This window comes from Mixophyes fleayi, chromosome 9 (genome assembly GCF_038048845.1).
Source record: "Mixophyes fleayi isolate aMixFle1 chromosome 9, aMixFle1.hap1, whole genome shotgun sequence".
NCBI lineage: Eukaryota > Metazoa > Chordata > Amphibia > Anura > Limnodynastidae > Mixophyes > Mixophyes fleayi.
Window position 1 is genome coordinate 36624513 of NC_134410.1, and position 124899 is coordinate 36749411.

At 40.7% G+C, this 124899-nt stretch overlaps 2 protein-coding genes and 2 non-coding genes across 5 annotated transcripts; all 4 read right to left on the bottom strand.

Annotated features, from left to right (window-relative positions):
• Positions 1–6733: 6733 nt before the first annotated feature.
• ARHGEF6 (Rac/Cdc42 guanine nucleotide exchange factor 6) lies at positions 6734–82848 on the bottom strand. Its single transcript, XM_075187296.1, has 22 exons — positions 82479–82848; positions 76941–77024; positions 74911–74995; positions 74224–74351; positions 70288–70489; positions 66757–66827; positions 62669–62763; positions 57688–57783; positions 56746–56868; positions 53081–53219; positions 47601–47660; positions 30515–30661; positions 30324–30410; positions 28579–28657; positions 26128–26267; positions 24793–24948; positions 22744–22764; positions 17777–17870; positions 14523–14612; positions 12630–12729; positions 11985–12039; positions 6734–9300 (listed from the first exon to the last, which is right to left on the bottom strand). Exons 1-22 carry the CDS (start codon positions 82641–82643, stop codon positions 9178–9180), a joined length of 2340 nt encoding a protein of 779 aa, XP_075043397.1. The 5' UTR covers positions 82644–82848; the 3' UTR covers positions 6734–9177.
• On the bottom strand, positions 67557–67694 carry LOC142102657 (U11 spliceosomal RNA). The gene has a single exon (XR_012679311.1). It is a non-coding gene; the product is annotated as a U11 spliceosomal RNA (small nuclear RNA).
• Positions 82849–113935: 31087 nt separating the features above from the next.
• Positions 113936–118340, bottom strand: RBMX (RNA binding motif protein X-linked). 2 transcript variants are annotated; one of them, XM_075187298.1, is made up of 9 exons: positions 118251–118340; positions 117379–117499; positions 117074–117180; positions 116282–116411; positions 115613–115732; positions 115367–115481; positions 115158–115283; positions 114993–115078; positions 113936–114539 (listed from the first exon to the last, which is right to left on the bottom strand). In XM_075187298.1, exons 2-9 carry the CDS (start codon positions 117485–117487, stop codon positions 114232–114234), a joined length of 1101 nt encoding a protein of 366 aa, XP_075043399.1. In that variant the 5' UTR covers positions 117488–117499; positions 118251–118340; the 3' UTR covers positions 113936–114231. The 2 variants fall into 2 exon arrangements, with proteins under 2 accessions (XP_075043399.1, XP_075043398.1); XM_075187297.1 differs by having other exon boundaries at positions 115358–115481.
• LOC142102646 (small nucleolar RNA SNORD61) lies at positions 117258–117332 on the bottom strand. Its single transcript, XR_012679301.1, has one exon. It is a non-coding gene; the product is annotated as a small nucleolar RNA SNORD61 (small nucleolar RNA).
• Positions 118341–124899: the final 6559 nt, after the last annotated feature.

Consider the following 124899-nt stretch of genomic DNA (forward strand, 5'->3'; position numbering starts at 1 on the left):
GGCTGCACTCACTCAGGTGTGGCAGCAGCAATCAGAGGGGACATGGTGTAGCCTCCTGTTCCACACTGGTGGTGAGTAGGAAGGGAAGGCTTTCTCCTCCTTCCCCTTAGTGGGCTTTCTCAGGGAAGACTATTTTCTATACAGCCTGTCTTTCTAGTGTTGTACTCCTTCTGTTGGTGCCATTTTTTTTATACTATACTCCTACTTTTCATCCTGCTAATCTTGTGTAGTGTATGAGTGAGTGAGCCACCTATATATCTATTTCGTTTATAGTTACTATATAGGTGTCAGTGACCATTCTGTCTGTATTGTACAGCGTCTGTGTTACTGGAACTAGTGTATTTCTGTCTTTTCCCTGGTAATATTTTCGAGTGTTTTAACTTTACCACTATGGCTGAAGAAAGGGACGTCAAAGACTAACGGGTTCACTGGAAAGTCTGTGCTGCATTATACTTGTGCAAAATGTAATGCTAATCGGTCTTGTGGACAGTCCGACCCGGATGCCCTGTGTGCAACGTATGAGGTGGAGTTCCATGGTCAATGGTTGAATGCGCCTGCACCAGCAGCTGTGGAAGAACCGGTTTGGCTTAAGCCAATGAAGACGTCCATTGCCGTACTCACTCGGGTAATGATAAACAGAGTAGGTGACTTTTCTCTTTCTTTTATTGCACCACACATTTCAAAATTGCAGCCAGTTCCGTCCACTAGTGGGGGTGTCCCAGGCCGAGACTGGTTTGGCACTGTTTCTTGCATAGGGTGACGAGTAAATGTCATATTTCACAGATGGTTCAGAGAACGGTTTCGGATTCTGAGCTAAGGAAGATGTTGAGTATCTCAGGGAGTCTGACGAAGAGGACTTTGAGGATTCCTCTACTGCTAAGAGAGTGGATGACAATTTTGAGGGTTCGACCGAAAGTTCCATATGCCAGGAAAATTTAATTCCCTTTATCCCTTACTGATGGAAGAGATGTGTGAAATAGGAGACATCTCCCATGGTGGATCCTCCCAGTACCTGTCTAACTAGAACCACCGCTATCACTGTGGAGGGTGTGGTTTCACTCCAGGACACTACTGATAAAAAGTGTAATTTTCTGTTTTGCTCAGCTTATGTGGCGCATGGCAGCCTGTTTAGACCAAGTATGTCTACTGCCTGGATGAACAAGGCTATGCAGGCACTCGCGGAACAGTTAGACAAGTGTTTGCAAAAAAAAAAACGGGCCAACGGCTGACTTGCTTGTGTTTTATGAACACATTTGAGAGGCTTCGCATTTTTTAGGTCAAACATCTTAGGATGTGGTGTCTGGTACTTCCAAGCTCTCTGTGCTTATTATAGAGGCCGGGTGTTTATTGTGGCTCCGCTGTGGGTTGGCGACTGTTGAAACATACTCTAGAGTCTTTGCCTTTTGATGGAGTGACTCTTTTTGACTTCAGCTGGACCAAATCATTCAGGTGGCATCGGGTGGTAAGAGCTCTTTTCTGCCCGTCAGTCACACAAAAGCTAAACAACCCATGTTTCAGTCCTTTTGTCCCTTTAGTAGGTCGAAGGCAGCTCGCACCAAGGGAAAGTTCACTTCCTCTAGGGTAGGTTGACATAGAGGCCGTGGGTCAATGTCTTTATAGGCAAATCTTGCCTTTAAAGACATTGCCGTATTTAAATTTGCCCTGCAAAGTCCCCAAATATCAGCGATCTACAAAAAACTAATTTTAATACATTTATTTCCAGGTCTCTCCTGGCCAGATGTGCGGTGTCCCTTCTCCACTGCATAAAGCTGCTTGGGACCATGGTATTCATGTTCAAAGAGACAACCAGTTTCATTCTCGGCTGCTCCAGAAGGACCTTCTCCGAAAGTGCTCCCAATCCTAACTTCATCTGGACAAGTAGTTCATCCGGTTGCCTGTGACCTTTCGTCAGTCCATCATGTGGTGGTTGACAAGATTGCATTTCACCAAGGGATGGTCCTTAAAGTCGTGGGAGTGGACATTGGTTACTATGGATGCCAGTATGTCCAGGTGGGACGTGGTAGTTTGTGCTCTCTGGTTCCAGGGTTCTGAGATCCACAGGAGGCACTGCTACCCATCATCAACATGGAACTCAGGACGTTCTAAAGAGTGCTTTTACTGGCTCAGGCAATTCTGGCTGACAAGCCCTTGAAAGTCCAGTTGGAAAATGTGACAAAGGAAGCTAACCCGAACCATCAGGGGGGAACCAGCAGCACCATGGCCATAAAGAAAACGTCCCAGATCTTGTCCTGGGTGGAATGACATGTTCCTGTGATATCGGCCATTTACATTCCGGAGGTGAATTACCTTAGCCGCAACAAGGTCCATCCGGGAGAATGGTCCCTTCACGTGGAGGTTTTTGCTTTTCTGGTTCATAGTTGGGGTCAGAGATAGATATCAGTTTCCTCTGCACTTCAAGGTCCCTCTTTTCTGTGCGGAGTCCAGGGATCACGCCACGAGATACACCAATGCCATGATGATTTCTTGGCAGTTCCATCTGGTTTACTAAGCCCTCTTTTGTACCAACAGGGGTCTCATTTCACTTATTCGAGGAGATTTTCATTCCGACTTTTTCTCCAGGGTCTTGGTCTTCTGACGCATCTTTGCTGCTTCTAGATGTAGTCTGGACTCTCAGGTGGTATCTGGATCATATTGCTTTGCTTCATAAGACTACTGAGACTACTGACATGTATATTCTGTACGATGCGCAAAAGTGTGTTTGGCCTGCCTCTAAGCTGTTTCTTGCTCGTTGGTTCACTGACTATTCGGTTGGTTTACATTAGGTCGGCTAGTCCAGTGCTTGAAAGCTTATTCAACAAGAGCTGCCTGTGCCTCTTGGGCATCGCGGTGCTTCAGACAAACAGCTGTGCTGGGCTGCTATGTGGCTGTCTGTCCATACCTTTTACAAATTCTACAAGTTGCAGGGATTTGCATCTCAGGGTGCAAGGTTTAACGTGCAGCTATTTCAAAGCAATCTCTCTGTTAGGGGCAGCTTTGGAATGTCCCCGTTGTCACAGTGCCCCCCAATGGCATGACAGATAAAAAGGATATTTTACAGTAAAATCCATTTCTCTTAGCCCATTGAGGGACACTGCACTCCCTTCCTTTGCTCCAATTATTTGCTTGTTGTCCGTTTCCTATTTTTGTGTGCTTGTTTTGCATTATTAAGCCCTCTTTTCTGGGCTTTGTTATAAAAAAAAACACCTAAGGATAGTTCTTCTAGGAGGGGCATACTAGGGGAGGAGCTGTCCTCTCAACAGTTTATGATTTAAAGTGTCCTTGCTTCAAGTTCACCTACTATAAGTCCATCCATTGTCGCAGAATACCGGACTAAGAGAAATGGATTTTAGGGAGCGTAAAAAAAATCCTCATAGAAAACGAAAAGAAATAATAAAGAATACATATAAATGTATTAACACAACAGAATTAAAATGCAAATATATATAAAAAAAAACTATTAGCACTGTGTCTACGTAGAGTTCTGTGCCTATCACAATTAAATCTGATTCCAGCGAGTTTCCCCATTAACTCTCAGATAATTTGGACAAGGTTTTCCTTCTACTAGCCCAGATACATTCCTGTAAAATGGTTTTGCCCAAAATCACTTATGTGGAGAGGTTAAACAACTTGTGGCCTATTCTACTGCTACACACACAGTTCACACTGATCAGGACATCAAACAAATTTCATACACAGAACAGGCCGGTATTGTCTTTTTTGTCTTATCTTCTAATGAAAAAAAGCGTAATGCTGATTATGAACAAAGTATATTTCTAACAGTGTGACAAGTATAATTCAGGAATATCCAATACATATTTTTTATAAAAAGGTATTTATTGAAAATGTAAAAGGAATAGAAAACAACACAGGATGAGCATCAAAAACACAATTTATAATAGGATAAAATTGCTGCTTACAAGGTTTAAGCACAGAAACACATAATATTTACATATTCTGTAAACAGTCCTAAAGTAAAATAAAAAATACCCTTATTATTAAACTCATGGCTTAATTTCCATTGTATAATAGTATCTTAGGATTCTAGTGCTTGCATAAATATTTCTGTGGGAATATAACCTTTTATCACAGTCCTGGGGTACTACAGTCCTAATGTAGTCTTTGTATGTAAGTATCATTCCAACCAAAAAATAATTTTTCTAGAATCCTGGGAGGATTATCATACAGTTGCTGAAAAGGAGAAAAAGTTGAACTGTCCTTGTTATTGGATTTCTTCCTTAGACGAGAAGTGAGGTCCAGAAAAGCCTTTCAGTTTACTATCAATTACCAGATTCAATAAGTTACCAAAGAAAGTATGGCAAGAGATTATATATTATTTAAAGGTAATCCTCCTTTAAAGGTATTCCAAATGGATGGCGTACTATTTAAAATATTTTAAGGAACTACTCTACGAATAAATACATTTCACAATAAATTCTTCTCCTCCCAAGCAGTAAAATACAAGTTACACATGCCTGTCTCCACAGATACTTGATATAGTCCAGACATAAAAGCCTGAAGTAGTACGCAAGAAAATAGCATACAATGAATGACTTCTGATGGAGGTGGCTGAACAAACCGGCAGTAAAAACCCACAAAGCCTGCTTGACAACACTCTGTCCTGTTTACCAGCCCCAGGCTTTCATGCCTGGAGAAAAAATAATTACCACGTTGGTGTCATGAATAGCTTTTGAACTGTCAAATTCTGGGCATTGTACCCCCACTGTTTTACTGTTGGGAGGAGGGTGGCTTATTAACAATCGCATACATATATTTCATTCCTTTCTTTGCGGCGTTCAAACAAGGTGCTGCCCATCTCTGAGAAGTATATTGTTATTTGGCCAAACAATCCACCATGATCTCATTTTACATCAGCAAAAAAAAAAAAGCAATATGGCAGCTTTCCCCTCACACTAATAAATACAAATATACAGTGAAGTTAGGATTGCTGCATTGAATCACTTATGCTCCTATGTTTTACGGATCTTAAAAAAAAAAGGTTAAAATAAACCAAATAAAACAAACCGAACACGTTTTACTTTAAAGCCTAAATTATCTGAGGGAGCAGATTCCATTTAAATAAAACAAATAGTTTTAATTTTTGCTGCAGTTATTTAGTGACCAGGGGCCTGATTCATTAAGGATCTTAACTTTAGAAAACGTCTTATTTCAGTCTCCTGGACAAAACAATGTACAATGCAAGGGGTGCAAATTAGTTTTCTGTTTTGCACATAAGTTAAATACTGACTGTTTTTTCATGTAGCACACAAATATCAACTTTACATTTCAGTGTACAAATAAGCTATTAAGTATTTGTGTGCTACATGAAAAAACATGAAAAAACAGTCAGTATTTAACTTATGTGCAAAACAGAATACTAATTTGCACCCCTTGCATTGTACCATGGTTTTGTCCAGGAGACTGAAATAAGACGTTTCTAAAGTTAAGATCCTTAATGAATCAGGCCCCAGATGGTCAATTTGAAAACAATCTGTTCACTTTCCTATTGGAGTTTTAAATATTTCAGTAAAATAAAATGCAGTGGTTAGATGGTTACATATAATATATAATAAGATAACACTTATACTTTACAATTATTAAACCAACAAAAATTAAAATTGCATCACAGTCTTTGATTGGACGTTGAGTCTTTTTGCATATATTAATGTGCAGCTATGATGCTGTAACAACAAAACTAAATCCAAAAGTAAACAGTGCCAAAAACAGTTTATACTGCTGCCATCTCTACCACATAGATACTGGTGTCAGAGTGGCTTTCAAACCATAGCGTCTTAGGCACCATTTAGAATGTTTCCTGCATGCATGTTAGGAGAACTTTCTGTAAGGTTAGTTTACGCTGGTGTATAAGTCAATAAATTAGTAGGACTCTTAAAGGCTCCACCAAAACAATATTTTTAGCTGATGACCCCTTCCCCCAAATCACAGAACTGTAGGAACCAAACGCCAGAAAGCCACAAGATTTGGAAGAACACCTGCTCACCAGGGCTTTGCTCCATGCTTTGACAACGTCAAACAGTTTAGATCTAAATAGAGCCCCGTCAGCTTCTAGTACAGTATTGTTCACAGCACTTACTCTGGGGGTGATCTCCCAAACTGCAGGGGATCAGGGACCCCCATGGGCCTGCTAGCTGGGGGGAGTGGGTTGGTAGTTAAATTATTTTTTGGATATTATTGTTATTCTTTAATAATGACATTCTTATAGATGGAAGGTGCAGCCTTCTAAAAGAGTACAAGAGTAAGTGGTAATGAAGAATGATATCTAATTCTGGCAATGGTGACTTTAATGTTATTAACACGGCCTCGATTAAAGCAAAGCCCTCGGTAAGGTGCAATTTTGCACCTTGGCAAAAACCATGTTGCGCTGCAGTAGGAGGTCAAATTTAAAATGTTTGGACTGATTTTAGTTGGGAGGGGGTGTGTCCTAACTGAACTTTAAATCACTGTGTACAAATATAGCTGCCCAGTATTTGTGTGCTACATACAACAGCAGCCAGTATTTTCTCTGCATAAAAAACAAATATTGTCTTTTCAACCAGTGCAAATTTGCACCCTTTAACTGTATGTGCTCCTAGGTCTAAATGAGGCACTTAATCTTTTAATAGGAAGCCACAGTGCACTCCCCAGTATGCTGAAGAACAGGGAAACTGTTGCTTATAAACTACAATGAAACTAATTTGATGTTTTTACAATTAAATCTACTGCAAAAGTTTATTTATATATCAAAGTACATAATAAAGTAAAAAATATATATTCTTTTGTTAGTTCCCTTTGAAAGTGCAGTCGTTTCCTACATGCAGTTGAGGCAGACGTTTTTTTGTGGACAGAACCAATAGTCTTAAGAAAATAGCCTATGAATACACTAAGATCCTATGACATGATTGATGATGTCACTCAGTGATGTAACTAGCCGCTAGTGAACAAATAAGCTGCATTCATAGGAATAATGATTAAGATAAAAAAAAGTGATGCCTGCACTGTGTGTAACCAACTGGTTCACTCTAGGAACATATAAAGAAACAAGTTAACCCTTGCATGATACTCATGCATTCTAGTCAAATCAAGATACTTAAGGTCTTAAAAAAGGTTCTTGTCATGCATTTGGGCCTAGCCCAGGCCTCCTCAGGGGAAGATCGTTACTTCCCGACGCAAGCGCCCTTTTTAATGTGTGTTCATGAGGTAAAATTAACTCACGAAAAATGAGTTTGACCCCTCAACTCATAAATTTAGCCTTTACTACCCTTCCCACGGGGGGAAGGGGGGATGATGGAAGTTAACTGACTTGACTATTCTAATTTTTTTGTCAAATAATGTCAGTATACCAAATTTCAGGTCAATTGGATGAGCCCTTTCTGAGAAAATAGTTTATTCCACACACACAAACGCACGCCTCTACACATGTGTGTTCATGAGGTAAAATTACCTCACGAAAATGAGTTTGAGCCCTACCAAATTTCAGCCCTTTTTGAATTTTTTTCCCCACACACACTAAGAATTTAGTAGGTCAGTGTATAACTCTGCCCAGTAGGTGGCGCTGCAACTTGGGTTTTTTTTTTTCCACACACAGACGCCACTAAGCATTTATATATTAGATGATTCACTCCAGGATTAAAAAATGTTTGCAGCTATAAATAAAAGTGGTAATAAGATGAAGCCATCATATCAGCAGAGGGGCATTGCTTTATAAACTACACTGGTGTATTAAGCAGACAGCATGGTGCCTTTCTATAACGCTCACATGTCTTTCTGCAGGCTCCTACTTTGATTATGAATACATAGTGGGGACAGTCGCACAAGCACCTGGTGTGAATCTGAAACTGTACAATTGATGTCCTTATATCAGTACAGATGTATACTGCACAATGACAAAAGAGCAGAAAATAGATTTCCCCCAGGACCCATAAGACAATTCAAACCTTTGAGATAAAAAAAAAAATAATTAAAACTCCTAGTACACTGTATTTTGGACATATGCTGGGAAATTCCATACTGCTGAGCAGAGAATGAATTATATCCGATATAGGCCAAAGGTCACTTGAAACCAGAAATCATAGTTATAGGGCCAGCCTATCAATCAAGGCTGCAAATCTCATTCTCAAAAATACTGTGATGGAATTTCTCTAGTGCCTGAGAGAAGAGATCATTCATCTTCTATTGTCATTGTCAGGGATAGTTCCTGGAAAGTGCTGTACACACATGACTCGGGGCCAAGTACTGCCTATATTGCACTATTGATTAAAATAGAATGAAGTTGGAATTTCTCAACAGGTGCATACATTATGGTATTAAAAGTAAGTTATAATAACGCAATTTCCATGTTACACTTATGCTAGCCAAACATTTGCCAATCCTCTGCTCAAACCTAGCCGCACACAACAGGATCAGTTGTCCAATTGGCAATCTTCTGGATTACAAAGGGGGGGAGATAATGGGGTGGTAGATGACTGTAAACATAGTCATACAGAGGTCATCTGCTGAATGGTACAATAGATCATTCTCTGGAATAATTCCACAAGTAATACTTACATCGCTGCATAGGTGGCCAGCAAAGATCTAACTAGTGTGTGTCCCTTTTTTGATTGCTTAATCCAATTGTAAGACTATTCCCCGTTTCATATATTAAAAGAAATTTCTAGCATTATAGAAAGGTATCGTCTCCTAACAAAGGCAAATAAAATGTACAGCTCTCAAGCTCTTTCTGGGTGACAACTCCTGGCATATGCCAGCCACTACTGAGACTTGCAGTTAAAGTGTATCTGTTGTCCACACACAGTGGCGGGAACCATCAAGTGGTCCAATATTCAGCCTATCAATTCCATTCCCTCTGTATCGAATGCCAGTGAACGGATATGCTGCATTCTTATATAAATATGAATTAATCCCACTAAATGACTGTCTCCATTATGTATAGGCAGCAGGTGCACATTAGTCAAGAACCAAGTAGTCAGACGTGGCTAGTTCTTCTGATCAATACCAACTATAGACACTCACTTCCTTCTAACATACAGTACAGATGGCTACGTCTAACCCTCACATGCTCAGAAAGTTAGATACAGCTGAATATATTTATCATTTCAAAAGTTTCCTACGCCCTTCTTAACATGTAGTCCTTGCAATACGTGTGGGTGACAATTCTCTGGACAACGCAGGGCTGAATGCAGACTAATGAGAGGGGTCATCACATGCCGTCTCACTGGTTTGTTTCAACATTTTCCGAACCACCTTTTCTAACTCCTTTCTTGACTTTTGCTCTTCATCCAAACTTTGCTTCATCCTTTTGTTCTCCTGCAAAACATACAACACAGAGTCCTAGTATATTACACCAAGCAGTAAGAGATTATCTGTGCCTACAAGTAACTAATCAGTTTAAATACAGTCCCTTTTTTAATTTATGGAGTAACCATGCCAATCAGAAGACATGGTTGTTCCATATTCATAATACTCATAAACTGATATAAAAGAATGTGCTGTATGCTTGTTGAGGAAACATTATTTACATATACTCATCATAAAGTAATGCAGAAAAGAAACACTTGTAAATCTATAAAACACTGCGAGATGAACACAGGAGACAACTGTCTGCACTCCGCTAAAATGTCTACATTACATTTTACAGAATCTTAAGTATTTCCAAAATACTCTTCATAGGTTTAGGCGTACTTGCTTTGAAGGCATTATACATTAGTTTGTTAGTAACTACACATTGGTAGGACATAAGTTCTGCTCAGCTCATCAAAAGTTCACAAGTTTTTGTATGTGCCTTTCATGTATTTTGATATAGTAAGCAACACTCAAGTGAAGAGAATAAAGTACTACTGAATGTATGAAAAGCTAATAAACATGCATGTTGATTTAAGTTTTCGGTGAGCTGTTCATGCTCTGAGCAATACTCTATTTACTGAAGTGAGTGAACTTTGTTGCATATAGCTAAGCACATGTGAATAATACGTTTTTAAATGAAACATCATCTAACTTGTTTGTGGTAGTTTGTACTTGTTTGTTAGTTCATTTACCGGTAGGAAACATAGTTTACTTGGAGGACAGATCGTGAGTGACTGTAAAGCCATAAAAGGCAAGATATAGAGCCCGATCATATTTACATTCATTTTATGCTATTATAATACTCTCTTTCGTTAAGTGTGTTTTAATTTTTTATGGATTTCCATGTTGTAGTGGTGGTTTATTCCAATGCACTCACTGTAATAATTGCATCAATTAAATGGCCAATAAATGTACAATGCATCAATAAAAAAACATCTTGTGACACTAACTGTATGAAATAAGTGTTATTACCCATATTTACCAATCATATTTAAACAATATGCAGTTGCAACCGCAATTTAGAAAATGGAAACAAACATCTGGTTGCTATATGTTACAGCACTTTTTTGATCAGCACCAAGTTTCTTAAATGTGTCCCCATTGTATTCACATTTGCAGTGCACCTACTTGCAAGCTACTATTCTCCGTTATCAGATGTTTTAAAATCAGAGAGATTGCTGCAGTGTCCTTCAATAGAGTTAAAGTTAGTACAGTCTGAGGCTGGGTACACGGTACAGAAAGTTTTTCACAATTCGATATCAGTAACAACTTTACCAACGACTGAAAGTCCCGATCAGCATGCTGATTCCTGTGTACACACTATACACGTTTTACACGATCTACCTTCAGATCTGTGCTCTTCATCTGTCATAACCATCGGCTGCAAAGATCATGACTCTGTAAACTCTATGGAGATCTACCTACACTGCTGGTCACGAGTACGTACACACTGCAGAATTGGAACGACATTGTTCCATCGTTGAACAAGATATTTAGTTTATTAAGTTAAATCAAACGATACGATCTGCTTTAGAACAATAAATCGGTCATCGTTGGACACATGACGTATACACTAATGCGATATCTGTCCGAACGGTCGTTTATCGTGTGATTGACCCGATAATCGAATGAAAAACCTGCAATGTGTACCCAGCCTTATGTACATAGTATTAAGATATTCCCTCACAATCACAGTTTTATGTCAAACATCTGAAATGTGATAAGCTCCTGAAACAACCACATATATATTTGTGAATGTCATTATTATATAATTTATGTAATGTGCTCTTAATGATAGACTTAGACTGTACGTGCTTAGGGGTATCTCATTTTCCTTGACCTTTACAACTCTATTTCCTGTTGGATAACTTGTCATGACCTTGCTCGCCATTGCAGGTGAGAATTACAGCCAAGACACTTACGGCCAGGCGCGGGCTGACGGACGTCAGCCCGGGGGGGCACACGCCGCACAGGCGGCCGCATCACATGACACGTGATGCGGCCGCGTCATCAATGACGTGGCCGCATCACATTGATATTACTTCTGGGGAGCGGCCGGCCCTAACAGCCGTGATTCTGAGCGGCCCGGGGGGCCGATGCCCCCCTGCCCCCCGGCCCAGCCCACCCCTGCTTACGGCTTTCTGCTTTTTTATTTCATTGCATATTTTTAGAATGAATAGCGAAGTACTTCACATAAATATGCAAATATGCAGATCAGGTCATTCACCGGATACATACATCTACATATGCAGTAAATCATGACAACATTAAGAATGTAAATCGGTCTTGGTTAGGCAGCTACTCTACTATTTTTCAATTATTTTCCCTGCGATTAGAAATTACCTGCAGTGAAACACAGCAACCGATCAGCAGTTAACTAATTATTGATCTGGTGCAAATTCGATGATTAAAGAAAAAGTCTGATTGGCTGCTGCATATCAGCAATTTGTTCCTCCCGTTACCCGTGGAGCATTGTGACAAGTTCATTTGCACATTTTTGTTGTTGTTGAATAAATGACATTAGAGTTGCGGTTATATTACAGGTACTACAGGTAATTTACTTCTCTGTGATATTCACCAAAATGGATACAAGGTACAGTATAAAGATAGATAGGGACATCAGTGAAGACCTTTAGTATCAGACTTACCTGTTTTAACTCTTTGACTTCATCTCGCAATGCATAGACGGTGTCTACAAGGCTCCTGCAACAAAGGTACACACTGCAAATTAGCTTGTACCAATAAAACAATGTGTACCACTTTAATTACACCAATGAAACCTGCTCCTTATACAGCCTGGCTGCATGATGCTTACTGTAGAGAAAGGTTTAACAGTCACCGGGCCCGTGGGACCAGTGTGCAGGCAACTCCATGCTTGATTTCCCCTGCTATAGCGCTGATGTAGATTATGTATTTGTGGGACTACGCTGTCATCAGCACCAACACTTATCTTTAGACCACGGCTTATGGAAGAGTAATACACATGCCTAAAAAAAGGCATATCTAAAGATACGGCCAAGTCTAAATAGGACATATCTGTAAGAGACGTACGTGTGCACAATCACTACATTTTACGTGCAACTCGGCTGCAATTTTTTCATGCTCAATCCATCAGAGCACCTTTTACAGGCCACAATTGGACAACCAGCTCTAAATTAGGCCCAGTGAGCAACATTGCCATCTATAGATCACTACCTTCAGGTGAGTTTAAGCTGTGTTCGTTGCAGGGCAGCTTACATAAATGCAATGCGAGTACACACCCTCTCAGGTAAACTAAACCCACAGTATCTTACTTTTCTTCTGGAACAGTTTGGCCATTGCTCCTCAGGTCATCAATAATCAGGTTCTCTTCCTCAAGCAGCAGGACCTGCGGAACAGAATCCTTGCGGGTACCTGAAATAGAAGTAGGAGTCAAAATGTGAGAAATGTCCAAGAGTACATTTTATCTATACTTAAGACTGATTATAGGCCTATTAACTATAATAAAGCTATGTTCAGTGGTGAAAGTGGGGGCGTATACGGTGGTATGCCATATCGCCGCTGCTCCTACTGCCATAGTTTTAAAAATCAAATTCTATTCACTTACATTTCCATTACATTTTTCAGACCTCCACTTCTAAATTTCTACTTCGACCACTGGCTATGAGTACAAGTTTGTTTCAACAAAAAAAAAACTTCAGAATAAAAGAAACAAACTAAAGTTATTTTGCAAAAAGAGAATTTTACCACATACTAACAAAATATATATGTAAAAGACGTGCTAGAAAATGACAAATATCTTTATATGCAGGTTAAAAAAAAACAAAACCTCAAAACGCTAAAAACAATAAAAAAGAACAAAAAGCAAAAACACACACACACAAAATGCTACAAAAAAACATTAAAAACTACATATACTCCCCAAACTCATCGCCACTGCAAGCCCATCCATTGGTACCCCAGCATTTTAGTGTACATTGTTCTTTGTAATTTACAAATTTTACTTGTAAAATACATACATGCAAAATAAACTTCATAAATACAAGCTCATTGCATTTATCAAAACTTTGCTCATTTTAATCTAGAATAATAAGAGTAATAAACGTCCTCCCCCAAAATGTTTGTTTTAAGAATTACATTTAAGAGCACAAACTTTGCTTCATTCGCTCTGTCTGCTAGTACAGAAGCTGCTCTATCTACACACTATATATTATGTTCAGGGTGTTTGCTGTTGCTAAACTGTCCAAGACATAGCCGCTCGGCACTCGAGCAGAGAGAACATATCACTTCCGAGCCACTTGTGGTAGGAAAATTACAACACACAGATTTCGATAGTGGCTGATATCTAAGAGCATTCTCCAGCATGCCCAATAATGAGTTCATTCATTTTATTTGGATTATCGGGCATCGCGTGTGCTTTGGAGCCACGCATGTTGTAATATCAGAGTGTTTGTTCAGCATAAGTTGCATCACCTTCCAAAGGAAATGATAATATCCACTAGTATGAGAAAAATAGTATCAGTGGGTGAAAGGGAAATTCAGTCCGTTGCTGGGAATACTCTACTTTACTTTACTTTCAAAACAACAGTCAATCTTTTGATTATGTATATTTTTATTTTCCAATGTTCATGACAGGTCGTCATATTTTTCAGTTGTAAGCCAATGAGTCATTAGCCCAGCACTCAATGCTATGGATTAATGCATTCAAAATATCCATGTCATTTTTCAGCTTCTTACCACCACTAGACACAAAGGAATTCTACACACTAAAGTGCTGAACTATTTTTGTCAATAAAACATACTGTAGAAAAGGGACTGTTAATTTGAATTGTAATGCTTTAATAACTAGGCACGTACGAGTCACAGTCTTTTTAGGCTTATACTGCACAGAAATAGCCGTGTTAAATACCTCGCGTTGTAGAAGTAACAAACCTGTTTAAAGCAACAAAGCTACTGATTGAGAGATATTCTTGTTTTGTAGCGTACACAGGAAACAAGAAGATTAAAATCTGTCTCACTTTTACAGAACTGAAAACTTTCCCTCCCTTAAACCTATTGAAAAACAGTTGTTGAATAACACATGGAAATTACTTGACAAAGACTGTCCTAAATATTAGACTCAAATTCCAAATAAACGCAAATGTTTCCAAACATGTCATAATCTTAGATTCCTTCTCCTAATTCAATGCTAGATTCGTTTTATTTACCAGAACTGAGGTTTTGATGGCAGCCAGCTCCCGTGCAATACGCCTCAATCACTTTAAGAATTTGTGCGTCTTCTTCCAATGCTACAGTGCCTGAAAGAATAAGCACATCAATAAAGATTTGTTTTGTTTCACAATCACATTAAAATGATGGAAAAAACCCACTAAAGAGGCCAACTAATATTATAATCTAAAATACAACACTCAAAACATATCTGCTTTAGGTGAACTATAAGGAAAATAACCTCAAACTCAAAAGGTTACTTATCCAGGGCACGGTGTCCAAGAAGACTGCCTGAAGGAGACAGGGTAGGCAGGAGCGAGGAGAGTGCGGCAAACACCACTACTTACAGTGCACGCATGCTAGAGCAAGCGGAGGAGAGGCAGGAGTGCGCAAGACGTTTGAGGACCTGTCGGATAGTCTCAATGCTGAACACTAAAGGCCGTATTTATAAAGGAACGCAAAATGAACGTGATGTGTGTTTTTCTAGAAACGCACGTAATTCGGGCATACGCACGTCCATATTCAACTACAAGCGGATCTGAAGAAACGTCTCTTCTGGAATATGGGCGTAGGAACGCTCCACATATACATCACTTGTCGTATTGAGACAACGCAGGATATGAACAATACATCATACTTCTTTACCATACTTCTTCATACCATCTTTTAAATGTTGGCGGACGTGTGGGGGCGCGGCCATGCAAAGTGTGCTATTTTGGCCCTGCCTTTGCGACACAATTGCGTCATTTTACCAAGGGTCGCGTCATATAGGCTGCAAATCCTGCCCACTTTACTAGGAAGCGGGAAGATGCAGGAGGTTGTCCTACACTCCCAGGAATCCGGGAGACCAACCCGGAATTCAGGAGTCTCGCGGACATTCCAGGAGTGGGCAAGTATGCAATACATAAGCGAAATATAAAATCCCAGCAGAATGTGCAGAAGAAAAAAAAAGTATGCCATTATTGCCACCTGTTAATAATATAGTCATTAAGAAAAAGACATTGAAAAATAAATATTTTTTTTTTTTTTTTTTTATTTCTTCACCAAATACATTTATCGAGATGTTCTCAACGCGTACTATATATAAAATGACTTTTTGCAGTTGTTCCTAGTTGCAAACACGTTGTGGCATGCATACACATCCGTCATCACTATCAGTTGACACTTACACCTGCCCTGTAGCTGGAGCAAGTGGTATGACAGAAGCACACATACCTTAGAGATGCCCAAAGCCTGAATCGGACACTGGTATGTGCGCTCCGCCTCAGTACACCCTTACAGTACATCGCCTATGTTAGTCCTCCACGCTCAGCCCTTCAAATCTTAGGCAGTCAGAAGTGTCATTTACATACGAAGATGAACTGCGTTCTTTGGCCTAAGTCTCGGTTTCGCACATGCACAGAGTGAAAATACGCACCGTAAATGGACTTCCGTTCAGGCCCTATATGTGTAATACTTTGAGAAAAAGTTGTTGTATTTTTCTATTCCATCTGAAATTTACTTTTGAGTTCTGGGTGGAATTATCCTTTAAAATAGTTTCACTGTGTGTGGAGCTCTTTCCATGTTTAGAAGAACACAATAAAGGTGATAATAAACCATACAGGGCAGCACGGTGGCTTAGTGGTTAGCACTTCTGCCTCACAGCACTGATGTCATGAGTTTGATTCCTGACCATGGCCTTATCTGTGTGGAGTTTGTATGTGCTTCCCATGTTTGCGTGGGTTTCCTCCGGGTGCTTTGGTTTCCTTCCACTCTCCAAAAACATACTGGAAGGTTAATTGGCTGCTATTAACTTGAGAGTCTCTCTCGGTCTGTGTGTGTGTATGTTAGAAGATTTCAATTGTAAGCTCCAATGAGGCAGGTACTGATGTGAATGAGTTCTCTGTACAGTGCTACAGAATTAGTGGCGCTATATAGAGGATGTACATGATGATGATGATACCGGGAAATAATTAGAAATGAGCTGACAGAGATTTGTGACATGCAAGAAAAGAAAGTGGTCCCTGCCTCAACAAGCTTACAGTTTAAATACTGTAGATTTATGGAAAACAAAATGAGTGCATATACCAATTTGCACAACAAGAATCAACGAACAAAGCAGTGATCATAAACTATATAGTACTGTTTTTCTGTAATCTATCCTAGGTACCACCAGAATTGTACATCTCATTACAGAATTTGATGCACCAGAATGGAGTCGGAATGCTGGACTCCAGGTAAGAAACTATTTGGAACGTTACTGTAGACAAAAAACGCAGGTAAGTAACCCTTTAGGACTGTGTTTGAGAAAAAAAGGATGGTTTGGGCAAAAAAGAGTAGATTGCTGCAAACTCTGCCACTCTCTCGATTCCTGCCGATGCGATCTGTCTTCATACAGGCAGCATGTTGTCCACCGACAACACACTGTAAGTGGGGTTGCGCAGGAGTGAACTGAGCACCGGTGTCGTCCAATTGCTGGACATCAGGTCGGGATCAGGTTTTGTTTCAACACCTACTGACAAAAGATCTTAAAGGGCACCTTCTCCATTGAGGACTGGTCTGTGTGGGGAGAGGGGCGGGGTTTAAACAGAATAGCACAAATATCTTTTTATGCTACTGCATTTAAACTGTTCACGACAGATGACCCAACCATGGAGACTGGGCATAGACAGGACTGCGCCATAAGTAATAAGTAAATAACTAGATACACTGTGCCAGAGAGTGTATCTAAACAATGGTTAGAAATAGGGTAGGGATTATACTTGCAAGCTAGACCCATTGGGTCTAATTTATACATTTAACTCACCACCACGTCATAAAAAGGTCAGAAAGGTGAACTTATGTTTTAAACGGCAGGAAAATATTTTAAGTAACAGAATTGTATGTAAAATTGTGAAAGATTACTTTACTTAAATAAGAAGGTAGCAAGAAGCTATTTGTGAGAGAAAACAGTAATCACAAAGACAAGAAGATCAGTCAGCGCTGAAATAAGTTATTTCCACCCAAAAGTAGACGTCACTGTAAAAAGGTATTTTCTTGCTTATATTTAGAGCTGCAGATATTCCACCAAACATTTCAAGGCAGTGCCCTGTGTTTTCGAACAATACGTTGACTAATGGGATTATCTACACCTCTAATTAAAGGAAAGACAATACATTTTATCACACATTTATTGTTTTGTTTCTCATCTTGATAGGCATCGGCACTTTAACTCTGCACCTTAAACTGTCAGTCTTCAAGAAAGAAAAACAGCAAACAAATAACTGCAACATACTTTTCCTGAAAGAGTCCTCATCGGAAGCTTTCCTTTCCGGTTTTCGCTTGGGAAGAAATTTCTTTACTTGATTTTTTGGACTCTTGCTAGAATCCTGCAGACAACGTTAAGAGAGTTCACATATTTATATATTTTGTGTCCAAATTAATAGTCTTAATCAGTTAATGTGATGTGATCAAGTCATAATACATAGTACAAAATAACACTGCAAACCTCCCAAATGTCTGACATTACTTGTACCTCTCTGTTCCTGCAATCTCTGAGTTGAACCTTCGATTACTCTATTTTTCAGTGTTCCAGTTATAGCCTTATATTTGTACTATATCCAAAAGGGGATATTTTTGAAACATAACATAAATAGGGGATCAGGACTGTATATATGGCTGAGGTCAATTGTAAAAGGGTCATTTGGCTTCAGATGACTTTAATTTATTGGACTTTACATGTCCTCTCTTAACTATTACTAAATATAAACTTTTTCTTTGTGGTTTGTGTTTTTCAGTCATGTATTCCTATCATACGTCAGAGGTTTTGCCCTGGGCTCTTCTGTCTGCATTGGATACAATTGAATCCATTGAGTAGCTTGGTGTTGTAACCTGGGCAACTAACAAACCAACAACTCAGCATATGATGATATAAACATATGACTTGAAAATGACAGGAGGTAGCTAGAAGGAAAATCCAATGTATTCATTAACAGTTATACAAATAGCGATGAGTAAAACTACATAGAATACAGAAGTCAGTGGGGGAATTCAATTAGCCGCCAAGTGTCTCCGGAACGTCCGTAAGACACTTCACAGCAGCGATTTCACAGAAATCTCCGTTCATTTTTCCTCGCAACTCATAGGGGTGTGAGGGAAAACGGGCAGAGATTTCTATCGCAATTACCAGCAATGTGCGCAGCGCAATGTCCACGCTCCACATCGCTGGCAATTGAATTCCCCCCAGTGAGTGAAATCTAGGAGCCAGCAGAGTCTTTTAGGGAGGCAGGGAATATTTTCATATATCAACAACTCTTTTTCCTTTGGCTACCTGGCTACTAGGATTTGTCCAGCCCTGTCGGACTGCACATTCAAACCAAATATTGAAGTAATCTTATGGCAAAAAACTACTTTATGATAACTGTCTTTCATTGGCTTTAAATGACTGAGCTATTTGCCTATTGATTCATGGACGGGAATTAGGCAATTCCCCATAAATATGAGGGTTGTAAAAGGATTAACTGATCACAGCTCAAGGCAACACTAACTAACTAATACATGTTAGCACCCATACTGACGTTATATGAATAGCCAAATTAAGGTCCAAATTTCTATTCCTACCACCATCACTTTGTCATTGTTGCGACAAGCTGGGCACCTAACTAACGTTTTTTGTGGTTGAGTCTGTGCCACTGACTAATAAAGCTTGAGCAGCCAGCTCCAGTTGTGAGGTTCATATCTGCATGATTCCACATGTATTCACAGAAACCACAGCCAGAATGACTGGCAAAGCCTGCCAGGATTTTACTCACAAGTGGAAAGCAGATCTGGTAGTAAGAAGCTAACAGATCTATTATAACATAAACACAAGTTTATCAAGGGATTTGCCAAGGTCTTGCTCAGTTAAAGTATCCGTCGGCTACAGACGGAGACATGCATTTTGTAGACTGCATCAATATTCCTGAGAATGCAACAGTTCACCAGCAACTAGTGACATGATGCAGATTGTCATTAGAGTCTGGTGGATTGATAGGCTGAATATTGGTTAAAATGGCCGCCCACTGTGGGCAGCTGCAAGAGAAGAATTAAATTTGAACAACCTGCATGTAAAATTGCAGATATTTGTTGCATATCACTGGGTTGGAAGAAGGCCACTTTACAGTATGACAGAATGCCAGAGATGATGGATCAGACCAGGCATAATGTGTCAGGGTACTCTCATCTAGTCTCTCTCTTAAAACGCCCTTTCTATGTGGTCTACCACTAAACAGATTGGCTTCACTCCAGTGCATTAAGAATTCTGCAGTTACAACCCGTACACCGTTCCTCCTGCTCCTGCAGTGCTCCTCCTCTCTCAGAACTCCACTTTGGCTGCCTATCATGAACTGGATCAGGTTTAAAACTCTCATTTTACTCTACAAAGCCCTCAGCAATGTTGCAGTCCCTTCCATCTCCAGACAGTCTCCTAATCCAAACTTTTGCCCCACACTCTCCTTTGCTCTTCCTCTCTGATAACCTCCTCGACTTTAAAACGCTCCCTAGAATAAATCTCTTTAAGTGACCAGATAACCTGACCATGCTTCATCACTGACCTATTAGTCCTTTTCTCACCCAGCACCAGTCTTAAATTAAATGGGGTTGCACTTTTAGATTCATTTATTGTTTCTGTTATCTCTTTTACAAAATACATTAATTTATGTCAATTGATTATTTCTATTTCTTATTTGGTGTTAAAAGGTTTTCCCCTGATTTCCATTGACCTTGGATACAAAAGGAAACTGCTCTGTGGATGCAACTAAATATATACGAAGTACAAAGTCTTCAAGGGCAACAACAATAAACAATTTCCCCTGTGGTATACTGTAAATACATTGGATAAATCCAAAGGAAGCCAAAACGATAGAGAACTATATTTAATAAAAGATGCTGGAGGTCACGTATAAACCAATAAGTTAAAGCTGGAAAAACTTCTACCTACATAGTATCCATAAAAAGCATTGTGCAATCCCAATATATTATACGGGGGCTGGAAATTTGTATTCTAATTTATCTCTTAGTTTCTATATAACAATCATAAAGGGTTAGATTTACTAAAGTTTCTAAAGAGGAAATGTGGAAGTGTTGCCCATAGCAACCAATCAGATTCCATAACTGATCTAGTACATTCTAGAAAATGGGAGCTAGAATTTGATTGGTTTCTACGGGTAACACCTCCACCCTTTCTTTTTAGAAGCGGTCATAAATCCACCCCCAAGTATGCTCAGATAACACCATCACATCACAAACATTTTAACCTTGATATTTCCATAGAAATAAAGCTTCACCTTATTCAACAATATGGTTAAAATAAGCTGGACATGATGGAAGCAAACTGATATACACATTGCAATGCAGTCAGGGTATATTTGCTTTTCCACCAGGGGCGGATCTAGAAAATACTTCTACCCGGGGCGATGTAGGGGGAAAGGATTTAGGCCCCGCCCCCTTTTTGACATCTGAGTCTGCCGGAGGCTGCACACTATGTGCAGGTCCGTTCAGCAGTGACAGGCAGGGACAGTGTGCTGCCCAGATGCTCTGATTGTGTTTAAAACACAATCAGAGCGGCCGGGCAGCACACTGTCACTGCAGCGCCCGCAGCAAGCCCCTGCTAGGGGGATCGCCCCCCCGGATCCGCCACTGTTTTCCACTGAAGCTGAATGACAAAAGTGTCCTTTAAAAAAATAATAATAATTATTGCAAAGTTCTCTCTTACAGCGTTTCAAAAAAAGCAACAATAAATCCTTACACTGCTTCGTAAGGGACAAAAAGCAGTGTTAATGCAACATAAGGCACAGAAAAAAAAGCAAAAACTTTTTTTTAGAAGCCTGCAGGCACAGAAATGGCATAGTTAGATGTGTATGCTTTACTATGAAAACCATTCAGGAGAAAGTAAAGGGCCCATATTTATGTAACGTGGACGAATCACCTACAGAGTGAAGCTGCGCTGTTGTGGGGTAAATCAATATTTAGTCTATGTACGTGCCTCATGTCTTAGCGGTATCACAGGTTCTAAGACACGTTAATCACAAATACGTATTTAGCCTAAATTCTGGTGTTATAAATAGGGGTGATGAACGTGTGAATGGGTTAATGGCATATATGATGAGATACAATGCTGTATTAAAAAAAAAATTGCAAGTGTCAAAACTCTACTTTTACTAGAAGAGAGTTCAAAAATACGCGTTTTACATTACATTGTCGGATGCAAATTAGTCCTACCTTGGGAATGTTTGCATATTTTAAAAATATGCATATAAGCAACAGGGCTACAAACACAAAGCATCACCTTGTGCCACGGAATCTTTAAGTATTACAAAGGAAAAGAACCTGGAACCTCTGCTGTGGGCAACACCGCAAAACACCAGCAGCGCAGACAATCATAAACCTTCTACCATATTTTAAAAAAATACACCTGGTTATGCGCATGTGAAATAGCTACAAGTGAATGAATAAGCTGCATTCTCACAGATATTGATTCAGCCCACAAAAGGCAGCCGCTGCAGTACGAGGGGGACAAGTCCACGTTACACAACTTATTTTGTTTTCAGAAATGCTTTCACAAATAAAATGTCCTTGGCGCAGGAATCCTAAAAAAAAGTTTGCAGAAAGTGCTTTTGCATGTGAAGGCAGACCCTGATAGCAGTCAACAGATGTACAAAGTCAGAGAACAAATGAACCTCTATTGTGAGATATGAACACTTTTCTTTAATGACATTTGAATTTGCATCACTGAGCAAATACACTGTGCTTTATCCATCATTTTACCCTTATGTAAGCAAAGAGTGGTCAAATCTTTATACAGAGGAAAAGTAGGTCGAATGTTTTTTAGGGCTTTTGCACCAAATTATTTGCACCCATGCTATTGAGGACATCACATGATAGATTGAGCAAACCCTCTAATAAGGAAAAGTGGAGCTGTCACTCATACCAATCAATCAGATTCTAGCTATCATTTCTAGTACATTCTAGAATATGATTGGATGCTAAAGGCGACACCTCCACTTTTTCATTTTAGAAGGTTAAATCTACCCCATTATGTTTTCTTTAATATTTTTTTATTTGATCAAGTTCGGCTGTTACACTATGGAGTACATCATATTTTACCTTTAACTCTGTATACTAATTTCAGGACCACACTGTGAATGGCAGATAATAGCAGACACAAGCAAGAAAATATAGGAGTAAGCTTTCTTAATGCAGCGTAACAATTGTTTCTACCCTTACCTTTAAGATATAAGACATCCTCTAAAATAAATATGTAGAAAGAGAAAAGAATATATGTAAGAGACAGCAGATGAAAATGAGTTTATTTAGAAGCATTACTTAACTAACCAATTCCACGAAAAGAATGTAGTGCTATTAAGAAACCGCTTTTCTGTGTGTTCTGTGGTGTGCAAATAAACATGCCTGACACATAGACTGTTCAACTGTCTTCCTGTGCTGCCAGACTGCAAATTCATCTGTGCCAATCTGAATTATAAAAACTCTATGAAAAACTACAAACTTGTGGATGCTCAGGCTTTATTACTGTACGTCAAAAAAACAAAACTAGGCAGCTAGCTTAGAACCTGGAATTAGCATTGTTGTATTGGCATGTTGTATTTAGATGTTCTGTTATTGCGAAATGCGCTGGTTCGCAGCTATAAAACCAGCAACAGCTGGAGTGTAAGTGATTGATCATTCTGTTACTGAGCTCACGAGAGAACAAACTGTGAACACTGCAAAAGTGCCATCATGCAAAGTGTGAAAATACTTACAAGGGTTATATACTTTTGGACAAATGCTCTTCTCTCATTACCCCCCCCAGCCTTCATGCAACTTCCAGATTGGCACCCAATAGTACCTGCAGTCAGTATCTGGACTGCATTTTTTATGTAAATGGAACCACTGCAGCTCACAGAGAAGGTAGTCTAAATATGTCCAGTCCTATTCAATAAATAAGAATAAACCACCAGCTGCAGGTAACTCTCCCCCTATTGGCTACAAATGGGGGAGGGGGGTGTTCAAGTGAGGGGTTGTTCAAAAGTTGAGAACTCATTTAAAAATTTATTACTAAATTCAACTTTCATAAAGGAAATATGCTATACATGTGAGGATCCCCCCAGAGCACAAGGAACGTGAGATGCACATAGTTGAGCAGAGTCGGTCTAATTTAGAAAAACTAGCAAGTGGGGCATTTCATCCAAAATCACACCCTGCAGCCTAGTAGTAATTAGTTGTAGCTAATTTCCCATTAGTGCTGACTGATACAGGGCACAAAGCTGGTTTCATTTTAAGTGCATTTGGTTTGTGGCTATGTGGGCTTGAATAGAGTGGCGCTTTATCATATGAGACACAGTAACTCTAGGCCGCAAACAATCAAAAAGGTTTAAGAACTTCTGGCTTGCCCCAGTACACTGAGGTTCCCTGTAATTATATAACCGTAACATATAGTCACACTGCAAGGCAGCATATTGTAGTTACAGACAGGAAGTCTGACACTGTTCATAAAATGAAGTGTGTGATGTCAGCTATTATACAAAACACACTAAGCAAAAATAAATGCACATCTCTGTTGACCTTCAAGCACTGTTTTCTAGTTGTACATAGCCAACAACATGTGCAGTTATAATTACCATTCAAACATGCTAATAATGAATGATCAGCAAAAACAACATTTTCTGTCCTGGCAATTTTTGTGGTTTACTATATGAAGCTCATTTCTATAGGGATTTCCACATCTATTTGGATTATTCGAATATCCAACTATATATATATATATCCAACGGTGTGAAATTTGCATTAGTTTCTGTTCAAATGCTATTTTCACTGGTGTGGTGAGTGTGCAAATGATGTCTTAAGTCTCTGTGCTTGACTGTTCTTCTAGCCAATAAGAAGCACAAATGTCAGTGGTAGCAGCCAATAAAAACACTGCAAGTCTTCAAATGCTGTTTCTAACTGGCCAATCACAACTTTCATACAAGAAAGCCTTTACTTTTAAATCCAGTTCCCTGAGTATGACTACAGAAAATGTTAAAAAATAGAGACATAGAATATGGTTGATTTTACATAAAAACAGACCACGTATATATAACAATACTTTGTGATTTTGGTCAGGGTGTGAAAGCTACTCTCTCTCTCTCTTTTTGCAACTCATTAAAACTGACAGCAGTATAAATTGGGAAAGCTGTTTGCTAGTTAAACAAAACTGTTCGAAGGTGCTCAACAATAACAACAGATACATATAAAATGTCTAAGATATCCAGTAATGTCAGAGGTTGTAAACCTGCTTACCTCTTTATAGACAAGTGCAGCCGAGAATCTGAGTGGGGGACCCGGCCGCAAACAACTCAGAGTCCAGGTTTTATAGATTTTGGCAGGTTCCAGGGGACCTTGGGGGATTACTGAATACGTGTGATGAGATGGCACTGGATTTTTTCTGTCTGTGAACTTAGAGGTGAAACAATTTACTTGAAATATATATATTTATATTTTCCATAGGCTAAAAAAAACTTTATGGTTTATCATGTCCAATTAAGGCTTTACACTTAAACACCATAGATCTAAAATGTAAGGAAAATACTGAAACTCTTCCACTCAAACTCCAAAAAGCAATGACATTAGGGTGACTAAGACAGAAGCCTTAATGGACGTGTTCCTTGCGCAGTACATGGTATGTCATCACATCCTGTGGTTTGCTGCAGATTCAGCACTATCATGGAGTGAGATTGCTGTCACTCACCAAATGGTCACCACTAAATAATACCACCCTGTCCCAAAAGCACTCTCACTTTGTTAGTCAGTCAGGATTCAAGAATCACGGTTCTGCAGAGGTAGATGGAGGTTCATGTGGCTCCTCCTCCGATCTGCACTCCCGCTTCCTGTCATGTGCAGTCACATGACCGGAAGCCGCTATCCCCATCATGTTCATTAGGGGATGTGGAGGTTCCAGCTCAGGCTTATTCCACAGCATTGAGAACAGAGGATAAACCTAAAAGTGCCTGGGGGCCGCAGGTAAAAGCTTGTTGGACCAGTGGTGGCCCGTGGGTTGTCTGTTGCCCATCATCACTGCACTAGACTAATTAAAGCTAATGCTTAGTTACTGCACATTTGTGCTATTAGCACATTGTTGGGGACGCCTTGTATATAAAAACAGCCTTTAATGCAAATTTAATGCTAAACCCCAGCTTAAGCCTTGTTTATAATGAAACCTATTATAATGAAAAAGGACACATTCACGTAGATAGATTGCCTGTCCAACAATTGTACTGAAAATTTTTAAACATTTACTGACACACATCATATTTAAATGATACATTTTTAGATTTTACAAAAATTTCTCCAAAAGTGAAAGAAAAACAAATAAGTAGAAAGCTTACAGTGTCTCAAAATCACCAGTCTGATACTTCCATAGGCAATAAAGCAATGTTCTGAGGATGGCAAACTTTTACTAACCCGTTTTATTCTTACTAACAAATGAAACTTCCACTAAATTTTTACTGCCCAGTAAGTTCACCGACGGTTATCAACCAAGTCAGCTTGAAACACTTTTTGCATCCAATTTCCAATAACAACACTTCCCTAAATAAGACTTGTTAGGGGTTAATACTACAAGTATTCGGAACTTACCGAGTGACTTGTCCATGATGTTGTCTTACACAAAGAGGTGTGTGAGCCAGGGGCCTTGGTTAGCCGGTACAGATGATCAAGCCAGTCTTGACAGTCCTGACTATTGCTACAGTGGACCACAATGCGTTCTATCATAGGTCCTGAATTGGAATAGAATACATTATATTACAACACACACAAAATTATAGGCCAAATACAAGTTTTCAACACTTACAAATATTTACTGTAATGAAATATTCTACATTTGGTTTAAAGATTTGACGTTTGCCTCTAAATTTTTGTAATTGTAGATTGGATACTAATTAAGATATTTGATTTATAGAGCATCACGTTCATTATTCCCTGGGGAAGAGTTTTCCTCTGCTGCTGTTTTGCAGCCGTTGGCTGTGCAGCCCCTTACACCAACGTGACAATGTCCCTCTATCCACCACCTACTGCGCATAATGCTTTTATTCCTCCACGTTCCTATTGACTTCTGAGAATATTTGTCTCAGATAACTCTGGTCACAAAATGTGATTCACTGAGGGATGAGACTGTCGCTTTCTCCAGTGAATACAGAATCAGTTCTAGCAAACAGATTGGTTAAATGAATGTCCCATCAAATCTAATCGGAAGTCAGTATAATAGGGACAACATTTGTGTATGTCCTAAGTCTGTAATTCGTCAGTTTTAGGAGATCTCTTTACTCCTGGAAAGGTGCACACATTGTGTGGACCAGCCAAAGCTGTCTGCACATCTCTGATAAAGGAATGACTGCTACAAAGATCATAATCATTATACAAAAACTACTACAAACAAAGGTCATAAATCTTTTTTTTTATACAACTTCCTTTTTTAAGTATATAAAACAACAAACACAAACCAGGGGGGTAAATGTATCAAGCTGTGAGTTTCTGTTGGATTGGAAAAGTGGAGATCTCTAAATTTCTCAATGCCTACCAACCATCCATTTAACCTCTCATCTCTTCTGCTCATCCTCCCTTGACCCCTCATCTCTCTCCCCTTTGATTCACTGGCTCCCTTTTGTGCCTGACTTTATTTACCCTCCCTTAGGATGTAAGCTCGAATGAGCAGGGCCCTCTTCCCTCCAGTCTCCATACCTGTTCTTCTGCTCCGCCTTTACTGTATCTGCCCTCCCGGAGTTTCTGAAGTACTGGTACTGTGTGTTTATTGTTCTGTACTGTTCTACCCTGTATAGTCTACTGTATAGTCTACTGTTTGTACTATGTGCGGCGCTGCAGAAACCTTGTGGCGCCCTACAAATAAACAATAATAATAATAATAATCTCTACTTTTCAAAACCACTGAAAACTGGCAGCTTGATACATTTACCCTCAGCAGTGAAGAGCAGATTTTTGCCAGTTTATTAAATAAGATATTACACTACAATTATCTGTTTTCAAAGCAGAACAGAAAAACAAAACAGTTTTCACACAAAGAAACAAAGAGAACATAAAGTATATTTTGGAAGGTGGTTACTAACAAGCAAAGCCACAAAGGACCAGCTTTAGCTACCAATTAGATGTGCTTGCCCCTGTTGCACATGGCAGCCCACGGCAATATCCAGCCAACTACTGCAAGAGTACATATCTACTAGTGTTTGAAATCCATTCCTTTTAACACTAATTAAAATCATTAGAAAATAAGGCAGAGAAATACAAACATGATCGAGACACGTCTGATATGCGATTTCACTAATGTTTTAGAAATCAATGCATAGTTACAAAGTGCAAAAAGGGGCAAATACATGAAAATGGAACAATGAGTGTTCCGAAAAACACTAATGCAACACAAATAAAAAATACACAATTCAAACAGTGATTTGTAGTGTTACATGCACTTACTTGCTTTCTAAGGCGTTAAAATGCATGTAAAAGGCATACTTCAAATGCCAATGGCTATGTACCGTTAATCTGCTTAACATGACTGGTGGCTCCTATTACCCGAGTGGACGTTTATTGCCAACGGGTTGCTATTTTGAACTGATCGTTCTTGCATTGAATTTTAATATTTGTTTCAGCAGAAATGCATATCTGCCTGTAACGTCATATTACATGTTTACATGCCTGCTTTGTTCCATGTCAAGTTATGTAAATACATATCGGAGGTCAACAAATCGCTGGGGCTATGAGTTCCATTCTGATCAGGGCCCTGTTTGTATGGAGTTTTCATGTGTTCCCTGTGTTAGCGTGGGTTTACTCCCATACATTAACACTTGTGTGTGTGTGTGTGTATGTACATGTTAGGGAATATTGTGAATGATTACATATTCACTGTAAACTTCTGTGTAATATGTAGATATTATAGAAATAACAATAAAATAATAAATGTGAATGTTTGAGTCATATTATGTGTATGTTACAAAAAAAAAACAACAACTTGCATTTCAGCTACTCTTAAATCACCTAATGAAATAATAAGGAAACTTTCAGAACCAAAAGACAACTCACCTGCTATCTCAAAAGCATGGTTACATGTCTCACTGTCCTCCAGCTTAACTACCGACATTCCAGTTAGTGGTAATTTGCCCTTTAAAAGAAAAAAAAAAAATATGCACATGTAGCCTTATAACACTGCTGGAAATAATACGGTGTGCAGGCTATTACATTCAATTCCTAGAGCTGCAACTGTAAAACACTTATTTGTAACTTACATGTCACACGTGGCCATTGTGCAAAATCACAACGCCTTGGAATACAGAGATATGCAGCATGTGATTTTTCCCTACAATAATGTTTATGATTAGCGCTTAGTTGGGACAAGTGTTTTATAATGCTTACTAAAGAGATATATATTTATCCCACAATCTATTGCTATATAGAAGATGGAAATAATTAGTGCTTCCTGGACTAACTACAAAGGGGGATTTTATATGAGACAAAACCAGTCCTCTGGTTTAGATCTAACACCATTCCCTGCCTTTAGAACAGTCTGGAGAACAACTGCGCCTTACTGAATATCACGTACTGGCCCCTTGAAAAGAAAATATAAATATATATATATATTCACAGCAATCACATCCAGTCAACCAAATAACTTTACAGAGGACCTTTTAATGCCTTAGCTACATAATAATGCATTAGATAATTAGTACAGGCCCTTTGTTGGCCCTGCAGACTTCTGAAGATTCTTCACCTCTATTTAACTCATTTATATATAGCTGTCAGTTAGGCTCCTGTCTTCCAATCGGATTCAAGATCTCACAATCTCATGTTACATATTACATAATAATGTACATATACAAGACTTTGGTGATACAAGCACTAGGCGATTCATGCATCTGGCACTTGTGTCATCAAGAGGGCAGCATGGGTAAATAGGGACCATTTAATCAGATGGCTATTTAGTACAAGGGAAATAGATTTACAAAATGAGGAACCCGCTGAGTAGCCCTTTAAATCGGGGTAGCCAAGCAGAAGTATATATGGAAAGTTATAAAGAAAGAACCATGGAGAACAATTTATAATATGAATCAAAGGGAGTTATTTATTTTATTCAAAAACGTATCTATATTGTTCATAAACAGGGCTTAATTTGTGCCAAAAGCAATGGTGTGGCACACCGACAGTAGCACAGACCCCAGACTGACACCAGAATTAGGAGGGGATGCCGGAGCCTGCTCTCAGTGAGGCTGCGCGAGACAGGTGCTGGCTCCCCCGTGGAATAGAACAGCACAGGAGCTGGGGAGGGTCTCAGGGGTTGGCTGAATAGGACTACATGCGGTGCGGGGGGAGATCATTGTAACTACCTGCTTAAAGCGAAAAACAGATATATAGTTACCGTGGATATCAGCATCACACCAGATCCAATTCACATAAGCCTTATGTTCTTTTACATCTGGTACGCACATAAGGTGCTTTCTTGTTACTTAAATTGCAAAGAATTACTACACTATCTTTGGTTTTTCTGTTCCTTCTCTTTCGGTACCCATACATCAGAGCTATCAAACTCCAGCATTGTTGGTATTACGGCGACAAGAGATTTCTATACCGTTGTGCCTGTCGTTCACCTACTCCGGGTACGCATAATACTTCTAATTACTTGTTATTGGTCTAAATTACCAATATTACTACACTAATCGGCGCCCCTCTCCCCACCTTCTCCCTTTACTAGTCTGTTCTTTTACCAAAGGCAGGATGTCAGAATACACGTTTATGTATTGCAAGTATAACAAAAGAGCATTTTTATAGAATACCTGGTAAATGAAGCCGCTCATCCGCGGACTTGCAGACAGCATTAAAAGTGCACTGGGAAACAGCATAAAATATCTCTCCTCTTTTTCCTTAATTAGAAAAGAAAGATACAGTTAGTCTGGAAGAAACAGGCAATTGTTCAATAAACAGGCCCTGCCTGTCAGTGCAGCAATGTCCGATATCTGTCACGTACCTCACTTGCTCCGCACTGTGCCATAATCTGTGACATATACACAACACTTCCCAGTGTTTTAATGTCTTCTCCTTCCCAGCACTGGATGGGTTCAGAGAGAATATGTAGCTCCAGCTGTTTTCTCTTCCGCAGGTCCTGTGACTGAGCCTAAAGCAGGCGGGAGAGCAGACAGATGTATAATGCTGCTTACTAATAAGTACATAATACTGATCATTACAGTATCATACATGTGGAAGGTGCAAATACACGTCACTTTAGACCTAATTGGCTAAAAATTGCATCTTGTGTTGGATCAATAAGACAAGATATCAATATTGGAGTGGATTGTCATATGTACGGATCAGACTGTCTGGTTATTGTCTGATCCACATTGAACAAATCACTCTGTAAAACTGAACCCAGATCCAGGCATTCTGGTAACATCTCTAGCTGTGAATTACTTGTCTGAGCTCTGACAACAAATAGAGGTACATATGTGGGCAATGCAAAATTTCATATTTTGGGTCATTGTGCTAAAAAATATAAAAAAAATAATAATTCTGAGAAAACTATTTAAAGGTTATTTACGGTGCATGTGATTGACATCACGGAATGCAATAATCACATTGTGGCTCCCTGAGCACTGTATGCTATGATGACTGATGCATGGTGCTGCAAATTGTATGTTAGGCGTTTGAAACACAGTGCCCATTTAATGTGTACCTTTCTGTTATATCATTGCCAATATTCATAGAGTCATCATGAGGTAACATTGTGCAGATAAATGTAACACAGCAATAACATAACATACACTATAGTAGTTTACTAAAAGAATGATGTCATACATTATTTAAGGTTACAAGATCTCTACCTGTATGTGTTACTTTAAGATCTAGAGAGTGTATCTATACTCTGCATAATCGTCCATGTTTACATGCTGTCTGCCAGCGCCAACCGTTTAAAAGGCTGAAGAAAGCATTCTAACGACGGAATTCGCCAGACACCTGAAGCCACTGTGTTTTATACTTCCAGTGATATACTTTCGTGCACTGAGAGTTTACGGATGGTCATGCAACCAACATCACTGTTTTAATCTGCGCTAGACAACATTTGTAATGTCACTTCAGACAGCAAAAGTAAACATAGAAGATCAGGAAATCACAAGATACACTCCAAATAAAAATGTATCTTACAAAGTTAAGAACACAGGTAGGACACTATTACCTAAAATGCCCCTCAGAGTCTGAGTCTGAGGCATTTAAGATTTAAGAAAAATAAAGGTTTCCAAATGTGAAACTAACCTTTAAAAATACAGTGTACAATAAGGTTAGTTGGGTGCTGAGAAGCAACTGCATATGACTTTGTTTCCGCTTCTTCAAGTATTAAGTGCAAAGAGACCAGTGCTAGCGTCAGCACCTTCCTAGACATGCATTGACAGAGCAACACTGATGTGCTTATTGTGCCGACAAAGATCTTTCAAAGTAGTTTTCATAAAGAAGGAATACGTTTATTTCAGGTCACTAACTAGTAGTTTGACGGACTTCAGCTTTGATTTATTTTCTAAAAACATATGATTAGGTATGATATCAAATTTCTTATTGGATATGCAAAACAATTTCTGTTCAAAATGAATGACTTTAAAAACCATTGCGAGAATACGCACTTTTCTTACTCAACATGCTACTAAAGCTCTTACCCATTCTCTCATCATCTTCCGTCTTTACTACTGCAACCTCATGCTATCTGGCCTTGCCCTCACCAATGTATCCCCCCCATGTCAATCCATCCTAAACGCTACTGCAAGACTGATCTTCCTCTCTCACCGCTCCACTACTTTGCAAATTCCTACACTTACCCCGTGTCCTCCAGAATCCAATTCAAATTACTCACGCTCATCTACAAAGCCCTCAACAACAACACTTCCTTATACATCTCAAAACGCATATCAAACTACTCTCCCTCTCACACTCTTAGATCTACCTCTGACCTGCGCCTTGTCTCGTCTCTGGTAACCACCTCTCACTCCCGCCTACAAAACTTCTCCCGTGCTGCTCCTCAATTATGGAATTCCCTACCATGCTCAATCAGACTTTCCCACAGTCTTCAAATCTTTTTAGATGCTCTTTGAAAACCCATCTTCTTTTTGGAGCTAACCTTATCCCCAATACTATTCACACCATTCGCTAATGTACCCTCACAGCTGTCCCGATCTCCACGCTACGCTTCAGCAGACATGAAACCCTTTGGTTTCATGTCTGCATTTATTTTATCTACCTTGTATGTCCTGTTTTCCTTATTACAAAGCCCTGTGGCACCATACAAATCTACGAAAATAATAATGACTATATACACACACATACTGTATATATAGCTATACATATACACACAAGCTCCTATTGCGTTTTTTTGCCATTTCAGTCACACCCATTGCTAAGTGGTGCGTAAAACCAAGTATACAGTCATGCAATCTCCATTGTCAAACATAAGCAATAGAATGGGCTGTACTGAAGGGCTCAGTGACTTTCAAAGTGGCTGTAAAAATGCTCTCACTGCTGCAACACTCACTACAGAGTGTCAAACTGCCTCTGGAAGCAACATCAACACAAGAACGATTTGTCAAGGGTTTCATGGATTGGTTTCCATGTCCGAGTAGCTGCACATAAGCCTCAGATGTGCAATGACGAACGTCAACTCGAGTGGACCCTACAGCAGTGGAAATGTGTTCTCTAAAGTGAGGAATCTTGTACTATTTCCCTTATTTTTATATCTACATTATTTAGTTTAGTCCTTCTAAACAAGAGTGTTTAAAAGGATACCAAGATATATTTTTTGCCTCAACCTATTTTCTAATTATTTAAAAGATAAATAATGATTGATGCCCCTGGATATGCTCTTGCGTGCATTTCACTTGACATACAAACGCAGAAGACCAATTATATAGTTCTCAACAAATGAAGCTGAGCCCGTTAGTGGTGATGCGACCTTGCTTATTTGCCGCTTAGATTGTTCCAGTGAATAGACCTCCTGGACATGGAGGGGCTTGACATTACAATTCTTATTAAACTACCAACTGAAAGTGGATTCCTCTAACAGAACAAAGACTAAACAAGACGTTCTATGAGGTATTTCTAATTACTAAGTTTTTCTCTTCACGGACTCCATAATGCATTGTACTGTGGAATTATTATTGTCGTTGATCATGAAAAAGCTTACACTCTAATGGAATACATTTAAATTAGAGGTTTACCACTGAAGAGTGATTACATATCAACAAACAAATGGATCAATAGAACGGGTTATATTTTTTTTCTTCTAAAACTCCCGTTAACTGAAAATACACAATACATATATTGTTTCCAAAAAGCACAAAGTAAGTGATTTGTATACTGCTAGCTAGGAAGAAAAACCCACAGAAGCTGCACTGCCATCTGAAGATCATTAATAGCAGCAAACGTCTAAATACCCTGTTTCTGTTTAACATCACACTTTCCAGTGCTCCTGTTTTCTGAGAAACACGCTCGTCTTTCTGCCTGTGAGCTCAATGCAGCAACTAAGCTGCCGTTGTGGTTGTACTGAAACACTAGAGAATCCATCTCTTCACACACAAGGGGCAACCCCTCTTGGTGCCAGCGGGGATAAGAAAAATAAAATTATATATATATATACATATATATATATATATATATATATATATATATATTTATTTTCTCAGTTTGAGAATAAAACAAAAATAAACTAACCTTACTTTACTGGGAGTCAGAGTAACCTAAATCTACATTTCTACAATATTACAAGTTAAGTATATATAATGGGAGTGGTTCCTAAATAAATGATACAACAAATAAACATTGTCCTTCAGAGAATGCTATAAATTCACAGCTAGACAAAGGGCCTGATGCCGATTTGGACATACACCCATTTGCACAGTGTAAAATCCACAAATTTGCACTGCGCACGCCCACTTAAAAAGCTGGGTGCATATGTAGAGTTGCAGGCTTCTATACTTGAACATGTTTGCATCAGGGGAGGTAAATGGTGAGTGCATCAAGGCCGTGTTTGCATAAGTGCGAACCGATGCAGACCTGGACAGACACGCAGACACTCCTGTTAAAGCCAATGCGCTTGTTGCAGGTGCAAATGATGGTGATGTCAGTCACCAGCACTAGCTAACCTCTTTTGATTGGCTGATTGTGAATTCACATCTGAAGCCGATAGGTGTTTTCTTCGTTGTTTGTGCATATAATCAAAGGATGTTGTGGGCGTATTCTAAAAATATTTTTTTGCCATTTTCATATGTACGTGAAAAGGAATATTATATCCTGCTGTGTTATATCAAGCCTAACAGCAAATGTGTTTTTTACTATCAAAAAACCTTTTTCTTATGCTTATGACTTTGTTGCGTGTATGCGTATGTGGGTCTATATATGCCTGACATAAACCCTTTCACATATGCTACAGGTGCAGAGCTGGATGAATCTTGCGATATATACGACTAACCATATGGGCGTAAATACGCAATTTTTTCTGGTGGTATTTGTGAGTTGTCGAAGTCAGTAAATTGGATAAAGTCATTTCAATTAAAGTCTAGCAAACTTGGTTGTCTTTGTCTGAAAAGATGCGTACGGTACGCTATGACGTACAAGGGCACGCTACGGCGTGAAAGGGCGTACTCATCCACTACACGTGGCAGCAACAGTAATTGGTCTTTTACCATACATTCGCACAAACACGCATACTTATAAAATAGTACACATTATTGGTAGTTGCAACACATAGTCAGTTATGTCGAAATATAGTAGTATTTATATGTTATATCAGAGTTACATGCATATTAGTGGAATACACAGAACGGGTTAAAGGAATAACATCATGAGTGGTATCATAATGAACCTTGTTACATATCCTACTGTTTGGTGCGCTCTGCGAGGGAATCGCAGAGTGCATACGCAAGTTATGAATGATAGGGAATTATGAACTACTTAAGACCAAGGAATTCTGGCGGGAAGAGCAGAGCATACCCCCTGCAGAGATGACCCCCTCCTTTGGATTCCTTAGGATGAACCAGCCAATGATTGACGACCCCTTGGACATTCCTGAGACCCGGACCAATAGATGCAAGCCATACCATCTTCATTGTATTACTGTACTTGATTGTGTATATAAGCAGCAGCTTGTGATCCAGAGGGCAGACTTCTTGTCCCCAGACTTCAGGATTGAATGACTGCACTGGATCCAGAGCGCCTGCGTTAAGTAACGGCTGTATTTACTATTACATCGCTTGAGCATATTTTTTCCACTTATTACGAATAAATCTTTGTGCGTTGGAAACACAAATCGAGGTTCGACAATCGTTATTGGTTAGCGACAATACGCACATTACAATTTGGGGGCTCGTGAGCTTTGGAGGTTTCGTTGCCGATGATACGCAAGACCAACGGATTTCGGTTCCTCAACAAAGGGTGGAGACGCGTCATAAACGGGTAAGAACGCATTGTGTTCAAAACCTGAATTTTACTCTGTGTTGTGAAACCGAATGTCCGTTTTGCATTATCTAGGGCACGCTAACTAGAACCTAGGGACAAAAGAGAAAACTGTTTCTTTTTTCTGTCATTGTGCGTTTTAACTGTATTGCATTGTTTAGCGTATGTGTACTTCCTGCTGTGCGTACGCGAACTTCCGGTAAACTTGCCACGTGGTTAAACAATCGTTTTGATAGTTATTATACATGCATAGTATAATTACTTGTGAAAGCCTCTGAGACATTATTACTATTGTTGGGAACTTTTGATTTTCTGCGCAGAAAAGGTGTATAGTGTGTGATGTTGTAACGTAGATACACTGTTTTATTGTTGAGGTGCTCAGTTGCTGTCTGACGAGGCGGATTGCCCAACTGAAGGACGGTATACAGGGCAGGTATACCGAATGCGAAAACTGGGTTTTCGCAAAGCGCTACCAATAGATCGCAAGGTTTGCTAATAATTAGTATTGGTAGGCAGTGCGATCCGGTCGCACCGTTAGTGCGAATTGGTGAAGCAGCTAGGAGGAATTATACTGGAAATGCAGGTTGATTGTATCGACTTTGTGCTCCCAGCGATAATAAACTCAGCAGATTTTGTGGTTTAGCCAGGGTATCGAGGAGCTGATAGCCCTTGGGGCCCACAGTGATATTTCTGTATTAGGGATCCTCGCCAGGGGCGAGAAAAGCGAGTGAACGCGGCTAAAGGAAATACGTTCACCGAGGAGTATAGATCTCTAGCGGTGAGTATAGCAACAGAGTTGAAATTATTAGGTGGAAAGAACAGAGCATTGCGGTGTGTCTGTATTTCACATTTGGCCGGAAGGAACAGAGCATTGCGGTGTGTCTGTGTTCCGGGTAGAAGGTATATTGTTCAACATGGGTGCTAAGCATACGCTAGAGATGGTCAGTGTACTGCCTAAGGAAGGCCCTATTGGTTCAGCGAGGTTTCTCATGTGTAAGAAGTATGGTGCATATGCAACTGTGTATTGTGACACGTGGGTCGGGATGACCAAAGCTTGTGATAGGCCTTTCCCAACAATAGGGAGTTTTAATGCAGAGGTACTGAATACTGTAAAAGATAAAATATGGTTGATCAAGTCAACGAAAAAGAGAAATAGACATAATGATTGTTTAAAATTGTGGCAAATGGAAGGTAACACGTGGCAGAGCAGCGAATGCAAACCGGAAATAGGCGTGGCGAAAAGCGCGCGCAAGGCGGATGTAACCATTGAGAAGCGTGGCGAACTCAGCGCAAGCGCGCCCCCGCCACCTTATGTGGCGGGAGGGGTAAGTACAGCCGTTGTTAAAACTGAAAATAGAAAAATTACTAAGTTGTACCCTGTTTTAAATCAGTTTCAATCAAGTGTATCTGAAAACGAAGATGAACCCACTGTGATTTCGGCCATTGCCCATGCTGTTAATGTACTAGAGGCTCAGCGCAAGTATGAGAAAATGGCTGAGATAGGTGAGAGTAGCGTGATCACTAGGAGTGAAAGTGTTCTAAATCTAGGGCCTGTAAATCCTGTAGCGTCCCCTGAAGTTAGTGTACCAGAGGGTGTGTTCCCGGTCCGCACAATATCAGTTCCCAATGGGAAACCAGATAAGGATGGTATAGTTCCTTTAAGAAATGTTACAATGCATTGTCCCTGGACTAGATCAGAATTACGTTCCATTATGACTGAATTCCCAGATCCTAGAAAAGAGTTAGCTAAATGTCAGAAATTTGTTAAAGACTTAGGGAATGCTCATGAACCAACCAGTAAGGATTGGCGGGTAGTGTTGAGGGCGTGTCTTCCTCCCAATACTAACATACAAAAATTTATTGGAGATTGTTTGTTGGAGGAAGATGACACCCTGACTGATGAGATTAACCAACGGAATATAGAACAAATTGTCAAACACTTAGCCATCTGTTTTCCAGTAGTAGTAAATTGGAGTAAGATTTTCACCATTAAACAAAAAGATAGTGAAACTGCCTCAGATTACTTTGCTAGAGCTATAACAGCGATTGCACGATTTACTGGGATATCCAACATAAGTGAGGACCCACATCACAGAGAGGTAGCTGTAGGGGTACTGATGGATGGCCTTAGGGAAAATTTAAAGACGAGAGTACAAACCACATTACCTAATTGGAGAGGCGTCACGGTAGACTTCCTTAGGGAGTCTGCTGTGGAGCATGACAAGAACCTTTTTAGAAAAAGGGAAGAGAAAAGTGATAGGTTAATGACGGTAAGTATACAGGCTCTAGAAGGGGTGCATACACGACCACCAGCATACAACCCATATAACAGGAAACCTAAAGTGATCAGGTGTTTCAACTGTAACGAGGAAGGACATTACGTTAGAGATTGTAATAAAGAAAGACCCAATACACATAAGGGTGGGTCACATAGATATCCTCCAAGAAAGGATTCACATAGACTAGAAGACTCACATCTACCCGCACATATTACGGCAGCAAATGCTGCGCGGGAAATCAATAGTCAGCGCTAGGGGTCAGGTCATACCTGTAGTCTACAGCCAGTGAGGTTAACTGAGAGTCAGAGTGAAGAACCAACAATGATAGTTGACATAGCTGGCAGGAAACAAACTTTTCTTGTAGATACAGGGGCGGCCCGATCTGTGATAACCTCTCCTTTCAATCTACAGGTGACCAGCAAAACTATTCCAGCTATGGGGGTGACGGGAAAAGTGTTACATTATCCTCTAACTAAACCCGCCGAAGTTACTATCGGGCCTCTGCATACTAAGCATTCGTTTCTCTTGGCTGCAGCGGCTCCTACTAACTTGCTAGGGAGAGACTTGTTATGTAAAATGGGATGTGTCATATACTGTACTTCAGATGGTGTGTTCCTAGATATATGCGAGAAGGTTGCACATGAGGTACAGGACATATTGGACACCCCTCCAAGGTTAATGTTACACTCTCCTGTTATAGAACAAAGTCCATCTCAAGTAAAGGGGATGTTGCTGGAAATACCAGGTTCCCTATGGACCAGAGATGGACAGGACACTGGACTGATGGCAAACGTAGCCCCTGTCATGGTCAATCTAAAAAGTGGTAGGATAGCTCCAAAAATCCCACAGTATCCATTAAAACCAGAGGTGGAACTAGGGGTATATCCTGTTATTGAGAGGCTGTTACAACAAGGGATTTTAATTCGTACAGCCAGTACAGCAAATAGTCCCATTTTCCCTGTGAAGAAGAGTGGGGGGAGGGGCTATAGATTAGTCCAGGACTTAAGGGGAATTAACAAAGTTGTTGAGAGCCAATTCCCCGTAGTGCCGAATCCAGCTGTCATCCTCATGCAGATTCCACCGTCTGCCAGTCATTTTACTGTCATTGATCTATGTTCTGCTTTCTTTTCAGTCCCTCTTCACCCTGACTGCCAATACCTTTTTGCATTCTCCTACAGGGGAGTGCAATACACATGGACCAGACTACCCCAGGGGTTCATTGACAGCCCCAGTATTTTCTCCCAAGCCTTACATGACTGTTTGCAATCCTTTCAACCCCACAATGGGTCTGTTCTAATTCAATATGTGGACGATTTGTTGTTGTGCTCTGATTCTTTTATGTCATGTTTACATGATACTAAATTGTTGTTGCTTCATCTTTCACAAACAGGGCACAAGGTGGCAAAGGATAAATTACAGCCATGTCAGACTAAGGTCAAATACTTAGGACACTGCCTCACTAAGGGGCTAAGACACCTGACAACCGACAGAATTGAGGCCATACAACACATGACCCTGCCGCAGAGCCAGAAGCAGATTCGTACTTTCTTGGGGATGTGTGGATACTGTAGGTCCTGGATCCCAGGTTTTTCTATTCTAGCATTACCATTGCAGGAGCTAGTCTCTTCCTCAAAACCAGAACGTGTCGTACACACAGAAGAGTCAGAGCAAGCGTTCTTTAATCTTAAAGATAGTCTGACAAGAGCACCTGCATTGGGAATACCTGCTTATGAAAAGCCTTTTGAGCTGTTTTGTACAGAAGCTGATGGCTGTGCAGCAGGTGTCCTCACACAGAAACATGGTGACGCTAGCAGACCGGTAGCATACTACAGTGCACAATTAGACAATGTGGCAAGGTCACTCCCAACATGTCTTAGAAGTGTAGCAGCAACGGCCCTTCTAGTAAGTAAGAGTGAGGATGTAGTATTAGGACATAATTCAACCATCTATACACCCCATGCTGTATCAGCTCTGTTAAATTCAGCCCAAACCAGACATGTTTCTTCAGCTAGATTCACAAAGTGGGAACTAGCCCTGATGGCCCCCTCAAACATCACCATCAAACGATGTAGCACCCTAAATCCAGCTACATACCTTCCGTATGTGTCTCAAGAGACACAAAGGGTGGGAGGTGAGGAGACCCTGGTTGATGATGAGTTAGGCAAGAATACTGACACGCATGACTGTATGGAACACCTGAATCAGACCTTTACTGCAAGGCCCGACATACGTGACACCCCCTTAGAAAATGTAGATTTTACGTTTTATACAGACGGAAGTTGCCATAGACAGACAGAGACAGGAGAGCTATGTACTGGTTACGCTGTTGTAGACGATCAGGATGTGGTAGAAGCTGAACCCCTTGGTCCACCTCACTCAGCCCAGGTGGCGGAACTAGTAGCACTAAGGAGAGCGTGTGAATTGGCAGAGGGTAAATCAGCCAACATATATACTGACTCTAGGTACGCCTTCGGGGTAGTGCATGATTTTGGGGCCCTTTGGCGTCTTAGAAACTTTACGACAGCAGCAGGTACACCAGTGGCACACTCACAACACATAAAAGGACTTCTGACAGCGATACAGTTACCCAGAACAGTAGCCGTCATAAAGTGCAAAGCCCATACCTTTGAAGAAGACCCAGTGTCATTGGGCAACAACAGGGCAGACGAAGCTGCTAAATGGGCAGCTGGGCAACCTATGACTGTATCGACCGAGACTATGATGGTTTTTCAGACATTAGACACGCAGAAATTAATTGAAATGCAAGATTTGTGTTCCCTGCAGGAGAAGGCGGTCTGGAAGGCGAAGGGATGTGGCCAAGAGTCCTCAGGACTCTGGAGGGATGGACAAGGTAAGCCTGTAGCTCCCCGAACATACTATCCAAGCCTGGCTGAAGCAGCACACGGCCTGACTCACCTGGGTAAAGAAGGTATGTGCAAACTGGTGAGAGCATACTGGTGTGCTCCCGGATTTTCCTCTCAAGCTGGTAAGAAAGCAATGTCATGTCTTACTTGTTTGAGGAAAAATGTTGGGAAAACTATTCCAACTGAGCCATCCCACATCCCTCCTACAGACGGACCTTTTCAGGTAATACAAATTGACTATATCCAACTACCACCGTGCAGGAATCTAAAGTATGTGTTAGTGTGTATTGATGTGTTTTCCGGTTGGGTAGAAGCATATCCGGCAGCCACTAATACTGCTGTGTTCACTGCAAAGAAAATTGTACAAGACTTTGTGTGTAGGTTCGGTATCCCTAGAATCATTGAAAGTGATAGGGGTACCCATTTTACTGGTGATGTCTTCCAAAATATGTGTAAACTCATGGGAATCAGTAGCAGACTTCACACCCCTTACCGACCACAAGCCAGTGGTAAGGTGGAGAGAGTAAACGGTACTATCAAGAACAAACTAGGTAAGATAATGGCTGAAACTGGGTTGGCATGGCCTGAGGCTTTGCCGTTGGTCCTCCACAGCATTCGAACCACTCCTAGACCTCCTCTTAATCTGTCCCCCTTTGAGATACTGTTCGGACGACAACCTCATTTGATCGTGAGTCCACAAGACGACTTAAAGTGTAATAATGAAGTGACTGTACAATATCTTATAAGAATGAGTAGACAGCTGAAACAACAACAACAAAAACTAAAAATGCTGTCGCCTGGTATGCCAGAGACGAACTGTCATGATGTTGAACCTGGAGACTATGTTATGATCCGCAATTTCTTACGTTCAGGTTGTTTAACAGACCGTTGGGAAGGCCCGTACCAAGTGCTGCTGACCAGTACTACATCACTGAAGGTTGCAGAGAGAGACACTTGGGTCCATTCCACCCACTGCAGGAGAGTCCATAATCCGGAGAAAGTGCAAGACAAGGCTCAGACCGACGACATAGAGCTGTCACTTGTGAGCCTGTTCCGGGAGACCTAAAGCCTGCAGTTGAGACACCTGAACCAGAGACGTTGCCTCAGAACTATCTTTCCAGCGATGGAGTGGCGGTTTTTGTTTTTCTTTTGTTCCAGGATTTTCCTTGTTTTTACTTTTTCTAGGACATTCTATTTTTGTGAAGGAGGATGGAGGACGGAGGAGAGTTCTGGGAGTGATACGGATGAAATAGAGGCCGAAGAAAAGTTAATAGGATATCCTGAGCAGCCCATTATCAAACTTGGTCCAGGGGTTATGAAAAGGTCTGCTAGCTCAGGAACTCGGAGGCAGTGTGAGGGGCTATTGTCTGATGAGTATTGTATCTGCAAGTTCTGCAACTCCCTAGTTGACGAGAGATGCATCCAACGATGCCAGTCCCCCAGTACTCTGAATATAGGCGGGCATCCTTTGGAGGATTATCACTCCCTGGTGGGTAAGGTGCTAAACCAAACTGAGTGTTGGGTGTGCTCTCACGTGCCTCAAGGGCAGCATAACATAGGACTAGTGCCATTCCCGCTAAACATATCCGAAGTACTCGAATTAAGGGGTGGGAGGCCCATAGAAGGGAGGTACAATAACACTAGGTCCCCTAGTCTGACGCTTCGACAATACTCCATAGGCAGATCGTTGCTGTGCCTAAACATATCTCATGCAAAGCGCCTGGAGAATTGGGAGGCTGACCTATCAGATCAGACAATGGCTCGCCACACTCATTTTAGAGAGAGACTCACAAGGTCACTACTAGGCAGGAATGCTGTTGGAAGTCACAAGTTAGGGCGTATAACCAAACATAAGAAGGTATCTATTGGAAAAGTATCTACAGATAAATGTGAAAATATCATTAATGCCGACACGTGTCTAGAGCAGATGGAGACACTAGGCATGGGTAGTTTTATCAAAACTCTGTGTGATATAATTCATGGGCATACTGTTCCTTATGTTCTCCCTGATGATGTGTATTTTGTTTGTGGGAGGAAAGCTTATTCCTGGGTGACTCCGAGTTCCAAGGGCTTGTGTTTCTTAGCTAAACTGGTTCCTGAAATCATGACTATTACTCATGAAGAAATGGTAGATATTCACAAGACTACATCACCACCATACATACACACACAGTATGAACACCGTGGCAAGAGAAATATGATTCCTGGTGAGGAACCCATAGCTACAAAATTGATTAGTGAAACTGCTGGTTTCCAAGTTATGGTTGCTCTAGATCTCACCAGGACTGCTCGGGGAACATTAAACTTTAAATATATCCAAGACCTAGCTAAATTAATAGATAATATCACCGAGATGTATGATGACACTTTCAGGTATACTGGAAGGGAGCTACAAGCGTACAAGAAGGAGTTGGTGCAACATAGACTGGTACTAAATTATCTCACCTCCATTACTGGTGGGTACTGTGTGACACTGGCCACCCAGTTCGGTGTCAAATGTTGCACGTACATTACTAATAATACGGAAGACCCTAAAGAGGTTATAGACCGGAAGATGGATGAAATTTTGCAGCTGAAATGGGAATTTCGAAAGAGCCATAATTCTTCGTTATATGAGGTCGGGGAAAAGGTGGCGGGTTGGTTCTCATGGTAGAACCCAGCAAAATGGTTCTCCGGTCTGGGGAAGTGGGTACAGGAAATGATTGCGAGTGTAGGTAAGCTCCTTCTCCTTATACTGGGTGTCATCTTAGCAATTGGTTTAGTTGTCAAATGTGTTCCTACTGTGTTGAAGTGTGGAAAACGGTCTCATAAGAGTAACACTGAGAAAGAGACTGAAAGAGTGGTACCAGATACCGAGATCATGGTCTGTGAAGAAGTATTGTATAATCCTGAACTTGAAACGGTGATTGGGTGATAGTTTATTACACTATCAAAGGGTGGAACTGTCGAAGTCAGTAAATTGGATAAAGTCATTTCAATTAAAGTCTAGCAAACTTGGTTGTCTTTGTCTGAAGAGATGCGTACGGTACGCTATGACGTACAAGGGCACGCTACGGCGTGAAAGGGCGTACTCATCCACTACACGTGGCAGCAACAGTAATTGGTCTTTTACCATACATTCGCACAAACACGCATACTTATAAAATAGTACACATTATTGGTAGTTGCAACACATAGTCAGTTATGTCGAAATATAGTAGTATTTATATGTTATATCAGAGTTACATGCATATTAGTGGAATACACAGAACGGGTTAAAGGAATAACATCATGAGTGGTATCATAATGAACCTTGTTACATATCCTACTGTTTGGTGCGCTCTGCGAGGGAATCGCAGAGTGCATACGCAAGTTATGAATGATAGGGAATTATGAACTACTTAAGACCAAGGAATTCTGGCGGGAAGAGCAGAGCATACCCCCTGCAGAGATGACCCCCTCCTTTGGATTCCTTAGGATGAACCAGCCAATGATTGACGACCCCTTGGACATTCCTGAGACCCGGACCAATAGATGCAAGCCATACCATCTTCATTGTATTACTGTACTTGATTGTGTATATAAGCAGCAGCTTGTGATCCAGAGGGCAGACTTCTTGTCCCCAGACTTCAGGATTGAATGACTGCACTGGATCCAGAGCGCCTGCGTTAAGTAACGGCTGTATTTACTATTACATCGCTTGAGCATATTTTTTCCACTTATTACGAATAAATCTTTGTGCGTTGGAAACACAAATCGAGGTTCGACAATCGTTATTGGTTAGCGACAATACGCACATTACAGAGTGTAAATTAGCATTAGCCCCAGGACAGATAAGTGCCTTGGAGGGAACCATTAGACTGGGTTATTAGGGTGCATTCCTGCTTGCACTTTTAAAACAAGGGCTCATTTAGGTTTCATATGGTGCAGCAAGTGGGATTAAAACAAGCCCCCTGAAATACATCATGTTGCTAGTTACTTCCACAACAAGAGTAGCAGAGTTTGCAGCCCCATTCCAAAGAAATTCACCTTCAAGTTTAGAAACAATATGAAACATTTTACACTTTTAAAGGTTACCAGCCACCTACAGATGTGTAGTGATTAAAATCAGTGGCGTTCCTTACGCCAGGTAACATTTTAAAATATAAAAGTTGTATATAATTTTTACAGTATCTTCAAAATAGCTTTTGGAATTTACATTTAGGAAATAAATGACACATGGGCAAACTAGATTTCTGAAGTTACTCAATGCAGCAGACACTGGATGTATAAATCTACATGTATCCCTCTTTCCCCTGCGTCTCTCTGTCTGTCCACCCCTCCCCTTAGATTGTACGCTCCTCTGAGCAGGGCCATCTCCCCTCCTGTTTCCACCACTTCTAACTCTGCTCTCCAGCTACTTAGCCCTTCTCCTCGAGGGTCCTCCACCCCACATCCACTCTCGCTCCCTTTTCCCCCCTGGGGGTCTCCCTGTCATCCGCGCCCTCCTTCTTGGGCCCCGTCGTTTGCGGATCCTCCCTCCCCCTTCCCAGCCCTCTCTAGCTGTGCATTGAGCTTACTGAGTTACTGTGCTTATTGTTTACTGTACTGTGCTGTCTCACCTTGTATTGTAATTTGTTTGTCCCTGTACGGCGCCGCGGATGCCTTGTGGCGCCTTCTAAATAAAAATGAATAATAATAATAATAATAATAATAATAATGTATGTGTCGCATCTTTCCATCTTATATTAACCCTTCGCACATGAGGGAATTTTCACCTTATGAGTTAATATGGTATACATAACTTACACAAGGTATAGCAGGAGGGGAAGGAAACCCTCCCACACAACCTTTATATGAAACCCTTAGTCACGCAGTAAGGTTGGGACTAAATGCATCATTCATGCTGGGTCAGTCGTTTTCCAGGACATATATGATTTCTCAGTAAAACAAAACCCAGAATCCACCAATGCTTTCAGGGCGAGCAGATTCCCAATCACCTGATGAGCCCAATCAGCCTGGGTCAATTTATCTGACTGCAAGTTCCTGAAATTGTCCACGACTCAGGACAAGTAGGACATCAGAACAGCGTTCTCCAGTCATTTACCCGATCTGCCTGTATATGCCTCAATCTAATGACCACACAACTGAAAGATGTGTTCCAATTTGGCCACACAAATGTATCCTGTCGCTCAGCACTAGTGATAAGGTTAAGAAGCCACTTTGCAACTGAGGCCAGTTAGCATTTACATAACTCCCTGGCTCCCTCAGTAACGTATAATGTTACCACATACCTCTAATCCTCTTTCTGCTCCATCATAAACCCTCAGCACTTACTGTATTTGCAATTGTTCAATATTGTTTGAATCCTCCATACATTGGCTGTTCTATATAAATAATCATGAACATACAAAGATATTTACAGCTTGCCCTACTATAGCTTTTATGTTGCCGGAGCGCTCAACTTTGAATCCTAATGGTTCATTTACTGTATTTAGGTGTAAAGTGTGCACTGAGCCACAGCAACCAATAAGACTTAGGGCTAGATTTACGAAACTGCGGGTTTAAAAAAGTGTAGATGTTGCCCATGGCAACCAATCAGATTTTAGCTATCATTTATGTAGTACATTCCATAAAATGACAGCTAGAATCTGGTTGCTATAGACAACACCTCCACTTTTTCAACCCCACAGTTTAGTAAATATACCCCCAAGAAGTATCTGTCTAGAGAAAGTTAGACAATGAAAGCAAAAGATTAGAAAAATGATGAGGTGTATCAAAAAACTATAACACCATTGCTTTCTATGGGGGGGGGAATTAAATTAAATCGTTACTGGCAAAAGTCATGCAGCCTGCGCTCTATTACAGTTAATACGTGTTAAAAATGACCATACTAACAGTAATAATGTGCACTATTACCGTAGTAACAGTAATAGTGCACAGGTCACGTTACTTTCGGCAGTAACGCGCCCAATTGAATTCTCCCCTATGAATAAACTCATTTTGCAATCTAAGGTTCTAAAACGATCCTTAGATTGGCACGTCCAATGCGGACAGCTCTCTCTGCAACCCGTACAGCCATTCATTCTTTGAGCAAATATTTGAATGGTTTAGAGCGCTTCCTAGTGCTGTCCAGATATTTCTACATTACTATCATATGTTATATGGTGTTACCATACAATAGAGAGCAACACAGTAATATAGAGGTGACTGGGTAAGCAGGATGGGAGGGGGGTTTCAATAGGAGTTGAGAAGTTGAGAACTGGGAAACATTCAGTAAGGTAGAAATAGAGGTCAGGACTGAATTCACAAACATAGTACAAAGGGTAAGTATACATTGAATTATAAAACTACTAGAGGAAGGGGTTGGGGATTTTTTTGTGTATTACTCGGGCATCCCCTTTAACCAGAAGATTACATCCAATTCTGTTTCACTCTATGCAAATGGCGAAATGTTCGGTGTGATTCACTCTGCTTACTGTCACTAAATATATACACTCTGCTTCTGACAGCAGACACAACCTACCACAAGCGCCTTGAATGATGCAGTGACTCTGAGAAGATCTTTATGATCTGGATGCGTTTCCTGTAAAAAGAAGAATGATTACTGCTATTGTTTCTAGATAAAGTCCAACACAAAATCCAAAACCATTCAACTAACCTGATCCTAATAATGAATCACATACATTTCTAGTAAAACTGGAACAGTACTATAATTATTTTATACACAATCTTCGGTGGAGACACTGTGTAGAATGAATTAGGATAGAAAAAATAGAGGGTGATTTTTTTTTATCCATTACCCAAATAAAATAAACGTTTAAAACTTTATTAAAATGTACGATTTACTCACTTCTCCAACCACTTCTGCTGCTGTGCAAGGTTTTACCATGAAGTTTTGCTGGGTGAAACAGTTTCCTCTTGGTAAGCTGACAGTCTTCTAGATAACACTGTACAATGGTGGCACACTTTCCAGTGTATATACCAGATATGGAGTTTGTAGCATAGGGCTGTTATGTTGCAAGACTATTCTAATTTAGTCCTGCAACATTATAATAATTTCCTAATGTTTAGGGGTGAGGATGCTGTTCTGCACTGAAAGGATCCTGCAAACTCTTGACCATACTCCACACGGCCCTCTCTCATGTTTAGACACCAGGGGGTATATTTACTAAACTCTGGGTTTCAACAAGTGGAGATGTTGCCTATAGCAACCAATCAGAATCTAGCTGTCATTTATTTAGTACCTTCTACAAAATGACAGCTATAATCTGATTGGTTGCTATAGGCAACATCTCCACATTTTCAAACCCGCAGTTTAGTAAATCTAGCACCAGGAGAGGGCAGGCATTCAGTTGAAGATTAGGATTAAAAAGAAAAACAGTGATCTTCCAAAAAAAGCTTCTTATGAAGGCTGCAGTGCCCGCAAAGAGGAACTGTTCTCTGGTCAATTCTTGTTTTTAAAGCTGCACTCCCAGGTGGGGTGAAAAATGTATTTATATTCCAAGGATGGGCGCCATTCACCGATGCCCTGAGGGGTAACTGTGATTTGACTCACAGCCCCCCACAGAAAAACTAGGACAGTGCGACACTGCAGAGGAAGAGAGTGCGAGCAGGAGGACCAATCAGAAGTCGTATTCGCAGACATTGCAGCTCCCGATTTGTCCTCCAGCACACACCTCCCTCCGAGGACATTTTAAAGTGGAAAACATAGATGAGCTGGCAAAGAAACAGCAAGGCTTCCTACAATGCTGGAATTGCGCACTCAGTAGTAGTCACTGTGTGCAATGGTTACAGACTTTTAAACTATTTCCTGCACCCCCTGGTAATATAGTCACACAGCAGATTCCCACATACAGCAATGACAGTCACACATAACATGTTAAAACCTTTAATTGACAACAACTAATAAAGCCAATAGTTGACATTAATATATTTCAATAGTTTTGTATTACCGAGCCGAGTAATAAAAACATGACATAACTGAAGGGTTTACGCTGAACTAGATATGTCCAACGTGCTCGCCTTCATTCCTCTAGAGCAGCGAGTCCAGTAGTGTGGGTTTGGGAGTTCACTCTGGGAGATGCAGTGAGGTCTGACACTGCACTTGCTAGATTCCCATGTAGAGGATGAAAGGATGTGAATCAGTACCCAGTGGAAGCGGGTAAGTGTAGGTGACCACAACTGTACAAGGGCAGAGAAGTGAGTGACAGCGCCACTATGGAAGAATGTCATCTCTTGTGTTAAGGAACTGTACTGCCTGAAATAACTGAGTGTGTAGTTGAAAGATGTGAATAACAGTCCTAACTAAGACCCCTAGGGGGGTCACCTTCGGTGCTAGTAGACAATGGATTTGTTAAACAATAAAAAAATATATATATCTTCTAGGATCTATCTAGGATAGATGGGACGAAACACGTCAGCTGTATATCGGAGTTGTGGGCGTTGAGGTTTGGTTATGCAAGCACCTTCATTCTGGTGGAACTTTCGTCATCTCTTTTTATTTCCACCAGATTCTTAAGAAGTTACACCTACCGGACGAGACACCGAGTGGTGAAGAAACACTATACTCACCATATCCACTAGTTGTGGTGGCGTCTGGAAGTACGTTTCATCTGTACTTTAGATTGTCAATCCCTCTGGAGGGTTTATAAGAACTTCGTACCAGTAAGTAGTCTGTTTGTATCTATTCATTCTAGATGGACTTTTTTATTAATCGAACAGAAGAGATAATTGTGTGGATACTCCATCAAGGACAACTCATACACTCTTGGATGTGAGGAATAGGATTCGTTTTGCAAGGTTCATTTTGAAATATTATTATTATTAATATTTATTTATAAGGCGCCACAAGGCATCTGCAGCGCCGTACAGAGACAAACAAAATCACAATACAATGGGAGACAGCACAGTACAGTAAACACAGCAACTCAGTACGCTCAATGCACAGCTAGAGAGGGCGGGGAAGGGGGAGGGAGGATCCGCAAACGACGGGGCCCAAGAAGGAGGGCGCGGAAGACAGGGAGACCCCCAGGGGGGAGGAATATTTGGGATATTTCTCCCTAAAGAACTGTTAGCAAGAGTCCGGAGAAGAGTTGCTATATATTTTTTTCTTTCACATGCTTTGCATACTTTTGGTATATATTCAAGGTACTTGGACAATCATTTAAGCCCTCACCAATTTATATACTCATATTTATATGTATTTTATACATTTCTGTTCTATAAGTGGTGTGTATTTATGCTATATTATTTGTCTGTTTCTATTTGATTTAATTATTTGCCTTACGAACTTCCGTAATGTTCTATATTAGTTCTTATTATTTTAGTTTTTTTGAACGCATAAAACTAATTTTACTCTGCAAATGAAGTGTTCTATAGGCATTTACTGGAGAGACATGGTTATTCTATAACTAGCTTCACAGCACTTTCTGTTTTGTTTTTGTGAATAACAGTCCTACCTAATTTATCTTCATCAAGAGAGATTGTCTGGTGCATATTTAATGAAACAATCATCACTTTATACTGCAACATCTGCTGTGCTATAATTACACCTGCACACGTAGAGGTGCCCGTTTACCGATACACCCACTGAGGCCCGAGGTCAGCAAGCCTGACCCAGGAGTCTTACAGAAATAGATCTTGATGAGATAATACACTGATACCACCCACCTGGAAAACAGGGGGTTACAGGTTATTGTCACATATAAACATTCTCCAGAACCAATCTTATTCATTGACTGATAAGACTAACTGTCCTGCTAGACTAAATGTATATACTTAACATGTTTACTGTCATTATGTTGAATTGCAGCAGCTGAATATTACAATTAATTCTACATGGTCACACTCAGCTGTGCAATCTTCATTCAATAGTCCAATCTGTCCTATATTGATTTACCCTGCACCAATATACACACCAAAAATGCATCAATTACTATGTAAATAGTCTATGGCTGTTTGCAAATTATTACCTAGAAGCTTCTAATGGTTGAAAAAGCAAATCCTTTGTCCTGTGTAATATACAGGTAATAACAAATGTTGTAAAGGGAAAGAATAATTAAATACATTTATTTTTACTTGATTATTGACTTATTTCTTACAACAGCAGCTTATTATTTATTTGTTGAACTTACTCACCGTGTTAACCATTTTTTCCCCCAAAGGGCTAGCTAACATGGTTTGTTATTTACAGCTAATCTGCCATAATTTCGCTTATAGTGCATCTCAATGGACGAAGACATTAATAATAAAATACAAGGCTTTCATACACTGACACGTTTTGTCATTTTAGCTGCTGTGGAGTGATTAAAAACTGATGCTTGCACTACCTCCTCTTGCCACTTGAGGGTGTCTTCCACTTCCCTGAAGTGATGCTGTTTCTTCTGTAGTAGGGGTGAAGGGAAGGGTACAATGTAGTGTTTTGGGAAATACGGGTCACGGACATTTAAAAAAAGCCTAAAGGTAAACTACTTGATGTAGCTGCTAGTAACCGCAAACGTTAGCATCGTTTTACAACCTGTTCAATGGCTTTTACTGCGATGCATAAAGAAAAGAAAATATAGACCATACCAACAAGCACTAAATATTTAGAATTTTGTTGGGAACTTGAACATAAAAACAGTGCATATGCAATATATTTTACTGTCTAAAATAGCAGATATAAGATCATATAAAGGCATAGGGGCTTCTTTAAAGACGGCTACTACCTTGAGGTGAACTTTAGATTATTGGCATATCCTCCCGTTTCCTTTATGTTTCTGTTTCTTCTTGTAGACACCCCCCCACCCCAGGGCTAAAAAGAACAGAAGAACCACATAAAAAAAAATCTATGTTATTAGTAAAAGTTGAGGGAGGATTCATATCCATGAATTCAGTTAACTGGAATTAGGAAATTCCCATTAACAATGTGGTGCAGACAGCACAAATGTGCTGTAACCAATTGCAATCAGAATAATTCCTTTAATATTTTTGTTAGTATGGGTTAAAGCTACGTAAGGAAGGTGCCATATGAGTATTTGTAAAAGTTGCCAAATTCTACCGTGTAAGCACTCTTAAATGGCAGAGTTTATACCCGTATTCAGTGCTTCATCATCATCATCATCTATTTATATAGCGCTACTGATTCCGTAACGCTGTACAGAAAACTCACTCACATCAGTCCCTGCCCCATAAGAGCTTACAATCTAAATTCCCTAACACATACATACACACACACACACACACACACACACACACACACACACACACACACAGACACACAGACTAGGGTCAATTAACCTATAGTGTTTCCCCACTATTTGCCAGTATATGATATTTTGAGTTATTAAATAAACATGGCAAACTCTCTTCTTATTCTCATTATCCTTTTACAGCAGGTAAAGTAAATCTGTGACCAGAGCAAGATGACCTTTTTGTTATTACTCTTCATCTCCTGCCTATCTGTGTCTCCCCAGTTTTGAAGTGGGCAGGGTTTGGATAAATCAATCATTGGAACGTTAACTGCAGCACAGAGTATTTCAGGTGACACGTGTACTGACTCTGTGGGAGACAACTGACCTGTCCACTCAGTCAGTGTAACTATGTGAGAAAGGGAACAGAGGATATAAGGAAGCTACAGACTAAGGGGAATATTTACTAAACTGCAGGTTTGAAAAAGTTGAGATATTGCCTATAGCAACCAATCAGATGCTAGCTGTCGTTTATTTAGTGTATTATACAAAATGACAGCTAGAATCTGATTGTTGCTTTAGGCAACATCTCCAATTTTTCACACCCGCAGTTTAGCAAATAAACCCCTAGGAGTTTAATAGCGGAAGAATCATGGTCCTTCAAAAGCACAAAGTAATGATGTGAGGCTCCTATAAAACTGAAGGCTGTAGGGGTCAAATGTCACCTCCATATGAAACGAAGTTCACACATCCAAGTTGCTATCATGTAGTATTGCTTACAATGCATGCTGAAAGTTGTACTTCAATAACCGCAGGAGCCAAAAGCCACATTTACCTCCATATGTCTTTCCAGTTCTTGAAGAAGAGTGACATATTTTTCTAGTCTGATGAAGGGCTTGCTGAGACTTGTAGTCAGCATCAGAATCCCCGGGCTAGCTGCTCCTTGAGATTCCATAAACTTTTCCAATTCATCACTAAACAAAGAACATTGCAGTTACTAGGCAGCATAGTTATTAAAGGCAAAAAAGGAATGAGAGAGACCAGCAAGACCTCTTACTGATACAGTAATTCACTCAAGGGTAATATTTATATGAATCCCTGGGAGAAAATACACGCGTGATCATTATAAAAGAAATCCATGTCCATATTTGTCTTCAATGCAAGATGGATAACATGGAATACTGTTCTATGTGATTTCATTTACTGCTTTATATATATTTATGATAATGGTATGGGCAGGTAAGATGTGCAGAGTGAAAACACACTTCCTGGACCACACTATTAATCCCGTGACTACTGGTCGGTGGTCATACCTATTTTATAAAATAAATAGTTTCCTCAAGACCAAACGAAGCACCCATGCAGGCTGCAATTGTGACTGCCAAATAGGTCATTGTAGACCAATGTGGCTGCAAATCTCAGTGTGTGTAAACACAACTGTCAAACCCAACAAACATTTCATAGGTAACATTCAGTTGTTGAATGGGACTGCCAGGAAATACATCTGATGATGACCACTGACTCACAGTGTGCACTCTCATCATCAAACTGGGGACAAGGAGAGCCACGTGGGATCCAGAGTGTTGAAAGAACGGATTTGTCTGATTTGACCATATAAGTATATCTGCTTAAATAAACCAGCCACATTTGCCTATGAACACCTTAAAACTATGCCACACAGACAATTTTACTCCGCTTTTAAAAATATATCATTTTTTAAAAGAAATAAATGACTGACAGCAGCCGTCCTTAACACGGGTGGCACATAGAGTAAGGTTGGGTGGTACACAGTAGTATGACAGCTATACTGGAAGGACATAGATGCAGTGAGCTCATAGCACCAATACACAGCGGAGATTTCCTCATCTCCAATCCACCCACAGTGGACATACAAGTGTTCCACTCACCCAGCCTAGTCCGCCTCCCCAGCCCACTAAATTCTATGGCCACAATACTGGAAGCAATCAGAAGCAGGGCCATCTTTTCCATTGGGCACGATGGGCAGCTGCCCGGGGGCCCCATGGGCAAGGGGGCCCCATAGGCAGGGCTCTTAATGAGAATAAATAATCCTGCAAAAAAAAAAAAAAAAAAAAAGCCTGCAAAAAAAACCTACAAGGGTCACTGAGCAAGTACATCTATCTATCTCTATCTATCTATATCTGTATACATCTATATATCTATATCTAGGGGCCCCGGTGCACTGCTTTGCCCGGGGGCCCATAATGTTGTTAAGATGGCCCTGATCAGAAGCAAAAGTATATCAGAGAAACAGAGTTGGAATGCAAACTAGCCTAAGGCACTCCAGTTCACTGGAATCTTGATAATTATAATTAAAGTGTTAATACATATATGGGCCAAAGCCTTTATTATACTGTAGGCGAAATATTAAAATAAGAAAGAAAATAGAAAAAAGTGTGCTGAATTAAAACCATCAAATCCTTAGGTAACGGCCGCCCTCAATTAAACACTGTTGGGGTTGTAGGCAGGCGCGGGCTGGGAGAGGGATGGCCGAGGGGCACACAGGCGGCCGCATCATATTACAGGGGATGCGGCCGCGTCATTGATGACGCGGCCGCATCCCCTGTCACGTGATGCGGCCGCATCTGATGACATAGGATGCGGCCGCGGGGGGGGGGGGGAGAGAAACTGTTTTTTGCATCCAGGGGGCGGCCGGCCGGCCTACCCCCCGGCCCTAATAGGAGTCTGACCCAGCGGCCCGGGGGGGGCGCTGCCCCCTGGGCCAGCCCGCCACTGGTTGTAGGAATAAAAAGACGAGCCTCCAAATATAGTTTAAAGGATCCCGTTCATATAATATATGAAACAGGAATCCTAACCATGATCTACCTTTAATGTATTATTATAAACTCAACTGATAGATTATCTTGGAGTCGAAGAGTTGATATAATAAATGGATAGTAGTATTCTTCATTCAATACATGATAATGTGCTATTTGTATCAGCTACCACTGTATCCCCACTGTATCACACTAACTTAAGTACAGGTTTAGATTGTTTGGACTAAAATATCTTTAGACCACTCTTTGCTTATAAAGTATGTATGTTCTACTTGAAATAATATCATACAAAATAGAATATATAATTGGATATCAGATTGTAGTATTCTTAAATTATACGCTAATATGGTGAATAGAGATTACTAGCATCCGATAAAGGTACAATGTGCTAAAATTGTATTCTATTCTATGTCCATTGTTAGTGACAATCTTGGACATTAAAATATTTTGGACCAAGAGAGGTAAGTAGTCTCTTCCGCAAATCATCTTCCTATATGTTGCTGTGAGCAGAATCACCCATACTGAAATCGCCTGCTCATTCTACTCCTAAATTATAGGGCTAAGTAGCTTTCATAATCATAAAAGAGGGTAAAAATATATACGGACAATGTCGAGATTCAGGGCTGAATAGCCATCACAGCCATTACTTCTGGGTCTGTGACATCACGAATGACGTCCAACTTCCCGACGTACGATTCGCCGTCCGCTTTTTCAAGCAATCAGAAGCACCACAGGAGTGTGACAAAAAAAAATTACAGTCTTTCACAAATTTGGTACACTTTGTTGCTGAAAATGAAAGTGATCTTCAAAAACTCAATCGTTTAAAAAATAAAAACCTGAAAAATGTTTGGTGATTTCAGATTATGGCCTTATCTGTGTGGAGTGTGTATGTTCTCCCCATGTTTGCTTAAGTTTACTCCAGGTGCTCCGGTTTCCTCCCACACTTTGAAAACATACTAGTAGGTTAATTGGCTGCTATTAAATTAATCTATCTGTGTCTGTGTGTGTATGTTAGGGAATTTAGACTGTAAGCTCCAATGGGGCAGGGACTGATGTGAGTGAGTTCTCTGTACATCTCTGCGGAATTAGTGGCGCTATATAAATAACTGATTATGATGAATCAAACATCAGACAAAAGTAAACCTTGAGCCTGTTCTTTGACTAAAACTAAACTATAACTGAACCGGACATGCAAATTCTAGTTTCCAGAGTCCAGGCCCAACATTCACATTAACTTTGCTACCAATACATGCGGTTTTTTACGTCTTGCCAGGTTATTTTTTATCTAAGACTTAAGTGGTACTTGACCTGATCCCTTAGTGGTTACGTGGTATGCAAAAAAACAAAAACAAAAAACATTGCTAACCGCTGATTTAAAGGGACAGCCTGTGACACTAGTAACTAATAACAGAGGTCGCTGGGAAAACGCTGGGTGCAGCATTTTGATAAATTAAGAAAAATCGCTTGTGGATTGAAAACAATGTAAAACCACAGACAGCATGTCAGAGTGACACAGCACTTGTTTTTCTTGCCCTTGTTTTTTAAAGTCATCAAAGAAGGACATGCAAAATATTTAAACACAGGTTACGATTTATCGAAAGTAATTTATATAACACTTATTTCATGTGCACAGCCATATTATACAGTTATATTTCTTTGCCAAATATTGCTTTGGCCAAGTTTTGAATGTGGTCATGATACTTGCCTGTGCTGAGTGAGAACATTAACAGCTGTAGGGTGATTTGCACAGTATGTTAAGTAGAGACACTTAAATTGATTGAAAAAACTCAAAAAACAGCCTCCAACTTTTTGATGATTTTCCGATACCCTGTAATAGGAAAATGTTCATATACATTAACATAATCAGACAGCTCAATAGAATGTGCATTTATTGAAATATATTCCAGTTTCCAACATAAGCCCTTGCTGCTAAAGAGCAGACATTTCTAGCACTTATTTTTAAATGCAGTGTCTATACCTAAATGTGTGGTTTCCTCCGTTGACACTTCCAAAATTCAGGTCAACAATCAAAATCCCACTCGGCTATGTCAAAGTTTCATGTCCCCTCCCCCAAATTGTTGTAGAATACAGATTAAGTATTTATTACAACATTTAATTGCACTACAAATTCAAACTTAACAAATTTGATAACTTTCTATGATTGACATATGCCAATATTAATGGAAGCCGTTTATTTCACCTATATCTTTTAGCTTTAGCATTCTGCAAAGTTCCTGCACTGCCAATTGTAATGACTACTACACCTCAGCTTAATAAATAAGACAGTGACATCTTGTGGATAAATCTAAGAATTGTTTATACATATATACTTTGCAAAAAGAAATGACAGTACCAGGATGTTCTGATCACACTACCAGACTGCTTTAGGATTTATTCAAAAATAACATTAATAATTCTATAAAAATACAATACATATAGTTTCAAGTATATATACTACTGATAGCTTTAGTAAGTAAATCAAAGCTAACATTATTGTTATTAGTGTGTGATGCTTTGTCAAATATACCATTGTACACCGTGATACACTGTCTGTACGTTATGCTACTATAACGGCATAGTAGTTAGGTCATGGAAAGAATCTAACAATGGCACAAAGAATTGGCCGATATCTGCTATAGATTCTTACTTTGCACATTCTTCTAATGCCTGACATAGCATTTGCTGAAACGTGCAGATTTCCTCAAAATTTCCTAGTAATGAAGTAATGTCTCCAGCACTCAATCTGAAAAGCAAAATGTATTTGTATAAGTATTTTGTAATTTTTTTCTTCCGTTTCCTACTTAAAATACTATGGAGACTCTGAACATTGCTGAAATAAGAAAAATATTGCTTTGTCCGATCACTAGACAGAATTCAGAATTATAAAACAAAGTCTAACTGGTGAGTTCAGGGAGTATATTTGCTGGTTTGCAAAAGTGGAGATGTTTCCTATAGCAACCAATCAGATTCTAGCTGTCATTTTGCAGAATGTACTAAATAAATGATACAATAGAATCTGATTGGTTGCTATAGGCAACATCTCCACTTTTTCAAACCCGCAGTTTAGTAAATATACCCCCAGATGTTCTTGGACTGACCATAAGCAGGAGGTCAGGCGTTCTGCAATACACACCCACCTACTCGGAAGTAGCAGTTGACAGGCACACTGGTGGACTAAGGCTTGCTCTAGTTAATGGTAGCAGACAGCAGCAATTTTACTCAAGTGAGGAGGGGGCAGTCAGGCAGCATAATAGTAATACAGCAAACTTTGTATTTGCAGTGAACTGCATTAAGGAAGTAAAGTTCTGGTCAGAGAAGTGGGGACCCATCAATATTAAACAAAAAGAAGTTCACATTTTGGACTTCAAAATACAACATTGACGAAAATGTGATTTTCATAAGTTAAAAATAGAACAAACAGATTCCAATAGTAGAGTGTTGCAGAACCCCTTCCTCCTACTCGAACAGGCTGCAAGTGACGTTCAAGTTACAATGGCAATGCTGCAGTTCGCCTATGTGTAAAAATGTACTTTTACTTCAAAATAATTTTAAAAAGATTTTAGATAATGAAATCACCCTGTCCAGTGGTGACAAAGGCAACTTCGGCTGCATTGTTATCTCACTAGAGTTCCCATTCTCAGAATCTGGAGTGTAGCAAGTACTGTTGTTCCAGTGGAGATCCCAAGGAAGGCGACACTGGACAAGCCACGGCACGTCAGCCCAAGTGCTAGCCGCAGAGCTGCCACACCAGAGGGACTTCTAATAGCGCCTCCTGGATTCATTTGATCGATTGCGTCCCAGGAGGTAAAGTGCCCCAATATTGAGGACTTCAGTACGTACAGCAGGGAGACTGGATCCTTGCTCTGTGGTCCAGTGCCACATACATGCCGGAACTGCTCCAGAGAGCGGGCAAACATACCCAGGATTCTAGAAATTAGTTTGGGCAGAGCATTTAAAGATTACATTTCCCAGCCCAGACTTAGGGGAGCCATAGTGGAGAGGGAGCTGAACCCTCCTCAGCCAGGCAGTGAGTGGACAGGGGAAAAACACACCCGACTGCCACTGAGTAATGTTAAATTAAGCTCATGTCGCAGACTGAACATTCATGTTAGTTAAGGAAGCAACCTTAAATGGTTAAAGGGGCAGAGGGCTGGATTACCCTCTGCCAGATGGGGTATTGTAAAACTGTATAAAAAGGAAAAAAGACCCATGTAAAGTGCATAAAATCTACTATTTTCTAGTGTGTGTAGTGTAACAGCTTTTGTAAGAGCTAATTCTGAGCAAATAAGCATCATTAATACTGAATATCCTGCGCTCCTCCACTGAGACGTATATACCTGTATTACGGTTATCTACAGATAAGAGCTAACACTATAATGCATCCCCGACCAAATATGGTGCAATGTGCTGCAACCCATAGCAGCCAATTAAACTTTAACACATTTTCTAATACAAATTATAAATAGAGAGCAAAACATTATATTGGTTGCCATAGGTTGCAGCATATTTGATGTTAAAAGAGCTATGTAGAGTTTTTAAACAGCAATACAATATTATGACCAGCTCTGAAATGGGACCACTTATTTTATTTTTAAGGAAGTTTCTGTAAACCCACTATAAATTCTGATTTCTTGCCATTTTATTAGGCAGGACAAGGACACAGAGTTATTGCTTTCAGGTTACACGATTATGGATAACATGCTATTATTTGTCCCTTCCATGCTAAATTTTTATGTAAATTTGAGGTCAGTATTCAACAGAATCTTCTGTAAAAGAGTTTGAAATACAAAACTATGAATTTGATGCATACCTAATACATTGGTATCTAAGGATACTAAAAGAGCTTAAAGGGGTGCTGGTAACACCATTAACAGAATTGTTCAATCAGTCACTAGCTACAGGAGTAATTCCAAAGCACTGGAAAAAAGAAAATGTAGTCCCACTGCACAGAAGTGGAAGCAAGGAAGAGGCAGCAACTACAGACCAGTGAGCCTTACATCAGTAGTAGGGAAATTGATGGAAACAGTCTTAAAAAACAGTGTAGAATATCTCAAATCCGGTAACTTACAGGATCCCAAACAGCATGGAGTTACTGGGGGGAGATCATGTCAAACAAAACTTCTTGACTTTTTTGACTGGGTGACTAAAGTAATAGATCAAGGGGGGGTGCACAGATGTAGCTTGGTTGCAGGATAGAAAATAGAGCTCTAGCAAATTGAGTGCATTCACAGGAGGGAAAGGTTACCAGTGAAGTACCCCAAGGATCTGTACTGGGACCAGTGCTTTTTAATATCTTTATCAGTGACATTGCAAATGGTATGAAAGGGAAAGTATGCCTTTTTGCATATGACACATAGATATGCAACAGGGTAGACGCAACAGGAGGGGGAAAACTAATGACTGATGATCTAGGTAGACTAGAGGAATGGTCAAGAGACTGGCAACTACAGTTTAATGCCCAAAAATGCAAAATCATGTACTTGGGTCTCAAAAACCCAAAGGCTTAATATAGTACTAATGGCACTATAATAGAAACTACTGAGGAGGAAAAGGATCTAGGAATCACTATTTCAGGTTACTCAAAGGCAGGTAGGAAATGCAACTAAGCAATGACGAAGGCAAGTCAGATGCTGGTTGCATAGGAAGAGGAATCAGTAGCAGAAAGAAAGAAGTAATAATGCCACTGTATAGGTCATTGGCCTCATCTAGAATACTGTGATCAGTTCTGGAGGCCATATCTCCAGAAGACATTAGAGACTGTACAAAGAAGGGCAACTAAAATGGTGCATGGCCATTGTATGTATAGTTTGGAGCAGAGAAGGGAACGGGGGTACATGACAGAAACTTTCAAATTTATCAAGGGTTTTAACCAGGTACAGGAGGGAAACATTCTTCAAAGGAAGAGAAGTATTAGAACATGAGGACATGCACTGACACTGGAGGGAAGAAGGCTCAGAGGAAATCTGAGGAAAAACTAGTTCACATAAAAGGTGATGGATAAGTGGAATAGCCTCCCATCTGAGGTGGTAGAGGCTAATACAGTAGAGCAGTTTAAACATGCTTGGGATAGACATAAGGATACTCTTATAAAAATTAAAAGACCAAATATGGTTTGATGTTACCATAGGTTAATAAAAAATGGACAGACTAGATTGGCCATGCGGTTCGATTCTGCCATCAAATTCTATGTTTCTGTTGGTCTACATTACATAAACTATGTCACATAGCGCTTTGTAGATGTTATTTCTTTGGATTTTGTTTGTCATGATGTGCAAATTGGATAGAATTGGATATAATATTAACTTATTATTGGTTTTTCAAATGCAAATATACAACATATATACATAACTACATTTTTGTAAATATAAAAAACATAAATTAGGCTTTATTTATAGGGCGCCACAAGTTGTCTGCAGCTCCGTGCAGATAACAATAAGACCGTACAAGGTATAACAGAACAGTACAACAAATGGAGTAATACCGTAACTCTTAAAGCTCTCAGCACAGCTAGTAGTACCCATGTATAGAAAGACTGGCAGGGGAAGGTGGCGCAGGGTATATTCGGCACAAGCTGAGAACCTGTGCCCAAAAGTCTGGGTTCAGCTAACAAGCTAGGAGCCACCAAAAGAGGTGCAAAGATTAACAAGAGTGGAGTCAAGGGACACAAAGCCCATGGAGGAGGTGGGCAGAGCAGATGGAGCAAAAGTTATAGGTAGTGAAACAGGAAGCAAGAGGGCCCTGCTCATAAGAGCTTACAACCTAAAGGGAAGGGCAGACAGACAGTAGACACAAGGGGTGACCGGTGAAGCGGATCTGGGGCAAGAGGAGAGATGGAGGATGAGAAAGGGTGAGGTAACCAAGCATGGTGAAATGGATAAGCAAATGGCTGGTAGGCTTTTATAAACAGGTGGGTTTTCAATGCATGTTTAAAGCTGCACAGAATAGGGATTAGTGTGACAGAATGAGGGAGATCGCTCCAGTGGAGGGGGGCAGCCCGGGAGAAAGAGTTCTGTGAATCTGTTATTAACTAGAGAAATAGTAATCTTGAAGATGTAATATCTATAACAGCATCCATGACTTATCAACAGACAGCTGAGAAAGCGAAACAAAGACTCTCATCATGCTTTATTACTAAGGTTTTCACAGGGGTAGGCTTACGTACCTAACGTTCCACAAGCATTTTTCCATCTCCCTTTTGTTACATTGGCGCTCATGTGAACGAGCCCTTAGAGAATGATCCCCATTTCAAGGGTGGATTTTTAAAGTTGCATTACATGTTCAATACAGTCTGCTATTGCAACACCACCACTATTGTTTATTTAACAAATAATGGCCAATGCCCAAATGAAAGTACCTCATGCAATTTCAGGAAGAAAAAAATGGAACATTATAGCAAAGGCGGAACTAGCGAGCTGTGGCCCCCGGTCCAGGGAGGTGGAGAGGAGGAAACCGGGGGCCCAGACACTCTGCATCCACCGTGCCCCATTATCTCCATGGCCCCGGTGCACGGCACCTGCCGCACCAATGGTAGTTCCACTACTGTATGATAGAATGTTCTAGTTAAACAGGACTTGTACCAAGCCCAAATAAAGGGTGCAGCTGTCAGTGAAAGCAGCCACTTAACTTACTTATCATATGACTGAAGAGGCCTGAGGTAAGAGGTCAGAAGTAATTGAAGTTCTTTTGCATAGCTTCGCTCAGTTTCCAGAATATTCTGCACTACCTGCAATTGAGATTGAGAAGAACACATTAAAATAGTAATATTACAGAAAAGTTTTAGAGTATATCTACATAACTTAGCTATTATGGAGCCAGTACGGATGCTCACCTGTATAAATGCAATATTTTACTCTAATGCAGATACCATGGGCGGGCCAACCGCTATAACATGACTGGCTGTGGCATGATAAGATAAACACCAAGTTTTCTTAGTGCAGGTAGTGCCTGGCTGTCTTAATAATAAGTATCATCCTACTGACCACAACATCCCTAATATCAGTGTAAGAGCAGTAGGCTTATCATGAGGCATTGCTCACACATGAAATTAATTCTATAGAGATAGAAGCATGGGCTGTTTATGTTGAACATTGGGATATAAGGAGGTACGATGTGGTGTAGAAGGAGAAGTGCAGCAAATATATGTGTAGAACTGCTGCCCACAGAATGGAACAGATCTCTGATGTAAGTAATGTGACCTCGGTATATCTTATTCTGAAACTCTAGGTGGCGTCTTTTTGCCAGATATTAATTGCACCTATCAACTTCACTGTCTTAAAAACAACGGTAGACTACGTGCCAGCAAGTTTTAATAGATGTACATTGGTACTGAAGAAACAGTTGAACAATTATCTGCAAGATCCATTTTTTTCTGCAGAGCATAATTTTCTAATATGCTGATGAATCCACCCCCTCTTTAGCATATGTAGTCATAGTAAAGGATTTCAGGAAAAGGACAGCAAGATAAATATGTTAAGAATACAATGTGGGCTCATTTATAGCAACTATAAGGCTTATCGGGTACAGTTGCTGCCTCACATGATGACATTAATTAATGTATTTCTTTAAGGTATTCCAGAATCAATGCCTCATTCATGTTTTACGGTTACCCCAAAGCTAGACTCCAGATTTATTTATTTTAAGCCAATAGCATTGTTGAATACTGATTTAGTAATCTTTAGGCTATTGTTGACTAATAAGTTGAGCAACCAAAACTAATTCAGAATGACCAGGTTGGTTTTACGTCCCACCGGTCCGGTCCAATCCATCTCATTGATGTCTACAACCATTCAAAAGAAATGGGCAGCTATTCTCTGTTAAGATGTACGATGATTGTATATGTATGCTGCAAATGTTTAAGTACATGTGTACGAATGCTCGCTTTCTTAAAAATTATTCAGTTACTTTATTCCACCCCTACAGATGCTTCCTCACTATTTACCATAAAAGTTTGGCTTGTTTAAAGGTTCACATTAAGGATGCCCCCTTTCCCGTTCCAATTTACTTTAAGTATAAGCCTCTGCCTGCTCACATCCAGCAATATCTAGACACAACAGGAGACATAAGTTATAAATTATTGTCTGATAATGTTCTCGGACATCCTTACTCCTAGCCAACGATCAGGGTATAAAGTAAATCATTCTAAAACAGAGGTCTTGCCCATTAATAAGCCCTCATCTCTGCCAAAATTCTTGCACATTAATTTTTACTTTTCTTGGAGGAATTCAAGCATTACTTATTTGTCCGCCGAAATTACTACTAACTTTGCATATTTATTTGCTTACTATAACCTGCCCTTCTTTGAAGTAATATTTGAGGATTAAAAGGAGTGGATACATTTATTGCTTTCATGGACTGGATGCCATACACCCTTACAAAGAAGTATACCTGCTTTTTTGACCCTCTCAAATGCAGTCACTTTGCAAACCCTCTGATAATTGCAGACTGCATGCAAGCGATTTATTGGCATGAAAATAAATGAGGATGATGGTGTTGATGACCAAGAGATCCTTGCTGCTCCGCACATTCTCAAATACGAATATGCTTCTCACCCGAGTGAGATTCCCAGATGTAGCTTATTATATACATATAATAAATTGAGAGAAGTATAGAAGCTGTGACTGGCTCCCCATTACTTTAATTGTCTGATTTGGGGAGACAACATAATCAAATAGCCAGATAGCACATTACATATGATACAATGTACAGCAGATATATAACAAAGGTATACCCAAATTTGTGCACATCAGTTCTTCTTCCCCACTGATATTTTTAATTTAATCTTAAAATGTCTATCAGGATATGAGGGCGCAGGATATAAAACCTGACGTTTAGGGGTGGTTATTTATATAAAAGGACAAGGTGGATCTATTTACTTACACCCTAGTTCCTTTTAGGCCTTGCAGTTGAAATAGGACTTACCTAACGTTTTTAATGTACCCAACTAGCTTTGTGTCCATTTAATCTCGTTAACACATTAAGAATATGAAGCCGAGTTACATTCACTGATATTGGCACAACTAGACTGAGAGGAGCGGAGTCTAACACACCCCCGGTGTTCCCCAGGGACCCACGCAAGGAGGTGTGGTCTTGGCTGCGTGAGGTGTGCAGGTTGCGGCTCTCCCAGTTAGTCAGCAGTGCAATGGAGTATACACAGGAATAGTAGAACAACTAGATAGAAGCCAACAATGGCGAGGTGCAAAGGGCAGATCCAGGAGAGTGGTCAGAGGTAGCTGAAGTCTGGAGCCTTGCAGAGAAAAAGGTACCAAATCACAGAGCAAAGGTATGGTCACAAGACAAACCAGAGGTCAGAATCCAAATAGCAAAACACAGGAACGGAACAGCACACTGGAACGCTGGAGATTGGTGAACCAATACTCTGGCAAGGTCCGTAAATAGGAGGAAGTAAGCGCCGATAAGAGGAGAGTGATTTCGGCGGTCAAAGCACAGCTGACCGCCGACGGAGCCCAGAACAAGCGTTCCGCTGCCTAGCAACGGGACACGGCTGAAATGCGCATGTTCATGCCACGGGAGGCAGAATCTGTAAGAGCGTCCCGCTGCTAGGCAACGGGATGCGAGCAGGATGTAGGATAGGCGACCGTTCGCTGGCACCTAGAAGCACGGGGACAGCGCCTGACAGAAGGGTTCATTAGAAATTTTCAAAGAATCTGACTCCCTTGGCCCAAAATGGTCATGACTAATTTTTGGAAGTTATTACTTCTATATTATATTGCCTGGGGTATAATAATAGGATGTAACAGAGGTCTTGGCTATGTACATTGCCATTTGTTATTATTTAGCACTTTATTTGCCATCTGTGGTAAAAACTGGACTTATAGCTAGAGTAAACAGGTGTATGTTGAAATTCTGTCGCATTTCTTACCCTAACATAATTAAAAAACAAATACTCTTTTTATTTTGCACACAAAAGAAATTATCCATCTGTTAGGACAGTCTGTACAAAGGTTTGGTTACATGGTCCCTCTTTTTGTTACTCCAGAAGGGGGGGCCTACATATAATAGTAGTTAATATGAATTACTGGTGTATGGGAAAACTATGGCTAAAGTTCCTTTTAAATTGGGGGTCAGAAAATGTAATGCATTGTGCCTGTGAAACAATAAGCCATTTAAAACCTGAAAGTGACAGAGCTCACTCTACTGCATGAAACTGTAGCTGTATAGATTACACTCTCTGCGAGGTCTAAAATTGTGTCCCACTTATGAAGTTGGAAATCAGCCTTCTGTTATAATGTTGGGTGATCTTACATTATAAAGCTTTTCTTCCCCTTTAAGAGAGTGCTACCAATACTGAAGTAGGAGGCCTTTGGTAAGCACATGATCATTTGGGGGTTTTTTCGAAATAGGACATTAAAATTTGCGTATTCAATGTGATGAAATGTCACAAGATTGAACTAGAATACAGACTATAGAAGTATATAAACACAGTGAAATATTTTGCAAATTGTTGAGACTTGCACTCTATTATTGCCCGTGGGCCTCAGGACTGACTGAAAACATGAAGTATGCAATGCAATTTCTACAGGTATTTAGGAGGAAAGTGAAAGGCATTACCATGAGAGCAGCCGACACACCATTAAATTGCAGAATTTAAGTCACTAAATAAAACACTGCAATATAAGAAAGCAGTCTGGATAAAACGTTTTTCACTTAATAAAAAAAAACAAGATGATCAGAATATAGATAGGACATATTTGCTTACCACAGTATAATAATTTTTGGTTAGCTGTGTAATGTCACAACCTTGCAGTGTCTTTGGGGATAGTGGCTTGTCTGGAAGAAAAAAAAAAAAAAAAAAAAGAATTATTTACAAATTATATACAGAAAATACACTGCTTTGTGATTAATAATTTTGATGACATGATAATTGGCTGAAGCCCTAGCCTAGTGTAAACCATAACATTTAGGGGGGAATTCTAAGGTCAACATAAAACTTCCAGAAAGGTCACAGGGCACTCCGCGGCGATGTAATATGTAATGTGACAGAAGCCTAACAGTTTTCATGCCGACTGTCTGCCGAGTGGAAAAGAGCAAGGGACTGAGGTAGTTTGATGCACCAAAAGGGCCACATAACACAAATAGGAAAACATTTTTTCAGTATATAAAGAAAAGAATTTGGCAACAACCCAGGCATAGGTAGCTAAAGCTGGTAACGTGCACAAATATTACCAATGGTCTCTTCAACCCCTCCAATATCCAAACATATGTGACCACCCACTCATGGCCCGGATAGAGCCCCAAAACTCAAGTGCCAGAGAGCTGGATCTGTCAGATTTGGAAAGGCACATATGTAGGCAACTTGGGCACAGACCCTGTTGCTCAAAAGTGGTGGGATCAGTCTGTGTTAGGTCAGCATAACAGAAAAATTAACCCACTGAGGTTCAAGGATACATATTACAGTGATAACATACATTTCTGTGCAAAACTTTAGTGGCAGCAATAAAAAGTCTAAACCACAATATTGAGACATAAATATAAATTATTATTATTATTTTTTTATATAAAGACACCCAGAATAATGATCACAGGCTGTCTTGGTAACAAAAAAATATGCTTACGAAATCTCTTGATAATCAATTCTGCACCACGGTCCCCAAGCTAGGAGACCATGATGTGCCCTGCACGGCACAAGCCCTTTTTAAGATATAGGCATTTTTAAGTGAGTGTTTATTCCAGGAAATATAAATGGTTAATATTAATAGTTAAGACGCATAGATTTTAGACTGTAATATTTCACTAATAAAGCTATTAAGTTATGAAGAAAGAAATACATAGTATAATATTCTAATTAAATGGCTTCCTATACTTTTTATTACAATATAGCAAATCTGAGGAAATACGTGTTTGCGCCCAGACCAAGGAACTCCTGACAACAAGGACAACCAGGAAGGTTCACATAGAATGAAGTAGGAGCTGACCTAGGGGTAAATCTATCAAGCTGCGAGTTTCTGGCAAGTTTGAAAAGTGGAGATGTTGTCTATAGCAGCCAATCAGATTCTAGCTACTATTTGTAGAATGTACTAAATAAATGATAACTAGCATCTGATTGGTTGTTATAAGCAACATCTCCACTCTTCAAACCCGGTGGAAACTCGTATCCCGATACATTTACCTCCTAGACCGGCGGTTCCCAAACTGTGCGCCGCGGCTCCCAGGGGTGCCTGGATGCAGAGGGGGCAGTGTGTCTGGATGTAGAGGGGGCATTTTTGCATACAACTAAATAAGTATTTCTGTCCTGACCTAAATACTTATTACATTTTTTTGACCCAACTACTTCTAAAACAGGACTGCTCAGTAATTATTTTGGAGGGGTGCCTTGAAAAAATTTGGAGACTCTAAGGGTGCCGCGAACTGAAAAAGTTTGGGAACCACTGTCCTAGACCCTTTGATATCATTAAAATGCCTATACTGTTAGGGCTACATCACAACAGATATATAATAAATTCAACATTACATACAATACAGAATTCTTTTTAGGCAATATGTACCCTACCTTGACAACAGAACAAATGGCGTCAATATAGTACGCCATACACACATATCAAAATCTAAAAACCAATCAATTACAATTGGCATTGGGCAGACCAGTAGTGCCAACTAGATATCAGCACCACTGACAGTACTTTTACCACAGAAGTCCTGTCGCCCCGATGGTGGCAGCATTAGTTCACACTTCACGGTTATCTGTTGACCATAGCAACATGCTGTAATTGGCTCTAAGTGGTCACATGATTATATAACAACATTTTCTTTCAGGTCCGTTTAAGGATGTCATTGCTATACATGTATTTGATTTGTTCTTACATTTTAATGGAATACTACATAAACGCCACTTGTTCTATTGACAAGGTAGGACACATATTGCTTCAAAAAAATGTGGTATTCACATTTTTTTATATGTATTGGTTATGATGTTTCCCTAAGAAAAATGGCATTTTATGTAATCAAAACACCCTGTTATTCATCAAACCTCTCTTTCCTCACAACTTGCTGTAGGTGAAGGCAACAGAAGCTGAGCTGAGAGGGAGGGAACACAGGGGGTCAGCACTATAACTTACATCAAGGTTAGCAGCATAGTCTCTGAGCATACAGAATTATTTAATGGATATAAACAAAATATAGAAAATAAAAGGTCATTTACAAGCCACAAAATATGTAGAAGGCAGAAACGCCCCTAATTGCATGTAACATGCAAAACAAGGACCACAACCACATTCGGACTTATGGGACTGCAGTTTGCTCCAAATCCTGGAGACTGCAGCTGAAATGCTCATGGTGTATAATACATGAAGGGTAAAGTCTGGCCTACTACCACTTCAAGACCCCGCCCCTCCGTTCATTCCAACTTCTCCATTTGTCACCTCAAATACCTCTCTGTATAGCCTCATTTATGTCATCATGAAAGAAGGGGATATCGGGATTGTATATTTGTGTGTCACTAGCATGCACTTCAATAATTTTCTAACACTAGCCGAAATGAGCCTAGAAAATCCTAGCAATCCCATAAAAACATAGGCCGAAGCCTGCATTCTACCGCCTCCTCAGAGAGATAAATGCTCCACGGCTGCACATAAAGACACCTATGTAACTGTACCCTCTCCACCCCTTGTATTTCAGCAGCTTGTCTCAAATAAACAACATTTCATTTTTTGTGGGAGTTAAATGTGCGCTCAGCCTGCGCTTATTTATTAGTGCCACCATCCCTCACAGCTCCTTGTATATGAACATCCAAATATTTGCACCCCCTACGGACTCTACAATTTTGATGTGCTTTGCATAAAATCAGATGCAACTGCACACAAATAGGAGCATGTCATCATAACAATTATCAGGTGTGCTGCAGGGCCACAGTTTTCCACTTCAAAACTAATTTCCTCACACTGACCTATATAAAATGCAAAATATTGCATTTGGAAATCACATTTGCGCCTCGTTACATGCAATATTTTTTCTATTTTGAGGAAAGGGAATCTCAGAATAACTGGACAAACATCCACTTGTTACCTCTTGGATATGTCACATTACATACAATATCAGTGCAGCCTAGAATTTAGTTTAATCACATCAAAGAACATTATTTTAGTACAAGGTAAAACAATAGGTTTGGTTTGTTTATATTATTGATGCTCATGCTGCAAATTGTTATTGTTCTAGCCCAATATATATTTATATATTATTTCATTATAACACATTGTAATGATTTATTTCCAAATAATGAAATTTAGGATCTTACCATTGGTTTTGCATTCTTTCACATAGTTGCTAGGGAACCAGCCCATTTTGCCGTTCAGCGTTCCTTCCCACCAGCCACCATCTACCATTTTGGTGACATAGATAGTGTCACCTTTGCCAAATGACAGCTCATCTTCATTCTGCTGTTTGAAATTAAACTTTGCCTTCACAACTAACTGACAGCTGCCATTTCCTGTCATGTCCTGCAATAATAAAAAAACAAAACAAAAATGATGTAGCGTATAAAAAAAAAAAAAAAATCAAAAAAAAAAATCACAGGGTTCGAAAATATAGTCAAATCAAATCATTATTTCATTTATTTGTAGAGTCAGACAGGCAGCCAATTGTCCAATGTCTCCCAGCGATGAGTGATTTCACATTTCCCTCTATGTACTCTCTCCTGCCGGCCCCCTGTTAAGATCTCTGAATGCCCATTTAGGTCTCTCACCTGGCTCTCACGGGCAAAACATATATTAAAATTTATGGCAGCTGTAAGATGGAAAACAGTAAAACATTCACAAATTGTTTTTTAAATTATTTAGAAACAGCCTTGGAGAACAATTTATGTGTTTTGCTAGTGGCTAAAGACAAATCGTTAGCTTGCTATACCAGGCTGTAGAGAAAGATGATGATAGACAAATAAACAGATTAAATTAATTCCCCAAGCATCATCTCTTGGAGGTTGTAGAACACATTAGAGTCAGACCACACTATATTACACTGTGAGTATTGGGTGTTCATTCCTTTTCTCCTTAATTCAATTTGTGACAACTGAATGGAGAAGAGATGGAATCAGACGAAGAGTCCATCAGTGACCATTGTCTCTCTATGGAGAGAGACTGTGCTGAGCACATGGTTGACATTATTTTTATGTCCTGGTAGAATGGGGTATTGTGTTAGGTAGTAGAGATGCAGGATCAGCTTAGACATGGAAAACTGCAAAATGTTTGCATAGATGACATTACTTAACGACTAATTTCATGGAAGCCTGAAGCTTTTGGCACACAAAGGACATATGATGACATATGTAGGAAAAATCTATAAAGCTACAAAAAGATAACACTACAATTGTATTAAACTCACACTTCCAGGCCTGATTAGGACACAGTCCAGGCTCCACACATTTAAAAGTCCCACTTTGTCCTGTACTATTGTGGTTTCTTTATGTTGTCACTAGTGTGTCCGGTGTCTTCCTCATATAGGACTTGATTCATTAGTGATCTTATCTTGTGCAAAAGTTGAGATGCTTATTTTTAAGTAGAAATGGGGAGATAAGAGTGAAGTCAAGATGGATTTTCATCTTAACTTAAGAAATTCTTCAATTACGCAGTGGATTTTGCTTCTTATCTCCCTTTTCTGAGCATGCACAGAGTGGATTTGCTTAAGATAAGCAAAAAACAGCAGAAAAGATCACTAATAAATCAGGCCCATAGTTATCAAATTAGTTGAACTGGAATATAAGTAACCCCAAACTTTCAGCTCCTGCAGAGACTGGATACATTATCATTGGTGTAGAGAGGCTTCACATCTTTTCTGCAGGCAACACATGTCCAGCAAGCTGTAGAGGCACTGACGGAGCACAAGACAATCCATTATTTTACATTACATGGTTGCCTGTATTCCAGTCGCCAAAGATCTGTCAAAAATGTCTGTCATATGTCCAATTTCTAATGCATCAAGTTTACAACCCCAAAATTATTACTGGTTACAATTAATCTATGTGAATAAAGTGTGATTCCTGGATATTTGTTTGGTATTTTGAGCATCCCTTGTTCTGAGCCCGTATGATTGTTTAATTAACTTTTTTAATTATATCCAGATGAGAGGAAGATCACATGTCAGAGCAAGTGGCCAAGCGTAAGTTAGGTTACAAAACCAGAGAAATTAGTCACACGTCAGCAAGGGGTCAGATAGCCACAATAAATATTCATAGGTAATCCAGGGGTGGGGAAGTCAGAGAATCGCTAACAGGGGAAACAATCAGTTCAATGAGACAGGACAGAAAGTTGAGGAAATATTCTAACAATAGAGGGAGAGATACTAAAATTACACAGGAGCAGGTACAACAACCACAAACTGAATTTATAATCTTCATTTTTATATAGAGGTGCATGTGACACTACGATCTCCTAACATGGATTCGACAGACACCTCACATTACTACTGTGCACTGCTGGAGGACCCTGCTCCTTACACTATTAAATGCTCAGTCTGTGGCTTCCTTCTCGTCCCCAGTTCCCCTCCGCACATAATAACTCTGCCCATTATATGCAGCTCTAACCTCATTTACACCATCACAACAGTTGATAGGTCACTGATTCGCACAAGAACAGGACACTCCTCCCCTGTAATACTCTGTGCTGTCGTGAAAATTGTGATGATCTGATTGGTTACAGGTTGTTCTATCCCTCCCCACTTCAAAACTGGGGACACATAGATGTGCATTAGAATGATGATTGTCTCTAGTCAAATGCACTTTAAACAACAGGAATAGATAAAGAGTAAGGCATGATAGACCAGAACTACAGAGCTAGCAAGAATGAGCACCAGGGACAGGTCAGAGAATAACCAAGAACTGATTAAGAGATAGAGTGGGTTATAAGTAGCGGTCGTACATGTCCTGAGAGGTGTATAATGGTCTATCTTAATAAATGTTATTGGGACTGGCTTATAAGCACACCTTTGCACTTTGTTATAGGGCTACATGGCATACATTGTTCTAACTGGTATTCATTACTTTTCCAGTATGTTAGTGAGAGATTAGGGGCTTATCGGAGACTGCGGAACAGTGGTGACGCTTCATGGTTCAGCTGGCTAACGCGATTTTTTTCAATGTATGTGTATTTTTATAAGGCTGTATAAAGCACCTTTTTTCCCTTTGTTTGTTTCATTAGCTATGCAGGAGAGAGATCAGAACAAGTACTAGCACCAGAACCTCATAAGAAGGTAAAGAGAGAGTGACAAACCACAGAGGGTCCACCCCAGGTGGATGTGACACCTGTCCAATGATGTCATCTAGATGTTTATCATGGTCCCTGGTTTTGGAACCAAATGTACCCCATGGCCAGGCTGTAAGTTGCACAGCATTTTTTGTGCGTTTACGGTGGAACCTGTCTCTTATGAGTAAGGTGTCGGGACCTGTAGCTATGTAAAATGTGGATATCTGCTAAAAGGGTTGGGTATGCTTTACTATTACCATTATTCCGACATGTTTAACCCCTAGAAATAAATTCTAAAATTATGAAAAACCGATGTGAAAATAAACTGACTTACCTTCAACCCGACGCTGAACATCTCCAATAAATGCACCATGCTGACAGCAAGTGATTCCGATTCAACAAGTGGTCGGCACTGCAGGCTGACGTCATTGTGACGTCTGTCAATAAAAATTTTAAACGGCAATGTGGGGACCCCTAAGGTTTAGTGTTTAAACACTTAACCTGATATTGCCGCTTTAAATTTCTATTGACAGACGCTGCGATGACGTCAGCCTGCAGTGCCGACCACTTGTTGAATCGGAATCACTTGCTATCAGCATGGTGCTTCCATCGGAGATGTCCAGCGTCAGGTTAAAGGTAAGTCTGTTTATTTTCACATTGGTTTTTCATAATTTAGGAATTTATTTGTAGGGGTTAAACATGTCGGTATAGTGGTAATCGTAAAAAACGATTACCACCCTGCTAGAGACTGTTTTCAAAGCAAAGCTAGGTCCAGTAAAGTGAATATTTCTGAGTAACCCCTTTTCATCTACTGTCATTTCTGTGTAATTTGTTTTTTTATCAAAATTACCATGCACTCACTTTACCATGTAAACAAACATTTCACATAGATTATAATTTTCAGTGAATAGCAAAATATAACTATTCACTACCACATATATATTGTGCAATTAAACAAAGCTCCACAGTGCACATAAGTGCCATTTGCAGAAACATACCACAGGTTTTGATTGCCTCCTTATTACTCGTGTTGAGCTATCTGTTCCTTGAGGATTTATCTGAGAAGATGCTACAAAGCTATGTCGTGGAGAGAGTGTTCGAGAACATGGCCTCCTTGACGTCTGTTCTGTCAAACACAAACAAACACACATACCTACATTATACCAATAATTTATTCCAACAATTTGAAATGCCTAGCAGTGACCAGTAGGGCATCATGCAATTAACTTAACTCAATAAAATCAGCAAAGCTGACAAGGAAGCACAACCTATTTAGACTAAGGGGCATATTCAATTGTTGGTGTTACAGCCAAAAGCAACGCGCCCCGCGCACTGTTACCATCATTGCGGTAATAGTGCACGTAAATACCGTTATTACGGTACTTCTCACGCTGGATTTCAGAGCTGAAATCCGGCTTAGTATTACCGTAATAACGGTAATAGTTTTTCCGCAGTGGAATCCGCCAACAATTGCATATGCCCCTAAGAGAGCTACACAGATACACAGTCTCCAACACTGTGCGAGTAATGATACAAAGAGATGGTTATCAACCAGACAATTGACAAGCACCTTTTGTGGCCATGTGCGTCCTTGATCAGAAAAGGAGGCTTCGTCCATAGCAACCCCAAAAAATTTGATCAAGTTTAACCAGTAAGTGTTAACACTGGACGATGTCACGTCTTACCTTCAGTAGCTCTATTGACAGCAGATAGAGTGCTCAAGACTTTAGAGAAGTTCTCGCCGGTATAAAGGTCATTTGCATCAAACAGCTGTGGGAAACCAAAGGCTACAGTTTCAATATTAAATTAAAGGAGGGGGGGTAGTGTTAGTATGCTATACACTTTATTAAATATGCCAAACAATTGATTTATGGAATTATGAAAATAAACTTTTTTTTTTGCTTTTCCTTCCTAATAACTACTGAATCCCTATTTTTAGCAGTAACCTTGGTTGAAGGACGACTAAGCCTAGAACACATGCTGTTTCACAAAAAAAAAAAAAAATATATATATATATATATTACTATAGTTATGAGTAACTGGTTAAACGCACCAGAATATTTGCCTGTAATGTGTCACAGCATTTAATTCAAAGCACATCAGGGGGTAAATGTATGAACCTCCGGATTCTTCAACTCCGGGGAGTTCAGCGTCTTCAGCGCTTAAATTTAAAGCGGCGCTGCCTTGTAAAGGGAAACTTCCCTTTACAAGGCAGCGCTGCTTTAAATTTAAGCGCTGAAGACACTGAACTCGCCGAAGTTGAAGAATCCGGAGGTTCATACATTTACCCCCTGACATTTATTGCACAGAACAGGAAGCACTATTGATGTCTTTTACATTACACACAGGCAACCACTCATACCCTCTTTTGGCGTGTAATACGAGATGTTACTGGCACTCAAGAAATAGAAAAGTATTGCCTGATTTGACAGGGGCTTTTTTTTCCACAGTCCCCTCATTTCCTAATGCTTTTCTAAGGGCTCATGTCCCTGATTTTACACTAGTTTTCCTGTATATTACACAGCAAACATTGTTTGAAGTTGAAATATAGAAGTGGCAGTATGGGAAATGTAAGGGTATGGAATATGATAATTTTACAGTAAAGGCAGTAGGAGACAAGCCGGCATAGCAAACCACCATATAGTAGTCCACTTTGACTACTGACAAAAAAAGGATATGGCATTTTAAGCTGTCATGGTTTTGTTGGGTGATATTGGAAGTGTTGAGGACAGCACAGAAATCAATGTTTTCGTAATTAAATCATTGCAAAGGTGGATGCATAATAAACGCTTGTAAGAAAGTGCTTGTGAACAGGTTTATTTGTTTACATTATCTTTTTGACTTAAAGGGTATTTTATAGGCTTTAAAAACATGCATTGCGACTGACCGAGTAATTTTGTGCAGAAAATGTGATTTTTCTCTAAATAAAAATATATTCCTGGAAAATTGATGGTGCTCACAGCCCCTCCCAGCAGCCATATTAAAGAGGCAAACTTAAATGTTCTGCCACTTAGATGATAATGTCGCTTTAAATTTATCTGCAGAACTAAAAGTTAACTATTTTGCAGCATAGTGCAATATAGTTTCAACAATTTAAAAGATAGACTTCCACAAGGGAACAAGAAACATTAATAACAATATTTTCAAGGGTTTTACTGGAGATATGTAAATTCAAAAAAAGTGTAGGGCTCACTTTTTTTAAAAAGGCACTACCCCTTTAAATTAACTGTAATATTACATTTGAAGACAAATAGGAGGCAAAATATGCATTTTAGCTCCAAGCACACTTGGTGGCAGATTGGCTAAAGCTTCCAAAAGCAGAAGGTGCTGCCCATAGCAACCAATCAGATTCCAGCTATCAGTTATCTAGTACATTCTAGAAAATGATAGCTGGAATCTGATTGGTTGCTATAGGCAACGCTTTTTCTTTTAAAAGCTTTAGTAACTATGCCCCTTGAAATCAAATATTCTGTCCGTTTCAATGAAAGTGGAAGCTTTATTCTGATTTTAAACTCAGCAAGCTAGAAATCTGACCAAAAAAAAAAAAAAAAAGGCGCTCTAATTGATTAATATTTAGTATTGAAGCCCTGTACTCATTTTCTTCACTCAATGATGAATGACTTCTGAAGTTACCATCAGGCCAGTTGTTGTTTGACTTCCTGCATAATGTAGCAGTGGTAAGTGATACCTGAATTAAACATGAGAGAAAGCTCACCTCGACCCGGAGAGAGCTGGATGCTCTCAAGAACTCCCTGATATTTTCAAGGCAATCGGCTTCATTCTTCGGTTCTGCAGCAAACTAAAAATAAAAAAATTCCCAGAAGTAAAAGTACATTCTTTACATTTCAGATATTGCATTTGTTGTTACATAAACATAAGGAATTGGGAAATGATGCTTTAAGTCAAGGACAACCAGGATACAGGAAAACAGATAAGTAGATCACTATAACTTAATAATGATTCTGAAACTAAGGCATACACTGATTGATAGGGTGTGCCCACTCAATTATACAGGAGTACAAGAAGCTTGTTTGGTTACCTTGGTAACAGACATCAGCAATAAGTGATAATTACTCAGTATCCATCTTAAATGTATTTCATTTTAAGGGGGCTGAAAAGATTGAAGGTGATCTCAGTAAGAGACGCCTAATACAAATCTCAAATATTTTGAATGTATTGGATTGTACTAGCTCTTCTATTATGTTTACAAAACACATTGCTTTTACCCACTTGGGCAATCAAAATAAGCAAATCTGCCTGAGTATATAAAGACATGGCTAAAGACAGCACACAAGGGAGCTATAAAGAAAAAACACAACCATATTGAGTAAAAGTTGCAGGGGAAGTATCAACAGTCCAATAGGTTAAAGTTATCAGTAAGTAGAAAACCATTTAAAAGCACTGCCTCGCACTCTCATTTTCTGCTCAGTCCTGTTTCCCCGATTCCTGAACCACGAGATGTTTACTAAGCGATCGCTCTATGCTGTAACACAAATATACTAACTTAAAGGGGTTATCAATTTTGAACAGTCCTCTATAGTATAACATTCTGCACCCCAATGTATGTGTATAATATATACATATATAAAAACAACAACCATGTTCCAGCCAAAAGCCCATGTTTTATGTAATATTCTAGGGAAATTCTGCCCCTATTATAGTTATTTCAAATGTCAGAGATCATGTAACATGAAAACTTCACTCATTTATAAATATATATATATATATATATATATATATATATATATATATATATATATATTTTTTTTATTATTATTTTATTTATTTTTTTAACAATGCCACACATTAACTATGTGATGATAATAACATGGTAGAATAGTAAGTAAATATTGACATCATGACTTCAGTGTAAATATGAATATCAAATGTTACTTTGGAGTTTAAAAAAGTGCCTGCAGTGACTTGTATTATGAATAATGTACTCTCTACTGAAAATTATGATAGTAAAGTCACCTAAACACTTCCAAGTTCACAATGAGTCATGAAACAACTGACATCCCTGAGCAACAAATGTACTCTATAATACTGCAAACCGAATATATAAGGGTATACTTTCACAGGAATTTATAGATAAATTAATGTCACTTGTTTATTATTGGCTTACAATTTGCAGTGGGAGAAAGAATACATTGTATATAAATCAATAACCTGGTGCAATTAGCAACAAAAAAAATGGCTATATTACATACTGACCGATTAGATATTATGTTTCATCAGTTTAGTGTACATGTGGTATACTTGTGTATTCCAGGCATTGTACTGTTCACAGTTCTGATTACTTCTGATATTAAATATGAACTCTGCAGGAGATAGCTACAGGAGAACTATGAAACAGATATGTTTTAAAGATCACTGTTGTATAAGTTCAGCTGCATAAAATATAACTTTAAGTCCTGTATTGTAATCAAAATATCCTTTTTCAACTTCGTGATGACAGCTCTGCAAATTATATTGTACTGCTGTCTGCAAAGTGCCAGAGCATGAAATATATATGTAGCAGAGCACTGCTAGACGAGTTTGTTAAGCATATCCATGACCTATTTCTTTCAACATGAGACACTTGCTGATGTTTAGATAAGCCATATATCCAGTAATGAGCACTCAGATTCTACTGACCTTATATACAGCAATTTCTATGACAGACTACACCACTGTGAAGCTAACTACAGTCCAGATACACTGACAGGAAGAGAAAGCAAACTGGTCTGGAAAATGCCTCTAACCAATCACAAAGTTACACAGAAGCCACCAATTGAAGTTTCCACAGAGCTGCCAATGTGTGAAAGTCTTACATGTTCAGCTTCAGGAAGCAAGAGGGATAGATTGTATGGCGAGAGCACACTAAGTAACCCTGCCTCACAGGAAGGATTTGAACTGAACAGAGAAATGGATCACTTTATACGCATCATGGAAAATAAAATGAGCACTGCTATGTATTCAGTGGACATCTGTTTCTTGGAAGGCAGTGTGGCTCTCCAGGTGTGGTGGAATTACAAGCACAATGACTGAAGGGCGATGTGAGACTTGTAGTTCTACAACAGCTGGAGAGCCATAGGTTGCCTGTAACAGGTATATTATATAGACTGCAACCATTCCTGATTTTCTGTGTTAATTACAGTATACAAGAACTGTTTTAGTACTAAGACACTGCACACTAACATCAAACTCTACTATTGTATATTAATATCAAAGTACGAGTGTACACTAGAAATCAACTGTTGTTGACTGGTCCATTTTGGCAGGTGAAGTACCCTGTTTCTGAGCCAATGTAACTGATAATATAAGAAAGGTACCTTTTATCTCTCTAAATGTAAAATTTCCAACTGTCCCTAAATTCCAGCTACAGCCATAGATTTGTCCTGGAAAATACAAATGTCTCTTGTTCTTCATACTGGACACAATTCTCACCCACTGTTCTTGATTTCTAGTAGAAGTGTAGCAGTGTGTTTTATTCATCTTGAACTGCATTTAGCAGGAGGTTGAACACAGCATCAATATCATTAGGAATAGGAATCAATGATTGGAAAGCAGAAATTTACATTGAGTTGAGCAAATGTAATTTCAGCAACTTATGTTTTATATTGCAGCTAGTTCTGTACATTTGCACCCACTTGCACAGATTAGCAGGCTGTAATTGCATCATTTGCAGGGAGAAAATTGTACTCTTCTTATAGGAGGAGCTGGGAGATTGGGGCACATATTTGCATACTTTTTGGACCTCCCAGAGGGCAGGTCATGAAGACCCCACCCGCATACTTCACAAGAAAGAAAATTAGGATCCAGAATTCTCTTGGACATCTCGGGAGAGTAAGCAAGTATGATGGGGCATTCCGTGCTGAATGTGGTCCAGCCAAAGTAATGCACCTAATTCTGCACCCAAATGTAAAACATCCTATTCAGTGGGAGGAGATAATCTAGGGAATATCCAGGGGTGGAGACATAGCACTTAAAGAGAACCTTTCTCCATGCGCAAAATAGCTTGATTGTGGCAGACAGATATGTACAAGTGAGGCATGAATTAAAGACAGACCAGGGGGTATATTTGTGAAACTGTGGGTTTGCAAAAGTGGAGATGTTGCCTATAGCAACCAGATTCTAGCTTTCATTTACTTATTGCATTCTACAATATGAAAGATAGAATCTGATTGGTTGCTATAGGCAACATCTCCACTTTTGCAAACCTGCAGTTTAGTATATATACCCCCAGATATTCCTTTGATCTTATAATTATTTAAGACACATATGGGCCAGCAGTACGTTAGGGGACAAAAGGAAAAGTTGCAATTAATTGAGGGGGTTGTCCATGAGTATAAGTAGGCAGTACTTTAAAGCAATGGTTTTATTTGTGCCAACATGCGCATTTCTCTCACAAGCCCACAAAAATGTCACACAAAGCATCTGCACAAAGTGTAACAGCGACGTTGTTGCCCTTAGCTACAAATCATATGCTAGCTATCATTTATCTAGTACATTCTAGAAAATGATAACTAGAATCCAATCAGTTATTATGGGCAATGCCTCCACTTTTCCTTATTAAAAGATACATCTGGGTGTTCAATGTCTGTAGGGCACTACTTGGTGCAGCAGGTGCAGTGCTCCGGGGCCCGTGGAGATAATGGGGCCCCCTGCATACCAGATGTAGATGGTAGGAACTACTAGTGAGCTGTGGGCCTCGCTTGTTCCGCCTCTGCCTGCCAACATGATCCATTTACCTGAGACAGTTGCTCTACTAATGTTTTTACTATTTAGTTGCCCATTTAATTAACATGCACATAATTAGGAGAATGTCATGCAGGGTTAGAAAATGCCAATGCTGAAGTATTATTAACTTTTATTTATAGAGCACCACATGTTGTCCACAGCACCACACAGAGGGAAAACATCAAGACAGTACATGGTATAACAGTACAATACAGTAAACAAATACTACAACTCTCAACACAGCTACTGGGGTACAAGGGGTAGCTAAATATAATCGCTATTTGATGGTTTTGTTGCTCTAACATGAATTATTTCCACATAGAAAGTATTACAGATGGAAAGGTAGAGTGTAAAATTAGCTGTGAAATGCTGGTGTTTGTAGACTTGTGTGACATGAGCCTTATTAATTTAGTGCAGGCTAAATCAGTTGCTATAGGAGTGTGCAAAAGTGGAGAATATTACTGTGCCCCAGGTAGAATGGATGAAGTTGGTAGGTATAAAATGAAGATAAATTGGTTGTGGTTATTCTAGAACAGGCTTGGCTAACCTGTGGCACTCCAGATGTTGTGAAACTACAAGACCCAGCATGCTTTGCCAATATATAGCAGCTTATTGCTGGAAGGGTATGCTGGGACTTGTAGTTTCACAAACACCTGGAGTGCCACATGTTAGCCAAGCCTGTTCTAAAACTACATCCACGCTGACTCTTATTTCAGGTGCACATAATTCTCCATTCTCCAATATGCCCAGCGTCAATTTTTGCACTAAACTTTTATTTTATTTTTTAACTTTTAGTTCATGAAAATATTTATTGTGCCCACTTTATTAGTAAATATCATACCAACGCCTAATAAACAACAACATTGTAACCACTGCAACTGCAGGAAGTGACACAACTGGCAGGGAATATTTTGTGTTTAATTCAACAGCGTGAGCCTTTCTGTAACTTCTGACTTCCTCCTTGTCTGTGCTAGCAGCATGCTAGGTCACCTCCTGTATAATAAACTGAATTAAAATCATTACCGATTAGACAAAACCGGATCTAGCTGTACTTATCCTCTCGAGCACGTGTAAATTCTGCAAAACAAATGTCAGATGACAAGAGGTGGACTTGTTGCTACTTAGCCTTAGGATCTATAGGAGTTTGGAAGAGATTGTCTGCAGATAAGTTCATGTAAGCAACAAATCGCAGCACGTTTGTAGGAATGTGTCTATACCCAGATAATACTTGTACAAACAAACACTTCCACAGTTCAGCAAGAGTTGCCAGCTTGTGGATTGAAGGCGATGGACAAACACCAATAGAAAATACAATAACTTTCAGAAACCATTGGGGGGGCTGGGTGGACTCACTTTGCATTATGAAAGCAAACTCTTTCACCTGGCGTTTGACATACCTGGGGTAATGGGGAGTGGGAGATCTGTCTAAAGTAAGGTCAGGGCGTTTCCCTTTCTTTATCGCTCACAAATCGCAGAAGAATACAACAATAGAACCCTAACTGCATAGAATGTGTAGTTAGTTGGCGGTTACCTTTTCCACTGAACCCGGGAGCAGCCGGTTCATTAGTTTGCACAGCACCACCCCGTCCTTCAGGGAACATTTTAAAAAGTCTTCTGGGTCACAGATGTTCTTCTTGGGTGAGTTGAGCACCCCCAGGGATATCAGCCAGGTAACGGTCTGCTCCTCCGGATTCATAGCGGGGCTGTGCTGCAGGATTCAGCCCTGTGCTGCTAGGACTATCTGCTATACCCACATCCGCGATTACATCTAAACGCTTCTTCCTTTTTCTGTGCGAGCTGTGCTAACGTCCCCAACTGTGCACCGCACACTGATACAACAGGAAGCTGCTCGTTATGTCAGTTCGCTGTGCCGGAGACATGCCCTGGGAACTGATCACATTCATGTTTGCAGATTGAACGCTAGCACTCCTGTTGTATGATAGAATTAGATACAGTTTTGATAGGAAAAGAGTTTTCTTCTGATATCTTAACCAACCGATTGAATGTAATTCAAAGGGTAAAATATAATGTAGTTAGGGTTTGTATGTGCCTTGAGAAATAGTGAACTTTGTTGTTGATTGACAACAGTTTTTACAGCATTATGTGTACTTGTACATGCTGTGAAATCAAGTGCTTAAAGCCCCTACAACAGTGGTTCCCAAACTGTGTGCCTAGGCTCCCTGGGGTGCCTCGGCCAGGCCCAGTGGTAAGCAAGACGGGGGACTACTTGGTAATTATTTTGGCTTAGGGTTGCCTTGATAAAAATTAGTGAGACCCTAAGGGGGGTATTCAATTTTTAGCGAGATCGCGGAAATACTCGTGCTCCAAAAATATTACCGTTAATACGGTAATATTGCGCGTAAATACCGTTAATACGGTAATTTACTCGCTGGATTTCAGCTCGCAGCTCAGGGAGCTGCGAGCTGAAATTCAGCGAGATATTACCGTATTAACGTTAATATTTTTGGAGCGCGAGTATTTCAGCGATCTCGCTAACAATTGAATACCCCCCTCAGGGTGCCTTGAACTGAAAATGTTTGGGATCCACTGTCCTACAATGAAGGTCAACTCAACCTAGTTACACACTTCCCAGGTGTACTGATTCTAGGGAGTATTGGGAGCTGTGTCCCACTTCCCGGAGTGAGTGGGTACTGTACACACCTGCCACTGGTGCATGCTGCAATGCAAGGGAGTATTAATGGTGGGTGCCGGACTAGCGCTTCAGATGTGCATGACACATCCCAATATGACCATGGGGTCTGCATCAATAAGATGCGGTGCCACTAAATAATTTGCAGCGATGCATATTTAAGCACCGCTTGAATGCATCATACCTGGGCTATTCTGGGAGCACTGGCGAAGTCCCACCAATGCTGCGATCTAATTTCCCTACTTACTGGCAGCCTATCGCTGCCGATGAAAGGAGGATACGCACAGCACTTCCACTGTAACGGATTCTGAGAAGTCAGAGAGGCATCAGCAGAATCCTATAGGAAAAGAAAGGTAACATTATCTTTCTGCGCAACGCAAAGCTTCATGCATTGTAGAACTTCGCACTCTCTATGTAATCTATAGGGACTGCAAAGAAAAATGTAAAGTGGGTTATGTCAGGAGAAATCTTTAATTTCTCCTGAAATAAGCTCTTGATGCATTCTGCGATGGCCATTTAACAGAGAAAACTGCTCATCATGTTTTGATGCATAGACCCCCATGTCCCCTTTTGGGAGGTGCGTTGCCAGTTGATTATCCAATAGGGGGCAAAGCTTTTTGTGGGGGGGTGGGAGCAATATTGTAACAGAGAGAGGTGTAAACTGAAATTAATTTTAAAAATGTAAAACAATAGTTCTCCAAATTAAAATAATAAATAAAGAAAAAATCTAGTAAGGTTTTAATTTTGACGTATTCCCATGGTAAAGGCTGAAGACAATGGGGCAGATTCAACTAACGCTGGACATTGCCTTGTGTCCGGCTGCGCAAATTGCTGTCAATATAATAACAAATCTCTGCTCCTTTTCTCCCCGCATCTCTATGGAATGAGAAGGAAAACAAGCGGATATTTGAGTAAAATCAATGAGGCGCTGTCTCTCTGCAGACTGTTTCGGGGAAACTGTGCAGCATCTCATGCCAAAATGAATACCTTCCCCAATGAGATATCCTTGGGGGAAGTGCTTGAGGATAAGTGAGTTGGAGAGGGAAGGGTGGAGACAGGCGCAGGCATGACAGCCATCTGCCCCTCCATCTGTACATCTGGTGAAGAAAGAACAGAGGGGTGAGTGAACATTATTGAGGGTGACTCAGTAGTGTCACTCATGCCTCCGTTCTGCTAATCAATTCTGATTTCAATGAAAATAAAATGAGTGACAAAGACTGCCATGACCCTTTTAATAAGCAGGTGGAGCTGAGTTTCGAAAACACAGGGACAGAAACACTGATGGTGGGGTGGGGCGGGGATGAAGGAAACCGGATTGTAAATTACGGACAAGTTCGTTCGTACCTACCGCGTATTAACCTGGAGTGTAAGGAGAGGGGGCACTACAAGTGTGTTAACATAGGACGGATTCAACCCTTAATAAGGCCCTGTGCTTCGCCACTCCCTGTCCCGATTTCCAAACTCCGATGTAGTTAATGCTCTGTTGATGCTGGGGCTCTAAAAGTAGTGGAAGCTAATGGCCCTGTACACACATGCTTTCTGACAAGCCTTTTGTTTTCATTTGTGTCAATTGTGACGTTGCCTGCAGCAATCATTACCGTTAACGGTATAATATAATGTAGTTCTATGGAAGTGCTCATTAAATACGTACATTGAGCTGCAGAAAGGCTTTGAGAACACGCTTTAACACTGTTCAGCTACGACAAAGTACCAGGTTTTTCAATGCTTTTAACAGGCATTTTTAACACTCTAATCTACGAGCCCTTAGTGTGTAATTTACCTTTACAACTTAATTTAAAAAATATACACATTTATTTTCACTGGTTTTTTTTATATGAAATCACCTTGAATTTGATGTTTAATGTACAGATTTAACTTATTCCACACAACACTGACTTTGAGTATGTAGATCACAAAATTATTTAACATTATTAAGCATTATAGGAGCTCCATCCCCCATAAATTAGCACCACAATAGATCAGGTGGTCATACACAGTACAACATCACCTGGGACACCAGTAAATTGGCACGATATTGCAGAGTATGACTAGAAAAAAAGCACAAAGACTGATAATGAACCGATCGTAATCTAACCTTTAGGTGCCTATTTCACAGTGCTCCACATAATATTTCTGAACAACTGAATAGTTTTTAGGTATGCTGTAATCTTATTGGAAGATGGTCACAATCAGTTTGTGTGTGTGTGATGTCGCTTTCCAACCCTATGCAATGCAGGGGCGGATCTAGAAAATACTTCTACCCGGGGCGATGTAGGGGGGTGGGGGGGGGTGATTTAGGCCCGGCCCCCTTTTTGACATCTGAGGCTGCCAGCTGCTGCATACTATGTGCAGGTCTGTTCAGCAGTGACAGGTAGGGACTGTGTGCTGCCCAGATGCTCTGATTGTGTTTAAAACACAATCAGAGCGGCCGGGCAGAACACTGTCACTGCTGAATGGACCTGCACATACTGTGCACCCGCCGGCAGCAAGCCCCTGCTAGGGGGGGCGATCGCCCCCCCCTGGATCCGCCACTGATGCAATGTGACTTCAATTGCATTGTTAACTCAAGTTTCCTACTAAAAGAGTTTGTACTCTATTAGTGCTCTGTCAGCGCTCCACATATCATTTTTGAACTTGTCTTAGATTAAAAATCTCTGCTATGTATTTATTCCGTCTAGGGTCCCCCACACTATGTTTCTGCTTTCTATCTCTAGGGCCAGTTTCTTGAGTGGAATTGCTTATTTATTTTTGTTCCTTGTCTTGTACTGATGATGTCCAATTTTATGAAAATGAGCATCTGTAAGTTGAATGTATGATTCTACAATTCTGGCTAGATGTTTGCTTTTAAAACATTGGTTTCTAAATGCAGGGGTGGATACAAGGACAACTACAGATACATCTGCACATTTTCATCCTCAATTCATAGACTGAGAAATAAAGTGCTAATTCGATCCAAAACTAATAATATATTCTGGATGGGGTTAAGTAAGATACGTTAAAATACTAAATGTTACTTACCTGTGCTCCAGGGATACTTTGATTCAGTGGGTCCCCCAATGCTGTAAGGGTCCAGTGCTGGTAAGGAAGAGTTTGTGTTTTATTTAATTTTATCTTACTTAATTCTACCCAAAACTACTTGGTATCTGTATCATTAGAAGTTTGCACACAGGCACTCATCCTTGAAAAAGTAGGGAGACTCTAGAGTCTCCACTCCTACGTCAACCCCATGGGCGACTCCTCGCTCTTCGCAAGGCCTTCTGCAGGCGGGATTGGGAAATGGCGTGATCACACCACCTCATCGGGAGTTTACGATTCCACTTCCTTGGTCGTCTTCAGGACGTGGCTGTGCTCTTATGACTTCTCCCTAGACTGTCACATTGATAGGACTCTTGCCTCATATCGCACTCATGTCCATATGCCAGCAGGTACCCATGGAAGACACCAGACACAGACTCATTCCCTGGAACCTCTAACTTTTCTGGTTAACAATACAGCTGAATGAGGATTGCAAGAGTAGTTCACATGGCCAATCGGGGCAATGTACTTTGAATGCTTGATGGAGCATAGCTTGCAGTATTTTTTCCAGCTCCATTGAGCATTTGGCCTGCGTTGACCCAAGCGAATGTGCAAAGAGCCCTTGCAATCCTCATAGGGATCAATGACTCCATTTGAAAGTCCGGTTTCAGCTATATTTTGTTTCATTTAACAGTTGTAGTTGGACAGAATGCAGCTCAAGATAAGGCAACACAGGCAGAACACCCTTTGTATGCGCCCTACCCTTTCAAGTTCTCGATTCTCTGGGATAACATTGGAATGCTTAAAAAGACTACAAGTATATGAATAACTTATTTTAAAGCTAAAGGTTTTACTGTGTTAACTTTCACTTGTAAAAGAGGAATTATGTGAATATATAATAGGGAACTGAAAGTGGTAGGAGGAACCATGCTGCATATAATGTTGATTGTTTTCTCTGGTGTCTACAGTATATTTGGTTTACTACAACTGGTTTATACCATATAGGCAGGAACTGGATGTCAAGGCTGCGGAGGCTTGGTCTTTATTGGATGCATGTGGGCCGTTGAAGGACCATGATGTACTACTAATACACCACCTTTCTTTTAGCACCTGGCTTTCCTATAAGTACTTGCAGATGCTAAATTTGTGTATATCTTAGTCACCCTGGGTATTTTGGGACCGCTGAAATTCTTGATCCCAGTTTGAATATTAGTTCCTCTTAGACCCAAATTCTAGATTTAAAGTTTGATTGGACGGCAAAACAGTGCCTTAAAATTCTGTGTACACCACCGTCAACTGATCCCAATGAGATAAGTGATTTGGCTGTCTCTCTGGACCAGGAGGGATGGTTGCTCATCAAACTAAGGATTACAAAATCTCAGGTCAATGTTGCTATTAGGGAAACCCATCTTGTGTTATACATGAGATGGTATATAGTCTCTTCTAAAATACGTAGCATTTTCCCCCAACCTCCTACTTTATGATGGAGAAGGGATGTTTATGCACATCTGGTGGGGTTGCCCAATCGTTGCTCAATTCTGGAACACTAGTCTTATTGAACAAATATCCAATGTTCGTGACCCACTGATAATGTTGCTGTGCAAACTCATAAAAATTCTTAGCAAGCCACTAGATAAACGTATTGTGCACCTTTGTAACACTACTAAGTACCACATTGCAAAAGACTGGAAGAAACTACATCCTCCAAGTTTAGTAATTAACAGGATTTGGTATATTTCATCAATGGCATATATTTAAAATCTGGTTAACAATACAACTTTCCTAAAATATAAAACCCTCATTCCTCTGCAACAATTCTCCTGTCCCTGGTACTATTAATTTTTTTTATTGGATCAGTTGAACTCCCACCCGTTAGTCCTGCAGAACAGAGACTGATTGCTACCCTGAGATTTTTGGGTACTGGAAGGACACTGGCTGATCTCAAGTACAGCTCTTTCACCTCAAGCTCTGGGTCTAATCATACCTGAGATCTATGAGGCTATCAATACAAGTTCTCCAGGGACAATAATTGAAGGTATGTGCAAGAAATACACAGATTTTAAACACAATTTTTATTAACATATAAACTGAACTTTTTAACATATCAAAGAAAACTCTATATATATATATATATATATATTATATCCTATAAATAAACGGAATTCAAACCTTAAAAAAAATACATAAGTCAAAAATGCTCATAGTGGTATTGTTAAATATTTTCCAAAGATGAAGGGCTTCCACTATATCGCAGCATACGGCGCTCCTGCTTGGTGTGTAGGTCCCATAGGAAGGGTACTGGAGCGTCTTTCTATGAATTGATGTTGCTTGTGGGAAGGTTTCCTCCACCACATCGGAAAACCCCTTCTCAATGAACGCTGATGGCTGCTTAATAGACATATAAAGTAAAATAGTATGATAGCAATAGATGTATGCATCTTAACAGCATTATGGGCCCCCAGACAAAGCAATGCATTGGGGCCCCTACCTACACAACCACTTACAGGAATATAAATTATTATTATTATTATTATCATTTATTTGTTAGGCGCCACAAGGTATCCGCAGCGCCGCACACAGTACTAACAGTAGACTATACAGGGTGAAACCATACAGAACAATGAACAAAAAGTACCAATACTTCAGAAACTCCGGCCAGTCATATGCAGTAAAGACGGAGCAGAAGAACAGGTATGGAGACAGGAGGGGAGGGGGCCCTGCTCATACGAGCTTACATCCTAAGGGAGGGTAAACAGACCAGGCACAAGAGGAGCCAGTTGAGGCAAGAGGAGAGAAGGGAGGACGAGCTAAAGGGAGGAGATGGGGGTTAAGTAGATGGTTGGTAGGCTTTGAGGAAGAGGAGAGTTTTGAGTGCACGTTTGAAGGAGCACAGAGTAGGAGAGAGACAGATGGAACGAGGGAATATAAATATAAATTAACAATACAATTTGGCTTATATTTATTGTTACCTGGAACAAAATCAGTGTTTAAACATTACAAAACATGCTGTAGAACTGTTACCTATCTGCTGTATCCAGCGGAGGAGGGGTCAAAGGGCTGCATATAGACTCTTCACAGTACTTCACAATCGCTGTGGAGGGAACTGTTGAAGTGGGGAAAATCATAAATGGCCAACATACCCATCACACAACTCCACGTGCCATCAAACCTAACTAAATGCATGCTCTCTCCATATGCCCCTTACATCCATATCAGCTGCTTTTGCTCCCCTTCATCTGTCTCCCCTATTTCACACTGTGCCCTCCATTATGCTGCTTTTGCTCCCGTTTCACACTCCCCCTTTCACTTACCTTTCTATTGCCTTCTTTCTTCTGAATTTTTCTCTTTTGTCTCTTCTTCTGACTTTACTCGTCGCCATCATGACTTCTCTCTCTGCGCTCTTCACAGAAAATGTCAGAGCAAGCGCAGCAGAGAGAGAGCAAGAGAGAGAGCACTGAACGCAGCAGAGAGAAGGGCTCTGAGGGTTCTTTAAGCTCATGAAGGAGATTAAAAGAAAAAAAAAAAAAAAACAATCTTCTTTCTTCCGGGCCCTGTCTATGGGGCCCCTATGCCTATGGGGCCCCCAGGCAGTTGCCCAGCATGCCCATGAGGACAGATGGCCCTGGTATGGATTTAAAATTACAGCAATCTTTCTTTTTTTAGTTTTCATCAAAGGTTGAGGAATGACAAGTTATTGCTCAAGAATTCGAGAAATGTGGAATTTCCGAAACTGGTGTTGCCATAGATGGGAAACGTGTAGGAATTATACCACCCTCTTAAACAGGTTCCTATATCTACAATTACAAGTGATCCTTCGGTATTTTCCTGATGGCTATAATGGATGCAAAACATGAATTCATCTTCATGGACATTAGAAAAAATGTTAAAGTGTCTGATGGTGGGGTTTTGGAACAGACGTCCTTCCATGACAAACTTAAAAATAATGGACTTAATTAGCCCACATGGACCCAAACAAAATTAGAACTTAATTTTGTATTTGTGGCTGAAGGATTTGCACTCCAAGTCAATATTTTAAAACCTCTCTCCCAAAAATCACTCACACAAGAAAGGAGGATATTCAATTACAGTTTATCAAGAGCAAAGCGAGTTGTGGAGAATGCACTTGGTATATTAAGTAACAGGTTCAGGATTTTTCATACCGCCATTAATCTTCGCCTTGACAAAATATGATGATGGCAACTATCTTAGGCGCAAAAGCCCCACAACTTCTACTTTGGAGCGTGCTACAGATAATTTTGGGAAAGCTGTAGGGTTGACACCACTGGAGCCTTCGCCAATAAAGGCCAGTGAAAATGCCATGGTAAACAGGGAGGAGTATTTGCAATATTTTAATTGTGAAGATGCTGTGTCATGGCAGGATAACATGTTATAATGTACGTACGTTGACAATCTATGAAATATTGAAGTACTTATAAACATTTTAAGCATTCATGGTTGTGTGTTTACTTACTATGACGGCATGTCTTCAGTTTCTGGAGTGACAGATGATTAATTTGACTCACCCTGGCACAAGTTTCCAGTAAATGGTTTAGCAATCTTCTGATCCACCGTGAACCTAATGAGATCGAAGAACCATAACTTTGGCACATACAATACATTTCATCAGCAGCTGCCCCAGATCTTTTAAAAGCCTCCATTTTATTTTATTGCTTCTGGAAGACAATACGCATATTTTGGATCTTCCCTTTGACCCAATCTGCTGTTGTTTCCGTATAGTGAGGAAGGCTAACTCTCATCGTTTCCCCATAAGCCTTGATCCTCTTCTGCCTGTTAGAATAGTCTTTAGACTTGCTTTACCACAAGCAGGCATGGGATCTGTAGGCCTCAATGAAATCCTTCATGTGCTCGACATTCTTATCTGTTGCCATGATAACATGTCTGAAAATAGATAAAACGTAATATTTACCTCCATACAAAAGTCATATAATCAGTCATATGTAAGAAAGTACTTCCCTTTGTATAATATCAATGTAATAAAGGAAATAAATTGGGAAATCCGTTGTGAAAGTTCCAAAACTGGAATTGCGCATCTCGATGCTCTGTTAAAACAACCACCGCAGAGAAACGATAAATGGCGACTGAACGTTTGTCCTCCAAGGTGCTATAACTGCCGTGATTGGTCCATACTAATTTTATACAGTCCCGTTTACACGAGAATATTTTAGAAAAACGCAAGAGCCCGACTATCTCCAGCGGTACGTCACAGGATGGAAGGAGAAATAAATATTGATGAAGGTGTTAAAGGGAAAGGAGAAGAATAGATACCATTGGATGATGGGAAAAGAGCGAAACAAATGAGTCAAAGGGAGATGGAGATGATGGTCAGAATTCTGATCCAACGTGACTACAATTGCTTACAAAAAATGATACAATAATAAATTACAGAAAGGAACTAATAATGCAACGATTGATAAATATGTTAAGAGACAATCTGGGAAAAAGAAACAAGTTCCAGATACAGAAGGGATGGCCTGATCTTAAAAACAAGGAGCAAAGGAAGTTAAAGAAAATACAAGTATTAAAACTTGGGAAAAACTTGTTAACAATGCTATAATGATTTTGTACTAACCAGTGTCATCTCTGTATAGAAAGAAGAATGTGTGATCAACTATCTACATCAACAGAGAAACATAACAGTGTAGAAGCCATAGCCAATGTGGAAATTAAAGAGGAAGTCAAAGAAGGTAAATGGCAATCACATACAACTAAAATGTCTTGTTGTGTACCCTGTGCCTATATGTGACTATATCACACCTATATTTCACTATAGTTATGGTATGGACCATCGCTACAGTATACCAGAACAAACCAAAGAGGGACATCAGGACAAAGTGACTTCTCCCAGGTGAGCAAATGCTAGTATTCCATTTGGTGTGAACAATAAATGTTGTGTCCCATTAATCATGAAATTAGCTACATTTCACAGGTTTTTGGTGTAGCCGATAAGATGACAAAGCTGCAAGAATATCTCAGTGCATTGAGGGGAAACATTGCTGATGTGAAAAAAAAACTGTTAAACCAGAAAAAAATCATTTTGCTTTATATCACATGTATGAGGAAATACTGCTGGAAGGCTCTAACCAGCTCAAATGTTACATTCTCCATATAGTTAAATAGATCTTATTTTACATAATTGGATTTATAGACTCTTCTCTGTTTGTGAGTGTACAGAAATTTGTTAAGCACCTCACAACATCAATCATGTCTGTACAACATACATGTATGTTTATATGTATATAGAATGTAAAAAAAAATAGTTCAAAAATATATATTTAGATGGCATACTTCTAGGACCACAGTAGAGAATACATATCATACCATGTGTACAGCATGCGTACTTCAAATGGTCATATATGTATTGCTTTCGTGAAATGATTACATTGGGCTCATCCAACAGATTGCCAAGGAGCAGGAGCCAAAACAAAGCAAGAGAAAAAACTGACACCTCATAGGAAAGATTACTGAATCAGCAGTTACATTGTTACACTGCTCCCTCATTATACAACTACCCTAACTAACCAACAGTTACATTGTTACACTGCTCCCTCATTATACAGCCACTATAACTAACCAACAGTTACATTGTTACACTGCTCCTTCATTATACAGCCACCCTAACTAACCAACAGTTACATTGTTACACTGCTCCTTCATTATACAGCCACTATAACTAACCAACAGTTACATTGTTACACTGCTCCTTCATTATATAGCCACTAACTAACCAACAGTTACATTGTTACACTGCTGCCTCATTATACAGCCACTATAACTAACCAACAGTTAGTTGTAACTATCCTTATCTGTGATTATTTTTACCTGCTATTATTTTATCTGCCATTATTTTGTTTTTCTGATTTTATATTTACCTGTAACTACTTTTTACCTATTACTATCCTATTATTTTATATGCCACTATTTTGTCTTCCTGATTTTATATTTACCTGTAACTACTTTTTACCTATTACTATCCTATTATTTTATATGCCATTATTTTGTTTTCCTGACTCTATATTTACCAGTAATTACTTTTTACCTGTTAATTTTATTACCTGTCTTCATTGTCCTTATTATCTCATTGCACTATTGCTCCATGCCTTCCACGCCCTAATCTCGTTATTGTCTTCCACCTTGTAATTGTCTTCCTGCCATTGTTCTTACCTGTTTTCACTGTCCCCATTTTCTCACTGTTCTGTTACTCTCTCTTCCTACTATGCCTCCCCGTTCTCACTCCATACCCATACTCTCCCCCCGCCACACCTCTCTCGTTCCTCCCCGCCCTCCCCCGCGCGCTGCTCATCTTGCTAACCTTATCCCCATCGCCCCCCTCTCCTCTCCCCCTTTCTCCTGTGCCCTCTGGAATGCCAGATCCGTCCGCAACAAGCTGACTGCTGTCCACGACCTCTTTCTATCCAGCTCCTTTAACCTTCTTGCCATTACTGAAACCTGGCTCTCAGACTCTGACACTGCCTCCCCCGCTGCCCTCTCCTATGGTGGCCTCTCCTTCACCCACTCCGCCAGGCCTGGTGCCCGCCCAGGCGGTGGAGTGGGCCTCCTCCTTTCCTCCACCTGTACTTTTCGTGTCATTCCCCCTGAACCCTCCCTCTCCTTCTCCTCCTTCGAAGCCCACTCCATCCGCCTCTTTTACCCCATCCACCTCTGCGTCACTGTCATCTACCGCCCCCCTGGCCCCAGGGGGGCCCCACCTCCCTCTTCCTTGACAACTTTGCTGCCTGGCTTCCTCACCACCTCTCCTCCGACCTCCCCTCAATCATTCTCGGTGACTTTAACTTCCCCATCGACAACCCCACCGACCCTGCTTCCAGCAAACTGCTCACCCTCTCTTCCTCCCTTGGTCTCACCCAATGGACCTCCTCCTCTACCCACTGCCTTGGTCACTCTCTTGATCTTGTCTTCTCCTACTGTCACTCACCGGACCGTGAGTGCCTCTTCCCGGACATTTAGGAACCGTGGCCGTCCTCCATCCTGAGGGTCTGCGCATGCGCAGCCCTTTCCTACCCTTCAGTGTATGTCCCTTTAACTTAATTGGCAGATCAGGCAACACTCCCTATATTAAGCACCTGTGGTCAACACCACGTGGCCTGATCTTGGAGTCTCATTCCCCATGAGTCTCTGAAGGTGTTCCTATGTTTCCTCGTGTATTCAGCGCTGCTGATTCCTGTGGTTTCCAAACCACTTCTACCTCTGTGGTTTCCAAACCACTTCTACTACTGTGGTTTCCATACCGCTTCTACCATCAACTGTATCATCGTGACTGTTTGCTGATTCCTATCCGCTGCCTCCATGCACTACAGTCTTCTATACCACTTCAACGCTATCATATTCCATTGTGACTGTTTGCTGATTCCTATCCGCTGCCTCCGTGCACTACAGTCTTCTATACCACTTCAACGCTATCATATTCCATTGTGACTGTTTGCTGATTCCTACCCGCTGCCTCCGTGCACTACAGCCTTCTCTCCACATCCACTCACCTGTTCATCATCAAGTCGGTGAGCTGATTCCTATCCGCTGCCTCCGTGCACTACAGTCTCCAGCTGGTAACTCGTCTGTGTTCATCATCGTGACTGTTAGCTGATTCCTATCCGCTGCCTCCGTGCACTACAGTCTCCAGCTTGCAACTCGCCTGTGTTCACCATCGTGACTGTTAGCTGATTCCTATCCGCTGCCTCCGTGCACTACAGCCTCCAGCTTGCTACTCGCCTGTGTTCACCATCGTGACTGTTAGCTGATTCCTATCCGCTGCTCCTGTGCACCTCAGCCTCATCTCATCTCTCCCGTGTTTCCTCGAGACTGCTGCTATTATTACCATCTGCTTCTCTTCGTGATCAACAGCTCCTGGTCTACTCTGCTCTCCCGTGTTCCATCGCTATTGGTACCTGTTGGTTGCTACTGGTTACCTCCGTGTGTCCGCAGAGCCCTGCTGCTGCTGTCAGCGCTATCGTCCACCCGCTGCTGATCCGCTCTCCACGCCTTCCTGTGTCCTGCTGGTCTCTACCCTCCTGTCAGCATTGGATTCGTATCTCATCAGCTACTCCTCTGCTAGATCATCTCCATTCTCCTGGGTCCTCCATGAGTCCAGTTCCACGTTCTACTGATTCCTGTGGATTCGTGTCCCTGTTGGTCTACTTACCTGTGCGCTGCACCTACTAGACTCTTCCTCCAGGGACTTCTCATCCTGCCGGCCTCCTGCCGCTCAGGTATTGCTGCACTCCTATCTGACTGCCTACTTCTGAACCACGGTATGCATACTTCTCATTGACTGTGCTGGTGTATTGCATACCTTGCTGGACTGTGTTGGTTCTCCTCTGGAGTCTGCTATCCGCTGAGTCTATTGCCATCATTGACTGTGTTATCTTGTGCTGGATTACTTCAAGAGATGTTCTATATTTGCAGACCTGTTCAGTCATTTATATATATTGTGCATATTATTGTGGATCGTGTTTAAGGTGCCCGTGTACATCCTGTGTTGCAGTCTCTCCCCGTACACCTCCTCACATATATATTCAGTGGTACAACTTGCTGAAGGCAGACCACTGATCCCTGTTTCCTGTATCACCTGTTCCAGTATCCTCTCACATAGCAGTGGTACAACTTGCTATCGCAGACCACTGACTACCCGGATACCTCCACTTGGATTCCATTCCTTCACTCAGACAGCGGTACAACTTGCTCTCCGCAGACCGCTGACTCTCATCACCTCCTCGTTGCTGTTGGACATTCCTCCTCACTATAGCAGTGGTACAACTTGCTATCGCAGACCACTGACTACCTTCACGTGTCCTTGTCCATACAGTTCCTCGTGTATTAATACCTCCATATTACCAGTGCTGCTAGTCATAGACTTTCCTGAGCATCTCATCATCTACCATTGCCTGTTCCGTGATCACCCTGCTACCAGAGTACTCTATTACCATCTACATTGCTCTGGTAAGCTTACCACCTGGTGATCCCTGGGTAAAGACTCCTAGTGCCCGTGACAGTAAGATCAGGCCATGACAGACCCAGATACGGAACCTACAGCCAAAGAGATGCTGCGGCATCTGGTTACCCGTATTGAGCAACAGGAAGTTCGCCAACGGCATTTACTGCGGTGTTACCAGGCGTTAGCTTCCCAAAGAACGTCCGTGCAAGATGCCACAACTACTGTTGATGCTCCTGTGCCTTCCTCCGTTTCCCCAGTGCCATCCCAGGTGTTTACGGCTTCCACGCTTCACCTGCCTACTCCGTCAAAATACGATGGAGACCCCAAAACTTGTAGGGGTTTTCTTACTCAATGCTCAGTTCATTTTGAGCTCCAACCTCAAAATTTTTCTACCCATCGTTCCAGAGTGGCCTATCTTATTTCATTGTTTTCTGGACAAGCTCTCGCATGGGCTTCCCCTCTGTGGGAAAGAAACGATCCATTGTTACAGGATAGTGCCGAATTTATTTCCACGTTCCGAAGTGTATTCGATGAACCAGGTCGTGTTATTTCCGCTGCATCCAGCATTCTCCGTCTTCGCCAAGGATCTCGCACTGTGGCTCAGTACGTCATTCAATTTAGGATCTTAGCCTCTGAACTTCAGTGGAACACTGAAGCATTAATTGCCGCCTTCTGGCAGGGGCTTTCCGATAAAATTAAAAACGCACTGACTTCACAAGAACTACCCTCCTCTTTAGAAGATTTGATCTCTCTTTGCCATCGTGTAGACCTGAGGTTTCGTGAAAGAGAACCTGAGAAAACAACTTCGGTTAAAACACCTCTTCTCTCAAATCCTCAATTTCACCCAGCTTCATCTCCGGTGATACCCATGGAGATAGGTCGCTCCAAATTAACTTTAGAGGAGAGGGACCGAAGAATAAAGAATAGACTTTGTATCTATTGTGCCGATTCTACGCATATGCTCAATTCTTGTCCCAGGAAATGCCGGGCTCTAACCAATACTGGGGAGATAAGGTTAGGGTTCCTGGAGTCCTCCCCATCTTCTACGAAATTAAAAGCCTGCGCTTTTGATGTTACGATTTCCTTTGCTACCAAATCCTTTGAGTCACAGGCATTGATTGATTCCGGAGCAGCAGGAAATTTCATTTCTAAATCCCTAGTGAATCAATGGTCCCTACCAGTGATTACTTTGGAATCACCGATTACTGTGACTGCTATGGATGGATCACGTCTCATCAATGGTCTCATCACCCAGAGTACGTCTCCAGTAACGCTTCAGATTGGTGGGCTACACCATGAAGAGATTTCGTTTTTAATTCTTCCTGTTACGACAAGTCCGATTGTCTTAGGCCTTCCATGGCTTCAATGTCATTCTCCCCAGATTGACTGGCGCACTTCTCAAGTTACATCTTGGGGAGCTGAATGTCATCATCGTTGTCTCTCTCAAATGGTTTCATGCAAAAGACAGCATTCGTCTATTCCACCAGGTCCGCCTCCACAGGATCCTTCATCTACGGATCTGTGTGATAAGGTTCAGTCTGAACGCCTTCCTCTTCATCGGGCGTTCGTGACGTCATCGGACGTTGAAGATGGATCTCAGGAGTCATCTTCAAAAAGTCAAGTGCTGGTGGTTCACGGTCACCATCCGTCTTTTCCGGAATTTCCTGCCCTCTCTCCCACCCAAGTTCCTGCTGTGGAGACTGCTTGTCAGACCTTCAAAAATATCTGGTCTCAGGTCAAAACCTGTTTAAAGAAGACATCTAACAAATATAAGTCTTTCGCAGATAAGAAGAGGCGGGCTATTCCACCACTAAAAATTGGAGATCGTGTCTGGTTATCTACTAAAAACATTCGTTTGAAGGTTCCATCTATGAAATTCGCCCCTCGTTTTATTGGTCCATATAGGATCATTCAAGTAATCAATCCAGTATGTGTGAAACTTCTTCTTCCTAAGAATCTTCGGATTTCTAATGCCTTCCATGTGTCTTTACTCAAACCTCTTATTATCAACCGTTTCTCAAATCCTCCCTCAGCTCCGCAGCCAGTTCAAGTTCATCAGGAGGAGGATTTCGAAATTACTGAGGTACTAGACGCAAAAATTTCGCGAGGAGTCCTCCGTTTCCTCGTTCATTGGAAGGGCTTTGGTCCTGAGGAGCGCTCTTGGATCAAAGCTGAAGATCTTAATGCTCCTGCCCTTTTGAAGAAGTTTTATTCCAAAAATCCGGACAAACCCGGTTCCAGGCGTTCTGTGCCCACCTTTAAAAGGGGGGGTACTGTCACTCACCGGACCGTGAGTGCCTCTTCCCGGACATTTAGGAACCGTGGCCGTCCTCCATCCTGAGGGTCTGCGCATGCGCAGCCCTTTCCTACCCTTCAGTGTATGTCCCTTTAACTTAATTGGCAGATCAGGCAACACTCCCTATATTAAGCACCTGTGGTCAACACCACGTGGCCTGATCTTGGAGTCTCATTCCCCATGAGTCTCTGAAGGTGTTCCTATGTTTCCTCGTGTATTCAGCGCTGCTGATTCCTGTGGTTTCCAAACCACTTCTACCTCTGTGGTTTCCAAACCACTTCTACTACTGTGGTTTCCATACCGCTTCTACCATCAACTGTATCATCGTGACTGTTTGCTGATTCCTATCCGCTGCCTCCATGCACTACAGTCTTCTATACCACTTCAACGCTATCATATTCCATTGTGACTGTTTGCTGATTCCTATCCGCTGCCTCCGTGCACTACAGTCTTCTATACCACTTCAACGCTATCATATTCCATTGTGACTGTTTGCTGATTCCTACCCGCTGCCTCCGTGCACTACAGCCTTCTCTCCACATCCACTCACCTGTTCATCATCAAGTCGGTGAGCTGATTCCTATCCGCTGCCTCCGTGCACTACAGTCTCCAGCTGGTAACTCGTCTGTGTTCATCATCGTGACTGTTAGCTGATTCCTATCCGCTGCCTCCGTGCACTACAGTCTCCAGCTTGCAACTCGCCTGTGTTCACCATCGTGACTGTTAGCTGATTCCTATCCGCTGCCTCCGTGCACTACAGCCTCCAGCTTGCTACTCGCCTGTGTTCACCATCGTGACTGTTAGCTGATTCCTATCCGCTGCTCCTGTGCACCTCAGCCTCATCTCATCTCTCCCGTGTTTCCTCGAGACTGCTGCTATTATTACCATCTGCTTCTCTTCGTGATCAACAGCTCCTGGTCTACTCTGCTCTCCCGTGTTCCATCGCTATTGGTACCTGTTGGTTGCTACTGGTTACCTCCGTGTGTCCGCAGAGCCCTGCTGCTGCTGTCAGCGCTATCGTCCACCCGCTGCTGATCCGCTCTCCACGCCTTCCTGTGTCCTGCTGGTCTCTACCCTCCTGTCAGCATTGGATTCGTATCTCATCAGCTACTCCTCTGCTAGATCATCTCCATTCTCCTGGGTCCTCCATGAGTCCAGTTCCACGTTCTACTGATTCCTGTGGATTCGTGTCCCTGTTGGTCTACTTACCTGTGCGCTGCACCTACTAGACTCTTCCTCCAGGGACTTCTCATCCTGCCGGCCTCCTGCCGCTCAGGTATTGCTGCACTCCTATCTGACTGCCTACTTCTGAACCACGGTATGCATACTTCTCATTGACTGTGCTGGTGTATTGCATACCTTGCTGGACTGTGTTGGTTCTCCTCTGGAGTCTGCTATCCGCTGAGTCTATTGCCATCATTGACTGTGTTATCTTGTGCTGGATTACTTCAAGAGATGTTCTATATTTGCAGACCTGTTCAGTCATTTATATATATTGTGCATATTATTGTGGATCGTGTTTAAGGTGCCCGTGTACATCCTGTGTTGCAGTCTCTCCCCGTACACCTCCTCACATATATATTCAGTGGTACAACTTGCTGAAGGCAGACCACTGATCCCTGTTTCCTGTATCACCTGTTCCAGTATCCTCTCACATAGCAGTGGTACAACTTGCTATCGCAGACCACTGACTACCCGGATACCTCCACTTGGATTCCATTCCTTCACTCAGACAGCGGTACAACTTGCTCTCCGCAGACCGCTGACTCTCATCACCTCCTCGTTGCTGTTGGACATTCCTCCTCACTATAGCAGTGGTACAACTTGCTATCGCAGACCACTGACTACCTTCACGTGTCCTTGTCCATACAGTTCCTCGTGTATTAATACCTCCATATTACCAGTGCTGCTAGTCATAGACTTTCCTGAGCATCTCATCATCTACCATTGCCTGTTCCGTGATCACCCTGCTACCAGAGTACTCTATTACCATCTACATTGCTCTGGTAAGCTTACCACCTGGTGATCCCTGGGTAAAGACTCCTAGTGCCCGTGACACCTACCTTTGTAATCTCTCTGACTTCTCCATCTCTCCCTTTCCTCTATCTGACCACCATCTCCTCTCCTTCTCCCTCTCCTCTTCTCCTGCTCCCCTCCCCCTGCCCAAACCTACTCTGTCCATACGCAACCTCGGCGCTCTCGACCCTGTCTTTCTGTCCTCCTCTCTCGATACCCTCCTTTCTCCCCTTTCCTCCCAGGCCTGCCCTAACCAGGTCGGTCTCCCTCTACAATCAAACCCTCACCTCCGCTCTGGATGCAGTCGCCCCTGCCCACTCCGTCCACCCCCGCTGCTCAAAACCCCAACCCTGGCACTCCAAATTTACCCGCTTCCTCCAAAAATGCTCCCGTACCGCCGAACGTCACTGGAGAAAATCTCGCTCCCTGGCTGACTTTCTCCACTTTAAATTCATCCTTTCATCCTACAGCTCTGCCCTCTCTCTCGCCAAACAATCTTTCTTTAAATCACTCATCTCTTCCCAGTCCTCTAACCCCCGCCGCCTCTTCGCCACCTTCAGCACTCTCCTGGCCCCCTCCCCCCACCCCCTCCTCCCTGACTGCCTCTGACTTTGCCTCCTTTTTCTCCTCTAAAATTGAGGCCATCCGACTTGAAATCTCCTCCTCCACTCTCTCTTCTACCCCTCCCGCTCTTCCGTCCTCCCCCCCCCTCCTAAACACCTTCCCCTCCACTCCTTCCGCCCCACCACGGGCGAGGAAGTCCACTCTTTCATTTCTTCCTCCCCCCCTATTACCTGTCCCCTGGATCCCATCCCCTCCCACCTTCTTTGCTCCCTTTCCCCCACCACCTGCTCCCACCTCTCTCCCTCTCCTGCGGCATCTTCCCCTCCTCCTTCAAACATGCTCTCGTATCCCCCATTCTTAAGAAGCCTAGTCTCGACTCCACTTCTCTCTCGTACTATCGCCCCATATTTCTTCTCCCCTTTGCCTCCAAAATTCTCGAGAGGCTCGTCTGCAGCCGTCTCACCTCCTACCTTTCTGAACACTCCCTCCTTGATTCTCTCCAGTCTGGTTTCCGCCCCCTTCACTCCACTGAAACTGCCCTGGCTAAAGTCACCAATGACCTCCTCTCTGCTAAAGCCAGGGGCCACTTCTCCCTTCTCATCCTCCTTGACCTCTCTGCAGCCTTCGACACCGTTGACCACCCCCTTATCCTCCACACCCTCCAGTCTCTCGGCCTCTCTGGCCCTGTCCTGTCCTGGTTCACCTCTTACCTCGCTGACCGACCCTTCTCTGTCACCACCACTGAGTCTCTCTCCCCCCCGTCCACCCTTCCAGTTGGGGTCCCCCGAGGGCTCTGTTCTGGGCCCCTTACTCTTCTCTCTATACACCTCCTCTCTGGGTGAACTCATCAGCTCCTACGGCTTCAACTACCACCTTTACGCTGACGACACTCAACTATACCTCTCCTCTCCTGATCTCTCTCCCTCCCTTCTCTCTAGGGTGTCCGCCTGCCTCTCTGCCATCTCCTCCTGGGTGTCCTCTCGATTCCTCAAACTCAACCTCGCCAAAACCGAGCTGATAGTTTTTCCTTTCCCCCATACCTCATCCCCTGTCGACCTCTCCATCACTGTCGACAACTCCTCTATCTCCTCTGTCCCCCAACTTCGCTGCCTTGGTGTCACCCTCGACTCCTCTCTCTCCTTTGGACCCCATATCCTCTCTCTTGCTAAATCCTGCCGCTTCCAGCTGCGTAACATCGCTCGCATCCGGCCCTTCCTCTCCCAAGATGCCACCAAATACCTTATTCACTCTCTGATCATCTCCCGCTTGGACTACTGCAACCTCCTCCTTACTGGCCTCCCCCTCTCATCTCGCTCCCCTTCGATCTGTACTTAACGCAGCCGCTAGGCTTATCCTCCTTTCTCGCCGCTCCTTTTCTGTCTCCCCCCTCTACCAATCCCTCCACTGGCTCCCCTTCCCCTATAGAACTCTGTTCAAGCTCCTCACTCTTACATACAAGGCCCTCGCCAATGCCACTGCACCCTACATCTCCACACTCCTATCTATTCACGCTCCATCCCGTCCTCTCCGATCTGCCAATGACCGTCGCCTATCTTCCCCTCTCATCACCTCCTCCCATGCGCGTATCCAAGACTTTGCCCGCACTGCCCACCTCCACTGGAACAAGCTCCCTCCCTCCATCAGGACTTCCCCTAACCTGTCCAGTTTCAAACGGGCTTTAAAAACCCACCTTTTTCTTAAAGCCTTCCAGTCTCCCACTTAACTACCCACCTTATCCTCTGCCTCTCCCCCTTCTTTCCCCTTCCCTGCCTCCGTCCCTCTACTCTCACTCTCTCCCCTGCGTTTCTCCGTCTGTCCAACCCCTCCCCTTAGATTGTACGCTCCTCTGAGCAGGGCCATCTCTCCTCCTGTTTCCACCACTTCTAACTCTGCTCTCCAGCTACTTTGCCCTCCTCCTCGAGGGCCTTCCTCCCTGTCTTCCGCACCCTCATTTTGGGCCCCGTCATTTGCGGATACTCCCCCCGCCCTCACTAGCTGTGCATTGAGCTTACTGAGTTACTGTGCTTTATGTTTACTGTACTGTGGTGTCTCGCCTTGTATTGTAATTCGTTTTTGTCCCTGTACGGCGCCACGGACACCTTGTGGCGCCCTATAAATAAAAATTAATAATAATAATAATTGAGATGACAAATAACTATATCTGGATTCTATTTAGCTCTGATTTTTGAGTTATTTACTGTGAATATTTCATATATGTATATCTTGTTATATATCAATCAATGCATTATATATTATAAAGGAGATTCAAAGACATTTTAAAATGTTTTCTGTGTTGGAAAAAAGAAGTATTCTGGTTAATTTGTTGGTAAGTTGGTATTTTCAATAAAAAGTAATTACAGAAAGGTTTATAAAGCAGTGGGGTACAATAACTACAGTGTGTGTGTAGAATCCCTTAACTAGAATAAGTTTCAAAACACTTAAAAAAAAAAATTTAAGAAGTGGTGCTTTATTAATTGCATTCGTTTTTAAAGAGATTTATTTAATGGCTTTAAAATACATCAATTAAATACAGATAAAATGTAATTGTTTACCCTTTCATATTATTTCATCAGCTTCGTATGAATAATTTTCATTTCCAAAGCTTGAGATACAATAAGATATTTTTCTTCTTCACTGTATGATTCGTATTGAATTCCAGAATTCAGACATAACAAGTACTAGATATGTTTCTTTTCCAAATACTGTGTTTACATCCAGGTTATTTACTTCTGTTTTCTGAATATCAATGGTGCTGTCAAGCAGTGGCGGATCCAGGGGGGGGGCGATCGCCCCCCCCCCCCAGCAGACACTTGCTGCCGACGGCTGCACAGTATGTGCAGGTCCGTCCAGCCGTGACAGGCAGGGACAGTGTGCTGCCCGGCTGCTCTGACTGTGTTTAAAACACAATCAGAGCAGCCGGGCAGCACACTGTCCCTGCCTGTCACGGCTGGACGGACCTGCACATACTGTGCAGCCGTCAGCAGCCTAAGATGTTAGAAAGGGGCGGGGCCTAAATCCCCCCGGGTACAGCATTTTTCTAGATCCGCCCCTGCTGTCAAGAAGAGCATCAATTACTCATAAGCAGGGCTTTAAGGACAAAATGTACTTGTTTGGTGCACATATTTACTAGTAAATTGAAAATATCTAAACTAAAGCCAATACTAAAATAATTGGGGTCACACACAGATCACTTTCTATTGCATAGTGTGTTACATGAAGAAAACCATTGAAAATAAAAACATCAACCTTAGGAAAGAGATTACACAACTGTGCCTCTTACAGACCTGTTCTCATTCATCCTGCCAGGTCTCTTGCAGCAAGACCTTCAAACTCATAGCAACCTAAAAGATGATATTGAGGCTCCACTTCTATGAAAGCAAAGAAGCCATGCCAAACTAGTTACTCAGTCGCCCTGTGTTAGAATTTAATGGCTGACATCTTTAGATCCCAATGATACCTAAATCTCAACATGTCCATAACAGAACTTCCAGAATGCAATTCAAATTACTCACCCTTACCTGCAAAGCCCTCAACACCACTCCTTCCTATATATTAAATCTATTTCAAAATACTCTCCCTCTCACCCTCTTAGATCTACCTCTGATCTGAACCTCGTCTCTTCTAACCACCTCTCTCTCCTGCTCATAAGACTACTCCCGTGCTGCCACCCACTTGCGGAATTCCCTACCACACCCAATCAGGCTTCAAATCTTTAGATGCTGTTTACCAGCCCATATAAAAGTAATGAATATCAAATAAATTGTTTTATATATATTTGGTGATATTACATACAATATGCTGCATGGGTTATAAAATCTAGGGGAGAAAGTCATTTTAATAAAGGTAAATTCTAGGAGGGTTTAAAGGGAATTTGTGAGAAATGCCCATTTCTCACAAATGGGCATTGCTATGGTCTATTGCTTGTAAAATGTTTTAGTCCTCCTGTTGTTTAGTAACTGCAATGCCAAAAATGTTTATGAGACTGGGACCATGTTTCAATCGTTTGCAGGGCTGCATTTAATGATTAATTGGGATCATTTAGTAATAAGTGTGTCTCATGCACATCAGTCAGTTACACACAGGGTTTGGTCCTTGGCCCTGCTTTTTTTTTCTCTGTACACCTCCTCTTCCCTGGGTGAACTCATCAATTCCTTCAGCCTCCAGTACCACCTCTATGCAGATGACACTCTACCTCTGATCTCCTGATCTATCATCATCATTTATTTATATAGCGCCACTAATTCCGCAGCGCTGTACAGAGAACTCACTCATATCAGTCCCTGCCCCATTGGGGCTTACAGTGTAAATTCTCTAACACACACACACACACACACATACTAGGGTCAATTTGTTAACAGCCAATTAACCTACCAGTATGTTTTTGGAGTGTGGAAGGAAACCGGAGCACCTGGAGGAAACCCACGTAAACATGGGGAGAAGATACAAACTCCACACAGAAAAGGCCATGGTCGGGAATTTAACTCATAACCCCAGTGCTGTAAGGCAGAAGTGCTAACCACTTAGCTACCGTGCAATCTCCTTCCTTCCTCTCTTGAGTGTCCAGTTTTCTCTCTGCCATCTCGTCCTGGATGTCTTTACACTTTCTCAAACTTAACATGACCAAAACTGAATTTTGTCTTCCCTCCATCAAGAGTCTCCTCCTCTTTCCATCACTGTTGACAACACCACTATCTCCTCTTCCCCAACTCTGCTGCCTAGGTGTCATTCCTGACTCCTCCCTCTCCTTCACCCCACACAATCTCTTGCCTAATCCTGTTGCTTCCAGCTCTGCAACATCACCTGTATCAGACAGTTTCTCTCCCAGGATACCACCAAAACGCTTATCCACTCACTGAGCATTTCTCATCTCGACTACTGCAACTTTGTTTACTGGCTTCCCCAACTCCTTTTCGATCTATACTTAATCCTACAGCTACTTATCTTTCTCTCTTGCCGGTCCACATCTGCCAAACCATACACTGGCTCCTTCCCTTACAGAATCTTATTCAAAAGCCTCAACCTCACATACAAGGCCCTCTCCAACTCCACTGCCCCATACATACTCCCTCCCGCCCTCTCCGGTCAGCCAATGACAATCACCTTTCCACCCCTCCGATAACCACATCTCACTCCCTTATCCAAGATTTCTTCCTGGCTGCTATCCTCCCACCAGAACAATCTCCCTCACATCAGACTATCCTCTAGCCCAGTGTTTCTCCACTCCATTCCACAGGACTCCAAACACTGCATGTCTAGGTGACAAGGGAAACTATACCACCTGTGAATCTGTTACAAGGTGTCAGTCGGTCCATTGACTTCACTTTTACATTGTCTTTGCACCTATTTCAGTGGCCCTAACCCTGTTAGTTGCACCCACACTAGTGGGCACAGGTTTTAACCAAAACATACCCCTTGCAACCTAGTAACTGTGTTATGTTATTTGTATACTGTAGTCTACAGTCATACCATGTACTAGCTTGTTTTCCTTCTGTACAGCGCTAAGATCTCATCTGGCACCCTATAAAGACTAATAATGTGTGTCACCAGCAGAGAGCATTCGTTTCTCTTCCCGTCTATCCACCTTCAAACCCTTGGTGTCTTAACTACCACTGATACTGCCTTCTAATGGGTCAGCTGCTACAGGAGAAAGTGCTGTGGAAAGAGTGCATCCCTGTCAAGAACCTCTATGATGTTCTTTGCCATGTAGAAAGGATTTGATGGCTTCTAAGACTTCAATCTTATTTGGGGCATCTTGCATGTGTTTATACCCTGAACTTGGTGTCGAAGTCATATGATTGGATGAACGAAAGTATATTGGTTAATATTGTTTTATCTTGCGATTGCCACGGTAAAATACACACTCGCACTACAACATTGTTATTTATATATTTCATATTTATGATTCCGATCCACAGTGATTTATGAGCAGATAGTATTTAGTTTATATATTATGATTATATGTACACTTTAGTGTTATTTAAGGTTCAGGTTATAGGAAATGTGTCATGTCTAATATCATTTTAATCCTCTATTCATCAGCAGTTGTCCGGTTCTTTCACCCCAAAGATCGCACATTGCATACTCTAGTTAGTGAAGTTGGTGAATAAATACAAAGTTATACTGACTAATGTGTACATAGACTAGCTTAAACTGGTCTCTGGGCAGGAGAATCATCTGGAATGTTGACCCTCAGCCTTAGAGGGGGTTATTTGAACTAGCCTATGACCTGTTTACACTGGACCCACCTGAAGTCTGGACCTATAGAAGCAAGCCACGTCATCTGAGTGTATATAATACAGCTGTGCTCCTACTGGCTTCAGTTATTCTCTGACCACAGTATTCTGGAGTGAAATACTGTCCACTGGTACCCGTGGGAGCGCAGCTAGCGCAAGCGATCACAGCAGTATGTATTTATCTTTTGGTATTGGCTGTACTGTATTATAATCATGTATTGAATTGTTAAATTTTGCATCTGCTAAAATAAATTACTTTGTGCCTTGGAAACAATACAATCGCCTATGCAATGCTTATTTGAAAACGATAGAATTACTTTAATATTGGCCTGGGAAAGATAAGAGTATCCATAAATTGTTCTAGAGCAATATCAAAGTAAGTTGCAGGGGAGGCTTGGAATGTATCAAATAATTACCAGAATCCAACATTAATGGCCAGAGGATCTGATAAAAGATTAACCACATTGTCATTTATTGTCATGAATGGGGAAAAAGGGGGGGATCGTTAAGCTAAGAGATCTTCAGCTATAGCAGCTGCCTTTCCTGTAGAACTAAACTTGTTCAGAGGAACTCAGGTGCCCCCAGGACTTAACTCTAAGGTAGTAAATGCTTAAACAGAATAACTAACACAGGGTAGATGATAACCAGAATACAGAAAGCAAGCAGATACCAAAGACAGGCCAAAGGTCATGGGCTAGCAGGGTAACCAGAAGACCAGACAGGGCAGGGCAGGTTGCAGACAGGAGTAATCCAACAAACAGGTAGAAGTCAGGGGCACTTAGCATTCAAGCAGGATCAAAGTCAAAGCTAAAGGTCACAACAGGAATCCAGTCAGAAGCAGTGTATCCATAGGAGGACAGAGTATCCAATATGCACACATCTTGACTGCACACCCGCCAGGACATGCCACAGTAACTAAATGAAAAGCATCTCAACCATTGTCTAGGTGATGGGCAGGACCAGAAGTTGTTTCAGTCATCATGACGACAGCCAGGGCAGAGCCTGTAACCACACCTCAAGCCGCCACAGCTTGTGACAGGCTTAGCTAACTTTGTACCCAAATTCAACATTCTGTAATGGAAGAGATATTTATCATTCTAACCTTTCAGCTCTTGCACTGCTAAGCATTACTCTCTGCCATTCTTCCTTAGTCTATGATGGATAAACATTATTTAAGACTTACACTTGGCCCAATAAATCGTTTTTTTTCTTTTTCAAAGTTTTCACATCTGGCATTACTGACCTCTTTACAATAGTTATTACAGCATGTGTTAATAGGCCATAGCAGCTTAATTGTAAAGAATGAACCTCTTGGTCTTTGTTGTGTCATGAAGATATTGGCATTTTGTAACCTCACTTCTCCAGCATGCAGTGCAGCATTTCTGCCATGGGTTTGTTTTTTCATTTTTAGAGGCCACCTCTGGTTCCAAAGGGTAGTAACACCTTTCAAATTAGATATGCACCTTTTTTGCCCCAAAAAAGGGCTAACTTTAGTAACCTCATGACAGATCACACATCTTACCTACAAATTAGTTACAGCATTCATTAGCATTTTGAAATTCACATGCTGTGGTCTGCTGGCTTTTCAGGCAACAAGTCCTCTATTTCAAGTCAGAGGCCTCACTTTGTTGCTAGCACTGCAGAAGCAGTCATTTGCCATGGCTTATGCAGCTGTTATTTTGGCTTTCATACGTTATATAGCAAGTACTCCTAGAAATGTATTAAGTACTTTTCTAGAAATTGGCAAAAACCATGTTCATAACTCAAAAAATTACATTTTGAAGAACACCCCATAACACAGGTAGACATATCCCCACACTAAAACAGGTGAATCTCCAGCCCAGGGGTTTTAGTGCAGTAGTAAAGGATGCAGCCATTGTCCCTATTCAAGTGATCCCATTATTATTTACACAATTAGAACCAGCATACTCCACAGCACTTTATAATTGGTTACGAAGTCATAAACAAGGCTGGGCATTAAAACCCAGATAAAGCTATGAAGGCCTTGATCACAAACTTCCTTTGCAGCTGCTCCAATAAGCATTGTATAAATACCAGTTGATGGAGAATCAATAGTATTAGTACTGTATGGGGGAAGATTTGATTCAGGACAATGTGTGTCTGGAACATCCAGAGACATCACATCTATGTCCTGGCGGAGTCTTCACTTTTTCTGGGAAAAAAAAAACAAACGAAAGCCAGAAATACCGTACTGGCCAGTAATGTGCGCAGCTCAATGTCAGCAGTTGAATTACAATGGGAGGGATTTGGGTAAAAAATAAAAAAAAAAAACTCACTAGAACAACCCACTGTACCTTTGTGAAAACACTATTCCTAGGCTCAATAAAATGAACAGAGCCAGCATTTTAAAAAAAATCTTTAAAACTGGCTACACGGTTGTGATTGCATTGAGAAAAGCGCATATACATGTCAGGTACAAACAGTACTGGTCTGCATGTCTTTGTTCCAGTCAAAAAGGACACCTAGGCTGAACTGCTGTCACATCTGGCAGCAGGACTGAGCAATTCAGGGCTGCAAACATGTGTACTTAGTGCTTGGTCACTAGTGAAGCACTTGTGTATCCCCTGCTATTTGTACCACTGTCTTACATTATTTAAGATGTCAATGTGGTGCAATTCTATTGTAACCTTTTCATAGTGTTCATTGTCTGGATATCTGTGAGAACCCGTGTAACAGTAAGGTGTTAGCACAAAGTGGTAGTCTATATACATTGTTAGAGCTCTTGCCCTGGTACATCTCTACCCCAAAATATTGTAACATGTTCTAATATGAAGCAGATCAATTGTAAAAAAAAAAACACACACAAGGTAATGCAATATATTCAATTTTATTGAAGAATTTAACAGTTGTACAACACTAGCTTAGAGTAGTTTATATTAGGGGTACAACAAGATAAGGCAGACTACTTATTTATCCAAATTCTTTCCACTTCTATTCATTGCTAGCTTGTCGCTTGTCCACGTCTTTACCATTGATTAAAGGGGATCTGCTATTTACCAGGTCTTTCCAACAACCTCTATTAAGCTCATTTAAAAAGCATGAAAACTGAAGAGTGCTTGAGAGGCATTTACACAGGATTTCCCCAAACAGTCCTCAAGAAACCTGTAGCTCTTTATAATGTGTCAGTATCGACTACATCTGTGCTCCAGTAAGGAAATATCAAAAACAAGCACTGTTAGGACTGAGGACAGGATTTTGATTTTCCGAGCACTTCAACCAATACAAACTACTGGTAGTGTTTAATGCGTGGTAATTTGGTCATTCCTGTTCTAAAATCTTGTACACCATTTCAGTGGTAGGAACAAATGCTTTAGAAACCATTGATCCCATTTTTTATGGTTTCCAGATGAAAACTGCTTGTACAAAGTGTAGATGCAAGTGTGTCCTTAATGTTAAAAGGTGTAGTCAATTCCAAAGTGAAGCATCTACCTCTAGCACTATACCAGTCTCTTCCAGCAATATACTTTTTTGTATCTCAAAGTGAATTCAAGTAGTATTCAGGGCATAAAGTAACATCCTAAAATAATTTATAAGACTGTTACAGATTTTGAAGGGGAGTCTCCATTATTCACCTATAGCTACACACTTTATATATCAAATGTGAAGACTAAGTGCAAATTATTCTGTGACCAGTTATTTTCACAGTAGTGTGTGCCATTTTAGCCAAGACAAACATTAGGAGTTATGGGATTGTGTGGTCAACAATTAAGTGTGTTGGTGCAGATAAGACAGGCAGGGGAGATACATTTAAAAACAAATATGGATCTAGTATTATGCTATGGCACTTTGCATGTAGGGTCACATTAAGATCCCTCACATGTATGTGGACATTTGAACATGCATGGGTCATCCAAAAATTGTTTTGTAGCCAATTTAGAACTCAATCATAGCCTAACCCAGCCTGCTCAACTCTAAATGTCCAGTTGTCAGATTAATCTCTATTTCTGCAAATTTTAGTAGACTAACATTTGCTGCAAGTCGCATTACACTATTCCAGATCCATAGAGAAATGCAAAGTGTATCTACACACACACCACAAATGGTGTTATTTGTATAAAATATTTAAGCACTAATTGCAAAATTAAATAAATCATGCTCTGCAGAAAGACTGCTTGGGCATTTAAAGTGTCATAATCAATTTAAATGAAGATGCTGCTCAAATGCAAAATGAGACATTAAGTTTTTGAAATTCTCCTTAAGGGAGGCAGCAGGAAAGCAGATCTAGAGACCATCAGTGGGTGAGCTTTAGGACAAGCACTTAACTCTTAATCGGTGTTGTCCATTGGCGTCACTGTTTGCTGTGACCCTCCAAACTGCTTGAAAATATGTGAACAGGTCACTGCAGTAAACACCATCTTTCCTACATGCTACTCAAAGATCTTTCACCCTGTGTTTGTACATAACTTCACAGTACTGATTTTTATCAGCCTGAAGTGCCTTAATGAAATGGCTAAATTATGTGTTGGCCTGCTATACAGCAAAGAAGACTGCAGAATTAGCCATGAAGTTTAAGAAACATTCCTACCCAGAGTGTGCAGATTGGTGTAAGAAAAGCATAGAATTTCATGGTTTTCTGACAACCAAATTCACAACATGAGGTGGGAAACCGCTTACTCAGCATCCCTACACCAGTACTATCATACCACACCTACATCAGAAGATGGTCAGCCTCATCTTCTCCGAGTCCAGGAACCATCCATCGGTACACACAATAGCCTTAAAGAGAAATGCAATACGAGTTATATAGACCATTATATGTTTAGCTAGAGGTAACAGCAGCAAAAACAAATTGTAAGCCTAATGTTCAGAAGCATGCTAAGGATACAAAAAAAACCCCACAACTAAACAAAAGCCATGATATTAAAAACAGGCTACAAACTTCCAATAGTTTTACTTTGCACATGTCAGTGCACGGTTTATATTATCTTGAACGTATAATCTAGAATACATAGGCAGTTAGAATCAGACCAATATGTGCACATGTCCATTTTCTTGCTCGACTACAACATCTTTGTTTCTAAATACTAAGCCTTGCACCAGCACAAAGGTTTTATATACACAAAAAAATAATCCACATACCTGAAGTTCTGGGACAATCCACACTATTCAAAACAGGATGCTTAACTGCATGAGCGATCAGGAAGACTCACCCTGTAACAAAACATTCAACATGAGGAAGAGCTTAAAGGAACCAACCCATTCCACACACCCCCTCACCCCAACCTGCAGTCTCAACTTCTCAATGACATCCAGGAGGCATTGGTTTGGAAAGGAACATTGGGATGACTTAAGACATGTAGTTTCCATTGTGCACTGCCATGATTAGATTAGGTATTTTGTAGGTTTTCCAGTACATTCAAGTTTTGAATCAAGGATTGATGTGTCAAACATGTGCATGTGGCAATAAGCTGCTTTTTGTTTTTAAATCTATGAAGTGTGCTTTAAGTCTTTTAGAGCATCCGAGGCTAGAGATGACATGGACAGCCAGAGAGCATTTCACTTACTCATTAGTTTACTGTGAAACCTCTTTCCTACCAAAAGCAGGTATCCATTATTTCCATACTAATTCGTGTTTAATCCAAGTATAATATTGTTTGTATATTAGTTATCCATCAGTGCCTTTCCATGTTTCATTAATTTCCATTATGTAAAGAAATCTGTATCATGAGACAGATAAGCAGCGCAAGTTTGACTTAGACTGAAAAAAAACAAAGCTAGTTGTCTTTGCTTACCCTCATTGCAGTTTCTCAGGAATTTGATGGTTTACAGTAGAAAGATTCACTTGTTTTAGGCTGTCATGATCTTTGAGAAGACATCATTTGGTTCTTCATTAGCCTTTAGAATCATTCCTTTAAAAGTGACACTATAGATTTGCAAACACATTGAAACAGTAACAGCACATACGGTTTGGTAGCCTCTTTGAGTGACATGGACTACTTTTAAGGACGGCAGATTACCATGTGTCAAATTCAGAATAGGGGGTGTACAGAGTCCATTTGACAGCAACTGTAGACAAGCTGGGTATGCATTATCCAGATTTGGTGGATTTAACTTAAAAATCCTTTATATACCCCATTTGATATATACACTTTTGGAGATTCAGATTTGTTGTGTTAGCGGCATACCCACTACAACTTATATGGTTGGGTTATTCCTTATTTTGTAGTCTCCATAGTAACAGATGTGTGTTCAGTCGGGGGGAACCATTAGGAAATAAGATGAAATGTGGCGTTTCATTGAAACTTTACTTTGAAAAAAAAAGTTACAACACTAATACACAACTTATACTATACATTGTACATTTCAGAGAATGGCTAACAAAATTGAAGATTAAGCATTTCAACTTCCTTGAAAGAACATAAAATTTGTTTGTGAAAACTTACAGGTTAAAAAAAAATAAGGATAAATAAAAAAAAAAATGAAAACAAACTCCATTTGAGTCCTCTGGTGATAAAGGCAGAGCAAATGCCACTTTGCTATCGTAATAGAACGTCTTTGGTCCATGTTAAGATTTGTTTATTTTTAATATCGGCTTCTGCCACCTCCTCTATCAGATCTGCTTCCTCCTCGGCCACCACCTCGGGGGACACCCCGACTTGAGCTGCTGTATGAATCACGTGGAGGTGGATAACCTCTATCCATTGGAGGTGGTAGGCCACGTTCCTGTCTCCCAGCTCTGTCACGTCCACTTGAGTAGATATCATTTCGGCTGCTTGAGTAACTGTCTCTGCCTCCATATCCATCCCGAGCGCTGCTGTAATCATCATAGCGACTGCTTCCACCATATGATGGAGGGGGCCCTCTTGCAGGTGGGGCACTACGTGAGTTACCTGCAGGGTCAATGGTCAGGTGATAGGGCAATACTGAGTTACATATCACATTTCAATTTGATAATTGCACCATATTTACTTTTGCTTTTTTAGTAGGGGTTTGTTTTTTGTGTTTTAAGAAAAGGTCTCCCATGCTCAGGAAATTCTATTGGCTGGGGTAGCATGTAAAATATAACCTAGAGATTGTTGAACATAGATAAGGCACACTTTAAAAGGTCATCTCATTTGGGTAATGCGCTCCAGAGCAGCATCTTAAGACTGAAGATATTCTGCCACATGATATCCAGGGAGTTGCATTTGCTTCACTGGGGTATGTTTTTCTGATCTTGATTAATATTAGTATTCCATGTATGGGAGAATATAATTTGCCTCTGCCAGAAACTATTTTTTATCTTCACCTTGGGGCAAATAAGCTTCCTGAAAGACAGAGTACTTTACAAAATGACACCTTACCGTAAGGCTCGTAAGAATCTCTGTAAGAACCTCCACTCGGATGATCAGAATAGTCTCTATCACGGCCCCCATAACCATCACGATCCCTGAGCAGAAAAAAAAAAATTGTTTAATCTTGAGCATCTACATGTTAAATATGAAAAACACAAACATTTGATAACATACCCATAGCCTCTGGAGCCATAATCATCACGGGAACTTGAGTGTCCATAATCACGGTATGCGTAATCTCTTGGGGGTGGTGCATAATCTCTTGAATCTCTAGAGCTTCCGTAATCTCTGCCAGAGTAACTAAAAATATTTAAATATGAGTATCTGCCATATGAACATACAGAGGTTAGCAATTTAAACTTTAAATGTCTTACCCGTCATACCTATCCTTTGTACTGTAGCCATCATCTCTGGGTGACATGTACACATCTCTACGAGAGGTCATTGAGTCTCGGCGAGGTGGTCCTCCATACCCATCTCTTTCACGTGACAGTGGAGCTGCGGTTGGAGGAGTCATTTAGAATAGTGGAAATTGCTTGCATTACTATTTAAGAACATGTAATTACTGTTCTTGTACAAAGCAAAGGTCAAAACACGATACCTAACCATAGTGTGGTAAAGCAACTTACCTCTTCCACCCATGCCACTACTGCGAATAGGGCCAGAGGGTGCAGATCTTTTAGGAGGAGGACCTCCGCTTCTTGGGGGAGGTCCTCTTTTAAGAGGCATTTGCCCTCTTGATGAGCCACCTAATGGATTTAAAAAAACAAAAATTAACGTTTGGCCATAGCATTTTTACTTTATTTTAAAGTAATGTAGATGCACAGGATTTTACAGTAAAGCCACTTCTATCCAGCTCACAAGAAATTTGGGAGAAAGTGCCTTACTGCAAACTCCGTTGTCAGGGATGACAGCTTGAAGTTTAAAATGTGGTGTGTCAATTCAGCCAGTTATAGCTGCCTTCAACTGTAGCATTTTGTCCTTTGAAGGTTTAGGGTGTAAGCTCCGGGGTATGGTCAACTTGTCAAATGCAATTATTAAGCTACATAAAACTTAAGACTAAAACTACTAATGCACCAAAAGTAAGCACAAACCTCAAAGTCTTGGATACAGGAGGCCAGCAAAACTATGCAGTTTAGAAATGGCAACATCCCTAGTGAGCTATACATTTATTGTTCCTAATAATTTGTTTGCCATCACGAAGGTCCTATTTTGCCATTTTAATAACTTGTACATGCAAATTGCTGTCAGCCAATAATTTGGCACTTAGGACTGAGATAAGTTTTGTGCAACCGTACCTCCTCTTGACCCTCGGAGACCTCTTGGTGGGCCTCTGCTTCTAGGTGGTGGTGCAGGTCCACGTCTACTGGCTACTCCAAAAGACGGCTTTGTAGCTTGCTCGACCTTAATTGGCTTCCCATCCAAAGCCTGTGTTGGGAAAGAGCAAGGATTAGTTGACGCAGATGGCACAGTGCTCATTGAGAGTTCGATTTATGTTCTTCTACCAAAGCCTGTCTATAAAATGCCCTTCAATATAGTATCAGAGAAAACAGCCATCCCCTAAGTACTGATAAATGTCTCGAGTAAATGCTTTATTTTTTAAATAAAGCCTTCCATGTAAGATGTCCTAATAAAGTACTCTATTCCAGCCACCAAAACCACTGTTTCCATGCCGAGCATGCCCATTATGTTGTACTTTAGCTTTCATCATAAAATGGTTCCTACTTACACTCATCAGGTTTGTACAAAGTAGCAAATATTACACAACTTACAAACTGTTGCCCAACATGACATATGAGAAAGTGGCTGGTCTCAGAAAACACTTCCCCCTCTCTAAAGACAGACAGGCAAAATTTTTGGGAGTGGGAGTCAACCATAGCTTGACCACATGGCAGCCTACCGCCATGTAGCTAGCATTTGCTATACTTTGGCAAAGAGCACACAGGCAACAGTTAAGGCATTACTGCTGGAATGAATGAAAATCATGTTTTAAGTTGCTACTGTTATTTTTGGATTAAACTAGTAAAGCATTTAGAGCCACCACGGTAACCATTTACTGTACTATTAGAGTAACTTAACCATGTGCATACCTTCCCATTCAGTTCTCTTGCTGCATCCTTGGCATCTTCAGGGCTCTCAAACGTGACAAATGCAAACCCTCTGGACTTGTTTGTTTCACGATCTTTCATTAAAAGGACTGGGGGGAAAGTTCAGTTTTAGTTACTTGGCAAGTTAACCATTTCAATTCATATAGCATAATAAAAAAAAAAGGAGACGCTCAGAACTTCTTAGAGGACAAATAGGCTTTATCAACTCAACGTTTGATCAGTGCCAAGTGTTCATCACAGCTTGCTCATATTCTTTAACATTTTCATTTTCTATTTGAGACACTTACCTTCAACTATATGGCCATATTTCCCAAACACTCCTTCCAAAGCCTTTTCTGTAGTCTCAGTGTTCAAGCCACCGATAAAGAGTTTGCCGGGGCGGTCAGCTTCTAACATTTTCCTTTAAATCTAATGTAAAAGACTTAATACTTTAATACAACCAGCATATATATTTAGATATCTTTTTAGCCACTAAGGAAATGACAAATCATATCACATTTGTTTTCAGAGCTAAATAACCCATGCATTTGGTGTCTGGAAAACGTTATGACAATAATTTAGTAAGAACGGTGTATAGACAAAATAAAAATTATCTGTTTGGCCGAGCTGTAAGCTCACACATCACAGGAGGTGAAACATATATAATGCTCTCGAAAAGGATTAGAGGCAACTCCTCTTGATTCTGCCAAAACCACAATTGAGTTTAAAAAAGCGGCAACAAGGCACAAAATGGCGGCCAGAAACGTGGCGGCGAGACCCGCACTGAGAGACTAATACGCCGCCGCTCAGATCACTGGCCGGGATGAAATAAAGATGGCGCCTCACATGACAGGAACATGGGCGGCTGCTCCCGAACACCCACAAATACGTATAACCCGCTAAATAGGCCGCAGCACCCCACAAATACTACACCAAGGCGCCTCACACAGTGACCAGCCCACACATAACGCGGCTGCACCCATGTAAGGGAGCCACCGCCCAGCCTAGCACCACGGAATACCATAAGATGGCGGCTCCATACTGCATGCTCCCCTGCCCCTGATCCGCTACAGACAGAAATACACCCCGCCTCGGTGCCCTGCTACAAACATCGGGTGTGAAGCCCCCTCTATAACGCCCACAAGACATAACATCCCCGGTAATATTCCTCATTACTCACCGGGTACACCTCTCTCTCACACGGCTACGCAAACAAAATGACCGCGGACAAAGAACGCGTGCGCCTTAAATAGCCCTGACGTCACGAAGCCACAACGAGGCAGCAGTGCCCGGATGTTAGGTTACACGAATAGCAGAAGGTCACGTATTCCTAGTCACGTGGTTAGGCTGCTGTTAGGGAATCGACAGATTTGTACAGTACTATACAGTGTGTGACTTGGCCGTGCGTGACGTCACCAGGGGGGCGGGTCACGCCGCCATGTTTCTGAAGCTGGTGGGGGTTGTGTTGTCTGCACTGATATGTGCAGACAATACAAAATAGCTATATAATGCCATGGATGTGACCCATCTCACAGGGCGTTGTTGTCTCCATTTCCTAATTGCAGTTTCAGCCCTACCCGCTAATTAAAGTTAAATATGGATAACCGAGATTAGAGTCCATACACGGGGCGTTTGCAGTGCTACTTTTATCGCATATAAACTACGTTGCATTTATACATGCATTTGATACAAGTGCGTTCAATGTGTGTGTTCTTTTTTTATCATGTCTGGACAGAACAGAGAGTTACCTTGCTCATGTCAAACGCATGTGAAATAGGGTTCAAGGCATGGAATTTAGATGCAGTTCCATTGGGGCAGATACTATGGGGAATTATTTAACATTCTCTTTAAAGCATTGTGTAATGTGTTGCTGCTATATAAAGGACAATATGTAAGTACAGGTACTAGTTGGCTGTATCTCATTTGGTTACAATGCACTCCCATTGAGATGAACGTACGGTTTCTCTGTTGACTCGCATCAGACACACTGACATGGAGCAAGAAGTGTGCAAAGAAACTTCCATGCACGCCAAAACATATATGTATAGTCTCATCTGCTACCATTATTTTTGTTTTCATACCCGTTTACATACACGTAACTTGTGTTAAAATGCATGTTAAACACATTTTAATGCTGGTGGGTACTGCAATAAGAAGTAAGTGGGAAAGTCTGGAGCAAACAATTGTGTACTTGGTGAAATGTGTCATGTTTACCGGTATGTATTATCAGGTTATGGGCATAGGTGTAGGGCCGGATTAAGGGAATGGAAGGCCCTATACATGTGTGTGTGTATATATATATATATATATATATAATACAACATAATATAATAGCTCTACTCCATTCCTCCTGTCCTGTGGTTTTTTTTTATCAGTCGTTGGTAAAAATCCTTATAGATAACACATGAGAGGACATTTCTGTAGTGTGTACCTAGTCTAACGGCTGTTTTAACTTTTAATGACAGTCTCTGATAAAATTCACCATCCTTTACAGTCATTTTTAGGCATGGAAAAGAGAGTAGTTACCATCAGTTGATGCTAGTGCCTATCGCTTTGTTCTATAAAATGGGCACAGGACACCTTAAATATAGCATAGGCACAATAGGGAAGAAGGTAGATTATGAAAATCAAAAGTAAAAAAACAAGAAGATATTCTGTCAACATAGCTGCTTTTACAACATTTCAATATATCAAGGCTTCACAAGGGTGAAGATTTTAGAAAAAAAAACACAATCCTTTCTGATCACGTAAATATATTTGTTGTGCTCCTTTCAATACCATTCCAAATATATTTTCATAATCTCCTTACGTATCAAATTTGTTTCTGTTTTAACCCATTGCAGTGGTCTTGTTATAAATGTATTAAACATAAATATAGGTGAACCCACTAGTCAAATCCTAAACACACATATGGGCGGGATAGATGCTGTGTTGGCACAATTACAGTATTTGAATAGGTCCTGTTTAGATACAGAATTATACATAACACATTGGTAACCTCCCTTTAACAGTCTCTTTGTCACAGTATACAAAGACTACTTGTAGGATAAAAACACAGCATAAAACTGATGTTTTGGAAACAAGTCAAATGTAGCAAACCACCCGACAAAGACACATTGTTTTCAAGAAAAAAATATAGTCTAAAATACATTGTATCCCTTTATTGTTTTATAAACAAATACTCTTAGAAAAACAATTCATTTTCCTATTTTAGAATATATTTTATATGTTTTGTACTGTTTCTGTCAATATAACCAGATAATGACTAAAACTGTTATTGATGTGCACCTGAAAAAAAAGAGCACGATTATAAGCTTATACTCACAGTTGCGAATCAGAGATAGTTATTTACAAAAGTAGCTCAAAGATGCAAATCTGCACAAAACAAATTAGAAGCCAATCAGACATTTGTCTTAATTGTTTAAATTGTATTAGACAGATTGATTGAAACCTGCATCTTTGCTGAAAGTTCCTATTCCAATTGGATATAAAGAGACAGAATATATCACATTTTATCAAGTGGCATTTACTATACACTATTCACACTGTTGGTATGTTCATTATGAAAAAGTACTAAGCTATGGGCCTCATTAATTAAGCAACATAAATGTTGATACATGATGTATTTTGTGTAAACTCACTCTGTGCATGCTGAGAACCAGAGCATATGACAATGAACGATGCCCTGTATGGATACAAAGGAAAGTATTGTTAGTGAAAACAAAGTGTCTTTATTATAACAAGGATTTCACAAGTATTAAATAGGTGCAGTCAATAGGTTAATGCAAATACAGATAATATGAGAGATAATATGCAGGGGTGGGGGGGTTTCGGGCAACTAGAAACCCTGCTATGTGCGTGCATGCATTTACAGTGAGACTTACTGCCTCACAGATCTCTAAATAAGATAACTGCAGACTTCCGGACCAAATGTCAGTTTCTTAAACATTCACAACAGATAGCAGAGAAATTGAATTGACAGTAGAAGAAATAGTGTCTTGAGTCAAAAGTGGGCATAAGTACCTCCCATATTCTAGTTCCAGAGCTTCACACCTTAGTTACTGATACTGTATATTGAAGGCATAAACCAGATGCATATGCTAATCTTAATGAACTTCACACATCTTAGCATAGTTGAAACTTTGCATATACTGTACACACAATTACAGCTTTTTTTGTTAATGTTTTTTACACCTGCGATTTTGGATGCCATTGTGGCCAACTCTGCATCAGCCTCAATGTGGCCAGGAATGGCCATCCCTTAAAATTAAAATAAAACTCACCTCTATACATAGTACATAATATCATTTCACATCAGGATACTGAATGTTCTACTGTATCTGCATATTAGATGGGAAGGTAAAGTTGAACCTCTTTAAATGCCATCCCCACCCTGACCCAGGTTCCTAACTTATTTTCCCCACTTCTTCCCCCATGCGCCTTATTAAAAAAATTGTAAATCATTGGCACTGTGAAGCAGGACGTTTTAAAAATTTAGTGGGCCTCTGTGCAAAAGCTTGCTTTAAAAGGAGAGAACATGTGAAAAGTGACATGGGTGGAATGGGGTGGGCACATGTGACATACACAGTGTCCGCTCTACTCTTGTCACATATGCTCCCCCACAAACCACTCCACCCCAACAGGTTTCTACCTGCTAGCGAGTTGGTGAATGGGGGTTCTGGTCTTAACAGCAGCGTCCAATTCTACTTGCTCTGTGTGGGAAGGGCGCTTGTGACTCCAAGTGATGATGTCAGCAGTGGTCTGCATTGACCACCACATCATGGACCAGCAGCGTGTGTAGTGCAGTACTCTGACCCCTCCTTCACCGGACGCTGCAGCGTAAGAGCTGCTGGCATGAGTGGAATATGAGAGCAGCATGAACCAGGGCATGCTTAATGACAAAATCCTAACTGTGACAGACAGTCCCCCTAAAATAGTACTTACATTACATAAATGAAAGGTGGGTCCTTACGTCGCCGCTTTAAGCCAAGTTGCATTTTTTGATGACGTCATTTTCTCAAGCCGGCAAGACAGGGAGTCGTGATGTGAAGTTTTCTGCATTCCGGTAAGTAGGTTTTTTCACAGGTCGCTGCAGTCTTCATTCGGAATCCTCGAGTCGTTTTGATCTGTGTCGGGGTAGTCAGTGCCGATAATAGGTACTACACCCCATGGAGGTGGGTTGGGTGAAAGAGGCAGATGGAGTTTTGGTCTACCGTGTAGGGGCATTTGAAAGCTTTTAAAGAAGGGTTAGTTCTAACACCATACTAACGAGCATAGATCCCACAGGATGACCTGTGGCCCAATCTACTTCTATCTTTGCAAGGGGTGTGAATATTATATAACACTTCTTTGGTATTTGTTAATAATGTATATTTGAGGAAGTTTTATGAGCTCCTTGGTGTGGTGTTTCCTACATATCTCTCAGAGAGGATGAGTCAAGAGTATTTTTTTTAGTAGTAGTGAGATGAGCACGTGTTTAAAGGAGAATACAAAAAGTGGCAGTGGAAATAGATAGGTTACAGAAGTGAGCTAGAGGTGGGCATGTAGCTGGGTAGAGGAATTGGTAGCGAATGGGATGGGATGGGATGATGAAATGAGTGCAGAGATTTTATCTTCGGTTACTGGAGAGAATGAACTAAGGGTGAATTGGGGAGTGTAGAAGAAGGTGTGTGAGGTTTGCGGGATTTGGCATGAGAAAATATCTTGTTAAATTATGTCAATTTTGTCCTTGAAGTAGGTGGTAACATCATGGGTAGTGAGGGAGGAAGATGAAGAAAGTGTAGGTGGACAGAGAAGCGTGTTGAAGGTGGCAAAGAGGCAACGGTGATTTGAAGACTGAGTGGATATTAGAACATCCGTATAATTAACAATTTTATTCACTAAAACTATATATTGTAAAGTTAAAATGTTATGGGGCAGATTCAACAGTAATAATAGCTGCACACTAATTACCGGTACTATTGTAATAACTGCGCATTATAACCGTTACTACGGTCATTTTAACACTGATTTTTGCTTGCAGCAAAATACGCATTTTTTTTTTTTGTGAAATTAGCCTTTAGAAGTCTAGGGGGTATATTTACTAAACTGCGGGTTTAAAAAAGTGAAGACGCCGCCTATAGCAACCAATCAAATTCTAGTTATTATTATTCTTATTTATTTAGTACATTCTACAAAATGATAGCAAGATCCTGGTTGGTTGCTATAGGCAACATCTCCACTCTTTCAAACCCGCAGTTCAGTATATACCCTTAGGTACGGTGTCACTAGATGTTTGAAGTAAGTAATTTAGAAAAACAAATTTACTACAAATGAACTACTTCAACTGTAATTATTAATTACATTGTCGAAAGTACAATAGACTATATTGGAATGTCAACATATACAAAGAAAAAAAGATTCTCCCATAAAGGATGCACTCAAAGGTTTACAAATTCTTAATTTTTTTTTATTATTATGCTGTTTAAAATATCTAATGAGCGAAATCATTAACATATAGAGGTAAGAAGTGAAACCAAAGAAAGAAATGTGATTAAAATCAATGTGATTGTCCACCTATTAGCACTACGAATTAGCAAGAGATCTATATTTTTACGAAAGTATTTATACAACTTGTATCAACATATTGTATTTATTTCTGTGTATGTCCTGTTTATCTTAATTTTTATTATAATTATGGATAATCATGTTACCCCAGTTTCATAGTAAAATAACATAGTTGTTATTATGAAGGTATCATGTGATCGGCACACTCTAATTTTATATATTCTGGTCAATTTCCCACTAATATTTTCACATATATTTCACCATATACATTTCTCTAAGATCCTCACTCTGGGCCTGATTAATTAAAGATCTTAACTTGAGAATCTTCTTATTTCAGTCTCCTGGACAAAACCATGTTACAATGCAAGGGGTGCAAATTAGGTTTCTGTTTTGCACATAAGTTAAATACTGTCTGTTTTTTCATGTAGCACACAATCTTTGTACATTCGGGCTGTTATTAGTTATCTGTCTCATTCACGTTATACTTTAACCAGAATGCCCGTTTATAGTATGCTCATGATAGACTGAGGAAAAGTATTAGTTATTGTAGCAACTTGTATTGAAACAGTTTGTAACTACAGGAGTGTCACATGGTCAGCATATTGTGACGCCATGCATCCACTGCCTAAACTGCCGTGCACACGCTATCTATCTTGCTATTAGATTAGCCGCTCATGATTTTAATTATTCACGCAGGAGAATTACCAGTTGTTAAAACAACTTTTGCAAGACATATAATATTGCTATGTGAGTATCACAATTATCGACGTGCTAAGACACCAAGCCCCGACACGCGTTTCGGTCTACGCTTTCTCAAGGAGTTAACCAGTCTGTTATTGCCAGGAAGAATTTAAACTCTCTCTGTCCAATCCTATGTCTCATTAACTGATTCACATTTATGAGAGCCAATCCGATCATTAGAAAGCTTATTCTATCACTGATCGCTGTGGATAAGTATGTTACTAATAATATTATGGAGATAAACATCAAGGAGTACAGTTGTACCTAGTTAAAGAAATACGTTCTTATTATATATTTCATTATTATAGATATATTCTCCCATTTTCACAATGTAAGCTTGCAGTCTGTCCAATCCTGTGTCTCATTGATTGGCATTTATGAGAGCCAATCCAATCACTATTCTATCATTAATCACTATAAATAAACATATTACTGTTAATGTCATAGAGATAGACATTAAGGAATATAAATTGTTCCTAGAAATAGATATATTCTTATTGTACATTTAATTAGTATAAATATGTTCTCCTATTTTTGTGCTG

Coding starts and splice junctions, on each gene's coding strand:
- ARHGEF6 (XM_075187296.1), bottom strand. CDS start 82,643: ATGAATCCGGAGGAGCAGACCGTTACCTGGCTGATATCCCTGGGGGTG. Junction 66,828..70,287: donor GAAAGAATGCAAAACCAATG/GTAAGATCCTAA, acceptor TTTTTCTTCCAG/ACAAGCCACTATCCCCAAAG. Junction 62,764..66,756: donor CCAAAAATTATTATACTGTG/GTAAGCAAATAT, acceptor TCTCAATTGCAG/GTAGTGCAGAATATTCTGGA.
- RBMX (XM_075187297.1), bottom strand. CDS start 117,487: ATGTTAGAAGCTGACCGCCCCGGCAAACTCTTTATCGGTGGCTTGAAC. Junction 115,733..116,281: donor TCTCCGAGGGTCAAGAGGAG/GTACGGTTGCAC, acceptor TAAATCCATTAG/GTGGCTCATCAAGAGGGCAA. Junction 115,284..115,357: donor ACAAAGGATAGGTATGACGG/GTAAGACATTTA, acceptor AAATATTTTTAG/TTACTCTGGCAGAGATTACG.